The 144,179-nt window shown below is 42.5% G+C and overlaps 3 protein-coding genes, 2 non-coding genes and 1 pseudogene across 7 annotated transcripts; 3 read left to right on the forward strand and 3 right to left on the reverse strand.

Moving 5' to 3' along the window:
- Positions 1–21,381: 21,381 nt before the first annotated feature.
- Positions 21,382–28,913, reverse strand: Nop16-ps2 (NOP16 nucleolar protein, pseudogene 2; annotated as a pseudogene).
- Positions 28,914–31,666: 2,753 nt separating this feature from the next.
- On the reverse strand, positions 31,667–64,986 carry Ndufs1 (NADH:ubiquinone oxidoreductase core subunit S1). The gene is made up of 19 exons (NM_001005550.1): positions 64,930–64,986; positions 60,304–60,369; positions 59,619–59,710; positions 58,815–58,922; positions 56,493–56,569; positions 55,474–55,555; positions 55,254–55,384; positions 54,105–54,290; positions 52,241–52,375; positions 51,304–51,418; positions 48,587–48,732; positions 47,651–47,779; positions 44,827–44,956; positions 43,513–43,673; positions 40,481–40,635; positions 37,466–37,641; positions 34,991–35,125; positions 34,817–34,889; positions 31,667–31,990 (listed from the first exon to the last, which is right to left on the reverse strand). The coding sequence occupies exons 2-19, from the start codon at positions 60,362–60,364 to the stop codon at positions 31,899–31,901; spliced, it is 2,184 nt and encodes a 727-aa protein (NP_001005550.1). The 5' UTR covers positions 60,365–60,369; positions 64,930–64,986; the 3' UTR covers positions 31,667–31,898.
- A 485-nt stretch (positions 64,987–65,471) lies between these two features.
- Positions 65,472–67,972, forward strand: Eef1b2 (eukaryotic translation elongation factor 1 beta 2). Its single transcript, NM_001108799.3, has 6 exons — positions 65,472–65,626; positions 66,076–66,198; positions 66,708–66,834; positions 67,121–67,187; positions 67,551–67,676; positions 67,774–67,972. The coding sequence occupies exons 1-6, from the start codon at positions 65,547–65,549 to the stop codon at positions 67,926–67,928; spliced, it is 678 nt and encodes a 225-aa protein (NP_001102269.1). The 5' UTR covers positions 65,472–65,546; the 3' UTR covers positions 67,929–67,972.
- Positions 66,966–67,043, forward strand: LOC120094886 (small nucleolar RNA SNORD51). Its single transcript, XR_005489580.1, has one exon. It is a non-coding gene; the product is annotated as a small nucleolar RNA SNORD51 (small nucleolar RNA).
- On the forward strand, positions 67,305–67,436 carry LOC120094888 (small nucleolar RNA SNORA41). Its single transcript, XR_005489582.1, has one exon. It is a non-coding gene; the product is annotated as a small nucleolar RNA SNORA41 (small nucleolar RNA).
- A 572-nt stretch (positions 67,973–68,544) lies between the features above and the next one.
- Positions 68,545–103,360, reverse strand: Cmklr2 (chemerin chemokine-like receptor 2). Of its 3 annotated transcripts, NM_012961.2 has the most exons (3): positions 102,993–103,116; positions 98,785–98,934; positions 70,397–71,920 (listed from the first exon to the last, which is right to left on the reverse strand). In NM_012961.2, exon 3 carries the CDS (start codon positions 71,888–71,890, stop codon positions 70,829–70,831), a length of 1,062 nt encoding a protein of 353 aa, NP_037093.2. In that variant the 5' UTR covers positions 71,891–71,920; positions 98,785–98,934; positions 102,993–103,116; the 3' UTR covers positions 70,397–70,828. The 3 variants fall into 3 exon arrangements, with proteins under 3 accessions (XP_063122752.1, XP_038938964.1, NP_037093.2); XM_063266682.1 differs by lacking the exon at positions 98,785–98,934 and having other exon boundaries at positions 68,545–71,920; positions 102,993–103,360; XM_039083036.1 differs by lacking the exon at positions 102,993–103,116 and having other exon boundaries at positions 68,545–71,920; positions 98,785–99,983.
- Between the last annotated feature and the right edge of the window lie 40,819 nt (positions 103,361–144,179).

Consider the following 144,179-nt stretch of genomic DNA (forward strand, 5'->3'; position numbering starts at 1 on the left):
CTACAGAGACTTAGAGGTCACGGTATTGTCTTTAATTCAGTGCTCGTTTATGTTGTATGGATTCGTACTTCTGTTTTCATGTGTTAGAGTTAAGATTTTGTGGTTTTGGTATCTGAGGAGCTGAGGCTTCAGCGAATCAATTGTAAAGAGATGGCTTTTGTCTTCTCTCAAAGTAATGTAAGTAAAACCTATTGACTGCCCAGAAAGGCATAATCCAGCTGTTTATTCTTTCACGGTGCAAATAGAAGTACTGTGTATTTAAACTCTCAGTACAGCAGAGCAAACCTGTTAATCTATTGGCCCAAGAAGAAGATGACTCCTGTAAACCTAGCAACAGATTGAAAGATAGATGCCTTGAATTTTCTTCAAGTAAAATCATATATTAAGAATTATATCTAGGGGGTTGGGGATTTAGCTCAGTGGTAGAGCGCTTGCCTAGCAAGCAGAAGGCCCTGGGTTCAGTCCCCAGCTCCGAAAAAAAGAAAAAAGAAAAAAAAAGAATTATATCTAGAATTCCATCTGTGTTATTTTCTCTTCGTTTGCATAGATTATTTAATGTTCGTTTGCATAGGTAATCTTTGGTGCATTGCATCTATGGCTGTCTGCTTCTTGGAACACAGAATTGAGGGGTGTGTTTCTTTCCCTATCGTTGAAATGGTAAGAACTTTCAGTGTAGGGTCAGCCTGTTGAACGATTTTATACATTGCAAGGATGTCATGGATTTACTTTTTTATATATAATTTTTTATTTTATGTACACTGGCTGCATATATGTCTGTGTGAAGATGTTGGATCGCCTGGAACTGGAGTTACAGACAGTTGTGAGCTGTCACGTGGTTGCTGGGACTTGAAGTTGGGTTCTCTGGAAGAGCAGCCAGTGCTCTTTACTACCATTTGTCCAACCCCAGAATCCCCTCTTTTTCCTTTTCTTTCTTCTTTTTTTTCCCTTAATGAACAAACTTTAGCATATAAACAGGATCAAAGTAAACTGCACTGGGCACGGGAGACAGCCAGGTCCTCCCGCAGACTGGCACGGACTCTGGTGGAGCCGCAGTAGAGAATTGCTGGCAGAGGGAGGCATTAGAAGTAGGGGATGGCCAGGCATTTTGTATGCTGCAAGGGGATGAGGAGTTTTCATTTAAAATTCATTGCAGGGGCTGGGAAGATAGCTAAGTGGTTAAAATTCATTGCAAAGCATTTTAGGAGTAATTGGTGTTTAAAATGCCTATTTCTGAGTTATAACTTTAAGATGAGTTCAGATACTATTTGTCTGAGGGACTTTATCATCTAAATTTGAATATAAAACCTGTGAGTTTTTCTCCTTCATCGATGGGGAAAACTATAGGCATTAAAATTAACTAGTTCCTCTCGTCTTGGAGACCTTACTTGTGAGGTTGTGTGCTGTTCATATTTTGTTGTTGGTTTGCTTTGGTTTGGTTTGGAGAAAGGATCTTGCTGTATAACACAAGCTGGCACTGGACTCCGTATGTAGTTCAGGCTAGCATGGGACTCGGAGCCTTCTGCCTCTCAAGTGCCAGCATTAGTCACCCCACACCACCCAGCCCAGTATTTGTTCTGTCACATTCAGACATAAAGCGCAGTGACAAGCACAATAACAAGAAAGTAAGTGTCCATCACAGATCCCTGGTGAGCCTGAGAAGCATGTTTGCCCGCAGTGTGTTTTTCCTTTGTGTACCTTAACTTTAGGTGGATCTCCACTTTCAAGAGCTGAAGCTGCATTTTCATTAAAGTTAATAATTTTTAGGGTTTTGGGGGAGATAAGGGGTATAGGGGGTGAGACAGTGTTTCTTTGTGTAGCCCTGGCTGTCCTGGAACTTACTCTGTAGACGAGACTGGCCTCAAACTCAGAGACCCATTTTACTTCTGTCCTGGGCTTCTTTTTTTTTTTTTTTTTTTTTTTTTTTTTTTTTTTTTTGGTTCTTTTTTTCGGAGCTGGGGACCGAACCCAGGGCCTTGCGCTTCCTAGGCAAGCGCTCTACCACTGAGCTAAATCCCCAACCCCTGTCCTGGGCTTCTTAAAGGCCAGTGGTGCCCAACCACGACACTTGCCACTGACCAGCTAGACTCTTTAATGTATGTATTATTTATCTCTCCACTGGTTTGGTTTGGTTTGAGACAGTCCTACTATGTAACCCTGACTGGTCTGGAACTAGACCAGGATGGCCTTGAATTCACAAAGATTCCCTTGCTTCTACCTCCTAGGTGCTGGAATTAAAGATATATACCACTGTCCCCTCCCCTCCCCCCTTTTTTTGAGGAATCTTCTTTCTCTGGAGTTTAGGCTGGCCTTGAACTCCCTATGTAGCCCAAAGTAAGTCTTGAACTCAAAATCCTTCTGCCATAGCCTCTGAAGTGTTATAATTATATACATCGTGACATCTTGCTAGATCTACCTTTTGCTACTAGTGGTTTTAGTATTTAGTAAAAACAGAGTAGTTCATTGTGAATATTATAGTGAAGTTATTTAAAAAAATGACAACTATATTCTGTCCTTAAAAGGTCTCTTTTGGGCTGGTGAGATGGCTCAGTGGTTAAGAGCACCGACTGCTCTTCCAGAGGTCCTGAGTTCAAATCCCAGCAACCACATGGTGGCTCACAACCATCTGTAATGGAATCTGATGCCCTCTTCTGGTGTGTCTGAAGAAAGGGACAGTGAACTTATATAAATAAATAGATAAAGGAAGAAAGAAAGAAAGAAAGAAAGAAAGAAAGAAAGAAAGAAAGAAATCTTTAAAAAAAAAAGGTCTCTTTTAAACAGTGATATATATGTATGGAAATGTAACAATTATTTTGTATGCTTACTTAAAAATTAATTTTAAAAAATCTTATTTAGACATTATAGATTTAAAGTAAAAGATTAATTGTGATCAATGTATTAGAATTCATCTGTAAATAAAAAGGCCATTCTTGGCAAATAGTTGCTGACAAAAATCACCAGTTTTTTTTCTTTAAAGAAAGAAACCACTGACAATAAAAATTGTTATTTGGGTTTATTAAGATTTTTGTTTTGCAGGAGCTTTTGGGGGGTTGTTTGTGCTGTTTTCTTTCTTGAGATGGGGGTCTCAGGTACCCTAGGCTAACCTCAACTTATATTTAGCTGATCCTTCTGTCTTTGACGTACTAGGATCATGGACGTATACCACCATTGCTCTCTCTTCTTTCTTCTGGAAACACAGGTTGACCAGACTTCTGGTCTGGACCCCTCCCCTCCCCCCCCCAAATCCCCCATTTTTTTAATATGAGCTACCATATCCAGCATATTCAAACACTTCTAAAAGCAGACTCCATACCAAACAGACCGCAATAGCTAATGCCTGTGCTCTTAGTAGGAGGAGGCTGAGGCAGGAGGCAGGAGGATGGACAGTTCCAGAGACCTTGGTTGAATGGAAGGGTGGGTATCATCCAAGCACAGAGTTGCAGTTACTACAGAGGCTGGGCAGCATAAGTGCCCCGTGTTGACTGCTCTGGTGCACCACACAGACCTGAAGTTTGCACTAAGTTCAGAGTCTGTGTGGCATTCTCCCTACCATGACTGCAGTTGAGAGGCTGTGCCTATCAATATCCACTGCACCCCAGCCTAGGCAGCTGACCCCCAAACCCTGAGGTGAATAAGTGGCTGGTAGGTGTGTGCCTAAGTTCTATATTAACATGACCATGGACTCTTCCACTCTCAGCCTTTCTGTTTTAGAAATGGTGATTGATATTATTTCTACCTAAAACAAAGATTTGGCTTTTATTGTGGTCACTGGGTCTTGCAAGAAACTGTTTCTGAATAGAGTAGATATGTGATAGCTTTAGATTATTTCAGTGTGAAATGTCTGGAAAGAAAGAAAGAAAGAAAGAAAGAAAGAGAGAGAGAGAGAGAGAGAGAGAGAGAGAGAGAGAAAGAAAGAAAGAAAGAAAGAAAGAAAGAAAGAAAATACACAAGTTTAAGGTATATTAAACTCGTAGGCATGGTGGCACACATCTTTAATCCCAGAAACTAGGTAGGCAGAGGCAGACAGATCTCTTCAAGCTCAAGGCCAGCCTGGTGTATATACAGAAATAATTAGTGAAACCCTTACTCTAGGTAGGTAGGTAGGTAGGTAGGTCGGTCGATCGATCGATCGATCGATCGATAGATATCTCTGATTCAAATGTAGTCAAAATACAGATAATCTAAACTCTAACACTTATCCAGGACCACTCAGACCTGAGAACTGTTACCTGATCTTATGCTAAACAAGAAAGGAATCTGAGAGTTCCTGAGAGGGCTGCTGGTTTATTTGTGTTAAGTCTCCTCAAAACACAACAGGTCCCCTTCCAGAACTAGGTGACCAATGACTGTGCTAAGAGCAGGCCCTTTCCAAGCTATAGATAGAGAATGTGACAGTGTCACATTGGGGGACATTATTTCTCCCAGTGTTAAGAAAATAACTCTCTACCACAAGTCACATCTTAAGTGATCTTTAGGTTCTGTTTGTTGTTTGTTTGTTTTTGTTTTTTATTAAAGCTTCAAAACAAGATTAAAGGTTGAATTTAGGAAGAATTAGCAATGATAGTCAATCTTTTCTGTAATTTATAATGAGAAGAAAAAAAGTGTCCCCAGAGTGCTGGTTAGTTAAATATTGTCGTAAGGAGAGAAATCCATTGAGACCTCAGGATAATAAGCAGGGGTTAGCAGAAAGGTGACACTTCATTTCTATGACATTTCTGGCTAAACAAGCTTTTGTAGACCCGCTGGGAATGTAACCACTATTTCCATGGGAAAATAAATCCCAGGTTCCAGACAAGTAATTTAGAGATGTTGTGGAACACAGCCACTAATAAATTTAGACTTGTGTGCTCCAGAGTCCCCATCACACCGCTCTAATAGATGGCCAGAGTTCAGTAGTATGGGGAAATGGGGTAAATCCTGTGCATAAGATGAAGATTAACTATGATCATAGCTCAGAGGAGAAGACTGTCAAAGGCAGAAACGATTGTAGTACAGAAGAAAGGGAAACCTCAGTGACTCAAACTAGTCCATTCCCCTTTATCCTGCATGCAGTGAAGCTCCTAGGTGTCACATGATGTTATAGATATTTGTGTTGTGTTTTGTTTTATTCTGTTTTGTCTTGCTCTAGTAAGAGAGACAAGGTCTCAGACTTGCCTGGAATTAACTCCGTAAACCAGACTGGCCTGGAAACTGTGGCAATCCTTCAGTCCCAGACCCCCAAGTGTTATGATTACAGGCATTCATTAGCCATCATGTCTGCCTCTTCTCTTAGACTTAAAACCAGGAAGAGAAACAGTGTGGTGGCTCAGCAGAGAAAGACGCTGCACAACCCTGGCAACGTGGGTTCAATCCCTGGCCCCCACACAAAGGTAGTAGGAGAGATCTGACTCCACAAAGCTATCCTCCGACCTTCACATGTACACTGTAGCACTCATGCCTCCAACACTGCCATCCAGTAACAAATAGTTCTCCTCTAATCAGAATAAGAAAGAAACAAGACAAGAGCAGGTAAATTTCCCCTAAGCTTTACTCAGCCTTCTGTTACCTGGTCCTCTACTACTCCTTGTTATGCTTTCATCTCTGTCTAAAGGTGACAGGGCAGAACGTTACCCAGCATAACCAAGGCCTAGAGTTTGATCCCCAACACTGGTGTCAAAAGTGGCTTTAACATAGTGTGTCTGGGTGTGCTTCTGGACTGGGTCAAAAGAAAGTGAAGTGAAACACTGCTGTTGTGTTAAGGGTGAAATGTGTGGCATTGTCACACATGAGATGGATGGATGGATGGATGGATGGATGGATGGATGGATGGACGGATGGACGGACGGACGGGCAGACAGACCGACAGACAGACATTCTCCATTCTCGACTTAGATTTAAATCCAAGGAATTGAGGAGCCTGAGGAAACCTTAAGATTACTGGCTTAAATTTAACGCTTGCCCCTGTGTATGACGAGCATTCCCATACACACACACACACACAGACAGACAGCAGACACACACACATGTTGCATGTAGTTTTATGCTACTGCCTTTGCTCCGGGACGGCTGTGCTACTAGCCCCTAACTGACTTCCCTTGAATCCTCGGACAAAAGACACACACATGTTCCTTTTTGTTGGCACAATTGCTGGGCACTGAGATCTCCCACCTAGAAAACTGTGCCCTTACCAATTTATTATCTCCATCTCTCTGCCTGCCCTAAACTTCAGTGGCTAGTGCCACCTAGCCCCTGTCAAACATCCCTGGCCGCCTGCCTACAGCAGTGGCCACAGCTTTCAGCTCCCCAAGACCTCACAAGGTTGCTGTGTCCTTCTCCCTCCAAAGGATGGCAGAAACCCTCTCTCCTTCCTTGAATCTGCCTTTTCTGGGACCCAGAAGTCCCGCCTACCTTTTGCCCAACAATTGGCCCCAACCTTCTTTACTGAACCAACTGGGGAACAGGACCTTAGCATCAGAACCACCCCCTTCACACACTCTCTCTCTCTCTCTCTCTCTCTCTCTCTCTCTCTCTCTCTCTCTCACACACACACACACACACACACACACACACACACACACACACACACACACAGAGTTGTTGGCAGCTCTAAATACATCCATGAGAATTTGTTGACTAATCAGGATGTGTCCCTATCTAGAACATCTCATCAAAATGTAGTGTGTCCATGCAGTTCAGGTCACCCTGCTTCAGACACAAGAAGGAGCCAACAAAATACATGGAATCGATGAGAGAAAAAGAAACACAGCAATGCAAGAGCTTTTCTTGTGGAAAATCAAATGAAATAGGTGTTGTGGCCATACCTATCATGTTACACTGGGCTTTTTGTCCACTGATGACCTTGCAGGAAGTGATTAGCTGATAAGGGCTCTGTCTTTGTAGGTGGGCTGATCCACCGATAATTCATAATCTGATGGCATTATTGGGTGCTTGTTGGAAGAAGTGGGCCACTGACGGTGTGCGTTTGAGGAATGTATCTTGTCCCCAGCTGTGCTTCTAGGCTTCTGCTTCCTGATTGCCTGGATGTAAGCAGCTTTACTCCTATATATCTATCTACCATGATGCTCTGCCTCACGATGGCCTAGAAACCTCTGAAACAGTGAGCCAAAATAAATCTGCCCACCCTTTCGATTGGGTTTTTTTTTCTTCTTCTTCTGATATTTGGCACATCAAAGGAAGTCTACACGCACCTGGGTCGATACTAAAGTCCATGAAAGAAGATTCTCTCAACATCGCTTATCTACAAATCAAAAATAATGCTTGGGGGGGCTGGAGAGATGGCTCAGCGGTTAAGAGCACCCGACTGCTCTTCCAGAGGTCATGAGTTCAATTCCCAGCAACCACATGGTGGCTCACAACCATCTGTAAAGAGATCTGATGCCCTCTTCTGGTGTATCTGAAGACAGCTACAGTGTACTTATATATAATAAATGAATAAATAAAAAAAATTAAGAATCATTTTAAAAAAAAATAATGCTTGGATCTAAAGAGAAATGTGTAAAAAAGAAAGAAGGAAATGCTGGAGAGAGAGAAGGAGAAAAAAAGGTGTTAAAGATGTTGTTTTTGCTTTATTTTGAGACATGTTCATATAGCCCATGATGGCCTAGAACCCTCTTTGTAGTCAAGAATAGCCTTGAACTTTTGATCCCTTTGCCTCTATGTGTAGAATCCTGGCATTGCAGGCATGAACCAACATGCCCGGTTTATGCAGAACTGATGCTAGGACCCAGGGCTTCGTGCCTGTTAGATGAGAACTTTGCTGTTCCCAATTGAGCTATCTCCCCAGCCCCAAACGAAGCACTTTTCATACAGCAAGCCCCAGTCATGCATAGCTTATTTTAAAAAGGCACAAGTGGGCTCTGATTTAAAGGGTAACTTTTTCTTTTTCCTGAGAGTTGCTGTCACTATGTTATGTCTCTGTACCATAACAAAAAAAATGGAGGGATGTCTTTCATTATACAAGTTTCCTTTAAATCATTGTGGGGTTGAGGGTGACAGATGACCACATATGATGGGGACCCAACCTTTCAACTGGGAAAATAAAAGTAAATCTTCCCATAGTCATAAACTATTTCTGTTTCCACAGAAGTTGTATGTCTATTCCAAATATATTAGGAGCAATTATGTAATTTACTACCAACAGAATTTATCTTTCAGATGTCGCAACAATGGGTCACCTCCGTTTGTGGTAGGATACACAGGTGTTTCCTGTTGCCCTGTCCAGGATGATGTTAACATCAACCTCAGAGAAGGCCGTTGGGCCAGCCTGGAGCCAAATGTTAGCCACTTTGTCTGTATTGAGGAGGTAGGGAGCACTGTTCCTTAAAATTTATTTATTTGTTTCTGGTTTTGAGACAAGATTATCACACTATATGGCTCTGGGTAGCCTGCTACTCACTGCGTAGCCCACACAGGCTGCAAAATCACAGGACCCCTTCCAACTTAACTTGACTAACTCTGTAATCAAAGGCAAGTACCATTGTGCCCAAGAGCAGGACTGCGAGGTGGCCCAGCAGTTGAGAACACACCGAAGGACCTGGGTCCAATTCCAAGCACTCACACAGTGCCTAACAACCATCTGTAACTCCCAGTGCCAAGGGATCTAACACCCTCTTCTGGCCTCTGTGGGTACCAGGCAAGCATGTGGTACACAGACATACATGTATGAAAAACACCCATACTCATAAAATATAAATAAATAAAATTTAAGAGCAATAAATCCGATTGCCTTATACAACAGTAGTTACTAGTGGTCAGATAAGTTATCACAAGTAAGTGTGTCTACCACTGAGACAAACTAAGAAAATAATTCATGTCAGCATGGCAATGCACACACCTATCCCAGTAGGAAAGAAGCTGAGGCAGGCTAATACCATGAGTTCAAAAGTTCAAGACCAGCTGGACCAACATAGCGTAACTCCATGTCAAAGTAAGTAGGACTGAGGATGTAGTTCTCTTGGGAACGTGTTTCCCTAGCATGCATAAAGCCCCGGGTTCGATCTTCAGCACTGTATAAGCAGGGTGTAGCAGTCTGCACCGATAATCCCAGCAGCTAAAGGCAAGATCTGAACTTTCAAGGTCATCATCAGATACACATGGAAACTATGTTCCAAACCACGTGGGGTTGGGAGTGGGAGAAGGTAAGTAGAATGGCAAGATACCAGATACCGTTCTAAAAAATGCCATGTAACTGTTCTCCAAGGCTATTTGTCTTTTGTTGCTATTGTTAGAAGGAAATTTCTGTTTTCTTCAGATCAAATACATATGTGTGTATACATATATATATAGAGTACATATGTGTTCCAATATGGAATCTTTATTTTCTGCTGGAGTAGTACGCTACTGTTCTCTTGTTTCCAGAACTATCTTAGCTGAGATGAGAGAAATTAAGATTCTTTAAAGATATATTTATTTGGGCTGGAGAGATGGCTCAGTGGTTAAGAGCACTGGCTGCTCTTCCAGAGGTCCTGAGTTCAAATCCCAGCAGCCACATGGTGGCTCATAACCATCTGTAATGGGATCTGATGCCCTCTTCTTGTGTCTGAGCAGCTACAGTATACTTACATATAATAAATATTTTTTAAATGATATATTTATTTTATGTGTCAAAGTGTTTTATCTATGTGTATGAAAGTGCGAGTGCCCTCAGAAGCCAAAAGGTGGCACTGGCTCCTGAGGCTGGAGTTAGAACAGTTGTAAGCCAACATGTAGGTTCTGGGAAGGAAACTGAGTCCGTCACAAGAGCAATAAGAAAATGTGAAAGATTCTTTTAAGCAGTGAGAAAAATTTGTGTATTTATAGTTCTGTTTGCTGAGTTCTCTGCCCAAACAATATTTCTAATACTGTTGGTTGCAGCGACACATGCGTGTCTGCCTGTAGCCCCAAATTCTCTAGAGACTGAAGCACCAAATCACTACAGCCCGAGAGTTTGAAGTCTGTCTGGGCAATAGAACAAGGCCTAGAAGGTAGAGAGAGAGAGAGGGAAGAGGAAAGGGGGAGAGGGAGGAAGAGGGAGGGAGAGGGAAGAGGAAAGGGGGAGAGGGAGGAAGAGGGAGGGAGAGGGAAGAGGGAGGGGAGGGAAGTGGGAGGGAGAGGGAGGGAGGGAGTAACCAAATTTAGCATGTAAACATTCTGGGCATCTGTGGGGTTTTCTCATTTCAACCAATTCTCCCAACTCACTGGATATAACAGAGTGTCCTACAGCTCAGTCAAAAGTGGCACTGTGACACCAATTACCAAGAGTCATCATCAGACCACACAGTTTAGTGGCTCAGTCCCACAAGACAACCTCACTTCAGATGCTAGGCCCAAGCATCAGGTCCTCAGGCTACCCCCAATTCTATCCATGTGGCCAAAGTCAGGTTGTCCTACAACCTCTAGCTTGATGATTTGCCAGAACTGCGTATCCAAACAGCAACACCCATGGTTTATTATCAAGTCTAACCCTAGAACATCGAAACAGAAGAGCAAGATGACCAGGACTGTGGAAGAGCTGAAGGGGCACAGGGTTTCGGTGGCTTCTGGACACATCACCCTCTGAGCTCCAATGTGTGTCCTCCATCCCGGATGCGTTCATACCCTGGCATGTGGAATACTGATGGTCAGGCACGTAGACATGCTTAATTATTAACTCCATCTCCTGCCCCTATCCTTCCCTGGGGCCATGGGGTAAGCAAAGTTTTCAGGCCTCTGATCAAGGTTTGGTCTTTCTGGTCTCTATTTATTCCTAAGCTGTTTGGGGGCAGTTCAAGAGTCACTCATTAGAGAGATACTCTTTTGACCCAGGAATTCTAGGAGCTTTCAGAACTCTGTGGACCAGGGACAATGGCCAAATATCAGCACAGGAGGTACACACATCTGTCATCTGGAAGTTATGAGGGGGCTTAGAGGCTTTGTGTCAGGAAACAAGGACAGAGAGCATGTATATGTTTCTTATACAATACATACACACTAACTGTTTGTTTAGGGCTGGGGATGGAGAGATGGCTCAGTGGTTAAGAGTCAAGGTTCAGTTCCCAGCACCACGTGAAGGTTCAGAGGTAACCCTAGTTCCAGAGGCTCTGAGGTCTTCTGATCTCTGAGGGTAGAGAGGCCTGTGGGGAAGGAGAACACAGGCAACACAATGGCGACACTCTTACACTTAGTAAACTAATAAAGCCTTTTTAAAAAATCCTTCACGTTAAGAGCACCCGACTGCTCTTCCAGAGGTCATGAGTTCAATTCCCACATGGTGGCTTACAACCATCTGTAAAGAGATCTGATGCCCTCTTCTGGTGTATCTGAAGACAGCTACAGTGTACTTATATATAATAAATGAATAAATCATATAATAAATGAATAAATCTTTTAAAAAAAAGAAAAAGAAATAAAAAATCCTTCACAAATGTATTAATTGCTCTAATTTTCCCTTTTGGATTATTCTCATTAACAGGTACTCTTCATAATCTATACCATTAAGGAACAACAGTTGAACCAGGCTGTCTCTGCTTCCCAAATGCTGAGGTGGACCCTAACGTGCCCAGCATATGCTGTCCTTCGAAGCACACCAGCTCTTCCAAAATCAAACCACCCTACTGAACAGAGCAGCTGTGTCTCCATAATCCCAGCCTTCGGCAAGTGGAGGCAGGAGGATGAGGTCATGGTGACCCTCAGCAACCTACAGAATTTAAAGCCAAGCCTGAACAACACGAGACAAAACAAAACAAAGGTACAAAGCAAGTCGGGGAAAAGCTGTAGTAAATGAAAATAGGACATTAATACACACATATTAAGCAATAGGACAAGGTCACGGGAATATTTTCCAGTTCTTTTTAATGTTTCTCTGTGTGTGTGTGTGTGTGTGTGTGTGTGTGTGTGTGTGTGTGTGTGTGTGTGTGTGTGTTTACATGGGCCATGGCACGGATGTGGAGGTCAGAGGGCAACTTTAAGGAGTCATTTTTATCCCACCACATGGGGATCACATTCAGGTGGTGAGGTGCCTTTCCCCGCTGAGCCATCTCACCAGCTGTCAGCTAGGAATGTTTCAGCACACTACAAACACTCTTGTTTCAAGAAGGAAGTTCTTTTTACTGGGCCTAGTGGCATACATCTTTAACCACAGCACAGAGACAGAGGCAGGCGGATCTCTATGAGTTTGAGGCCAGCCTGGTCTACGTAGTGACTTCCAGGTTAGCAGAGCTACAAAAAAAAAAAAAAACAAAAACAAAAAAAACCCATATATATACTTATTTTTAATTACAGATAATGGTATGTGCAGGAGAGTTCAGGTACCCTCAAGGATCAGAATCCCCTGGGCCTGGAGTTGCAGGGGATTGGGAGCTGCCCTGTGTGGGGATTGGGACAGAATGAGTCCTCTGCAAGTGTAGTAGGTGCTCCTAACCACTGAGCCATCTCTCAGTATAGTTCTTTTCACCTTAACAACTGGACACACCAGCAAGATGGTCCAGCAACTTGAGTCTATTCCCCAGAATCCACACAGCAGGCAGAAAGAGAACCAACCCCTGAAGAGAGAGAGAGAGAGAGAGAGAGAGAGAGAGAGAGAGAGAGAGCGAGAGAGCGAGAGAGAGAGAGAGAGAGAGGTTTACAAAAGGAATAAAACAACTGGAAGATACCAAATTCTAGCAGGTGGTTTAAGTCTCATTGCCTCTCCCAATGCTAGGTGACTTGTGCATTCCTGTATTTTGTTAGCAGTCTACCTCAGAGCTCCTCAGTTTCACACTCTATGCTTCCCCAGTTACTCAGTCCTTCCTGTCTTTCCTGACCTCATCACTCTGGAAGAGTACTGATCTTAATTTGGTAGAATGTCTCTTACTTTGGTTTTTCCCCACTGTTTTTGTGTTTGTTTGTTTGTTTGTTTGTTTGATTGATTGATTGTTTTTATGATTAGACGAGGGTTGGAATATTCTCTGCAAGAATCTCAGATGTAATGACCTGCAGGTGATGCCAATGTATTACTAATAACTATATCATTTTCTAGTGCCTCCATAACAAGTACCACAGATTTAGCATCTGAAAGCAACACCCATTTATTATCTCACTTAATATCTCATATTTTATTATTATCTTCTGGTGGTCAGAACTACGAGTGACTTCTGCACCTACCTAGAAATCACAATGCAAAACCTCTGTGGGCTGGACAGCCTTCTCATCAAGGTTAGGTACCAGTCAATTCCTTGAGGTTATATACTGAATGGCTGTCCTGTTGGCTGGCAGGTGAGACTCCCTCTAAGCTATTAGAGTATATTTCCATATGATTGTCACATGACCCCCATCTACAAAGTCATTGACCCCCACTGCAAACAGTCCTCACACTTTCTCTGCTTCTAGACTCAAGTTCACAATGTAGCATAAAGTTGGGCATGTGGCCCACTCCTGTAATCCCATCACCCGGAAGGAAGCCTGAAGTTAGGCACTGCCGCAAATCTGAGTCCAACCCAGAGTATGAGCTGAGACCACAGTGTGAGACCTATTTCAAAGAAAGGAAGAGGATGGGGCAAGAAGGGAGGGAGGGAAAATGGCTGTCTCCTCTAGAGTTGTTTTCACTGGTGGTGTTAAGCCATGGGCACTGAACTTGAACCCCTGCAGCAGCAGTACGAGCCCCATGCTTTTATTTTTCTAAAAATAAACCTGTTAATCATAAATGGAAAAAACCAAGTTCGTAGTGGAGAAATCCAGAAAGCAATATTTTAACTAGTGGTCAGTGTTATCATCATCACTAGCGAAGTTGGTAAAATTCTGGTTGCCCACTCCTTCCCATCCTGCATAAGGATGGTGGGTGGCTCACAACCATCTGTAATCCCAATTCAAGAGGATCTGACACCCATTTCTGACATCCTTGGGCACCAGGCATGTACATGGTACACACACACATATATATACATTCAGGCCAACATGCACATTAAGCAAAATCGCTTTATTCTAATTAAGTCACAAAAACACCACACCTGGTTGGAGGAAGCCACTTAAACACCTGTCCAGTCCCAAGCTATACATCTTGGTGAACTTCTATATACCTACAACGGCCATTCTGAAGACAAGGGGCTTTGCTTAGGGCTTTACACTTTTTTTTAAGATTTATTTATTTTATGTGTATTAGTACACTGTAGCTGTCTTCATGCACATCAGAAGAAGGCATCAGATCCCATTACAGATGCTTGTGAGCCACCATGTGGTTGCTTGGATTTGAACTCAGGACCCCTGGAAGAGCAGTCAGTGCTCTTAACCGCTGAGCCATCACTCTAGCACACGGCTTTACACTTTACTACTAACTACATTTTGTATTTAATCTTGAAGTTGTTGCATAATTAAGTTTTTGAGGGAGATATTTGTGTCTATGCAAATGCTCTATTTCTCTGCAATACGTGTCTTTTCTTGTATGAGCTCACTGTATGCTAGTTTCTTCTATGTGCTAATTACGTGTGCTCTGCTTTGTCAGGGAATCTTGCTGTATCCCAGGCTTGCTTTAATGCTCAGTCTGTTGTCAGCCTACCAAATCCTGAGATTAGAAGTAGGTGTCTCTACACCTGGCTTAAGTTACCACAAGCTTAATTAATGGCCTAAGCCAACACAAATGTATTAGCTTGTCATTCTGGAAACAAAACTCCAAAATAGTATTTACTTGGCTAAAATTACGATGTTAGTAAGAGGTGTGGTGACCTCCATCACACCTTCATGTATGACCTACTATGCACACAGTTTATCTTGGCACTTGGCAGGAAGCCCTCCTGGTCACAACAGCTAGTCCTAGCTAGTCCAAGCAAACAATAACAAAAGGTCTTAGGACCGTCCCATTCCCAGACACAGCAGGAATACCCCATAGCCCTCCTTCAGTAGCGTTCCTGTCTTTACCTTGACAGGCGGCAGCAGCAGATCCTCCAGTCTCCCTCCGACTCTGTTCTAGATGCCTTCCTCTAAGGACTCTGGTTTGAGGCCCACCTGGACCATACAGGGTCATCTCCCCATTTTAAGACATTTAATGTATTAACATGTATAAAATGTCTTTTGCTGTGCAAGCCTGTTCACAGGTCCAAGCATGGCACCCTTGAGAGCTGCTATTCTACTTCCCACATGAACATATTTGGACTAATGAGATAATTGATCAATCTATCATAAAGCTATTTTTTCTGTTTTAAGATGGAGTCCCTGCTATGTGGCCCAAGCTTGCAATGTGTCACCATGCCCTGTATAGAAAGTGATATTGTTGGGGTTGTAGATTAAACTAGGGATCCCTACAATGCTAAGCAAGTACTCTACACTGAGAATAAGCGCCACACTCTTTTGCTTGTTTCTTTAAATAGGGTCTCCAGCCCCCTCTAGGGATGACCTTGACCTCCTAGTCATCTGTTTCCACCTCCCAATTGCTAGGATACTAGGCATGTGCGGGCATACCCTGTGTGTGCGGTGCTGGGGACCAGACTCTGGGCTTCATACACACAAGGCAAACGCTCTGCCAAGCACCAAACAATTAATTGTTGTGTTTTGTTTGGAGAGAGGTTCTCACTCTAGTCCAGGCTACACGGGAACTCATGATGACCTCAAATTCACAGTAATCCTCCTGCCTCAACTAGCCAAGTACTGAATACACATATTATACATACTATTATAAAATATTATAATATATTATTAATATAATAATAGCAATATTATTATATTATGTGTTGTATAATACATAATATTATATAATTATTACATATAGTAGCCACAACTGTGCCTGGTGCTTTTAAAAAAACTGTATTTGTGCATTTGTCTAAATCTTTAATAAAAGTAAAAGTCATTAATTCCCCCCTGGCAGGACACTGGTTTCAATTCTGTCCTCTAGCAACAATGAAAACTGTCAACCCATCTGTCTGTTCCTCTCTTTCATGTTTGTACCAGCAGCACAGATTTTTACCCAGCTGTAAAATTAATGATTCTAATCCACCCTACTGTGCTACTCTGCTGTATAAAGAGCGGTTTGTAAACCCCACACACATCCCTGGCTGGGAATTACATCTTTAGAGCCACATAAAAAGAGTAAAATCGGGTTGGGGATTTAGCTCAGTGGTAGAGCGCTTGCCTAGGAAGCGCAAGGCCCTGGGTTCGATCCCCAGCTCTGAAAAAAAAAAAAAAAAAAAGAACAAAAAAAAAAAAAAAGAGTTAAATCATGTAAGCCAGGCATAGTCATGCATGCAGTGGCTGCAATAACCCAGGAGGCTCGCAAAAGAGGTTCACGTCTGCTGAAGATTTTGGAGTCAGACTAGGCAACATAGTAAGATCCTATCTCAAAAGAAAAACATTTAAAAATAAATAAATGTTCTCATCCTATTCTTGGCCGTAATGCATTCTTACTCTTTATTCACTTATTCATTGAGTAAATGTTTATTGAATATCTGACTTTGGAAAGCACTGTCGTAAATATTGGTGACAAACAGTGAGATGTAACAAACCATAATTTAAAAGACAGAAAAGCTGCTTTCAGTAGCTTAATCTCAGGATCATCTGAGTAGCTAAAGTAGCCTTCCTAAGAGCAGTTTTATAAGTGGAGTTTCCCCTCATTGTTTCAACTGACACGAAATAGGTACTTGGTGTAAAGCACTGTGTGCCAACAGCGGTGGTGGTGGGCAGTGGGAGACGAGAGGACCAGGAGGACCCAAGGCCAGCCGAGAGCACAGGAGACCCTGTCTCAACAAAAGGGCTAAGGAGATTATCAGTAGGCAACGGGGCTTGCTGTACAGGTCTGGATACCTGAATCCAGTGGTAGAAGTTTGAAAATGGAGGAGAGAAAAATAAAATCAGTCAGTCTTTTTGAAAAGAGTTCAAAGACAGCCTGGACTATGCAGTGAGGACACCCCACACCCCTCTGCACACACAGAAGGAAGTTATTTAATTCTTTCTGTTTTAGTGCTGAGCTTCCCACTGGTTGCATTAGGAATCACTCTGGGACTAGAGAAATGGCTCAGCCCTTGCCGTTGTCGCAGAGGACCCAGTTCAACCCCCATTACCTACACGGCAGCTTACAACTGTCACACAACTCCAGTTCTAGAAACCAGTACCGTCTTCTGAACTCAGAGGGCATTAGGCACAGACACACACATGCAGACGAAACCCATAAAATAAACATTTGTATAGCCACAGGATTCTCAGTGTCTGCTCCCGTTCTTTGAGACTTGTTTTACATTTTATGCGTATATAAGTTTTGCCTGCGCATGCGTATGTGTACCACCGGAGTGTCTGGTATCCTTGGAGGTTCAGAGGAAGGTGTCAGATCTGCCAGAACCGGAGTTACAGACAGTTGTGAGCTGTTGTGTGGGTGCTGGGAACGAAACCGGAGTCCTCTGCTATAGCCGCAAGTGCCCCACTGAGCAAGTCTCCAGCCCCCACTCTCATTCTTAAAGATCAGACTCTTGTGGGTGAATCTGTGGTTTAGTTCTGTAATCCAAGGTCTTCAGGAAATGAGGCAAGAAGGTTCTAGATGCCAGGCCAGTCTTAGTAAGATTCTGTCAGAGAAAATCGCTTTAAAAGGGCTGGAGACACAGCTCAGAGGTAGAACACATACCTAGTTTGGGTGAGGCACTAAAGTACCCAAGAGTCCCAGAGGAGAAGGAAAGCTAAAGTGGAGGTCCTACTGCCATCCCCAGTGGTGCCTATGTGTCACTCCGGCACTAAGGGGGTTGAGAAAGAAGTGTCGCAAGTTCAAAGAAAGCCTGGGCTACCTCAGGAGGCCCTGTCTCGAAGGCAGCAAACTTACTTACAAATGTGGAATTCCTAGAACTGCCTAATGCTGAACATGATACTAGCAGCCGTACTTGGTGGGGCAAGCCTATAACCCCAGCATTGGGAAGGCTGAGGCAGCAGCATTGCTGCAGTTCTCTTGGCCACATAGTGGCTTTCAGGTGTCCAAAGAATGTCTCAAAAATAAAAAGTAGCAATAACTACTTTGTGGATGACATTATCCTAGCATTGCCATCTCACAGGTAATGGAGTACAGTGACGGTTAACTTTCCATTGGAGACAGGTCTTCCTGTATCCCAGACTGGCCTTGAACTTGCTATGCAGCCAAGGATGACCTTGAACTATATTTTTTTTTAGATTTATTTATTTTAGCTATAGAAGTACACTGCAGCTGCCTTCAGACACACCAGAAGAGAGCATAGGATCCCATTACAGATGGTTGTAAGCCACCATGTGGTTGCTGGGAATTGAACTCAGGATCTCTGGAAGAGCAGTCAGTGCTCTTAACCGCTGAGCCATCTCTCCAGCCCGACCTTGAACATTTTTAAAAGCATTTACATTTTGTTATGAGTGTATTGCCTGCATGTATGTCTGTAGGCCATGTGCATGCTGAGTGCCCATGGAGGTCAGAAGAGGGCACTGGATTCCCGGGATTGAAGTTACAGATGGTTGTGAGCCACCAGGGCATGCTAGGAATCAAACCTGGGTCCTCGAGTAACCAGGACTCTTAACCACTGGGCCATCTCTTCAGCTAGACCTCGACCTTCTGATCCTCCTGCCTCTAACTCTGAGGACCTGGGATTGTAATTGTAGGCACTGTACTACCTACCATGGCTGGCTGATGCTTACTAAGACTGAGAATGGGCTCCAGAGCCGTGCGCATGCTTGGTAAACACACTGCCGACTGAACTTCTCCGTACTTGGCTACATTAGATGTGCTTCCATTAGATGTGCTTAGATTTGCAAAGCACATCAGATTTGTGAGGAGCACCACCCTCCTTCAATGTGGATGGCTCCACCCAGTGTCTCTGGGCCTAAGGAAGCCATTTCTCCTTCTGTTTCCTGGTGGCCATGAATGAATAGCACTGACCCACTACACCTTCCCAGATACAATGGACTGGAAACAAAATCAAAACCGAATTTTCCTCTTTGGCTGTTTCTCAGGTATTTTTGTCACAGTGATGAAAACCGTCTAACAGAATGATAGGGCTAGGGTTCCCATTTAGAGAACTGATCCTACAGCTCTCTCTCTCTGAGTACATGAATGATGGATCTATCATCACATTGCCACCCAGTAAGTGGTGCTGGATGTCACGATCTCTTTAAACTGTTCACAGCTTAGTGATTTCCCCCAACTTTGTCATAGTTGAAAAACTGTAATTTCAACAGACTGGAAATACGCAGGGTGAAAATCTCAGAAATAGACTAAGTGCTGTGCAGACTTAGATCTACATCAGAATCCTGCTGATGTGCAAAGGCAGTTTTTGAGACGGCGTCGTGTCCTAGGCAGGCCTCGAGCTTGCTAAGTACTTGAGGAGCACATTAACTTTGATCCTCCTGAAAGTTGGGAATGTATACCACCATGCCCAGGTTTAAGCAGTTGCTAGGGTTTGTTTTCTTTTCTTTTCTTTTCTTTTTTTTTTTTTTTTTTTGGAGCTGGGGACCGAACCCAAGCGCTCTACCACTGAGCTAAATCCCCAACCCCAGTTGCTAGGGTTTGAACCCAGGGTTTCCTACATGCTAACAAGTACCCTACCGACTAAGCTCCCTAGTTCTGGCCCTAGAACAGTTATTTCTACATGGGAGAACATGTTTCATATATGGAAAAGTGTTTTCCTACTTTAGGACCTCAAGAGTATACTGTTTTTCTTTTCTTTCTTACTTCTTTAAGATTTTTATCCCTTCGAGACAGGGTTTCTCTGTGTAGGCCTGGATGTCCTAGAACTTGCTCTGTAGACCAGGCTGGCTTTGAACTCACAGAGATCTTTCTACCTCTGCAGCACTGACATTAAAGGTGTGAGCTACCACACACCCATATTCTTAAAGCAAATCTCCCAGTCCTGCATGTAATTTTTCTTTTAATGTGTTTGCATTTGGTGTACATATGTGTACACGTGTGCAGGGGTGAGAGAATATGTGTGTATAAGCATGCACATGGAGGCCTGAGGTTGATGTCAGGGCTCTTTTACCTTGTTCAGTAAGGTCAAGTTTCTCAGTGAAACCCAGACCTGGCTGATATGGCTGGTCTTGCTAACAGTTTGCCCTGGGGGAACCTGGGTGCTGTCTCTAGCCTTCCGAGGCTGGTTACCGGTGGTTACCATACCCACCCAGCACTTATGTGGACTCTGATCATCCGAACTGGGGTCCTCATGCTTTTGTGGAAGTCTTAGCCATCTACCCAGCCCAATCCTACATTTAAAAAAAAAATGGGGGTTGGGGATTTAGCTCAGTGGTAGAGCACTTGCCTAGGAAGCGCAAGGCCCTGGGTTCGATCCCCAGCTCCGAAAAAAAAGAACAAAAAAAAAAAAAAATGGAATGAATAAGGTGTGGAGGCACTTGTTTATCTGAGTATGCAAGAGCTGGGGCAGGGGAATTGCTAAAACTCAAGGTCAGCTTGAACTACGTGATGTGAACATTCTTCAAAAATAGAACAGGAGAGGAGAGTGGAGGAGGAGGAGGGAGCTGAGGAAGAGGAGGAAGAGGGGAAAGAAGGAGAGGGAGAAAGGAGAAAAAGAAAGATGAGGAGGGAGAAAGGGAGGGAGGGAGAGGGGAGGAGGGAGGGAGGCCGAGGGAGAAGAAATCCTAAGCAGGTGTGCTGCGATTTGCCTATGACATTGCACTTGTCAAATGGAAACAGCAGTCAGAAGTCCAAGGGTGTCTTTGGCCACAGAGCAAGTTCAAAGCCAGTCTGGGCTGTAGGAGACCCTGTCTCAAAACAAAACAACAAAACAGATCAAAATCAGTATGGAATGTCTTCAGTCACAGCATTCCAGACAAAGACAAGCAAGTTTCTCTTGTGAGTTTGAGGCCAGCCTGGTCTGTTCTCCAAAGTGAGACCCTATGTCACACAAACAAGCATAGCAAAGTAACAGCAAAACAAAACCCCATACAATGTGAAAAGGAAAAAAAAATTAATTTCTTTGAAATTTGAAATATAGTAAGAAGGAATATTATTTAAAGTTTTAGAAAATAGAAAACCTGCAAAATATCTCTTACAAGTCAAAATACACATAATCTAAAAATGTATTGAAATTTCGCGTGTGTCTATTTGTGCATGTGGTGTGTGGAGGACGCACTGACATACAGCACACTTAAGACTAAGGGAGGGTGTATGTCCTCTCTCCTGTCTTATGGCTGTGAAACACCTTCCACTGAACCTAGAGCTTACCTGACGAGCAGTAAACAGCAGCAACCCAAACACGTACGGGGTACAGCAGTGTGTGGCCGGCTAAGTGACTGTCGGATTCAAATTCAGGTTCTCACGCTTACTCAGAGGGTGTTCCTTCCCACTGAGTCACCAACCCAGCCCTTCAGAACAAGTCTGTAGGGTTTTTTACTTGTTTGCACTTTTTTTTTTTTTTTTTTTTTGGTTCTTTTTTTCGGAGCTGGGGACCGAACCCAGGGCCTTGCGCTTCCTAGGTAAGCGCTCTACCACTGAGCTAAATCCCCAGCCCCAAATTTTTATTTTTTCAAGACAGGGTTTCTCTGTGTAGCTCTGGCTCTTCGGAAACTCACCCGGTAGACCAGGCTGGCCTTGAATTCAAAGAAATCCACCTGCCTCTGCTTCCCCAGTGCTGGGACTAAAGGTGTACATAAACCACCACCTGGCAAAAGTATTTTATTTTCATGATTTATTTTTATTTTATGTGTTTCGGTGTTTTACCTGCATGTATTTTGTATGAGGGTGTTAGATATCCTAGAACTGGAGTTACAGACAGTTGTGAGCTGCCATGTGGGTGCTGGGATTTGAACCCAGGTCCTTTGGAAGAACAGCCAGTGCTCTTAACTGCTTAGACATCTCTCCAGCTCCTTGAAAGTATTTTTATGAGCATATATAACTATACATAATTTACTCTGGGTTGCTGTTGCTAATGCTTACGACTGATTTTCTTTTTCTTTCTTTTTTTTGGCAATGTATAAAAGCACACTTTTTTTTTCAAGAGTGCTGAAGATACAATACAGGCAACTGGAGGTTTTTACGTCATTCGTAGTTGAGGATAGTTAGGCCCCACTCACCCCTTGCCCACGATCCTGCTGGAGAACAGACCTCACATTCTCAGGCCACTGCTTGCAACAGGCTTGTCACCAAGGATGGCCATGTCCTGGAAAGCCCAGGAGTGGCACACAGTAGAGTAGTACCTGGCAATCTGCCAGTCCCAGAAGGCAGGCTTGGGTCCCTGATGTTTGACTTAAACCATGGCCAACAAAAGCAACACAGAGTGAGCAAAGGCCTAGGTCCTTGGCCTTCTACAGTCACGCCCAGCTTCCTGGAAAGTCTCTGGAGGGACCCAAGGCTGGGAGCACTGAGGAGGAGGAGGCAGTGCCTACAGAAGCCCATGGCTGCAACACTTGCTACTGGGCTGCTGGTCCATCTGCGCTAATAACATTCCCTGGGGCAACGCCAGAGTTAGCTGGGCAGAGTAAACGCAAAAACACGACACAGGGGTGCCTTTAATCCCACCTAGGGCTACACGGAGAAGCCCAGTGTCAAACAAAACAGAAACACCTAATCATGTTACACAGGTAAAACTCTTTTTATCATGTACAGAATACATTGAAATAGAGCATCTCCTCTGAACACAAGACAGCAGGCCCTGGCTTTCTATAAGCTCCCAACACAACACAAACCATGGCCTTGAAAGAGTTCCTTCTCCTCCAGGTGGTGGTGGTACACACCTTTAATCCCAGCACTTGGGAAGCAGAGGCAAGTGGATCTCTGAGTTCAAGGCCAACCTGGTCTACAGAGGGAGTTCTAGGACAGATAAGGCTATTAGAGAGATGCTCTCTCAAAAAACAAAACGGAGTTCCTTCTCCAGCAGGAAGGAGGGGCGCAGGGGAAGAGGCAGAGACAGTGTGCATGTAAAACCTGATTCCATAGGACTTTCCCAGCATCATCTGAAACTATACATCCCTTGCCTTACAGCCTGGGTTTGGTTTCTTTGGGCCACCAGACCTAGGTCTCCGGGTGTGCACTACTCAGTCTACCTCTATCTTCTTATTCTGCAAAGAATCCATGAAGACTTGCCATTCCATTGGGTTAAAAGCGCTTATAGACATTGATCTCGTTCCAAATCTGTTTTGGGGTGTCTTGATAGTAATTTTTCTTCTCTTGGCCATGGCCTTATAGTCCTCCCGTGATTCTCCACCACGTAATAAACATAATCGATGAGGTCCTGAGACAAGGTATTTCCTTTCTTCTGTGGGAGGCTGGCTTCTGCCTCCAGGTCATTTACCACATAGGGCTTCCGAACAAGATCCTTGGGTCTCTCCTCGGTGTCTACCTCCATGGCCTCTTACGGAGGGGAACTGCCTTGTTGGGGTCCATGGCCAACCCCATCTCCGCCATGTTCTGCCGCACGGATTTGGTGTGGTCCCAGGCATGTCGGATGTGGGAACACTCGATCCGTGGAGCTTCCTTCCACGACGAGCATTCCGGTTCAGACGTTGACGCTTTCCGTTGACGTTGTAACTGAACTTCTGCCTCCGAGTCTTTCCATTAGCCTTGGGCATCACACAAACTTCTGCACCAGCAGCTCAAACTCCGAATCACACTCTCAGAGCCTCGTGTTAATAGTCTCAGTCCCCAATGCCCGCTACAACTGATTTTCTATCAATTTTAAATTTAAATTTAATTATAAATTTAAAGAAATTATAAATTTAAAGAAATCAAAAGTAGTATTCAAATGGACCAAGAAATTGTGTTATATGGCAAAATTGCATTGTATCACTTACTAGTTAATACCACAACCATTGTATGAGACTCACTGAGCAGCTGCCAAGCTGAAGTGAGTCATCTGATCAGTATCACAGTGATTGAATGGGTAAAGTTAATGAGTATGATAACTGGTCCAGAAGAAAAACATGTCTGTTCTTTTTTTCTGGAGCTAGGAATTGAACCCAAAGCCTGGACTGTCAAGGCAGGTGCTTTACCAGGAAAAAAAATATAAGGTGCAACATAGTTAATCAAAGTTAAGAATATCACTGATTTGGTCAAACCTACTTAGCAACCAAGACGTTGTAATCATAATGAATTTATCATTTGGATTGGAAAGAAAAGGGTGACCAACATCTTTGATGTGTTAGCTTGATAAAGAGGAATCAGGAGAAGTCTAAGGACTAACCATGGGACTTAGACTTAGATAGTGGATGGTAGGGAATGGAGGTGCGGATCCTTTTGGTCAGCTATGTGTACATAAACTAGCCTATATCAGAGACTAGCAGAGGCAACTTGATTTTATGGAACCATGCTGAATCAGAAGGCATGGGGGAGGAGCTCTCAGTGAGGGAGGAATGACCTTTTCCCTGACAGAAGAGCCTATTTAATCCAATTTCTCACCCAGTCCCTTACCCAGCAATTTAATGCCTAGAGAAATGACCTCATTCTGGGAGCAAGCATTTTGCTCATTATATTAACACTGGCACCAGGTTTGAAGAGCAAAGTTGACATCACTGTTCCCATTTAAGAGCATGCCAGATACTTCCTGGGATGTAACACTGAGTAAGCACAGTCCTTACCTGGTGGCCTTAATTTAAACTATTAGAGGTAAGAGCAGGGTGTTGTATTAGAACAGTAAAAGCCCCTAGGGATCTTTTCGGTGGGTCTAGCACAAAGGTTTTCTACCCCACTGCAGGTTGCTTCTCATTCCGTCTCTTAGGACTGCTTCTTTTGCACGTGTACTTACAGGGCGATGGCAAAAGCATAGTGGAAGAACCAAGTCCAGTCAGAAAGGATTTTTTTTGTTGTTTTTTTTTTCCCCCGGAGCTGGGAACCGAACCCAGGGCCTTGCGTTTGCTAGGCAAGCACTCTACCACTGAGCTAAATCCCCAACCCCCCAGTCAGAAAGTTTATCAGGGGACTTTTAGCTGTGTGGATGGTTTTCATTATACATCCCTGGCTGGCTGGGAACGCATTACATAGCTCCTGCTTGGCCTCCAACTCCTACACTCCTTCCTGTCAGCCTCCTGAGTGCTGGCATTACTACAGTGTGCTCCTATACCTGGCACCAAATATCTTAAGACTTAGAGGGCACTAGAGATGCTTCAGAGGTTAAGAGTGATTGTTCTTCCAGAGGGCCAAGGTTCAACTTCCAACATTCACATGGTGGTTTACAACAACCTGTAACCCCAGTCCCAGGGGATCTGAGGCCCTTTTCTGGCTGCCTTGGGTGCACATAGCACATATACATGCATACAGGGCAAAAACCTCATACACACAAAAATAAAATAAAAACAAAAGATTAGATATCTCCTTCGGTACCCAGTGATTTCTACAATGTCAGATTTTCCTAAAATCATGCTGTTTGTCCTACTACCTGATTATGCCAGGGGACTCACTCCATTTTTACCGAAGAGTAAGATATTTTATAAGCTGAACCTAAGTTAAGCACATATGTAGAAAAGGTAGATTTTAGGTATTTGCTTTATTGTTTATTTATTTACTTAGGCAGAGGCTCGTGCATACCCCTGGCTGGTTCAAACTCTATGCAGTTGAGGATAACTCGGATGACCTGATTCTCCTACCTCAATCTCTCAAGTGTTGTGATTAACAGGTGTGTACCCCTACTACTGGCCACGATCACTTACATAATATATGAGATGACAACATGAGTGGAAAGTATGCGCTAAGCACATTAGAAGGAAGCCACCAGAGGCACTGCTGGTGAGACAAGCTGCCTCTCCCATCCACAGAGAACAAAGGTTTGAAAAGAGATGGTCCGAATATATTACATACAAATACTTGGCTGATAGTGAAGGGTGTGGACCACAGAGGACACATTCTAGTTACTGAAAAGGAAAGCTAATTCCCAAGGGACCAATGCTGCCCAGGGATACTTAGCTCTTAACTGACCATTCCGTGAGACTTGCAGAACAAGCCCTGCCCCATAGAGGCGTGGCTGTGTACTTCCTGCTAAGCAAACAAAAATGTCCAGTTTCTGCTTTATGGGCATTATAGTTTGAAGAGCTACAGGAAGTGACTTGCTCTAGGATTATTTACCTATGCAATGACACACCTCAGATAAATACCTTTCTCCCAGCATTGGGAAAAAAAGGCTTAAAATTTCATTACAAGTTGGACATGGTGGTGCACACCCTGAATCACAACATTGAGGTGTCAGAGGGAGGCAGACCTCTGAGTTCAAGACCAACCTGATCTATACAATGAGTCAGATCGGTTAGGGCTACAACCCCAAACCAAACCAAGCACATTTATTTGAGTATGTATGTGCAGTGTGCAGGTGTCATCGTGGTCTGCACATGGAGGTCAGGACAACTTTCAGGGAGCAGTTCTCTCCTTCCACCATGAGTCCCAGGGGGCAAACTCAGGGTTGGTGGCAAATGCGTTTACCTGCTGAGCCTTCTCACCAGTTCACTGCTTATTTCTAAAACTGTCACCCAGACTAGTGTGGAACTTGTGATGTTCCTGCTTCTGAGTGAAAAAATAACATGCATGCACGCACAATGAGAGTTCTCATTGGCAAGGAAGTAGACTGATGAGAGTCAGACCTGTTCCTTCTAGTTTAAACGCTAGTCCAGAACTTCAGAAACAGATAGATGTTTCTGCTCTTTAGCAGTGAGGCAAGTCCACTCTGCTAGTAGGACCACAGGGCAGTTCTAAAGTCTGAGAAGTCTCACCAGGTTCAGTGGCCCTAACTTGTCCCCATGAAATCCTGCTTTATTTTTATTGTTCACGGAATAACATTCATCTCAGCATTAAGGTGACTTTCCATCTTCTGGCAGGGGCTTACTTATCTTGCTAAATACAAGAGGGGCTAGGGCGGGTTTCAGTCACTGAAGTGCCCGCTTTACAAATATGAGGATCTGAGTTCAAGCCTCAGAACTCACATAAAAAAGCTGGTTGGCAACACACACACACACACACACACACACACACACACACACACACACACACACACTGCAGTTAAGTCCAATAAAATGGTAATGGAGCAACTTCACTCTTGTATACAAACTACAGTGTTACGCATTTTATTGAGGAGTATTACTTCTCATGAGATAATACTGACCTGCAGTAGCCCAGGTCACACATCCATAGGACACCCACCCACCAGAGAACCATCTCCTAAGAAGCCATTGACTTGACCTGACCCAGGGGTGGTGGTACAGGCCTGTGGTTCCAGCAGTCGAGAGGCAAAATTGGAAAGACTGGAACTTCGAGGGCAGCATGGGCTACAAAGCAAGATTTTCCTTGGTGGGGAATCAAAACGAACATATTTTTTCTTTAGATCTATTTAACAGATAAGGCTGGAGCGATGGCTCAGTGGTTGAGACTGGAGTGATGGCTCAGTGGTTAAGAGTGCTTGCTGCGGGGCTGGGGATTTAGCTCAGCGGTAGAGCGCTTACCTAGGAAGCGCAAGGCCCTGGGTTCGGTCCCCAGCTCCGAAAAAAAGAACCAAAAAAAAAAAAAAAAAAAGAGTTCTTGCTGCACAACCACAGACCCTGACTACCCATGAGCTCAGTGCTGTGGAGGTGGGGACAAAGGACTGATGAGGCTTGCTGGACGGCAGCCTAGATGCACGGAACAAGTGTGTTAGAGGACTCGTGGTGTCTCCTCTGGTTTCTTTGAACAAAGGCGTGCACATACTACACACACACACATGCGTGTGTGCTAATACCATAAAAGTAGAAGAGGAACTAGTTAGAGAGAGGGTCGATGGGAGAGTAAGAGGACAAGATAGAGTAATAGGAGGTATGAAACTTTATTACAGCATGAAACTGTCACAGTGAAACTCATTATATGTAAGTAATACATGCTAACAAAATATTTTTAAACGCTAAGAGGGGTCTCAATCTTATCCTACACTCACTCACCTAGAGGTTTGCAGGTTTTACACTGGACATGAGCAATGAAGCTTAGTATAGAATAAGAAAGTATTTATAGGAACTAGACTTAAAGGATTTCATTTTATAATCTATACTGCTTTCATTACTTAAGTACCTGCTTAAGTGTGGTACATGTCCCATGCCTATGGGAAGAACTAACTGTCCAGTGACTATTCTTCCTTTCCTTATAGTGCTGTTCCAGGACGGCCTTGAACATAGGACCCTCCCACTTCGCCTTAAGTGTTGGATGTGTGCCACACCTGCTCCATGTTGACATCTTACATGTTTTAAAATTAATGCATCTGGGCGTTTGTGTGTGTAAGCACATGCCTTGGCACATGTGTAGAAGTCAGTTCTCTTCTTCCAAAATGTGGGTTGCATGACTTGATGGCATGCACCTATTAGTTCCGTTGTTACTGGCCCCATGTTAATATTTTTGAAAATTACTTATGTGTTTGCCTGTGTTGTATGGATATGTACCATGAGCATGTCTGGTGCATGAGGAGGCCAGAGAAGGCATCAGATGCCCTGGAATTACAGAATTTTGATCTGCCACATGGGTGCTGGTAACCAAACTCAGGTCCTCGTAAGAGCAGGAAGTGCTATTAAACACGTCTCCAGATTTCCGCTATGTCCACTCCCATGCTATCCTTTAAAAAACCCACAATGCTTTGGTTGTTAAACTTGCTATAGCTTTTGAATTGATAGCTTAATTGCTGGTGAGGTGATTCTGGCTCTAATGGGCTGGCAACCTGTTGTCAAATGCTGGCACTGACACATACATGAGTACGTACTCAGCAGTTCCCTCTACTTCAGTACCTAGCATATGGCTTTCTTGTTCTGCAGGCACTGTTTGGTTTTGCTCTCAGAAACCAAGCCTGGCGGCCCAAACTGTATGTAGTCCCAGAACTTAAGAGACAGAGGAGAAAGATTCAATAGTTAAGTCTGTCCTTGGCTACATAGTGACTTTGAAGTCAGTCTAGGATACATAAGATCTTGTCACAAAATAAAACAGGCAAAATACATACACATATACTGACAGACAGACAGACACACAGACACACACACCACGCAGTAAATTACACTACAACTGTTAAAAACTTTCATCAAAATAAACAAAGAAGGTCTAAGTAATAAATTAATTTTCTTTCTTTTTTTTTTCTTTTTTCCGGAGCTAGGGACTGAACCCAGGGCTTTGCGGTTGCTAGGCAAGCGCTCTACCACTGAGCTAAATCCCCAACCCCTATAAATTAATTTTCATAAGCTGTGGTAGTAGCATTATTGATTGGGCTACCACAGGAGGATTCATTAAATGTCTTAGATCCTGGGAGAGGAAGGCGCTTTTGTAGGAAAATATAAACCTGGTAGAGGTCATAGAAAGCATGATTACTGCTCAACCTAGGAACTCAAGTCCCTGATGGTGACTTTCAGTTCAGGATCAAGGACTCACTGGCAGGCTCTCACTACAGCCTCCGGCAGCAACCAGTAACATTTGAGTCTGCTTTACAATGGAGCCAGCCCTCAGTTACTGAGCTCTCAGGAACTGGCCAAAAGTTTTATAAACTTTCTGATTTAACTGTGGGGTTGAACCTGTAGTTACTATAAATTTTTATCCTCAGCTTACAAACGAAGAAACAATGTTTAAAAATGTCCAACTCGGGGGCTGGGGATTTAGCTCAGTGGTAGAGCGCTTACCTAGGAAGCGCAAGGCCCGGGGTTCGGTCCCCAGCTCCGGGAAAAAAAAAAAAAAAAAAAATGTCCAACTCGGGGTTGGGGATTTAGATCAGTGGTAGAGCACTTACCTAGCAAGCGCAAGGCCCTGGGTTCGGTCCCCAGCTCCGAAAAAAAGAAAGAAAAAAAAATGTCCAACTCTTCCAAAGTTAAACAAGATCTGATCTGGCAAGAAATGCTTTAGTAAGTCAGGGATAATCATGGTGGCACGACCAGGTAGTGCCAGCTTTATAGGAGGCTGAGGTGAGAAGGAGAAAACCATACCAAAACAATGCCTCCCCCCAAAAACAAACAAACAAACAAACAAAAGACCACTTGTCTCCATGTACACACTTCCCAGAGTCCTCTAGCACTAGCATGCAGTTTCCCTCTTGGGGTGAAAATTTTATTTTACTCTTAGAAGCAAAACTCCATGAATCTAAGTTTGGGAACCATGGCAAGACCTTTACACCACTCTTGCCACTGGGATCTAAGTGTATTTATTCTTAGTTCCTGGAGGGCAGTCCAAAGTTGCCAGATCACCTTAGCCATATCCAGGCCCTCTCCACTGAGAATTCCCTTCACTGAAGACTGACACTGTGTGAAACACAGAGCTGGGGTTATGTCCTCTCGTGTGTAGCCAGCAGTGCAGAGTGCTGAAGGACACTGTATGGACTCAAACCCTTAAAGAGTTTACACTTTCAGGCAGCTAAGTTTTAGAAAAGTACTTTTGCACGTGCTGAGGTTTGAACCTCGGGCCACATATATTTTCTATCACTGAGGTAAGCCCTTAACCCCTAGCCAAATACTTTAAAGTGCATATCTTTAGGACCTATCACTAAGAACAAGTATTTGTGAAAAAGTTAAGATGACAGACTTCGTACAATTATTTTGAGTGCAGGGAAGAGAACCTCGGGCCTCACACACACTAGGTCACTGTCCAACACTCAGCCAGCCCTGAACCACTTTTAAAGTATTGATGGCACACTACCACTACTCTAAAACCCTACTTTTCTTATGCCAGGAAAATGGCATTCTATAGTTGGAGCTTTTAGTGCAAAGAGTAATAAATGAGAATTACAAAAGAAAAGAATTTTGGAAAAAGTAAAACAAAACCCAGTGCTGAGGCTGTAATGCCATGGCAGGACACCAGCCCGGCCTGCTTAGGCCTGGGTTCAATTCTCAAATCTGCAGGTAAAACAAAACAACACAAAACCTACTTTGGATCATCTCCTAAGTTAATAATGAAATGTTTAATTTTTTCAATTATTTCTTAAGTTTTATGTATATGAGTTCTCTGCCTGCATGTGCCACTTGCATGCCTGATGCCCAGAGACCAGAAGATATCTGATCCCCTGGAACTGAAATAACCGACAATTGTGAGCCACTGTGTTCATGGTGGGAATTGAACCCAGGTTCTCTCAAAGAGCAACCATTGCTTCTAACAGCTGAGCCATCTCTCCAGTCCTACATTTCTATTAACTTACTTCAACAGAAAACTTAAAAGTCCTTTTTTGAGACTCCCTGCTACTGTTACACTCCAGACATGGCTTCTCTGTATAGCTCTGGCTTTCCTGGAACTAACTCTGTAGACCAGGCTGATCTCGAACTCACAGGGATCCGTCCTACCTCTGCCTCCTTAGTGCTGGGATTAAAGGGGTATTCCACCATACCCAGTTTGCAGCAGGGTCTTAACCCAGGCTGGCTAGATTTGTATGTGTGGAATATGTAGGATTCAATTTCCTCCTTCTACTATATAGGTTCCAGGGCTAAAACTCAAGTTAGTTGGAGTTGACAACAAGCACCTTTACCCATTTTGAGCCATCCTGCTGTCCCATAAATCTTCAGCATAAAATGTGGGGACTGAATGGAAGATCTATATTGTTTCATTAAGCTTCAGGGGTTGAATCTTTAGTCTCACACATGCTTGGCAACTGCTCTACCAATGAACTATGTCAAATAAAAAACCTTCACATTTTAAGGATCAGCTTTTTTTGTATGGTTGGTTTTTTAAAGATTTATTTTATTTTATATGAGTACATTGTAGCTGTTTTTATACATACCAGAAGAGGGCATCAGATCTCATCACAGATGGTTGTGAGCCATCATGTGGTTGCTGGGATTTGAACTCAGGACCTCTGGAAGAGCAGTCAGTGCTCTTACCCACTGAGCCATCTCTCCAGCCCGATCAGTGTTTTAACATGAAAGAACAAATGATAGTTTTATTAAACTACTTAATGCTTGCACACACTTACATAAATTTTAAACTGCCAAGATTTTTGATAAGTGCAACACCATTTTCAAATAAGCATAGTCTAACTTTAAATATTACATCATTTAGACTCATGTTGGAAAACGTTAACTTATAAGGGTTACACCAATGTCCATTTACTGTCCGTAGCAAAACAGGGTCCCTGATAGATGTGTCAGCATATGGATGGCTCCTCTACTGCCTGAGCGCCTTCTGTGACGGCTTTGACACACTTGGCCATTGTCTGTGAGGCTCTGCTAATTGAATCTGAAAGACATTAAGAATATGCATTTTGTTAATACAACTTCGTTTGTTGTTTTTGAAACAATGTCTTAGATTTCAGGACAGACCAGAAGTCAATAGTATACCAAGTTAGCCTCAAAGTTGGGGTGATCCTCCTACTTCAGATTCCCAATTGTTGAGATTACAGGGAAGAGCCACCAATGCCAATTTTTGTTACTGTGACTTTGAACTTTGATCTGTCTGCCTCTACCTCCCATTTACCAACATAACTTTCTGGTTATATGCTTTTAATCTCTAGCAGTAATTAAATAATCACATAAGAACTAGATAACATGCCAGTATGAAACATTAATGATAGGAAATTCTTAAAAATCTAAGAAAAAAATAGACATCACACACTCAGTTTATCAGCTAGATGTGGCTCAAGCTCACAGTCCTCCATCACTTCACAAGCTGAGGCAGCAAGATTACTGTGTGTCTGAGTCAACCTGGGCTACAAGAAATAGAAGTATTTTCAAAAAACCCCAAGCCCACCAGAGGCTGTCAAGATAGCATGGCTGGTAAGGGCCAGCCAAGCTGAGTGTGATCTGTTCAGGCACATGTTAGTAATCCAACCCTCCATGGGATGGCACCGGGAACTAAGAGCATCACTCTGTAGCTTGGCTTAGCTAGCCTGGAATAAAAAAAATACAAGAGTGACAGCACTTTTCTGTATCCTAACACTGAGGAAGCTGAGGCAGAAGATAGTAAATTGGAAGCCATTGTGGGCTACATAAAAAAACCTTCTCTTGGACTGGAGAGATGGCTCAGCAGTTAAGAGCACTGACTGCTCTTCCAGAGGTCCTGAGTTCAATTCCCAGCAACCACTTGGTGGCTCATAAGCATCTATAATGGGATCCGATACACTCTTCTGGTATGTCTGAAGACAGCTACAGTGTACTCATATACATAAAGTAAATAAATCTTAAAAAACAAAACAGTCTTGCTATGTGGTATGGTTTAACTTTGAACTCCTTAATCAACTGACGCCCAAGTACTGTACTGAGACTCCAGGTGTAACCCACCATTACCAGAAAAAACTGCCCATCTTTGAATATATGGAAATCTTCCTACTTCCACCACTCAAAAGCTAGAAGTCATAGTAATATTTCATTGAGATTTTGTGCTTGGTTGTATATTGCACAATGATCCCAACTTATATTTATTTTAAAAACTGTTTAGAAATGTAGCACTGGTGTGTGTGTGTGTGTGTGTGTGTGTGTGTGTGTATGCATGCACATGTCCAGTGTTTCTGTGGAGGTCAGAGGACAACTTTTGTGAGTTGGTTCTCTGTGTTGTGGAGTCGGGTTTACTGACAAGCTCCTTTACACAATAAGCCATCCTGCTGGACCTGATCTTAACACTTCTATCACCTCCCTCAAATAATCTATTAATACTAATAGATTATTAATAATAATGCTAACTTAAAGATGTATACAACAGAGTCTGAGAGATGGCTCAAAAGTTACGATCATTTGCTGCTCTTGAAAAGAACTGGGATCAAGTTTCTAACACCTACATGGAGGCTTACTACTGTCTATAACTCTAGTCCTGGGGGATCCAAAACCCTCTTCTCGTCTCCTCAGGCATTAGATACACAAATGGTACAGAGACATGCACGCAGGCAAAACCTATACACATTTTTTTTAAAAGGGTATAAAACAGAAAACAAAAACAAAAACCAAACAAACTATTAAACATAATTTAAGACTATGAGATGTAGTTCAGTTGGTAGAATGCTGAACTAGCATACAGGAATCCCTAGGCTGGGTCTCTAGGACCATAAAAATTGTGGTGGTGTGGGCCTGTAGTCTCAGCACTTGGCAGTGGGAAAAGGAAGATTACAAATTCAAGGTCATCTTTTGTTATGACACAGAGTTTAAGGTCACCTTGGCTACATTAAACCCAGTTTTTAAATAAACAAACAAGGGGGGCTGGAGAGATGGCTCAGAGGTTAAGAGCACTGACTGCTCTTCCCAGAGGTCCTGAGTTCAATTCCCAGCAACCACATGGTGGCTCACAACCATCTGTAATGGGATCTGATGCCCTCTTTTTGTGTCTGAAGACAGTGACAGTATACTCACATACATAAAATAAACAAAATCTTTAAAAATAGAAAAACAAACAAGTTTATGCTCCTATGTGCTTTTAGGTAAGAAATTATTTACATAGCAACTGTTGCAAACCTTTTTCAACTGTTGTCAAAGCTATAGAAAATGAATGGCAGTCCACATTTCTTAAAAGCCTTCTAACATTTACACAAGAAGCCCTGTTTAATATATCAAAACATTTAAATGTTTTGAATATTTTATCAATAATTTTCAGAAAACCTTGAATTTTTTTAGTACTTTAAATTTCTATTCAATGATTTTCCATATAATACTAGATTTTACATTTAAAATCTGTTAAAACCTTTTGGGTGTTCAAACTTTGCTTCCATGTCAGAAATACACAGAATGCTAGAGAACTGGGGATATAGTGTCCATGCTTACCATGTACAAAATGAGCCTTGAGACCCAGATCTACCCCAAATTATACTAGTTTTGATGGTTAACAATTTCAGACCAGAGGCTACCGAGGTGGCAGCTCAGTGGACAGAAGAGTTTGTCACCAAGCTTAATGACTTGAGTTTGATTCCCACAAACTGTCCTGACCTCCACACTCTTCATGGTGTGTCCCTGCCCACGCACAAGTAAATAAATGTAAAAAGTCAGGTTCTTTAGGTTAATAGCAAATATTGCCAATCAAAAGAAGCTTTAAAGCTAAAGGAAGTCCTCTGGTTCTCTGTGAGTAGGTGACAGTCAAACTTACCTGTCATATAGAAGTCTTTTATAGTTAGCTGAGGTGGAACCAGTGGGTCAGCAAGAAATTCCTGGTCTACTAGCTGGAAAAAAAGAGAGACCAGAATCACAGAATCATACTGAAAACCAGTACTATCATGCTAAAACACATCGATTAGGAAAGCTGCACACAGGCAGGTTTTACCTTGGCAAGCTCACTTGCTTGTTGAAAGTAATTAGCTTCTTCAACATCATCATATCGAACCAGGTTAGGAGAGACTTCTCCGAGACGGTTTCTCACTTGATCCAGAGTATCATATGGGAGAGTGATACCTGCAATCTACAACAGATCAGATCCACCATGACAAACAACTCTGCTACTTAAACAATGTCAGAAGCCTGAAGAGCTGAGTCAATCACTGGGACCCACACAGTGCAAGGAGAGAAGAGATTCCCTCAGAGCCCTTTAAACCTCCAAATCTTGTACATGGGCAGCATGTACAGCCCATGACTCAATATAATAAATAGCTGTGATTTAGCAGGCTGAGATGGCCTGGGCCTTTAATCTTAGCACTTGGAAGACAGAGGCAGGCAGGTCTCTGAATCTGAGGCCAACTAGGTCTATAGAACAAGTTCCAGAGCTATAAAGAGAAGCCCTGTCTTGAGGGGGGGAAAAAAAAATCAGGGTTGGGACTTAGGAAGCACATCAGACTGTGCTCAATCTCCACACCAAAAAGTGGAACAAAACAATTCATAATGGCAACTATGATTAAATAATGCAGTATTACTAGAAAGAAAACAATCTCTATTAGTATCTTTAACAGGCATTTTTTCCTTTTCCTTTATTCATTATTTATTTGTATATATGTTTTGTCTCTGTGCATAATTTTATACCATGTGCATGCTTAATCTTTTTTTTTTTCCTTTTTCTTTTTTTCGGAGCTGGGGACCGAACCCAGGGCCTTGTGCTTGTTCGGCAAGCGCTCTACCACTGAGCTAAATCCCCAACCCCTGTGCATGCTTAATCTTAAAGGAGGCCAGAGAAGTGTGTCAAATCTCCTAAAACTAGGGCTGGAGAGATGGCTCGGTAGTGAGATCTGATGCCCTCTTCTGGTGTGTCTGAAGACAACTATAATATACTTATATAGAATAAAAAAAAAATAAACCTTTTTTTAAAAAATTTAAAACTGGGCTGGGGATTTAGCTCAGTGGTAGAGCGCTTACCTAGGAAGCGCAAGGCCCTGGGTTCAGTCCCCAGCTCCGAAAAAAAGAACCAAAAAAAAAAAAAAAAAAAAAAAATCTAAAACTGAAATTATAGATCATTGCAAGCCACCATGTGGGTGCTGGTGCTGGGAATTGAACCCGGGTCCTCTGTGAAGAGCAAACAGCCCTTACTGTTAACTACTCTTTTTTTTTTTTTCTGGTTCTTTTTTTTCGGAGCTGGGGATCGAACCCAGGGCCTTGCGCTTCCTAGGCAAGTGCTCTACCACTGAGCTAAATCCCCAGCCCCTGTTAACTACTCTTAACTACTGAGTCTCTCCAATCCAGACAGATTCTTTCAAGGAAGTGTCATGTATAGAATATAGATGTCAAAAATTCTAATTTAAAGATGTTACCACATTAATAACTTATCTGCAGAATGTTGTCTGTAGTGGAGAGAATACTTAGCAAGAATATAGTCCTGATGGGGGGTTGGGGATTTAGCTCAGTGGTAGAGTGCTTGCCTAGCAAGTGCAAGGCCCTGGGTTTGGTCCCCAGCTCCGGAAAAAAAAAAAAAAAGAATACAGTCCTGAAGTAAAGGATTACAGAGATGATGTTAGGCTAACCATCAATACTTCTAGCTTGTTGTTACTCTACAATAAAAGTACCAACTTTGATTCTTCATTTTCTGAACACTTTACCTCCTACACAATCAGGTTATGCAAACCCTTCCTCCCTCGTTTTAGAGAAAATTTTTCCTTGATTTTGAAAATCACTTTAAGCATTTAACATGTCCATTACCCCGTAAGCAGCATCACTAATGCCTTAAGGAATGAAAATGTGCTCAGAGCCCCTGCCTAGTACCTGCTGAGGCCCTGGGTTCTGTCTCGAATTACAAGATATATACAAGAATTTATAGAACTCAGTGAACTGAGAACAGGACCCCCGTTGAAGGAATCAGAGAAAGAACTGAAGAGCTTGAAGGGGCTTGAGACCCCATATGTACAACAATGCCAAGCAACCAGAGCTTCCAGGGACTAAGCCACTACCTAAAGACTATACATGGACTGACCCTGGACTCTGACCTCATAGGTAGCAATGAATATCCTAGTAAGAGCACCAGTGGAAGGAGACGCCCTGGGTCCTGCTAAGACTGAACCCCCAGTGAACTAGACTGGTGGGGGGAGGGTGGCAATGGGGGGAGGGTTGGGAGGGGAACACCCATAAGGAAGGGGAGGGGGGAGGGGGATGTTTGCCCGGAAACCGGGAAAGGGAATAACACTCGAAATGTAAATAAGGAATACTCAAGTTAAAAAATAAAATTAAAAAAAAAAAAAAAGAATTTATAGAACTCAGGACTTCATACATGCTACGCAAGCCCTCAACTGAGCCACATCCTCAGCTGCTTAATGAATATTAACAAACAAACAAACAAACAAACAAACAAAAAGACTTCAAAGAAATGCCTCAAAACTAATACCTCAGAGAGAGCTCTTATGATTTTCCAGTCTTCTCTTGCCAAGCCAGGAGGTGTCACTGCTACTTTGGTTTGTTGAGCTCTGCCCTCAGTATTGACGTAAGTAGCAGACTTTTCTGTGTAAGCAGCCCCTGGGAGAATAACATCAGCTATGGGAGCACCAACATCACCATGATGTCCTGTGAGGAGAAAAACAACAACCCACACTTTAGTAAAAACTGGACTTATAAACCCAAAGTAGTGGTACACATATGTAATCTCAGTGTGGGGGTCAAGGCAGGAGAAGCTTGAGGTTAGGATGAGTTAGTCAAGACCCTGCCTCAGAACCTGTCTCCACATCGACAACCAACCCAGCACTCACTTGTCACTATAATATGTGAAGACAGTAGACCCCCTGTTCCTCTGTGAATTCCCATCTTTATTTTTATTTTTTATTTATGTTGGCCTCATGCAAACTATGCAATTTACCACTGAACTATCTTTTTGTTGTTGTTGTTGTTGTTGGTTTTCTGAGACAAGGTTTCTCTGTGTCGCCCTGGCTGTCCTAGAACTCACTCTGTAGACTTGGCTGGCCTCAAACTCAGAGATCCATCTGCTTCTGCCTCCAAGAGTTTGGGCTTAGAGGTGTGTGTCACCTCTGTGCCACACTGCCTAGCCTGAACTATACTCTTTATAAACTATGAAAGTGGCTGGGCATGTTAATGTTCACCTTCTCACAGGAACCCTGTCTTGCCAAACTCAATGAGGAAAGACCTATTAAGATATACATTATAGTAGCTGAGGTGCTGGTACATGCCTGTAGTCAACTCACTTAGGAGGTAGGAGCAGGAGGGTCAGGAGTTCAAGGTCACACTGGCCCCACAGTGACATTTAAGGTCAGACTAGACCACAAGAGATTCTGCCTCAAGAGACAGAAAAAGAAAAAAGAGATGGTACGTACATCAAACTGACTTCTCGCACTACAACAGGAGTAGTCCACCCAAGTTTTCTCTATCAACTGACTATATAAAGATATAATAAAATATTCTGTGTGTGTTTGTTTGTTGAGACATGGTTTCTCTCCTTCACCCTGGCTGTGCTCAAAATCACTCTGTCCTGGAACTCAGAGAACTGACTGCCTCTGATCCTGTGTGCTGGGATTAAAGGCGTATGCCACCAACACCTGGCATAAAATTTTATATAATGATTTTATTTGATTTTTACTTGTCCCGGATTTCTTTGGGACTTGACAGTTTTTGTAAGATAGGATACATTTTAAAGAAAATTGATTTATAGTCAAAATATACATTGATTTCAGCTGTTTTTATTATTCTCTTTATAAGCACACTGTAGCTGTCTTCAGACACACCAGAAGAGGGTATCAGATCCCATTACAGATGGCTGTGAGCCACCATGTGGTTGCTGGGAATTGAACTCAGGACCTCTGGAAGAGCAGTCAGTGCTCTTAACAGCTGAGCTATCACTTCACCCCCATGATTTTATTTTAAAAATTTATTTTATGTGTACGTCTATTTGCTTGCATGTATGTCTGTGCACCACATGAGTGCTGGTACCCACAGAGGCCAGAAGAGTCGTGAGATCCCCTGACCTGGAATTATAGAAGATTGTGAGCTACCATGTAGATGCTGAGATTCAAACCTGGTCCTCTGAAAAAGTATTAAGTGCTTTTAACTGCTGCATCACCTCTCTAGTCCTTGTATAATGATTTTAATGGAAATAAAACATCTATTATAAATTAATTATATCCATGTATACAATACAATTAAAGCTTGTGCTGCAGTTTCATTTTAATTATCCAGGAATATACAACGCACCATTTACTCTAGGGGAACTGAATTACATTTACCGGTGGGAGTTCAAAAGAATGAATTAAATACAAAAAGTCAGAGTGTTACATTACCTGTAACCTACTTATTTGTTTCTTAGTCTTTTGACTAAGGTCTGGTAAAACATAACTTAAGCCAGATATGGTGTACACCTAGAATCCCCAGGACAAGGAGGCAGAACATGAGGCTCATGAGTTCAGGTCCAGCCTAGGCTACATATTAAGATCTTTCTCTCAACAACCAAGGGCTGGAGAGATAGCTTAGGTGGGGAGGCCTTGCCAAGCATGAAAACACACATGCACAAGCCCTGTGATAAAGCCTCTAAACAAAGCCAGGCACATGGTGGTGGCACATGGGAGGCAGGAGTGGGAGGCAGAGGCAGTGAGATCTCTAAGCTCAGACCACCCAGTCTACAGAGCAAGTTTGTGAACAGACTGAGCTACAGAGAAACCATCAAACCAAACAAGCCTCTATACAAGCAACAGCAGCAAGAACATGTCCTATAATTCAGAATCCAAGTGTAAAATTACATTTTACAGTTTAGTCAGACATGATATACATGCCTATAATCCCGTGGAAGGTGGAGCAGGACCAGGAGTTCAAAATCATCCTCAGCTATGTATACAACTAGCACTCAACCTGAGCTCCATGAGACATTGCTTTAAAAACAGGTAACAAAGCCGATCTTGCAGGACTCCAGCTCTTCTAACACAGCATTATCACTGTTGTCACCATAAGACGACTTTACTGAGTCATCATGCTGAGTATTTTGACAGAGGCTCAGCTTGCTCTGGCTGGCCGCAAACCTATATTCCTCCTCCTACCTCACCTTCCCAAGGACAGGACTCACAAGTGTACACCAGATGCCCGCTGGGAAGGTGGCTATTGTTCACCTATGAAAGGTTTAAGAACTGCCTCAAACTCCTGTCCTCCTGTCTCATCCTCATCCTGGGCTAGGATCACAGGTATATCTGGTTAACAAACAGATTTTATTTGTTTTGATTTTTAAAAAAGGTTTATTATTAAAAAATTGCAAATAAAATCACATATTCAAGTTGCAGACCCAATGACACTTCAATGAGCTTTTATACAGTCAGACAGTTATTCAAACAAGAAGTTGTGTGTATTAGATAGATTTTAATATACACCACGTATGGTTCTCTTTTGTTTCTAGTGCCATGGTGCTACTTACCTTGATAAACAATGAAACAATCCTTTGGCAAGTCCTGCCGGGTGATACAACCTCCATCTGCTCCCAGAAGAAACAGCAGTTTGGGTGGGTTCTTCCTAATTGCTTCTACCCCAGGTTTATAGCCAAGGTCCAAAGCAGCTACCTGGCTTGCAATCCTGTACAACAATTATGGATTTTCAAATGCGTGCAGCATTTAAGTATAAGCAATTTGAGTGATTACATAGGAATAATTTGTAGCTTCTTTTATACTCAACTCTTACCACTGAAATATAAGATACACAGTATAGTGCCTCTCTTTTTCTTTTTGAGACAGGATTTCTCTGTGTAGCCCTGGCTGTCCCAGAACTCACTTTGGAGACCAAGCTGGCTTCAAACGCAAAGAGATCCTCCTGCTTCCTAAGGGCTGGAATTAAAGTCACGGGCCACTATATCTGGCTTTCTCTTCCTTTTCCTGTGGTTTTGGAGACTGAACTAGACTCTTGTAGGTGGTAGGCAAGCACTGTAACAGTGAGCTACACATCCTCCTCCTCCTGAGACTGATTTTATGAATTAATATGCAATGAAGTAATTATGAAAACCAACTGTAAATGGCTTAAATTCAACACAGTAAGACCTAAAACTTACAGTAAATCAAACATGTTTTAGAACAAAGTCACAGAATTTTAAAATCAAAAGGGAGCTAGGTATGGTAACACACTACCATAATCCCAGCAAAGGCAGGAGGACCATGAGGGTCATGTTCAGTCTAGGGCCAGTCTGAGCTACACGGTGCATTCAAAGTAAGTCATGGATTACATAGCAAGATCCTATCTTTAAAAAGGAAAAAAAGTAAAAGGGAGAAATTAAAAACTATTGTTAAAACAATAATTCAAGTAGAAACGAGGCTGGTGATTACAGCTATATAAGGGTTAGAGCTAGGAGAAAGGCTGCAAGTATGAGGTCAACTGGCAGAGGCACAGCAAGTTCAAAGCTTTCCAAAGACAGTAAGAACCTGCCAAAAAAAAAAAAACCAAAAACAAAAACAAAACCCAAAAAAACAAAACAATAAAACAACAACAACAATGAAGAAACAAAGAAAGAAGGAGAAAGAGGAAGGGAAAGAGAGAGGGAGGGAGGAAGGGAGGGAACAAAAAGTGCTGGGCATGATGGGCACATGGCTCACAACTTTAACCTCAGTGCTCAGGAGGCTGGTTGGATCTCTGAGTTCTAGACTAACCTGCTCCACACAGTGAATCCCAGGACAGACAGCTACACAGTGAGATACTTTCTCAAAACAAAAGAACACCTCCTCCCCACCCCCTGCCACACACACACACACACACACAGAGGGAGGGAAAGAGGAAGGGAGGGAGGGAGAGGGGAAGGAAAAGACAGGAAAACCATTATATACAGACTAGAATATACCCTTATGGAATTGCTTCCTACAACTGTTATTTGTTTCAGTGAAGATAATCTAAGAAAGAAGCTCAAAATAACAACCCTCCTAAAACCAGCAGAAACATTTGAAATAGCTCTTGAAACATCAGCCTTTTTCAGTCCAGCCATGCTACCTTTATAACCTAAGGACAAGCTATTCTAAAATTCAGTTAACTGGGTCATCACTGCTTCCTTACTTAGCTTAACTTCCTAAGTGAGGATGGATGCCAGTCTTACACCTGGATAGGTACGTATTTTATACCACTAAGCTGCACTGTAGTCACAGAATTATTTTAAAGTCATCAAAAACTACCATCAGTGTCCATGTTAAAAATGAAATGTTATAAATTATTATAGTAAATAACTACTAATGTCTTTTGGTTTTTTTTCTTATTGGTTTTTATTCATTCGTCCTGATTTTCAAGTTTTGCTTTAATTTTTTTGTTTATTTTAAAGATTTATTTATTATATATAAGTACACTGTAGCTGTCTTCAGACACACCAGAAGAAGGAATCAGATCCCATTACAGATGATTATGAGCCACCATGTGGTTGCTGGGATTTGAACTCAGGACCTCTGGAAGAGCAGTCGGTGCTCTTAACCACTAAGCCATCTCTCCAGCCCAGTTTTTTTTTTTTTTTTTTTTTTTTTTGAGAAAGAACATTAAGTTGGATGAATAGGGAGGTGGAGGTAGGGAGAGGACTTGTAGGAGTTGGGGGAGAGGGAGATAATATCAAAATATACCATATGAAAAAAATTTTAAAGAAAAAAAGTTCATGAAGGATTTCTAGTTATAGATAAAAATTCTCATTTGGAAATAAAAATGAGTTAAATCACAACACGAAGTTGTACTCATGGTATATTAACCATATAACTAGAAACAATTACATAAGAGGAACTAATAAAAGAGCAGTAACAATTATCTTCAGACCATGAAATAACCACTTTCCTAAATAAATCAGCATAATTGGAAGGTTTACAAAAAAAAATCTCTTTAGCTAAATTCTCAAAAGTCAGAGGATACACTGTTATTTTTAAATAGAGGACAAAAAAATATGATACAGATTTTTTTTTAAATACAAAGTATTACATATCCCATGCTGGTCTCAACTTCACTGTGCAGTAGAAAACGACTTGAACTTCTGATCCCCCTGCCTCTACCCCAGCTGGAATTATAGTGCACATCACTATGTCCAGTTTTATGTTGTCCTGGGGAACGAGTCCAGGACTTCATGTATGCCAGGCAAATCTCTAGGAAACAAGCCTCACACATTTAAACTTACTTTCTGACTACCATACAAATAAATAAGTGCCATTTTGTTCACTGTCCACTCTGCCCTCATCTTCCCCTGCTTCGTACATTTTCACCTGTCACTTACTAACTTGCATTCTTCTTAAACAAAACATTTTACATATCATGTCTGCAATGGGAATAATATCTCTAAATGCTGTTTGTACATATAAACATGACAAGTCAGGAACAAACACACACACACACACACACCCCTACACACCCACACATCTACACACCCACACATCTACACACACACACACACACACACACACACACACACACCCCACTTGAATTTTCTAGTACATAAAACGAGTAACAAACCTATGCAGAATATTCATAACTTTCCACTCTGCAGCAGCACCACTTGCCACCCGAATCTTTTGTGCAATGCTGGACACAGCTGCAAGAATTGCTGCCCCATCATCTCTCTGGAGTGCAGAACTGCCTAAAACCACCATTGGTTTTTTAGCTGCGTTTAAGACCTATTTAAAAAAAAAAAAAAAAGAACTGTTGATCTTAAAGCACTAAATGATATTTGCATCTACTGACATGCAAGTTTGGGGATCTAACATGAAGAATCATTAATTTACTTAACAACATCTAAATGAATAAAATATCTTGTAAATGTTACTATGAAAAAGCTTAATATCACATAAAACAGATTTTATACAAGTAAGTATTGGGGATGAATCTCCTAGCCAAGTAATCTTTGGTTGAAGTAAGTATGGGCCTGTCTCAGACAACCTGGGAAATGTCCCTAGAGATACTCAAATGCTACTAAAGATCCAGGCGTGGTGATACATGGCTGTAATCCCAAAATTTGGAAAGAAGTAAATGATCATTAGGTTTCAGGCCAGCCTGATCTACATAATAGATTCCAAACCATCCAGGGCTACACAGCAAGACACCATCTTCAAACAAAAATAAAAAATTTAAAACATGACAGAAAAATTGTGTTGAAGTGTCATCGCCTACTACTTCCCACATTCAGAGACTCAGAATAGAAGAGAAAGCAGGAAGAGCACAGAGCATTCCTAAAGTAGTAAAGTGTTTGCCTATGCCACAGTAAAGGAGTGAGTCTCAAGCAGATAGGAAACTATAGGCTTGGGGGAAGGCTGGTAAGTAAAACTGAAAAACAAACAGCTCAAACATTTGTATAAAATCAATAAATTAAAGGAGCTGGAGAGACGGCTCAGAAGCTCTTATAAAGCAGTTCAGTTCCCTGAACCCACATGGCAGCTCACAACCATTTATTAACTCTAATTCCAGGGCACGCAACACCCTGACTTCTCCAGACATGGCTGGCAAGCGATAGATTTACATTCAGGCAGGCAAAAGAACTCACATATAAAGTAAGAATAAATAAATCTACAAGAAAGAATAATAATTTAAAAAATGGAGCTAGAGAGATGGCTCAGTGGTTAAAAGCACTGGCTGCTGTTCTTCCAGAGGTCTTGGGGTCAATTCCTAGCACCCACATGGCAGCTCACAACTGTCTTTAACTCAAGTTGAGGAAGATCTGGAACCCTCACTCAGACATACATGCAGGCAAAACAGCAATGCACTTTAAAATAATAGTAACAGTTAAAAGACAGTATATACAGTATACAGTAGATATGTATAACTTAAAAGCACCTTGCTGAATTCATGATTCCCTGAAGCAATGTCTTGCAGAATTTTGGGAGAGTCTCCTAGATGGTCGTATCTGTAAGTGAGGTCTACTGGACTGCCTATTAGGGCCACTTTTAAGTCATTATGCAGCCAGCTAAAATAAAAAAAAAAGTATTAGAGCCAAATAAGTTAAGCACAGCCTTTGGACCCAACAATTCCAAGTCCCACCTCTATTTACAATCACAAATTGTCAGAAGTGCAAAAGAATTCACAGACTATTTATTCTTAATCCACATCGTTTAATGTATACCTTTCAAAATAAGAGTTGTAAAAATGTGTAAATAATTCAGGGAATAAATTTGTAGCAATCCTAAGTACGAGTCTAATGAAAACAAAAACTCTCTTAGAGTAACTGAGCTGTAGGTCACACTCCTCGGTACCTAACGGCGGAGTCCCTTAGTGCTCCAATGCCCACAGATAAACTGTCATTCACCCAGCCTGACAGCGAGTGCTGCGGAGCTGCCTCCTTCAAACTACTGCAGCTTTTGTTTTTCCAGTCAGGGTTTCTCAGTGCAGTCCTGTCTGTCCTGGAACTCACCCTGTAGAGCAGGGTGGCCTCGAACTCAAGAGATAAGCCTGGGTCTTCCCCCCAGAATGCTGGAATTAAAGGTGCGCCACTACTGCCTTTCTACCCTTCAAAACTATGTGAGTGTGGTGGCCATTAATTCTTGTTTGTCTGAAGCAGTGCTAATTTTACCTGTCATCCTGAAGTAGTCACTCCCTTTCCCTCTCAACCACTTTCCAGATGAGATAATCTAGACAGATAATACAACTGCCCTATTGTAAATGTCTATAACACCAATGAAAAAGACAGTAGATGTGGGATGTGTTCTACAAAGTAAGTAAAAAAGTTCCATGCTCTGAAAAAAAAAAAAGTAAAATGGGGGGAGGGGTGTACATCTTTAGGACCAGCCAAAGACCTGGGATGGGGGAGGCTGCAGGTAGTCTGTGGAGTGACTCTAGCTCAGACTCCTAGCAGGGGGGAGATATGAAGCATGAAGTGGCCGCCTTCTAAAGCCAGGCGGGAACTCCAGGGGAGTGACAAGGACACCAACCTACCTACAAAACCTTCTACCCAAATTTTATCCTGTCTACAAGAAAGGGGATGAAGGAGAGACGAGGGAATGGCTAACCAATAACCAGCCCAACTTGAGACCCATCCCATAAGCAAACACCAATCACCAACATTCTGATACTCTGTAATGCTCGCAGAGAGGAGCATGTTGTCCTCTGAGAGGCTCTAAGAGCAGCTGACACAGACAGATGCAGAAACACACACTAAACAGTGGATGGAGTTTGGGGACTCTTTTGGAAGAATAAGAGGAAGGACTGTGGTCCCAAAGGGCACAGGAACTTCCCTATAGGAAGCAGAGTCAACTAACCTGGACCCTTGGGGCTATAAGAGTCTAAGCCCATAACATAAATGGGCTAGACCTAGGCCTCCTGACTCATATGTAGCAGATGTGCAATTTGGCCTTCATTTGAGTCCTGAAAAACTGGAACAGGGGCTATCCCAAAAGCTATTGCCTGTACTTTGGATATGTTCTATTAGCTGGGCTACCTTGTCTGGCCTCAGTGAAACAGGAAGTGCCTAGCCTTGAAGAGACTTGAAGTGTCAGGATTGGGGTGTGTGTGCCCAGGGGAGCCCCCACCCCCTCAGAAAAGGGGAGGTGGGTATGGAAGAATTGTGGGAAGGGTGACCAAGAGGGAGCAGTGAGCAGGATGTAAAGTAAGTAAAAAAAATAAAATTAAATTAAAAAGAAAAGTAAAAATGGGGCCTGAAATGACATGACATTAATTGTAGTGTGTGACTCTAGATAGATGCTGGACAAGAACAAAACTGCTATAAAAGATAGGGCTAAAGATACAACTCAGCTGGCAGGTGCTTATGTAGTATGCAAGAAAAGCTCTGAATTTAATCCCTAGTAAAGCAGAGGGTGGGACTGATAAGACTGCTCTGTAGGTGCAGGTGCTTGCCACCAAGCCTAACAAGCTCAGTTCCATTCCTGGGACTCAGAAGGCAGAGGGGGAGAGCCAGCTCCTAAAAGTTGTCCTCTGGTTACCAGATATACACTGCACTACAGCATGCTCATGCCCGCATACATATATACACACATAAAATAAAGTTTACAAACAAACATGCCCATAATTCATGAAGAGAGGCGGAAGCTGAAGGACCAGTTTGAAAGTTCAAGGGCAGGTGTGAGTATATCATAAGACCTTGTTTAAAAACAAGTACAGAACAAGGTGTCGTTGCATATGCCTATAATGCCAGCACTGGAGATAAAGGCAGGAAGATCAGGAGCTCAAGGTTTACTCTGACTATGTAGTAAGCTAGAGACTAGCCTGGGTCACATGAGATCCTCACTCAGTAACAAGGAAGCCAAGTGGGATGGTACATGTCTTTGATCCCAGCATTCAAGAGGCAGAGGCAGGCTGATTTCGTGTCAGTTCTAGACCAGCCTGATCTACACAGTGAGTTCCAGGCCAGCCAGGGCTATGTAATAAGACCATGTCAAAATAAAATAAAATAAAATAAAATAAAATAAAATAAAATAAAATAAAATAAAATAAAATAAAATAAAATAAAATAAAATAAAAATAAACAAAGTACATTAAGAGAGAGGTAGGGGTAGGGAAGAATGAATCTGTTAGGAATTTTCCTCTCCTCTGGTATCACTACAACTAGCACTTATTAGGAATCACCTAAAATATCATTTCCATATGTAAAACAAAAACAATCACATATTTTTAAGGTTCTTATTAAATAAGGATTAAATTAAATTACCTCTTTCTGATTCTAGCATTAAACAGCGGTGCCTCAAAACGTGGATTTGTACCAACTAGAAGAACAACATCTGCTTCTTCCACACCGGCAATTGTGGTATTGAGAAGATAATTGGAACGTAAATCTGTGCTAAAAATATAAAAATATAACTCAAGTTTAAGAAAAACAAACAATAACATATAACCCTGCAAATAAACTTAATACATGCTATAATACATACATAAAGTTACTACATGCAAGAGCCAACAGACTAGTCTCTGATCATAAATCCCAGTGCACTCTCACGTACAAGTTTTCATGAAGTGTGTAACTGTTGTCCTGTTTACAGCCCAAGTTGGCCTTGAACTTGAGCAGTCGTCCTCTCAGCTACTGAGTGCTTGAGATACCACATGTACCATGATGCCAGGCAGGTGTGTCGAAATGAAACTAAACTTACAACATGTATTAAGGACTATATTCTTCTGTAAGTTTAGCTTTTGGTTTCATTTATTGAAGTCTTTTATTAGCAATGTGTTAATTGCAGATGATGGGTTAGAATCCCACCTTCATAGGTGTCTAATTTGATCATGTTCACTTCTCATTACCCTGGGAGTCCCTGACCACCCTGCTAACCCCTCTTGTCAGACAGGCTCTTTCTACGTTCATGCTATTTGCTTTGTCTCAGATGTGAGAGTGCATTGGTGTGTTAAGTATGTCAGAGAACCCAGTGTGTCAGGAAACTGAACAGTGCTATTATGGATGTGGCTGTTTTCTGTTTTCTGTGACTAAGAGGAAAATGATAGCTGGGAACAGTAGCACTCATCTTCAGTCTAAGTGTTTCGGAGGTAAAGACAAGAGTTCTGCTACACAGAGTTCAAGGCCAGCCTGAGCTACACAAGACTCAAAAATCAAAAAGAAATCCAAATAAGCAGCTGAGCACAGCTTAATGTTTCTCACCCAGCTCCTTCATTGGGGAAGATCTCTTCAGTGCATAAGGTGTCAGAGTCAACTTTATTAAGCAAATCTTTCAGAGCTACCAAGGCTTCAGCATCCACCAAGCCACCTGCAATTGCTGCCACAGCCTTGCCTTCAAAACTCTGTAACTGAAACGGAGAAAAGGGCATCACTAAGAAACCTACAGTCAGCAAAAACCATGACTTTGTTCAGAAATAAAATGAGTCATTCTCCAGTTATCAAGAGTATCAGGATGCACAGCCATCTTCCCTGGATTAGTGTAGCTACCACTCCACATCAAAGAAGTTTCCAGTAGGGGACTGGAGAGATGGCTCAGTGGTTAAGAGCACCGACTGCTCTTCCAGAGCTCCTGAGTTCAAATCCCAGCAACCACATGGTGGCTCACAACCATCTGTAATGGGATCTGATGTCCTCTTCTGGTGTGTCTGAAGACAGCGTCATTATATTCAGACATAAAGTAAATCTAAAAGCTTTTTACAGCAAATGGGGGCGGGGGGACCACACTGGAAACAACGCAGAGATCAACAAATTGTAGGGACCCCAGACACAAAAGACACACCTACACCATGGTTCTTGCATCTATAGCTCAAGGAACACCATGGAAAAGACAGAAAGATTCTAAGAGCCAGAGTACCAGAAGTCTGCTGTGAAACAGTATCTCCAAGAAAGGCTGCATAAACAAGACCAGAGTAACAAGACCAACAGACATTTTAACATGGATGGGAGAAAATTTCTCACAGTCTCCCCTCTAGACAAAGAACTATAGGCAACTGACTACTGAGAGAAAAAGAATTAGCTTCTCTCAGGAATGAACCCCCTTACAGGTTGCCCAGTACAGAGCAGTCAGCCTTGAAATCATATACATACAAGCAACAAAAATGGATTTAGGAGGTTCTACTTGTATTTGTTTATGTATACAAATTTGTATATAATAAAAATATAAATATAAAAAATATATTTTTTAATGAAAAAGTTTTTTCAATAAAAAGACAGAGGCTATCAACTTCAGAGTTTGGGGGAAATGAGAGGGATTCAGGGATGGGTAACTAGGAGGGCCTGGAGGGAGAAAAGAGAAGTGGTACAATGCTATTTCAATTAAAAAATGAAAAAATATATATTTAACATGAATTTAAAAGGACATTCTTGTCAAAAAATATTAGCAAGTAACAAAATTTTAAACTTTTTCTGGTGAATTTAATTAGCATATGATTATTGAAATAATTTATTAGTTTTCAAAATACTCTTACAGTTAAGGAATTTAATATATTTTGGGTTTGAATGCAATGAACTGCTTAATTATATTCTAATAAGTTGATTCCAAGCAGATTATAAGCTTTAAATGCTTTTTATTGACAAACTCTTAAAGCCAAACTATACATAGTCTAAAGTTTTCCTATATTTTAAGAATAACTATACACTTTATCAAATTTACCAATAAAACATATCAAACAATATGCAAAGCAGAAAAAAAGTAATGCACACCTGACTGAAGAGCTTAACAGTGCTCATTCAGCTAAACATGAGATGCAGCAGTGGTGTGTGGGGCCAAGGAGACTGACTCCAGCTCAGCCTGAAGCTGTGTATTGTGCTTTAAGACATAAGCAGCTTCGGGGTTGGGGATTTAGCTCAGTGGTAGAGCGCTTGCCTAGGAAGTGCAAGGCCCTGGGTTCCGTCCCCAGCTCCGAAAAAAAAAGAACAAAAAAAAAAAGACATAAGCAGCTTCGATATGACCTCTGGAGAATGGAAATCATGGAGTTATAGTTACCTTTAATTTGACCTTTCTAAAGCATCCCCCTTTCCCTCTAGCTTTTGCTTTTTGTCTATAGTGTCTTTCATCAGGGAGCTTTATTCTGTTCTTTCCCCTTATCCTGGCTACTGGTGATCAAACCCAGGGCTGTGCACATGCCGAGCACACTCAGTGCCAGTGAGTCACACCCTGGACCCTCCGGAGGCCCTTGCTCTCTGCAAGCTCATATTTACTCTTAAGATTTGCTCCAGAATCACTTTCTCTAGGAAGGCATCCTGATACCAAAATTTTGGTTAGGTGTCCCACACCCCTTATGTGTTTTCTCTCCTACCAGTCCTATTAGAACAACAATTATACCTTTTTCTCTAGCATAACAAGGTGGAAGGTGGAATCTATGGGTTAAATTCTAGAATGTATCTAGCATATCTGAGATATGGCTCTTGAAAAAAAATCAAATAGAGAGCTGAAGAGATGGCTCAACAGTTAAGAGTACTGTGGTCCTGAATTTGATTCCTAGCCACCACATAGTGGCTTACACCATCTATAATGGAATCTGATGCCCTCTTCTTGTCATGCAGGCATACCTGCAAATAAAGCACTCATATACATAAATAAATTTTTAAAATGTCAACTAGAGACAAATTATAATCTTGGCAAGAAAGGAGAAAAGAATGGGTGTAGTGATACTACCTTTAATCCCAACACTCAGGGTCAGAGGCAAGCAGATCTCTGTGAGTTTAAGGCCACTGGTTTACATGGTCAGCCATGAGCTATACAATTTAAAAAAAAAAAAAAAAAACAAACAAAAAAATACCCTGTCTAAAACAAATAGAAAGAAGGAAGGAAAGAAAGAAAGAAACAAACAAACAAACAAACTGAAAGATATGCCTGGTCTTCATGGCAAAGCTGTTTTGTAATAACTGCACTGTTTAATCTACATTTCAATTTTTACCATTCCAGCTACACGAGAGAGTGCATCTTCCCAGGAGGTATAAGTTAAAAGCCCCTTTTCATTTCTGACCATTGGTTCGGTAAGTCTTTGCCGTTTCAGTCCATCATAGGCAAATCTAGACAAAAGAAATCACACAATATATAGAATATTGCTAAGGAGCAACTATAATTTTCAAGTTTAAAAACTGTAATGAATGTTACTTAAGTAGAAGATTACTTAAAGTATCAAAGTAATAAATACCTAACACAGGGATGGTGGCAATAAATACATCTGCCTTACCATACACCTTTAATTCCAGTATTCAGGAGGCAGAGGTGAGAGAATTTCTAAATTTAAGGCTAGCCTAATCTACAGAGTGAGTTCGGGACAGCCAGACCTAAACGGGAAGAGGTTATCTTGAAGAAAAAAACAAAAAACAAAAAACAAAAAATCTTCCCTTTCCCCCCCAAGCACTGGAGATCAAAACCAGGGCCTGGAATATATTAGGCAAATGTTCTACAGCTCAGCTACATGTCCAGCCCCTTTGCATCTTTACTCTCAGACAAGGTCTAAGTCTCCCAGGTTGTCCGTAAATTTCATATCCTCCAAGAAGCTTAGATCATAAGCTTGTGCCGCTATGCCCAGCATTTATAACTACTCAAGTTGGTTTTTTCATTCTCTTTATAAAAACTCAGCTTTTTCAATAGTTTATATCAATTTGCAACATAAACATGTCCATTAAAGCTGACCCCGAGGGCTGGAGGGCTGGCTCTGTGGCTAAGAGCACTTATTCTGGCAGAGCTCCGTTTCTGGCACCCACAGTTCTAATCCCCACGTCAGCTAACAACCATCTACAACACTGTGGTACACACAGAGAGTAAAACATTCATAGACACAAAATACATCTCAAAAATAACCACAGATTTTTACATCAATTGCAAAAAATTAAAGGCAATACCTGGTTTTATCAGAGATCCATTCTTCATTAATATCTTCATGCATTCTTGGCAAAATCCTCATTACCTCTCCAGTTCTTGTGCTAACCACAATGTTACTTCCCACTGCATCCATTACATCAATGGACTCTGTCTTTCTGAGAAAATAATATACACTTAGTATGCTGATTCTGAGAGGAAGAAGAGTTTCTGTTATTTAGTTATTTTCGTATCAATTTTTCTTTTTTGATATTTTAAGGCAAGTCTCATAAGCCCACGTTGTCCTCAAAAGACTTTGAACAGATCCTCCAGCCTCTGTATCCCAAGTGTTGGGATTACAGACAAATACTACCAGATCTACCTCTCCTTCTAAATCTCTAAAAATAGTGGAATTCAGAACAGCAATAAATATAAGCACCTCCATATTTTAACAACATTACTTAACAGGCCAATTAGAAGTGAATACAATTAATTAGTCCTGGGCTGCTGGTAGTCAGACACCAAAAAACCAACCATTCCGGACAGTAGAAACAAAGCCCAACAAACAGACAAAAATAAAAATCCCCCAAATACACTTATACACCAAAACAGAAGAAGCTTTAATGCATTAAAAACTCTCTGTGAGGCAGGAGAGATAGTTCAGCAATTAAGAACACTTGTTACTCCTACAGAAAACCAGAGTTTGGCTCCCAGCACCCATATGGTGGCTCACCACTATCCAACTTTAATTTCAAAGGATTCAGTGCCCTCTTCTGGCTTCTTTAGGCACCTGCATACATACAGTGTTCACACATAACTTAGACCCACACATATACACATAAAATAAATCTAAAAACAACTGTTTTGTGAGGCTGGAGAGATGGTTTAGGAGAGAAAGTACTAGCTATGCAAGCATGAAGACAATAATTCAGATTCCTAGCACCTGTGTAAAAGCCAGGAGTACATTTCAGTCTAGCACTCTAGAGGCTGAGAAAGGGGTTGAGAGTAGAGGATGCAGGGTTAGGTAAGGAGACCAAGAAAACTGGCTAGTCAGAGTAGAGAATAACAATTGGCAAGCTTCAGGCTCAGCAGGAATGCAGGCTGAGTCAACTGAGTGAAAGGAATTAGGAAGACACCTGATGTCAACATCTGGTCTACACACACACACACACACACAAACTTAAAGCAAACATAAAAATGTAGATCGAAACCAATTAAAATTAAGGCAGTAAATGACAGAGATTTTATTTTAAAAAATTAGTGAACTAACAATTTCAAACGCCAGGAGGGTTGTTGCTGACAAGGCTGAAGACCTGAGTTTGAGCTCTGAAAGCCATGTCAAGAGCCAGATGAAGTGCAAATTTCTAATCCTAGCACTCCTACAGGGTGGAAACAGAAGAACAGGCCAAGAGCTTGTGGGCTGCTCAGTGTGGCATATACAGCATAATGATGAAATAACAAATTTGCCTTAACAAGGTAATCTGATCCTAAAAGTTGTTTTTCACATGTGCACACTAGCATGCACCCACCTGTGCATGAACACAGGCACACACCAAATAAAACTTAAAAACAAATTATCAGGGATGGGAGCATGGCTCAGTCGTAAAGCCCTGGTCAAGAACCTGAGTCCTAGCCTCATCAAGATGTAAAAATGCTTGCACTCCCAGTGCTGGAGCGGCAGAGGATCCAGAGCCAGCCAGTCTAGCCCAATTGGTAAGTTACAGACCAATAAGAGACTGTGCCTCAAAGAAAGTAGACAGTGTCCCTGAGGATGACACTAAAGGTTGTCTCAGCTTCCAAATACAACTGCTTACACATTCAGGGGCACCTGCACCACACACACCTGTCATACACACACAAAATAAAATCTTTTAAAAGCAACTTGGTCAACACCACAAAGATGAATACCTTGTTTCCCAAGGCCGGGCAGTAAAGGCATAAGGCTTAGAGGTTAGGGCCCCGACAGGGCAGATATCAATGATGTTCCCAGACAGTTCAGACATGAACATTTTCTCAATGTATGTTCCAACTTGCATGTCATTTCCTCTCCCCGTTGTTCCCAAATCATCTACTCCTGCAATTTCACTTGCAAACCTAAAAAATAAAATTTATTACCAAATGGATGAGCTCAGCAAAAAGTATTACTTTTCCTTTTCATAATTGCAAAGACAATGACTTTCCAAACATTAAAAGGCATTAGTATATGTTCAACGATGAATACAGTCTGCAAATAAAAATGAATGTTTCTCTGAAACTGAAGTGTAACACACAAACGGAAAATCAAACAAAACACATGGTTCAGTAAATTATCACACAATTAATACCAGACTAAAAGTTTTAAATTCAACTGAAATTGGCATTAACTGAAAGCAAATATGTCATGTTATCAGGACATGTGAAAACAAACAAGGGGTTGGGGATTTAGTTCATTCAGTGGTAGAGCGCTTTGCCTAGCAAACGCAAGGCCCTGGGTTTGGTCCCCAGCTCCGAAAAATAGAAAAAGGAAAAAAAAAAAAGAAAAGAAAAAAGAAAACAAACAAACCAAAAACCACCAAAAAAAAAAAAATCTAATTTTTTCCCACTAAATAATGGCTATCATCTCCAGTGCTGTTATTTGATGAAACTGTATGAACATAAAGTTAGCATTGTTAGGTTTCAAACCCCGGACAAATGGCCAACCCAGGTGCCTATTTAAGATATCAAGGTGCACCTGGCCCCAGGTCCTCCCAGCATCTCTCAGGCATACCCAGCATACCAGGCCCCCTCCCTTAAACATCTCCAGCCAAGAGGCTGGTGCCCCCCAGCCATTTTGCTATGTGGGTCCTTCTGGGCTCTTTTCATCTACCATTTACCCTCGTGGCCTCTTGGTCTGAATCTCTACTCCCCTGTCACACTGCCTGGCTCAGGGTCATGTTCACTCTGCACTTTGCCAGCTGTGTACGTCTACCTCTGACTGTGCACTCCCTTTATCTACAATAAACTTTCTCTTCCACTATTACAGTCAAGCCTTCCTTTTTTATTTCTTTTCTCAGTGATATTCCAGGAGAGAGACATTACCTGATGCAGCGGGTACACTGTATGCATCTAGTCATGATGGTCTTTACCAGGGGCCCAATGTTCTTGTCCTCCACAGCACGCTTCCCCTCTAGAAATCGGCTCCTATCACTTCCAAACATCATGGACTGGTCCTTAAGTAGATTACGAGACAGTCAGTCTAATGCTGCTAATGAAATTAAAATGAGTCAATCAAAAACATTTATAGAATTATTCTAGATACCTGTAGATCACATTCACCTCCCTGGTCACAAATAGGACAATCCAATGGGTGATTTGCTAATAAAAACTCCATCACACCTTCTCTGTATGAAAAATCAAATATATAAAGTGACATAAGAAGCTACTACTAAAAATGGTAACCTATAGGCTAGTTCAATAACCTTCATAAATTTTTTTTACAGCTAGCATAAACTTTACATTTACTTCCAGATATGCTATCATATTAGTATTCGGTAGTATTAAACACAGTTTGAATTTGTTCATAAGGGTTTAAATATTGATCCTAGGAAATTATGACTTTCAGGGCTTTGTTTATTCATTTACATATTTCTTTTGAGACAGGGTCTCATGAAGCCCGCTGGCCTCCAACTCACAATGTGGCCAAGGATTCTGTGTCCTTGTACTCTGATTTTCCAGCCTACACCTTCCAAGTGATGAGATCCAAAGCACATGCCACCACTGTCAGCTTTTTGTTTCTGAAAGCAACCACCCAATTCATGTGCTGCTATGCTCCTCTTTTTAAATTCATAACTTTTAGGCTGGAGAGTTGGCTCAGTGGTTAAGAGCATCAGCTGCTCCTCCAGGACCTGGTTTTATTCCAAGCACCTATGTGGCAGCTCACAACTGTCTAACTCCTGTTCCAGGGTATCCAACACCCTCACAAAGACATACATTCAGGCTAAACACCAAAGCATATGAAATAAGTAAAATCATTTTTAATTTGAAATAAAAACTGGGCTGGAATTATAGCACTATGGCAAGTTTAATCAACAAACCCCACAGATACACACGGAGCATTAGAGCAAATACTAAAGTGTCATCAGTGCATGTTCAACTCAGCGAGTCCTGGTGCTACTCATCTCAAGTTAAGTTCTCAAGACTGATAACACTCCAGGCAAGACCTGACCTTCTCTACTGTGTACTCATTTCTGCTGTTCTTAAAAGGTCTGATGGGAAATCTCTCATGTATGGGCCACACAACCACCTTCTGACAAATCTACAGTAGTAACAACAAAGTACCTGGCTTTCTTAGATTTTTCTGAGTTTGTCAGGATATTCCAGCCCTTCATAACAGGCATAGCACAAGCAGCAACAACCTAGAATTTCAATAGAGAAATCCATACTTGTATTTATTTGTAGTTATAAGCATTCCTATACATAAAATATTAAATAAATCATTAAGAAACAAAATAAGACCATGAGAGACACAATGAGCTGCAGGACAGGCTGAGACCTAACTCAAAGATTAAAAAACAAAACACAGCAAAAAAACAATAAAAACAAAGATTATCTTTCAAAATCATTTTTGTTTTCAGATAGGTATCTCAGAAGGCAGAGGCTGCAAGTCTGAAGCCAACTGAGTCTGGCCAGGGTTTTATTTATAAGACCTTTTCTAAAAAAATGTTTTTCATATTTTTAAAAACTATTAATAGGATAATCTGACCATTCATACTAGTCTTAAAAAGAAATAAAATGTCACTGTGGTTCATGTCCCCCCCCCCCCCCCTTTGTGAAGCAGTGCCTAGTCAGAGGCACCTGGGATATGTGAGAGTGACACTGGCCTCTCAGTGACTAGGTCTTGGAGATTAGTTCCCAAAAAAGGGTGGCCCAGTCTCTTGCTTTTCCTCTTCTCATATAACAAACAGAGGCTTACTAAATGTGGTTGCTTGACTTTGGGGTGCCAAAACTATGAGCTAAATACACCTCTTTACTTCATAAAGTATTGAGACTTGGGTATTTTGTTATAGCATCCCCAAAGAAACTACAATATATTACCCCTTAGGGATAGTCTATTAGTCAAAGCAATTTTTTATTCTGCTCTGAAATTGGACTTTTTTGTTGTTGTTTGAAATGGAGTTTCTCTACTTGGCTGTTCTGGGTCTCTCTGTAGCCAGAAGCAGAGGTAGGTGAATCTCTGGGTTTGAGGGGGTTTGAGGCCAAGAATGGGCAGACTAAATAATATACATACTCTGCTTGCCTCTGCCTCCCACTTGGGAGGTATATCTACCACCTGGCTTTTTTAAAATTTAAAAATTTTTAAATTTTTGTGTTTAATACTAGCCAGTGCTATAAATATGTATCATTTAAATTAAAAAATTTAAGACCAGAAAAGAGCCCTAGGATTTAGTGAGATAGCTCAGTAAGTAAAATGCTTGCTATATAAGTCTGAGAAGCAGGAGGACTTAAGTTTGATCCCCAAAGCCCATATCAAAAAGCTGGGCATGAGGCTGGAGAGATGGCTCAGTGGTTAGGAGCACTGACTGCTCTTCCAGAGGTCCCAAGTTCAAATCCTAGCAACCATATGGCAGCTCACAATCATCTGTAATGGGATCTGATGCCCTCTTCTGATGTGTCTGAAGACAGCTACAGTATAGTCACATACATAAAATACATGTTTAAAAAAAAAAGTGGGCATGGCGGTGCATGCTTATAATCTCAGCCTTGGGGAGGCAAAGACAGGCGTGGATATCCCTGGAGCTTGCCCACCTAGCATAAGCAGAAAGACCTGTCTGTTTAAAAAAAAAAAAAGAAAAAGAAAAGGAGACTCCCTGAGGAATGATACTGGAGGTTGTCCTCTGCCCTCCACAGACAGGAACATGTACACATACACACACATCTTTGTAGCCGGGCTACAGCTATATACATCAAAATGCAATTACATAACCTAAAGTGAACTTTTTCTATATAATTCTTTGTCAAGTGAAAACGGTGCAGCATAAGCCCTTCTAGTATACATTACACACTCACCATGCATCTTAAGATTGTGTCTTAAGACACTGACAGCTTAAGAAACCATTTTGAACTCCCAGACTTGCTATATGGCATTTCTGTTTATATAATATTTCCATCAATGTATTTTATTTGAAATGAATCACTTATGTGGTGATTTGAATAGGTTTGGCCCCCACAGATTCATGTGTTTGATGCTTGGCCATAGGGAAAGGCACTATTAGGAGTTTGGCCTTTCACTGTGGGCAGGCGCTTTGAAGTCTCCTCCTATGCTCAGACTCAGTGCAGAAGAAACCCTCCTGCAAACTGCCTATAGGAGACGGTCTTCTCCTGGCTCCTATAGCACCAAATCTGCCTGCACGCTGTCATGTTTCCCACCATGATGATAATGGACAGTTCCTCTGAAACTGTAAGCCAGCCCACTTAAGTTTTTGCCTTTATAATAGTTGACTTGGTTATAGTCTCTCTTCATAGCAATAAAACCCAAACTAAGACAACCTACATACAAAAAATATTGGAGTTATAGCAGTAATGATTCTAGATAAAGTTTGCTGCAAGATTTAAAGTCTTCTCCCTCCCACAGTATAATATGGAATGCCAGATATTGTGTACCTTTGGAGCTTTCTCAATCTCTACCAGGCACATCCTGCAATTTCCAGCTACAGACAACCTTTCATGGTAACAGAATCGAGGGATTTGCATGCCAACCTTCTCGCAGGCCTAGAAGACAAAATATAGCTTTAGAATAATTTCCTTGGATCTTGTTCTTACTGAAACATAAAGGATGAAGACATCTTTTATTATTTCTGCCCCATTACCCACTTATCTTAACCCCCTCCTTATAAGTTCCTCAAGAACTCTTGCTCCATTCCAAACTGCCAGCTGCCTCAAAGGACATAAATCCCTCCACTTTATGCATAACGAATTAGGTAAGTCCTCACAGTCTGTGGTGAGTCTTTCCCATTATCTGCTTTGTCCACAGTCCACAAAAGCTCCCCTGTCAACCTGTCCCAGTGGCTTCATTCCTAGACTTACTTTCTCTTTCGAGTTACTGCCTCATCTCACATCTTACGGCTGGCTAGGATTTAGTTTTACCTCTGACATCTCTACCAACCCCCAGCTATCCAAAATACTTTCCATTGTACCTAGAATTTTTTTTTCTAACATTCAGTGCTTTCATGTCTGTCTATGTCTGCCACAGTCCAGAAATGAGAAAAAAAAATTAACCCACAGTCAAAATAAAGCATCATCTGCCTATGACCAAATTTGTTATTTCTGGAGAAATTTAGAGAAATAACATACTATCCTTCACTTACTTGCTTTGCAGGACACATTTCTATATTTAAACTAAACAGTATGAAGGAAATAATTTTTAAATATAAATCAGGGAACACACAGATTCACAAAAGTCATTACCTGCAGGACAGTGGTTCCTGGTTCCACCATGACAGACTGACCATCAACAAATACTTCAATCAAGTTACTTGCTGCTGTGCCAGTTGATCGAACTGGTTATCAAAACAATAAGGTGAGAAACAAATTAACCGAGTTGAATTCAAAGAGCTTAATGAATTAGCTAAATATAAAAAATTATCATTTTTTACTAGTCTTCTCTTTCCAGATGCAAATTTTGTTTTTCATTTTTGTTTGTTTCTTCCAGTCAGGGTTTCTCTCTGTAGCCCTGGCTGTCCTGGAAAGACCCAGCCAGACCAGGCTGGCCTTGAACTCAGAAACCCACCTGTCTCTGCATTCTGAGTGCTGGGATTAAAGGCTTGGCTAAGACACAAACTTTTCAAGCACTAAATAAGCATAAAAGCTTTTTTAACTCAACTCTATCAAACACATGGTTGTTAGGTTTGGTTTTTGCATTTATAAAGATAATCAAAAATACTCATGGGACTCGAGAGATGGCTCAGCAGTTAAGAGCACTGACTGCTCTTCCAGAGGTCCTGGGTTCAACTCCCAACAACCACGTGGTGGATTACAATCTGTAATGGAATCTGATGCCCTCTTCTGGTGTGTCTGAAGACAGCTACAGTATACTTTAATATACATAAATAAATCTCTAAAAAAATTTCATGAATATACAACAAAAACTTACCATATCCTTTAGGAGACTTAGAAAGGCCTATCAAGGCCCTTTTTACAGGTATCCTTAACATGATGGCTAAAAGCAATAAAACAAAGATTAATTTTGTAGAAGAAAAAGACCCACCTACTTATAAAATTCCTGGTACTATTTTATGGTTTCACATACATTATTCTAGGAGAATATTCGGATTCAATGTTTTCCCTCAAGTTGTACATATAATATGCAGTCCCAGAAACACTAGCAATACAGTATCAATATCAGACAACTGAGAAGTAGTTAGCAGATAGCAGACTTTGGGTCCTTGCATAGATAGGTAAGGTACAGCTGAGCTACATCTCCAGCACTAAACTTGGGCTCTGTAATACAAAGTAAAGGGCGGTTTTGATATAATCAGAACAAAGTGGTAAGAGCTTGGAATACAGCTCAGTTGGTATAAGAGTGTTTGCCTAGCACTGAGGAAGTTCTAGGTTCTAATATCAGAACAGCATAATCCAGATTATATGTGTGCAATCGCTGAATTTGGGAGGTTGAGGCAGAATCAGAAGTATAAGGACATCTTCTGCTACAGCAAGTTTGAAGTCAGGCAGAGATACAAGAAAAAGAATTAAGAATAAAGTAAAATAAGTTGCAAGAATAACTCTTTGTCATTAACAGCTATCTAAAATACATAAAATACCTTTCTGCCTTCATCTCCCACCAGTACGTTGGGGATTTTGTTTTGTTGAGACAGATCTCATTATTAATCTGCTTCTGCTTCCTGGGTGCTACCACGACTAGGTCCAGTATGCACTCTCTCATGATATATATCATGATATATATTTTATATATGACCCTAAGATATTCCGAGGTAGCTCAGAAGTCAAAAGCCTTTGATGCATCTTTGTTCTCTCACAGTTCTACAATCTGCTTGTGTTATGCTTTTATCTTAAACGCACTATGAACTCTTGGCATTTTCCTCCTTTCAGTACCAATTCCCAAAAGCTAATAAAAATAGGTTTTAAAACAATGCTTCTACATTGCTTTGGGTGTTTTAGAGGCCTAATCTCAGTTACTTGGGACACTAAAGCAGCAGGATCCCATGTTCCCAGACTGCCTAGACCTTGAGTGAGTTCAATACTAACCTGGATAATCTAGTGAGACCCTGACTCAAAAATAAAAAGGTTAACTGGAGAGGCTCAGCAGTTTAAGAGCACATGTTGCTCTTGCAGAAAACCTGGTTTCTGCTCCCAGGGCCCAAACAAAGGCTCACAACCATCCACAATTGTTACTGATGTCCTCTGCAAGTGCCAACACACACAGAGCACACACATACAAGCAGGCAAAGCACTCATATACGAAAAGAGAATAAGCTGGGCATGGTGGTGCACACCTTTAATCACAGTGCCTGGGATGCAGAGGGTGGCGGAGCTCTGAGTTCAAGGCCAGCCTGGTCTACAGAGTGAGTTCTAGCAGCCAGGGCTACAAAAACCCTGTCTCCAAAAGTAAAGAGAGAGGGGGGGGGGAGAGTATGTGTGTGTGCGAGAGAGAGAGAGAGAGAGAGAGAGAGAGAGAGAGAGAGAGAGAGAAGAGAGGGAGAGAGAGGGAGAGAGAGGGAGAGAGAGAGAATAAATTATTTTAAAGTTTTTTTTTAAATCGAAAGTAAAGTGAAGGATGGAAATGTGGCTCAGTGGTACCAAGTGTGAGACAGCTCTAGGTTCAATAACCAAGACTAAAAAATAATTTAAATGAAAGGCCAGAGAGATAACTCAGAGGTTAGCATTGTCATCCATCACTGAAGGAAGTGAGGGCTAGAAGGAAGCAGTTTCTTAATTGAGGTTCCCTCCTCTCAGATGATGTTAGCTTGTGTCAAATAGACATAAAACTATGCAGCACAGTCTCTAAAATCCTTTTCTACAAATTTCTGGGATTACAGATATGTTGTTTTTCTGTTTGTTTTTACCTTTTAAAGATAGTAAAAAAAAAAAGTGATGAGTATATCAACATTAAAAAAACAGTAAAAATGTTTCTCAACAGCAGTAGCAGTACTAATAGAAAATAGTTCAAAAAACAGATTTTTTTCCTTTTTAATAATTAAAAAAAGTGTTTGTTATGTGTTTTGTCTGCATGTATGTCTATTCACCTCAAGGAGGCCAGGAGAGGTTATCAGATCCCTTGGAATTGGAGATACAGACAGCTGCTGAGCTGCCCTGTAATTTTAGGGAATCAGATCTAAAAGAACAGTCTTAACCACCCAGTCATCTTTCCAGTCCCAAAGGTATAGCCTAGGCAGGTCTTGAATTCATGATCCTCCTGTCTATACTTCTTGAACATACGCTGGCATGTGCTACTACAACTGGCTTTTAGCTGTGTAGAGACCAGGCTGGCCTGAAACACACAGAGATTCACCTACAGGCCTCTGCCTCTTAAGTGCTGAAATTAAAAGCATGTACTACCACTTCAGATAAAACAGAATCCTAAACATTAAAGTCTGTAGTTATTATAGATGATATATAATTAAATATTTCATTAGCTTATAATTTAATTTATTTAATTAATTCTTTAAAAATGGAAATCTACAGTTTACAAACTGAATTTGCAGATACCGAGTCTGTTATCTACTAGGTATTGGTTCTTTACCTATAGAGCAAATCTACACTGTTTCTTAGGGTATTATTACTAGGTCAATAATAAAAACAAAGAAAAAAATTGCAGTAAAAACAGCAAGGCAATCAGTAATGGCTATTAACAATCAGTTGTACAGCGATCTTTGTTTGTGGCCCTTTTTCTTATTAAAAACACACCATGTATATATTTTATTATTCTACTTACTAGAGTTGGACAGAGCAGGTAGCTTTAATGCAGGACCACTTCCTTTAGGCTGCACTGGACTATATCCGTAGTACAAACAACAAACAAACCCACAGTACTAAACTGAAGGTGAATCATCAATATTGTTAGCTACTGGACTGTAAGTTCCTTGACAAAAAATTTGGCTATTTCTCTTTTCTGAAGACTAGCAAGTCCCCAAGTAGTTTTGCCACCAAATTCCAGAATGAGCAGTTATCTATCTCTGTTTTAAATGGTACTGATGAGGCTACGCACAGCAGTCTATGCCTGTGGTTGCAGCACTGGGGAGCCTAAAGCATGAGAATCAGGAGTCTGAGGCCAGTCTGAGCTATATACATGGGACCTCATCCCACAAAAACAGCCTGCACTGCATAAAGAGTCTGAGGATAACCTGGCTTATGCACTGTACAGGTTGTTTTGCTGTGGTTTTTTTACTTTGGTGGGTTTTGTTTTTTTTTTTTTTTAGATATATCTCATGTACCTCAGACTGGCCTCAAACTTGCTATGAAGTCAAGGATCAACTTGGACTCCTAAACTTCAGGCTTCCACTTCCCAAGCAAGGGGCAGAATTAGCAACATGTACCACCATGTTCAGCTTCGTATATGTTTTATTGTTGTTGTTGACATTCATTTACTTACTGGATGAAGGTTACCATATACACACAAGGGGGTGGGGCAGGCGCATGAGGAAGTCAAAGGCAACTTTTGAAAGTCAGTTCTCTCTTTCCATCAATGTGGGTCCTGGAGACCTAACTCATGGATGCCAGGCTTAGCAAGCATCGTTACCAACTAAGCTATCTCACCAGCATGCATTTCAGAATATGCATTTCAGACATGGTATCTATCAAATAGGAACAGTAGAGTCCTTACCTAAGCATGCACAAACTCCTCCATTCAATCCTGTCCCAGCCTCCCCCGTCTAGGATTACAGATAAGCACCACCACACCCTGGCATATCTCTACTATCTTGGCTGTAACTAATAAAAATAAAGGGCGTTGATGTTCTGGCTTAGAATAATAGATTCAAAGATGCAAAACTCAGTGGGGGCTGGGGAGGAGATTCCCAGAAATTTTTGTTTCATCTTAAGACATGAATCTTGAGAACACTGCAGCTTCCTGATTTGCAGTGGGACTCAGAGCTAACTTTTTAAGATTCACTTTTAATTTATGTGTGCATGTGCTTGTCTCTGTGTGGTTATGTGCATTTATAAGTGCCGGTGCTCACAGTCCAAAAGAGTGGCAAATTCCCTGTAACAAGGCAGTTGTCCCCCTTCTGACGGAGACAGTGGGAACCGAACTCGGATCTACTCTACAAGGCACTCTTAACCACTTGGCTATCTCTCCAACTCCGACTGAGCTTTTAGTTTTTGTCATTCTCCCCGTCAGTGGAATGAATAAAATACTACCCAACATCATCAATGAACTGGACAAAATAAACAGTAGTGTGGGCAGTTTCAAGATAGCAACTAAAGAGACGCCTAATGTTTAAGTCTTTCCTGACACTGGGAAATGACCCGGTCTCCTCCAGACAGGGCCATCTCCTGTCTTCCCCTGCAGAGAGAAAGTAGCTAGCAAGCCGGAACTCCCAAAGGTTTCCTGATCATCTTGCTTATGCTCCATCAGACCAGAAACTATGGCTAGTAACCTTCACCTGCCGGTTCTCCGGGGTTCTGGAGGTGGCGGGGCAGGAGGTGGTGCCCAGTCAAGGACAAGAGGAGAATGACTTGTTTGACCTAAAGAACACAGTCCTGCTAAGAAAGAAAACACCACTCGAAGCACTTCAACTTTCTCTCTTAAACGCGTCCTCACCTTTCCTCTAGAGCTCACCAAGTTGTCCCGCTGATTTGTCCGGATCCCCCTGACCCCTCAAAACCCAGCCGCTAAGTCAATATGGCGGCCACGGCTAACTCCGTCAGCCTGACCTGGCGGACGGAAAGCCAGGAGGGACAACAAAGCCAGATTCGACAATCTCCCCTCTTTGGACCTGTTCGGCAATTTCCGTCAGCACGAGAGGGAGCCGGGAGAAAGCGGAGAAGACAACTTGGACCTGCAGTTCCGCCGGAAGTAGCCGAGGCCTTGAGGCCGAATGCTTTCGTTCAACTCCGGCTCCTCAAGGGGCGTTTCCTTTAGTTTTAGAATCCTTGGAGGTAGGCGTTTTAAAATGCATCTTTTATTAATTTCCTTCCAAACACAAGGAAAAGCCCGCGGACGACCTGTGGGTCGTCTAATTCACAAGACGCAGTTTTACGTGAAGGAACGAGACTAGTAACGTACTTTGACCTTTAACCTCTAGCCGGTGCAGTGGAGGGAAACGCCTCCGTCTCTATATAAGGACTTTTCCGGCCGGTCCCGGCCCTTTTTCTCCCTCAGCGCTGGCCGCGGGCTTCTAGCGCTCTTTTCCTCCGCTCCCGGTTACAGTCGACGCCATGGGTTTCGGAGACCTGAAAACCCCCGCCGGCCTCCAGGTGCTCAACGATTACCTGGCGGACAAGAGCTACATTGAGGGGTGAGCCGGGAGCCCCGGGGGCCACGTGGCGCGGGCTCGGCGGGAGGGAAGCGGGTCGCCGGAAACTAGGGGAAGCCGAGTTAGGTCTCCCGAGTCTCGGATGCCACTGGAGCAGGACCTCCCTGGAGGGGCTGCCAGCGCAATAATTGAAATAATGCTTGCTCTCCGTGTAACTACGTTCAGCCGGTTCTTCCGCGTCCTCTGACTAGTTAATTTAAACCTGTGGCAAGCCCGAGGTAGCCTTTGAGTTCTCCCAAGTGGTAGAGAATTCTTGGCTTGTACAGATTGAAACATATTTTGTGCACTTCCGATTAGAAGCAATTTAGGTTAGCCCTGTAATAGTTCCCACTAGTAGTTAGTTTGGCGGGTATGGGCTGTGTCATTTACCAGTTAGGTGTTTGTGTCTTTTCTTTTAAAGGTGCGTGTACTTGTTTTTGTGTTACCTGCAGGTACGTGCCATCACAAGCCGATGTGGCAGTATTTGAAGCAATCTCTGGTCCACCACCCGCTGACCTGTGTCATGCTCTGCGTTGGTATAATCATATCAAATCTTACGAAAAAGAAAAGGCCAGGTAAAAGTATCATTGTGCTACCTGGATTTTCGCATGGCAAAGTAGGACCGGGGTTAAAGTTGCTTTAGCATTGTTGACCTAGTGTAAACCAAATTTCTTTGTGACCTTAAATTAAGGCCAACAGACTGAAGTTCTCCATTTTCTCACAGAACAGGTAGAACATGGACAGCTGCAGTTTACAATTTTCCCACACCTCATTAATGTGTTTTGACCTGGGGGAGGGGCACCACTGGGTTGTGAGGGTAGCTGATTTAATTCCTGGCCATTCTTCTAAAACTAAAGAATGGAAGTGGGGATATATAATGAATCTCATTCAGATGTTCATTTTGGAAGAGTAAACCATTGAGTACTGAATACTATGTCTCCTTTAAAGTCAGGTCATTTACCTGGGGTTGTGCTAAGGTTAAGTAACCAGAAGAGATTGTGAGTTACTGGAAAGGAAGATTGTGTGTTTTGCCCAGAAAGAGCTTTGACACCAACCTAATGTTGTAGAATGCTTGTTTTTCAAGCTTGCCGGGAGTGAAGAAATCTTTGGGCAAGTATGGCCCTGTCAGTGTGGCAGATACCACAGGAAGTGGAGCAGCAGATGCTAAAGACGATGATGACATTGATCTCTTCGGATCTGATGATGAGGAGGTATGCCTTTCTCTTTATACAAGTATATTGATAAGGCAGACAGTCTTTACAGCATGACTAACTGGTGCTGTAGCCACTGCCCGGACATGGATCCTGCCTTGGCTTTATTGTCTGCCTTTAAAAATTTATCACTGGGTACATGATGAATAAAATCGAATCACCATCTTTCGGCTGAGCTCCTGATGGATTTGCTTTTTTCTGATGTCCAGTCATTTTTGTGATGACCTTGTCACTACATTTAAGCAGAAGATAACCAACTTTGTGAAATGTTTTTTTCTCTGTACAGGAAAGTGAAGACGCAAAGAGGCTACGAGAAGAACGCCTTGCTCAGTATGAGTCAAAGAAAGCTAAAAGTGGGTAACTTACGGTTTATCTTCATTGTTAGTAATGTGAATGCCTTTGTCTAGTGCTTGGCCTTAAAGTGGGTTTTCCCCCAGTTAAATTGAATGGGTCAATATTTTATTTACATCTTCCACAGCTACTGGTCTGCAGCTGTCTTTATGGTAGCAGTTGTAGCATTCCTCTGTGGGAAAGAAACTGTTACACAATTTAATGCCTCTTTCTTAGCCACATAGAAAGAGGAATATGCGTGACAGACACAAGGCGAGTTGTGTACGTTTTTGGCAAGAAGGTGGCCTGTTTCAAAACAAACAGATTTGACTTAATGGTGAAAATGTTGAGTATTTAGGTGTCGTTCATTTTTTCACCTTTTTTAGAGCCTGCAGTTGTTGCGAAGTCTTCCATCTTGTTAGATGTGAAGCCTTGGGACGATGAGACAGACATGACGAAACTTGAGGAGTGTGTCCGAAGCATTCAAGCGGACGGCTTGGTGTGGGGCTCCTGTAAGTGATGCTTGTGTTTGGGGGTTGGAATTTGGGCATCTTCAGTTTTCCTATCACAAAGAGTTTCCTAACTTTTTTACCCCTTGATCTTTTTTAGCTAAATTGGTTCCAGTGGGATACGGAATTAAAAAGCTTCAAATACAGTGTGTAGTTGAAGATGATAAGGTTGGAACAGATATGCTGGAAGAGCAGATTACTGCTTTTGAGGACTATGTACAGTCCATGGATGTGGCTGCTTTTAACAAAATCTAAATCATCCTTAAGTCTGTGCACTTAAATAAAAGCTTGAAAGATAACCCTTGACTCTTCATTTGCTGTGAGAAATGATATACTTTGTTTTGAAGAAAAGGTGAAGTGGTGGGGACTTGGGCTAGAAAGAGAAATTTTGCTCAGCATTTCAAACCACTTGGGCCATGGTTATCCAGACCAACATGAAGTTGCCTTTTAGCCAACACTATCGTGTCATAGATATAACTAAAAAGAAGATAAAAAATGTGTTATTAAAAATTTAGCGGGGTTGGGGATTTAGCTCAGTGGTAGCTCAGTGGGCCTTAGCAAGCTCAAGGCCCTGGGTTCGGTCCTTAGCTCCGGGGGAAAAAAAATTAGCAATTAATTGTCACCCGATGTGTTCAATACCTTTTTGAAAAGCAGAATGAATCTTGGGCCACTAAGCTGACTCCGAGGGTGCTTACCATTTGGTTCAATCCCTAAAGATAGCGTTATGTCCTGAGAGGAACATTGTATAGGTTTATAAGGTGGTCAAGTGTGGAGGTCTTTCCATTGAATCTGGAAATCTGAACCTAGAGCTGCAGGAAAGTGCTGGGATAAGCAGTGTGCTAAAAGCTACTTGTTGGAAACATTTGTGGGAGATCATACTGCTCAAGAAGTACAGCATGGGGGGCTGGAGAGATGGCTCAGCGGTTATGAGCACTGACTGCTCTTCCAGAGGTCCTGAGTTCAAACCCCAGCAACCACATGGTGGCTCACAACCATCTGTAATGGGAGCCGATGCCCTCTTCTGACAGGCAGGTGTAGATAGACCACTCATATACATACATAAAACATCTTTAAAAAAAAAGTACATCACAGCATTTCAGCTTTGTGTTAAAAATTTGGTACATACAGTAACTAAATGTATTTACCATAATTTTTAAAGTTTGGGGTTTGTGTTCTGTGAGCCAGGTGGTGGTAGTGCACATTTTTAAACACAACACTCAGGAGGAAGAAAAATGCAGACTCGTGGGTTCAAGGCCAACCTGAGTTATAAAGTCCATGAGAGTTGTGTATACAAAGAAACATTGTCTTAAAAACAAAGTTTTCTGTATTTTATAGATAGGACTCTAGAAGAATAATTCAGTTACTTCAGTCAGACAGTACTCTTGCTCTCAGTCTGGTTTTATGTTGACTACCTTCAGTGAGGGAAGCTTCACGTTCATACATAGATTCAATAAAACATGTACTAAGGAGAATATACTTCAACAGACCCGTCCTAAAGTAGTAGAAATTTTTTCCAGGTTAGAATCATGAGGGCCAGCAGAGGGCAGTATTGTCAAAAGCCTGAAAGCAGAGAAAGGGTTAGAGCAGAACTGTTAGAGCCTGCTGCAGAGCATGTCAGAAGCATGAGAGCAGGCTGGGGGCCGTAGCAGAACCAAGAGAGCTGGCTGGGGCCCTGTCAGAGTCACGAGAGCCGGCAGAGGGCACCACTTGGTATTCTAGGGCTTCTGGAGAACAGACAAAGGTACATTTTATTCATCTTATTCTCGTGTCTCTGTAAACAAAAGAACAAGATAGAATTGTGCTGTCAGTGCATGCTCTCTGAAGAGCATCTATACCATCTGGAAACATGTTTATAGTAATCTACACACTTGTACTTAGCTAGAATTTTCCATAATCATGATGTTCTGGAGGACTAAGAATGAACACAAAATTGTAGACATATTTCATAAAGGGGCAAAGAGTCTGTCCCCTTCCTTTCGTTCTGAGCCAGCCTAGTCTTGCTTTGGCCAATTTGATATGGTGGAAACAATGCTGTGTGTATGACATTCATAACTTGTAAGAGGACTGTGGATGTGGCTCAATAGCAGAGCACTTGCGGCTTGCAGCTGGAAGTCTGGTGACCCCCGGAGAGGTCATGGGGCAATTACAAGAGGAAGGACAAGATCTACTGATTAACTAGCCCAAGTATTCCAAGATAAGGCCATTAGCATTATTACCTACCTGAAGCTCCAAGCATAAGAAGCAGGGTCAAATCACCCTGTCTTGTTTATATTCCAGAAACTCAGAATTGAGCTATACTAACAATAAATTGTTGTTTTAAGCAACTTACTAAATAAACAGTTAACAGGAATGGAAGTTTTAAATCCATAGCCAACTAATACTTTATAGTTTATGGAAGCTTGAGTCCAGCCTAGCCTACATAGTGAGACCTTACCCCAAACAAAAGGGTTGGCTTTTTTTTTGTTTGTTTGTTTGGTTTTTTTGTTTTTTTGTTTTTGACTGAAAAGGTGATGATGAGGGAGCTGGGGAGCTGGCTCACCTTAGCCAGAGTGCATTCAAGGACAACCTGAGTTCAACTCCTGGAACACACATTAGAGAAAGCACTGGCAATCTCGTTGAGGTGTAGCTAGGCAGATCTCTGGCACTTGCTGGCTAGCTATTTTAGCCTGGTTGGTGAGCTCTAGACAACTGAAAAACCCTGTCTCAAAAAAAAAGAGAGTGTCTCCATGAGAAAAATGATTTAGTTACAGTTTACATACATGTACATCTATAAATACATTAACATACACACAAAATGACTCAAAAGCAAACCAGAAAAAAAGTCAGCCTGATAGTTTTTCAACAGAGATGATTAATATGATGTGGTATACACTATAAAAATTATTTAATCTGATACATATATTGCGTACATTAATAGACGAAGGCTAAAAGAGTGGGGGAAACTTTTAGGGTGTCAGTATCAGAATTGCCACCAGAGGGCAGGCAGAAAGATACATGATTTAAATTGCAAGGAAGAGATCCTGCCTTTTATACCCACGCAAAAACGTAACCGAACAAAAATACAATCATTTTAGATCGGAACAAATCCTAATCTGAAAGGATTGGTTATGAGGCTCCCACAGAAACTTTGCACTGGTTTTCTGGGCACAAAATACTCATTGGGCAGTTTCTAGGAGAGACAGGCTCTTGGTTTCAGCACTCCTGAGTTGTTCACTCACTGTACCAGAGCAACTGGCCTCCCACAGTGACCGCTTTAGTACCTCGGCAACAGAGGCCCTGAATCGAGCTTGAAACTTCTTGCTTATTAGAACGTAAAGGATGGGGTTCAAGCAGCTGTTGAGGAAGGCCAAGCCAGTAGAGAGAGGGATTCCGCCCTGCAGCACGTTCTGGAAAGAGCTGTTGTGATGAATGCTGAGTTCCCAAATGCTGAACAGGTGAAAAGGAGTCCAGCAAACCATGAAGGCGATGACCACAGACAGGATCATCCAGAGATGCTTACTGGATATCAGAATGTTTTGCTTCTTCGTCTTGAAGATGAGGCACAGGTAGCAGGAGCTCATTGTCAGCAAAGGCAAGAGGTAGCCAAAAAGGAACTTCACCCAGGTCAGAACGTGGTGTCTCATCAGGGTGAGCTCATACTCCTGGAAGTTGTTATAACAAATAATGCGGTTGTTGACCTCCACGGTGTCCCGGAAGTACAGGGTAGGACCTCCGAGCAGAGAAGCCAACAGCCAGACAAATAGAACAACAAGCAGTGAGTTCTTCAGGGTCCGGTGCGGATGAGACAAGCCAGGGTGGATCAAGTGAATGTAGCGGTCCAGGCTAATCACTGTCAAGAAGAATACACTGGAAAACATGTTCAGTTGGGCAATGAAGGAATTAAGCTTGCAGAGCCATCGGCCAAAGGGCCAGTGGAAACTCAGTGCCACATAGGAAATATACAGAGGCAGGAAGAGAACAAAGACGAAGTCTGCAATGGCCAGATTGAGAAACCAAAGAGTGGTGACCGTCTTCTTCCACTTGAATCCCATGAACCAAATGACGATGGCATTCCCTGGAATTCCCAGAACAAACGCAAGGGCATATAAGAGCAGGGAGATCCAGTGAACGATTCCCGGGTACACATTCTCCTCTGCGTCAGGTTCCTGGGAGTAATATTCTAAGGCATAGGAGTAGTTGTCCAGTTCTTCAAATAGCATTTCCCTTGAGACTTCCATGATGATCTTATAGGTGGAGAGTGAGGAAATCTGGAAAAATAATGTTTAAAGGAAAAAGAAAAGCTTAAGAATTAAGTTTGATGAATGCAAGACATAAATTGAAAAGTACAACATTTTATGACTAAGACATGGGTTCTTTTTGGAAGGGCTTGTGTTTATACTACAGATGTCTAAGTCCCAGGCTCACAGATTACACACACTGGCTCAAAGGTTTTGAGAGTTCATCTGTGATTCAGTAATTGTTACGTGGAAAATGATCTACTGTACAGGTCAAGTCCTCTGCCCTTAATACTTGTAGCCCATTATGGTGCATTGAAAGAATCTTGACACTCAGCAGGCATTTATTAGGCTCCTAGTATGCGTTAGTTTATATCAGATGCTAAGGGAAACAGATGGATACCTGCACAGTGGTGAGTTCCAGATCCGTAATCGTAGTCCTGACTTCTTAAGCTCTAGCTTGAGAAAAAATACATTCTGGATCCTTCCTTTTCCAAGATACCAGTAAGACTGAAGATTTTGACCAGAATGTATTTTAGGCCCAGGATATTTTTTTTTGTCATGTTAGGAATTAAATTAGGGGCCTTGAATAGGCCAAGCAGACACTCTAAGGGCTAAGAGCCCAACCCTAAGGATGATGGGATTGCAAATACAGCAATCAGAGTTCTATATCAATATAGCTAAATGGTTTTTCAGTTAGAAGATAGCTTTACTTTTGTTGTATTTTGACATTGAGTTTCTGGTGTTGCCTTTCTTCCTCTTCTTGGAATAGGCTATCACGCTGTAGGGCTCGTAGATGGCTTTGTATCCCACTGTACAGTCTAGATTGGCTTACGCCTCACAGCAATTCTCCTGCCTCAGTCTTCCAAATGGTCAGAGATGGGGATAAGCCATCACACCTAAATAAAAGATATCTTTTGGAGTAAATGTCAGCATAACCATATAATTTTCACATCAACTTCTTTCCTTTGAATTAACTTGAAATTTTTTTTTTGTAATTATGACGAAAAGTAGCTAGACAGTAGTAGCATACATCTCTAATCTCAGCACTCAGGAGGCAGAGGCAAGTGGATCTCTATGAGTTTAAGACCAACCTGGTTTACAGAGTCAGTTCCAGGACAGCCCAGACTACATAGAGAAACCCTGTCTTGAAAAAACACATGCACACTGAAGGACTCTAGTTTTTACTGAAACATAAGAGCTATTAGGAGGCTTGGCCTGGTAGGAAGTAGGTAGGTTATGAGGACCCTAAGGGCTTTCGCCAGCTTTACACCCACCACCTCAGGTCAAGATTAGGCCAAGTACCACCTTCCTGCCTCAGGTCAAGGCTATGCCAAGTTCCATTCTCCACCCAAAGTTCTCGGGAGGAGCAGGGACAGGACATTCTTGAAAATCCGCAGAATGTACTGACTGACAGTCACCTGACCCTCTTGTCCCAGATAGAGCTCGAAGGAATGTCATGTAAGTTTAAACTGAAACATTGCTGATGTAACCTGTACCTCAAAAAGTATAAAACCTGTTTGCTATAGCCATTCAGGGTTGCCTTCCAGTCACTCGCCATGAGGAGCTGATTGAAGGTCGACCCTGACACACTGGAAATTAAACCTCTTGCGTTTGCATCAAACCCCATTCTTGTGTCTCACTTGGAGGCTGGGAGGTTTCCCGGTAGTTAAGACTCACTTCGAGCCTTACAACACAACAAAAATTAATCAATTTTACATTGGATCAAATTTCCTGTGTTGAGTGTTCAATCTCAGGTTTTGTGGGGGTGTTTGTTTGTTTGTTTAATGTTTGGCTCTCTTAGGCTTGTTGTGAACTCACTATGTATGTAGCCCAGGCTGACCTCAAAAGCAGCAATCTTGTCTCAACCGCCTGAGTAGTGGGTTATAGGCATGCCCTGTCATGTCTGGTGTATGTGGGTCTGGGGACGGAACCTGGGACCTTGTGAATGTTTGGCCAGAGCCCTTTCTATCCTTTCTTCCTCTGCAGTCCTTTCCTCTCTTTTTCCTTTTCTTTCCTTCCTAAGCTGTGTGCATGTTTGCCAGGCTGCCTTCATCCTGGAGATCCTCCTTCCTCACACACACATCAGCAACCATTCTCCAGATCCAGTACTAAATGAGACGCACACCCCCTCCCCAAATGTTAGATTCTAGCAGAGATGTAGTTAAAAAAAATGAGCAGCTGTAAATTACATCTTATTAGTGTGTTGGTCTGCATGCCATGGCATACATATAGAGGTCACAGGACAAATTTCAGGAGGAACAGATCTTTCCTTGCACGATGTGGGTCCCAGGGATCAAATTCAGTTCACCAGGCTAAACATCGATCCCTTAACCTGCTGAGCCATCTCAATGAACCTTTTGAGGGTTGTTTTTGGTTTTGTTTTTTTAGTAAAACATAAAATAATAAGTTTTAAAAAATTATGTACTGTGTTAAATGACAGTAAAGAGATAGAAAATGAGAGGGTAGAGCAAAGGAAGGTGACTGGAGGTGACTGTAATTTTCTTTGTGATTGTTTGCTTTGGCTTTCGTTTATTTTGTTTTGTTTATTTTTCATTTCTTCAAGACAGGGTTTCTCTATTTAACAGCCCTGACTGTAACAGAACTCAATTTGTAGACCAGGGAAGCCCAGAACTCACAGAGATCCACCTGCCTCTGCCTCCCAAGAACTGGGATTAAAGGCATGCCTGGATTTCAGTAATTGAGACAGGAAGAAACTGTTGAAAAGTTCACTGGAGAAAGAAGCAGGAAGTCACTGGAGGAGTGACGACAGCAAACACAGACCTACTGCGTCCAGAAACAGTAAGATCCTCAAGCACAACAAGGAGTTGAAGATTGGCTAGCAAGATGGCTGTTGCTGGTTAATACACTTGCTGCCACACCTAAGGACCGAAAATTGAATCCCAGGACCCATGGTGGAAGGAAAGAATTGTCTTCCAAAACTTGTTCTTTTTTTTTTTTTTAAGATTTATTTCTTTATTATATATGAGTACATTGTCCTCAGACACACCAGAAAAGGGCATCAGATCTCATTACAGATGGTTGTGAGCCACCATGTGGTTGCTGGGATTTGAACTCAGGACCTCTGGAAGAGCAGTCAGTGCTCTTAACCACTGAGCCGTCTCTCCAGCCCCCCCAAAACTTGTTCTTAAATCTATAAGCGTTCCATGATGCATGATCTAATGTGGGTGGGTGGGTAGATAGATAATTACATAGATGTAATTCGAAAATTTTCAGACTATGATTTAAAAAGCTGGGCAATAGTAATAAAGGAAAGGGAGCTAGCAAGGTACATCAGTGGGAGGGTGAAGAGATGGCTCAGTGGTTAAGAGCACTCACTGGCTGTTCTAAAGGATCCCAATTGCATTCTAGTACCCACAGCATGGCTCACAACTTTGGGCAAGTCTAGCCTTGTGGTATCTGCTGCCCTCTTCTGGCCTCTGCTGGCATTGCACACATGTAGTGCTCAGATAAATACATGCAGGCAAAACAAAACACATAAAATATATATTTTAAAATTATTTTTAAAAAATAGTGGATCAGTAGGTAAAGGGGATTGGTGCCAATCCTGAAGAAAAACCTGGGTTTGAGCGCAGAACCTAGTAGTAGAAGGAGAGGAGAGGAGTTTATCCTCTGACCTCCATATGCATGTCATGTTGTATCCCAACTCAGAATAAATAAATAAAAATATAAATACTTTTTTAAAAGAGAAAAGAAAAAATGAAGTTCAGTGAGGTTGTGATTAGATTATGTAGGCAGTTGAAGAATTATTTCTTTTAAAGATTTATTTATTTATTATATATAAGTACACTGTGGCTGTCTCCAGACACACCAGAAGAGGGCATCAGATCCCATTACAGGTGGTTGTGAGCCACCAAGTGGTTGCTGGGAATTGAACTCAGGACCTCTGGAAGAGCAGTCAGTGCTCTTAACCACTGAGCCATCTCTCCAGCCCAAAGAATTATTTTTAATTAAAAAATATACATATAAACGTATGGGTATTTTGCCTGCATATGTACCATGTATGAGCCTACAGGGGGCAAAGGGGAGCATTGGAGTTGCATATGGCTGTAAACCACCGTGTGGGGCGCTAGGAAGCCGACCTAGGGTCTCTGGAAGGGAAGCCAGTGTTTTTACTGCTGAGCCATATCTGCAGTCCCATTGAAGAAGGATTTTTAAGCAAATATTTTCTGCTTTGTATTACATAGAAATCCCTGTTTCTGCTATGATAAAAGCCTACTGGTAGAAACAAGGAGGTAATTACAGTGATCTTGTCTAGGGCGGAAGGCCAGCTGGCAATTTCAGTTGGGTGCGTAGGTCATAGCACATGAGGCAGAATTGTGGCTTTGGCACTGTTTTCGTTTGGAAGTTAGGTGTGATGTAAGGTAATTCGATTGAGTGTCAAGAGGAGGATGGCTGTGACAGTGAATAGTGCCTGTCAACCTGACTGGATCTGGAATCAGCAAACAGCTACTGCTGGGTGCTACTCTAAGGGGCTTTCTTCCTTTCCTCCCTTTTAAACTTTGTTGGGTTTTTTTGTTTTGTTTTTTTTTTTTGTTTGTTTGTTTGTTTGTTTTACCAGGCAGGGACTCGTTATGTATCTCTGGCTGTCCTAGAACTCACTGTGGAGACCAGTCTGGAACCAAGCTCACAGGGTGCTGGGATTAGAGGCATGAGTCACTCTGCCTGGCCTTTTCACAATAGGTTATACGAAGTGAGAGGAGCCACCTAAATGTGGGTAGTGTCTCCCAGTGGCAAGCCAGACAGAAGATGGTGGAAGAAGGAAGGATCACTTTTGCCTGAGTACCTCAGCTCTCCAGGGCAAGCTCATCTGCCCCGTTACTGCAGGGTGTTGCTGTCCCTTGCTGATATCAGAGCCAGCATTTTCAAGCTGCCAGCATGGATGGAGGACCAGAGGGCTCCAGGAATCCTCCCAGCCCTTGGTTGTGGACTGGGGATGTTGAGGTACTCAGACTGCTGGTTTCTCAGCGTCTCCAGCAGGAGGAAGCCATTGTTGAGCTACTCTGATTGCACTGAGTAAGCTAACCTAGTAAAGCGCCTTAATCTGTTCTAATTCTCTTGGTTCTGTTTCTCTATGGAGTCTCAATACATCTGTCCTTCCTCTATTTAGTTCCCTGTTCCCCTAAACAGTTTCATGCCTCCTTTTTTTTTTTTTAAGATTTATTTTATTTTGCCTTCACACATAAATATATGTATCATTCCTGCCTGGTGTCATGGATCTCCTGGAAGAAGATACTTGTGAGCTGCCATGGGGGTGCTGGAAATTGAACCTGGGTCCCTCTAGAAGAGCATCCAGTACTCTTAACAGCTGAGCCATTTCTCCAGTCCCTCATGCCTATTTATTTTGAGGCAAGGTCTCAGTCTGTAGCCCTGGATGTCCTGAAACTCACTGTAGACCAGGCTGACTTGAACTCTCCTGCCTCTGCCTCCTAAGTGCTGGATTAAAGGCATGTGCTACCATTCCCAGCACATATATGATTTTAAACATTTTTAGAGATAGTTGTATTTATTGTATGTGTGTGAGTGTTTTACCTGCATATACATGTTATGAACCATGTGTGTTCCTCATGCCATGGAAGTCAGAAGATGGTGTGAGATTTCTGGAACTGGAGGCACAGGTGGCTGTGAGCCATCTTTCTTGTGGGTACCTGGGATCCAGGTTTTCTACAAGAGTTACAAGTGCCCTTAAATACTGAGCCCTCTTCCCCACTCAGCCCCACAGATGTCTTTATCTTATTCATTTGGTTGAGACAGGATTTCTCTTTACAGTCTCTGTAACATACTTTGTAGACCAGGGCTAACCTTGAACTCACATTCCTAAAAATCTTAAACCATGTGTACTGGTACACACCTTTAATCCCAGCACTCTGCAAGCAGAGGCAGGGGGATCTGTGTGAGTTCAAGGCCAGCCTGTGCAACTTAAACACACACACACACACACACACACACACACACACACACACACACACACCCATGTTCTAAGAAATAAAACAAAAAAACTTACGTAGTAAATCCCATCATGTTGCGTTATCTACTCATTTTTGGTGAGTAAAAGAGAAGGGGGAAGTCATATGAAGGAAGACATTAAAATGTCCTTTAGTCTAAGTAAGTAGAGCTGTATCAAGACAAATATAAACACAAACATGCACACAGGCACATGCATGTATTTATGCATGTATGCACATGTGTGGACTTCTGAGAGGCAGAGGGAGGTAAGAATGAACCTCATGGGTAAACTAATCACTATAAAGGAGTTACACTGGACAAGAACAAGAAAAGATGGGTAGCAAGCAGACACTAGGTCTTCAAACTCCCATTTAAAGGAAATGTTTTTATTAAGTAGGCAGCTCAAGTGTCTTAGATTGCAGTGACTTTGTACTGAGATGTACAGTTTCCTCAATTTGGAAGAGCATAATAATGTCACAGTGAGGTTTTTAGGCCTGACTGGAAATAGAAAAATAGCTACTGTTTTAGTTTAAAACCATTTGTGCTGCTGGAAGGTCAGTAAATAATTCTGACTGTAATAAAAGCTAATAAAGATATTTATAATCATAAAACATTTGACTTGCCACTAAAATAACCACCAAGCTGCAGTGTAGACAGGGCCAGGGACACTGGAATCTGCTAGAAACGTGTGGAAAATGTTTGGGACAGAGCCAAGCTGCAGAAACTGTCTTTGACAGCCGCGGTCTGGTTGCCTGAGAATGTGAAGTGACATAGTCAGGGATTCAGTTGCTGTGATGGCCCAAGCGATCACATTCCTCGGGTACATTTATTCACACATTCAAGCATCTGTCCAGTTCTGGAGCAGACAGGAATTTACTGAGTTAAACACACTGGCTTCTGATCTAGTCGGGACTGAGTAGATGATAAAGCTTGAAACTGTTTTTCTGAATAAATACGTTTTACTGTAAGACTTTTGTCAGAAAGCCTAGTGACAAATAGTCTATAAAACCCAGAGGACTCAAGGGAGGTGAGGGGACCCAGAGAATTTCAGGGAGAGGACATGTGGCAGTAGACAAAACGTGGCTGCAGAGGGAAGGAAGCGTTGGTTTTAGTTACCAACATCTCAGCACTCAGGAGGATCAGAACTTCTGGAGTTTGAGGAGATCCTATCCTACCATGGGACCTGTGTTATCTCAAAAACAATGCTTCCTTCTATCAGACTATGTGGTGCAGGTCAAGAGGTTGAGTTTGTAACTTTGAGGGACATGGGTTTTCCTAAACCATGGAAGAGATGTGCTCTTAACAGACCCTGAAGGGACTGTGAACTGTAATCTACTTTGATGGTGAAGATTTGATGATGTTGACTTTTGTGCATGCTGACTGGAAAAAGAGAAGCTCAATGGCAAACTGTTTATTGTATTAAAACCAAGGGCCTGGGAGCTGAAGAGATGACTTGGTGGTTTAGAGCACTGATTGCTCTTCCATCGGTCCTGAGTTCAAATCCCAGCAACCACATGGTGGCTCACAACCATTTGTAATGGGATCTGATGCCCTCTTCTGGTGTGTCTGAAGACAGTTACAGTGTATTCATATAAATAAATTAAAAAAACAAAAACAAAAACAAAAACCCAAGGGCCTTCAGCCAGGCATGGAAAGACATGCACTTAATCCCCCTCCCCACCCCCTGCACTCAAGAGGCAGGGACAAGTGGATCTCTGTGAGTTAGAGGAAGGCCAGCCTGGTCTATGTAGATAGAGAGTTCTAGGCCAGCCAAGATAATATAGTTAGACTCTGCCTAAAGAAAGAAAAGAAAAGAAGAGAAAAGAAAAGAGAAGAAAAGAAAAGAAAAGAAATAAAAGGGCTGGAAAGATGGCTTGGCTGTTAAGAGCATTGACTGCCCTTCCAGAGATCCTGAGGTCAATTCTCAGCAACCACATGGTGTTTCACAACCATCTTAAATGGGGTCCGATGCCCTCTTCTGGTGTGACTGAAGACAGTGACAATGTACTCACATATTTGAAAGAAAGAAGGAAAGAAAGAAAGGAAGGAAAGGGGGTTGGGGATTTAGCTCAGCGGTAGAGCGCTTGCCTAGCAAGGGCAAGGCCCTGGGTTCGGTCCCCAGCTTTGAAAAAAAGAAAAAGAAAAAAAAAAAAGAAAGAAAGGAAAGAAGAAAGGAAGGAAGGAAGGAAGAAAGAAAGGAAGGAAGGAAGGAAGGAAGAAAAGCTTTAAAAGCATGGGCCTTTGAAAGAACGTATATCTTGCCTATGGCAGGATAATTGGAAGGAATGGCAAAAGAAATAAGAAATAATATATTAACAGGACAGAAACTTGGATGAAAGCCACAGATCCATGACCCAGGAGTCAATTGTCAACAAACGCTTGCTGCCATAAAGATAAGACCAAGTTTCCTGTAATCTAGGGTGACCTCAAACTCCTGAATTCCCGATCCTCCTCCAGCTCCTCAGTGCTGGGATTGCATGCAGGGGGCTGCCATACTCAGAGAAAGAACTATTTTCATTTTCTTTTTCACTGCAGAGAGCATGCGTGTGCAGGCTCAGCTGTGCTCGTGTGGCTGCACGTGTAGGCACAGGGTGGGGGTGGGGGTAACTTATGTCATTGTTCCCTCTTCTTCACTAATTATCAGACATGAACGATATACCACACCCCAGAATGTACTCAAGATGTTTGGCACTAGTAGAGTATTCTGCCGCCCTTTGCGTGAACAGTCCCTTGGAAGGGGTCAAGGCATACCAAGGGTTTACGAAATACCCTGTTTATTTACCCAAGGGAAACAAAGACATTTTTGTGCTGTTTCCAATGCTGAGAATAGAATCTACAGTCTCCATCTTGCCACAGGAGCTTAAACAGGAGCTGTAGGTTGTGTATAGCAAAACCCTGAAGCTCCAAAGGTGGGGGTGGGAGGGGTGGGGATCTCAATGAGTTCAAGGCCTACCTGGGTATATAGTGAGTTCCAGGCTGAGTACATTGTTAAATTTTGACAAAGGAAGGGAAGGAAGAAGGGAGGAAGGGTGGAAGGGGAGGAGAGAGAGGGAGAGAGAGAAAGAGAGAGAGAGAGAGAAGAAGAGAGAGAGAGAAACAACAACAACAAAAGAATGGAAGATTGAAGTTCCACCAAGCCAGTTCAGTCAGTCCCCAGGGCAGGAGCAAGGACAATTAGACAATACCATAGTGTTGTGTTCAGAACTGACTCCAGCCAGTTCTGAAGCTGGAACAGCTCTATTTCTTCTCAGTCTGCTTTTATATCGATCTAGGTACATTCATTCAAAGAATACAGTCAGTTCTCAGATCAAAGACAAAGTAATCAAGCAAGGTCAAGATCAAAGAGGTCAGACAAGGTAAGCAATGAAACAAAGCAATAAGGTCCCCAGAGTCGCTGGGTCTGGGGGTGTAACAGGATTATCCAGACAAAGGGGAAGTCACACATTCCTTGACTGTGCTTATCTTGATCATTGCATTAGCCCAAATGGGAATATTCTTATCTGAGCCTTCTTCCTTGAGCCCAGTGACAGGTACTTGCCAAAATCTCTATGAGCAGCACCAAAAGGTCTCCACAGAAGTTGGTATTATAGGACAGCCCCTGCTGGTGTGTACCTTTTCAACTACAATCACAATATGCCCTTTCCTTTAATAGAGAAGTGTTGGGTTTTCTTCAGACTTATCATCGTGTCACTTATTGCTTAATGCTATGCACATAAGATAAATGAAAATACTCTTTGGCGTATTCCAAGAAGTGGACTTGTTTTGGTGTGGATGGAAGCAAGAGAGAACATGAGGGAGTGTTCTGTGGACGGTCTTTGAATGTTCCATTTAAGGGTTTGGATTTTATTACACTGCCAGTTGGGAGCAAGGAAAAATGTTTTCAGCAAGGAATGACATACCAAATCTTTGTTTTTGTCAAAAATCATCTGGTAGCAGTTTGGGAAATGAGTTAGAAAAAAAAAATTGAATGAAACTAGGGAGACAGTTACCACACTTGAAATCTGAAAGTGGAACGGGGCTTAGCAGGCCTTAGAGTCCAGATGGGGGAGATACTCCTGAAAGACGGGAATGCAGCAACTGAAGAGCTGAGCTAAGCAAAACCTTCACAGTAACACTCCTGTTGAGCTGGCGCTGGGAAAATCTATCTTGGATACAATGTAGCTAATTTGAAGAATTTAGATCTATTACTTAGTTGTTGAAGCAGTGACATTGGGAGAAAGAAAAAGATTTTCTTTTTACATTTAAACAAACAAACAACAAAACAAACACACAAACACCCCCAACCAAACAAGAAGGCAAAGGAAGTCAAACGGAAATGAAATGACGTCTGCCCACTCTGTGCTGAGATCAGAGTCTGCTCAGAAAAGGACTTGCAAACTGATCTTCCTGTTTGTCTCCCATACCTCGCTTGGACAGTTTGGGAAAGAGGGGGCAGCACACATTCAAGAATGTCGCCGGCTACTTATGCACCAGTTGCTTTTTTGGCCCCACCCAGAAATTAGTGTCCTTGCTTGTACAGTCTTGTGACTGTTCAATGTTGGGTCAGGGGCAATTTCTCGGACTAATACTTTGTAAGTATTATAACAACCAGCACACAGGGGTACTTTAAACACCAGACAACACAGTAGGCTCTGAACTCCCTCCTCACTTTCAAACCCAAGGCCAACTGCCTCCTGACTGTGACATATTGAACAAACCACCTGCTTCTCTGAAGCCTGCTTTCTCACCCTTTGTATCCTGAAGCATAAGGTAGCTGTGGTGAGGCTAGGGAGAAGCCTGAGCCGTTGAACTTACTCACTCACTGCAGTCATCAGAGGATGGGCCGTCTCGTCCCGGCCCGAACATCAGGCAGCTCACAAATATCTCTAACTACCTCTAAATTATCCAATATCCCCTTATGGCCTTCATGGACAACCATCCCCAAACCCCCAACTTGTGTGTATGAAAAAACACATACATAATACAGACTCATAAAAGTTACTGTGAAGAAATCCTCAAAAAGTGGCTTGTTTAGTGCTTGACCCAAAGCACGCTCAGTAATTGCAAAGATGGATCCTTACAAGCTTAGAACAAAGCAGTAGAAATATGGTGGAAGGTAGGAAGTGGAGGGAGTTTCTTTTATTATTGTTCATTTTTGAGATAGGGTCTCACTATATAGCTGTGGTCAGCCTCAAACACATTATGTACACCAGGCTAAACTAGACTTCACAAAAATCCACCTACGTCTGCCTCCCCAGTGCTAGAATTAAAGATAAAGATGTGCATCACCACAGCCAGCTACAGTAGGAATTTATTTGTTCTAAGAAGGTTTTACATATTCCATGTTTTTCTCTGTGTTCTCTTTTCCTCATTGAGCAGGAAGAAGGCCAAGGGATGAGCCCTAGCTAGCCTGGCACTTTCTCTGACATCCAGGCGAGTCTCAAACTTGCAGTCTTCTTTCTGGTTTCATAGTGTGAAAATATTGACTTGGTATGGAATTTACAAGTGTTATCTTTCTGTAGCTTTAGTTGGTGATTTCTGTGTCTATCCCCCCAAAATATCAATATTTAGCTTCACAAAGAATTATAAGAAAATACACCTCTGGACAGTGTCCTCTTCCTTTTTAAAATGTCTGTTGTTTGTTTGTTTGTTTGTTTTTAAGATTTAGTTATTTTATTTTCTGTGCATGAATTGGGTGAGCAAGGCCCTGGGTTTGATCCCAATCCAAAGAAGACAGGGGAGGAGAGAGAAAAAATGAAAACAAAACTTAAAGAAAAAAAATGCTAAACAGAACTAGCTTGTCTAGATCTGGAATCTTAAACTGTGATTTGAAATCTGCAGATCAAGAAGGGTTTCCAAGAAGCCAGGGCACACAATGAGAATGTGTCTGTGTGTGCTACCATAGCCACACTCTTTATTTCAACATTACTTGGCATGTTTTGATTATCAGCCACGCGCTGTCAGTGATATCTATAGCAGTCCAGGGGAAATGCCAGATTTCGGGTGGAAACGGACTTGGCAGCCCCTATATTCTTAGTTTAATTTACATCAAGACACTTCCTGTCTTTTTTTTTTTCTCTCTTCTTCTTTTTTCTTTTTTTCCGGAGCTGGGGACCGAACCCAGGGCCTTGTGCTTGCTAGGCAAGCGCTCTACCACTGAGCTAAATCCCCAACCCCGACACTTCCTGTCCTAAAGCAAGACTCGGGCTGGTCTTTTAAAGGAAGAGAAACAATAAGGAGGGAATCTGCAGAATAGACTGAGACAGAAGTCACTTAACAGAACAGGGCCATTCATCCTGCAGGGTGATAAGAAGTGAGCTTGACAAAGCTTGTGGAAGGAAAGCATGTTGTGGTAACAGTAGCAATTGTGTCCCACACAGCAGTCAACAATGCAGGAGGAGAGCCGACAGCAATTTGGACTCTTTCTCCCTTTCATACAAGAATATATCTGAACATACTTTTGCTTTTTTTTTTTTCTCCTACTAAACAGGAGGGCACATAAAAAAAAGCACAGGCTGAAGAAACCTGTCCACTGTTCACAATTATCCTGTGGTAGTATGGAGATGTACCATCATTAAACACCTTTAATTATTAAATTAATTATTAAATTATTAAAATAATTATTAATTATTTTTATCATTAAAAGTCCATGGCAATGAAAAGAAAAGTAGTCACTGAAATTCCTGTTTAAAATAGGTCTTAGGGGCTGGAGAGATGGCTCAGCGGTTAAGAGTACTTATTGCTCTTCCAGAGGTCCTGAGTTCAAATCCCAGCAACCACATGGTAGCTCACAACCATCTGTAATGAGATCTGATGCCCTCTTCTGGTATGTCTGGAGACAGCTACACAGTGTACTTATATATAATAAATAAATAAGTCTTTAAACAACAACAAAAAAAACCCAAAACAAAACAAAACAAAAAAACAAAAAACAAAACCAAAACAGGTCTTAGGCCAGGTGGTGGAGATACAAGTACTTTAATCATCCCAGCAAGCAGGAGGCAGAAGGAGGTGGATTTCTCAGTTTGTGAGATGGCCCAGTAAGTTAAAGTACTTGTCACTAATGTCTGACAACCTGGGTTCAATCCCAGGATCCACATGGTGGGAGAATTGACATCTGTAAGTTGTCCTTTACCTGCATAAGTAACCTGTAGCATGAGGGGACACACACACACACACACACACACACACACACACACACACACACACACACTTATCTATATTAATCAATAAACAACAAAATAGTTATTTAAATTAGCAAACTAGGATAATTTTGGTTTTCAGGACAAGACGTCTGCTCAAAATTGGAACAGCTAAGAGCCTACCAACCAACAAACCAAACAGCGCTGTGCTGACCAAGTTCTCTAAAAGTTCACAGAGCTCAATGCTACTGAACTGGACATTCTAGACGGCACTAAGACATGCACTAAAGGGGCTCTCACTACCTTTTTCCTCAAGTCAAGGGTCTGTGAAAAGAAACATAAATTATGAGCTTTTCTTCTCTATGTTCATAGTAGCAAAGTAAAGATTAGAAAAATTGAAGAATTTACAAGAAACACAGAGCTGGTAAGATGACATAGTTAAAACTGCCCTGCATATTGAAAATAGCCTTTGTTTTGACCTCTAGGCATCTGGGCTTACAAGGCTTTGCCATGTACCCTGTTTCTTCATTGCTGAGGTTCCAACCTAGGGATTGGCACATGCTAGGTAAGCAGGCTACTGCATTTCTCTAGCACTGTAATCTGAACTTTTATGATTCTGCTCAATGGCTGTCTTTCCCAGCTGGCTGAGAAGCAAAATGATGGTTGAGCTTTGAGAATAGTACATTGGCTCCATGATATTGCTTTAGTAAAAGATGAATCACGAAGAGTCAATAATTCTGTTTTATAAAAGTTTCCATAAACAAGCAATCTTCAAAAAGCCCTCCTTCATGTTATAATGTAAGAACAGCACATCTGTCTATCTTGGAGAAAGAATCCTGTATGTATGTTTGTACAGGATATTTGTTTCTCTGTAGAGCTCAGACTGGCTGCAAACTCTTTTGCCAGCTTAGTCTTTCTAGTGCTGCAATTATAAGCATGAACACCATATCCAGACCCAGAAAGGCTGTCATTTACAATACATTCTTTCTCTTGACTTTTTTTTTGCCTTTGTATAACTGAGTATTTTCAACATGTTGAACCCATCAGTTGTCAGTCCCTTTTCCCCCACCTGTTTCAACACACTCATTGCATTTTTTTAACAGATTAAAACGTTCTTAATGCCAAAATTTGAATAACAATTCACTATTTCTCTGAACTGAATTTTGTAGTTTAATGTTATTATGCAGCTTTGAATTTGTAGTTTGAAAGAGGGGAAGTTTCTGGAAGCTGGAAAGTTTTACCCAATAATAGTAAAATAGTCTGCATAATTTCCAGTGTGCACAATTGGCATTCCTTTTTCATTTTAGTAAATTATGCTGATGGCATTGTTATCTCCTAAAATTGTGTTCTACTTGGTCATTTTGGAGGGGGAGTAAATTCTTATATATTAAAAAACACGGGGTTGGGGATTTAGCTCAGTGGTTAGAGCGCTTGCCTAGGAAGCGGAAGGCCCTGGGTTCGGTCCCCAGTTCCGGAAAAAAAGAACCAAAAAAAAAAAACAAAAAACAAAAAAAACAAAAAAAAACCAAAAAAAACCACAAAACACTTGTGCACTGGAGAGATGGCTCAGGGGCTAAGAACATGGACTGCTCTTCCAGAGGAGCCATCTTTAATGGGATCCAATGACCTCTGGTGTGCGTAAAAAAAACACTTGTACTTGGTTTTTATGTTTTTCTTTATTATTTATTTAGCTTCCATCTTGAAGCACTGATAGTAAACATGAAAAATTAAACTCTGAGGAAAAAATGTCTCTAATTTTTTTATTTAAGCAAGTAGGACAAACGGTAGGACCAAGACACAAAACAAGAGATTCAGGCAAACATTTGCAAGTCAAACAAGATCTGGCCAAATAAAAATACCCCCATAACCTTCTCTCAATCGTAATAAAAAAAGAATCTAAAATCAGGGCAGCAAGATGGCTCAGTGGGTAAAAGGATCATGCAAAGAGGTCTGATAACCTGTGTTTGATCCCTGGAACCACAACAAAGGAAGTAGAAAAGTGACTAACCACAAGCTAACCTCCAAGTTCCACACAAACACCCGACACCCAAACGCATGGGCATACAAGCCAAAAGTAACAAGTTTTAAAATACGAGTATGAAAACATTGGCCTTTCGGTTTTAAGCATAGAAATATCAGGCTGCTTTTTTTTTTTCTTTTCTTTTTGTCTCCCAAGAATATTTTGCTAAAATATTTCAGGTTGTGAGTGAAGCTGACTTATGTAACCATTTACCCTCTGGGATTTCTTCCCAGTTGAAGATATGCAGTACCACCCGAATGAGTCACATTTCATAAAATGTAACATCTGTGAGAGAGTGTTATAAACATGACAGTGCCCCAAACAGCTGTGGAACTCTGGAAGAAACAGAATCTCCACTCACAGCTAGATCTCCATAGTTCGGTTTGCAAGAGACGAGCACATACTTGTGCTTGTAATTCACGTACATTTGTGGTCTACTTACAAAAAACTGAGGGGAACGGAGGGTGTCTTTCTCGGTTTTTTTGTTTGTTTGTTTTGTTTTGTTTGTTTGTTTGAATTGGGAAAGAGACGGCTGCTAATGAGAGATAGAGTTTTAAACTAGCTCAAAACTCAGCAACATGATCTGACTCAGGAAGACAGATGGTTAAAAATTCAGGAAGACTGGTGCAGACACCTTTTGACGTCCCCTCATCTCCTGGGGCTTGTAGCTTCTTCCTTTAAATAGCCCTTCTCCCAGCCATTCATGGTGGACTCCTCTGTCTCCTGCGTGGGATACGTGTCAAACCGGAGCTCCGAAATAAACCTTGCCTCTGCGTATTGAATTGAGACTGGTCTCTTGTGTGTCTGGGGTCCACAACTTCCCGAGACTTGAGTGAGAGTCTCCCTTCCAGGATCATTCACTAATATATAGCTCAGTGAGTGGATTGTTTTTGTTTATTACATCAAGACCGGTTTCTCAAGAGTTCTTGGGGGTTGTGTCGCCTCGAAATTTGAGTGGGGGTCTTCCCCACCCCGTGGTCTTTCAATTGGCGTGGGAGACGTTTGTTAGTCACTATCTGGCATCTGCTCACGCAGGTCTCGGAAAACCAAACCAAACCAAACCAAATCAAACCAAATCAAACCCACTGTTGTTTGAGAGCATTTGCGCTAGGCCGGCCCCACCCAACTGTTTTGTGTCGCCAAAGCGCATGCTTGCCGCTTTGCCACTTTCGCAAACACGTGACACCACCCCACCCCACCCCCCCACGGCGGCAAATCTCCTGCCACCAGCAAAAACACGCGCCCTTCAATCAACAGAAACTTTTATTTTCAATGCTAGAGGTGGAAAACAGGGTCTAACTCAATATCTAAGTCGTATGCTTTCCAAATCCACCTCTTTATGGCATCTTTTAAAGCCTGCCTTGTTTTGAGGAAGGCGCCGACAGGAACCTGTAAGTAAGCATTTTCTGATCACTGTTTAGCTCTGAGACTTACTGGAGACACATCTGGTTATTTCTACTCTGTAACTCGGACCTATGCAAAGGTAACTAAGCTCTTTGTTTCGCTCGTGGCCATTTTATCTGAACTGAACCATAAATTTGTTGCATCTGTGCTATCTCCAGGTATGCAAGCTCAAAATACATACGCTCAGAACTGGTGCCGCAAAGTAATTTATTACCATAATTTTCTATTTTATTCTCCTCTAATTTACTAACTTCTCGGTCTTTCTCGGTCTATATGACCTAAGGGCCCTACAGGACAAGCTAGGAAGCTAGGTACATTCTGCTACTGAGATAAATCCTTTTTTTTTTTCTTTTTTCTTTCTTTCTTTCTTTCTTTTTTTTTTTTTTTTTTCGGAGCTGGGGACCGAACCCAGGGCCTTGTGCTTGCTAGGCAAGCGCTCTACCACTGAGCTAAATGCCCAGCCCCCTGAGATAAATCCTTATCTCTCTGTGACTTTTATTTTGTCTATGTACATGGTGTTTTATATGTATGTATTGCATATGATATATATACATATATACATATACATATATACATACATATATACACATATACATATACACATATACATGTACATATATACATATATACATGTACATATATACATATACATATATATATATATCACTGAGCTAAATCCCCAACCCCAAAACCAAGCAATTTTAAATTGCTTGAAACTCTCCCTTCTCTCAATGAGACTGCTAGGCAGAGATTCTCAGCCTTCCTGGTGCTGTGACCCTTTACTACAGTTCCCCGTGGTAACCCCAGTCATGGAGATAGATAGAGGAGCTGGTCTCACTTCTTTTTTTTTTTTTAATTTTTTTATTTATTTATTCATTTATTATATATAAGTACACTGTAGCTGTCTTCAGATACACCAGAAGAGGGCATCAGATCTCTTTACAGATGGTTGTGGGCCACCATGTGGTTGCTGGGAATTGAACTCATGACCTCTGGAAGAGCAGTCGGGTGCTCTTAACCGCTGAGCCATCTCTCCAGCCCGTTTTTTTTTGTTGTTGTTCTTTTTTTCGGAGCTGGGGACCGAACCCAGGGCCTTGCACTTCCTAGGTAAGCGCTCTACCACTGAGCTAAATCCCCAGCCTGGTCTCACTTCTTAAGACCATGGAAAATACATGTTTTCTAATGGCGGGTTGAAAACCACTGAATCAGGGAGTGGACATGGTGTCCCTCCCAGCAAAGAACAAAGAGTTTAGACTCATGGTCTTAGATGTAAATTGTGTATATGTGTGTGCATGTGCATCTTTGCGTGTGTGCCTCTATACTTATAGAGGTGAGAAGACAATTGGGCAACTTTGCATGGGTTGTAGGGATCAAACTCAAGTTGGTAGGCCAGCTGGGAAGGGCTGTGCTGCTTCACTAGTCCAAGATCTACATAAGATCGTTTTGTAGAACTAGAGTTTTTAAAAGGTTACTCATTGTCAGAGTCCGGATGTGCAGGGCCGGACGTGCCTGAGGGAGAGCCAGAGATAGGACTTGCCAAACCAGCTATCAGCCCCAAGGACATTGACCATCTGTAGCCACCCCCTCCCCTTCCTTCACCCCCCCTGAGTGAGATGAGCCACCTTACCTGCCTGCTGAGCTGCTAGAGAGCACGTACTCCTTGCTGATGTAATTTCGAGCTGAAAGTAACTGTGCACCATTTGAAATGACGAATCATGTGTAACCTCGAGAATGCCCCTATATAAACCCCCGAGTTTGGAGGCTCGGGGTCGATTCCTCTGTCTCCTGTGTGAGATACGTGTCGACCTGGGATCCCGCTAAGACCCGGGATCTCGTTAATAAAGCTACCTCGTGCTTTTATATCAAGAATGGCTACTCGTGATTCCTGGGGGCACCCCACCCCGAGATCGGAGTGAGAGATGCGGCTCCCCGTTTAGGGGTACGCTCTTTCAGTTTCACGATCTGAAATGGTCCCATATTCTTGGTTAGTGACAATACAGAACAATAAGTATGGTATTCATGTGTGCTCGAGTGGTGGCAATAAGGAAATGTTGATTTTCAGCTAACGGAATGAGAGGCATTATGGAGCCAGACTGGTTAAGAGGACATGTAATTCTAGTTTCTTGTTGGGCTGAGTCAAGAGGATCACAAGTTCAAGACCAGTCTGGACTTCGGTCTGAGTTCAAAGCTAGTCTAGGCAAAATAAACAGTGAAAAGTTTGGTTACAGGTGAGGGGCAGCATGTCCATCTTACAAATGAAATTCCCTAGATTTAATCCACAGACTTGGAAACAGGCATGATGAGTGTTTGAAATACATTCATAATATTCTGACAGGATAGACTGACAATCAAACGGAAATGCTGAAGCACAGTTGGGTAAGAGAATAATTTCTATAAACAGAGAGCATGTCATCCATGAGTTAATGATACAATCTACTTCCCTAAGCTTTTCTTTCTGAAACTTTCTGGTGGTGCTGAAATGGAAGAGAAAACCACTAGCTCTTCAAAAGAGCCACTCATGTCTTTACATGATCCCTGGCTACAGAAACCCTTCCTGACCTGTACTACCCAGGCCTCAGTCTACACCAGAGTCTTTGCTCTGCACTTCCACTAGGAGATTGGTGCTCACACACTGAATGCCCATTTGATGACTCTACCTGCCCTCCCCCTCCCCCTAAACCCCAGCACAGTACTTCTGCTTCCCTTAATGCACTCTGAGCCTAGCACAGTGCCTGCCCTGGGGAAGCTCAATGAACCCTCAAAAGACTATTGGATGGATTTTGAGAAGAGGCATTTACAGCATGCCCATCTTGGCATATCTGAGAAGACAAGAACAGGTTGAGAAGGGAGCCAGCGTGTGTCATTCTCAGCAAATCCACTTGTTTCTACATTCAGTTTCTCCTTCTAAAGGGGTTAAAAGGGTGTTTAATATCTGCAAAGCTAGCTCTCCTCCTGAGAAATGTGTGTCATCTGTTTTTCAGCCATTCCATTATGTTCTAAACAATTTGTTGTTTTGAGACAGGGTTTCTCTGTGTCACCCCTGCTATCCTGGAACTGATTCTGAGGTTCCAGGCTGGTCTCGAACTCTCAAAGATCCATTTGCCTCTGCCTCCTGAATGCTGGGATTAAAAACATGTGCCAGCATTGCCCAGCTTCATGCCTGTCTCTTAAACACAGTGTAGCTGGAGGGAGCATCGAAGAAGGGGGTGGGCTTTCAGCTAAATCTGCTCCTGCAAAACTACACAGGGAAGCAAAACAGTCAACAGGAAAGGCTAGCTCGGCAAGCAAAGAGAAGCAGAAGGGAGAGGAGGGACAAGGCCACAGCCTGGGGGTGCCCACTAAGAAATAAAGGTTTATTTACAGCAAACTGAGAAACTAAAAATGAGAAGTTGTTTCTGATGAAGCATGAAAAGTGGAGGTGAAATCTGCTTGATACGATATACCCTGATGTTCTTCTCATCCAGGGTCCCTATCTCCCTTCTGGTGGAACTGAAACGATAACAAGTTTGACATAGAGGGAATCTTGAGCTGCAAGCCATTTTGAAATGTAAAAGCTTTTGTTTTACGTATGTGTGTGTGAGTGTGTGTGGGTGGTGTATTTGTAAGTGGTATATGTGACTGCGATGTGTATGTATGTGGTGTATATATGTGTAGTACCTGTGTATCCATGATTCTATGTGTGGTTAATACCATGGTTCCATCATCTGAAACCTGAGGATCAAACAGAAGTTACCTATTGAATCATTTTGTCTGGGCCCTTGATTTTATTTTGTTTGAGAAAATGCTGGCCTATATTGAATTATAGGGGGAAGGTTGACTGTATAGGGTTGGGGGTTGGTTCTCTACCATTCTCTGAGCAGTGTGAGGACAGCGGTAGTGGATTTCACATCCTGTCCTACCAAGCTGTATGGACTGTTACTTTCACCCTGCCTCTGCATCCATTTTCAGTCTCAGCTGAACCTTTGTGCAGTTGCCAGATGTCCCAGCCCCTCAAGGTGACAGATAAAGTCCACTGCCTTATGCAGCCTCATCCTGGTGCCACCTCCCTGGGAGACAGCTGGACACAACCTACCTGACTTACCAACTGGCCCCCAAGTCCCTTAGAGAGTTCAGACCTCTGAACCATTCTGGCCACCTCTGTCACAGAACCTCAGTGGAACTCACCCGCCAGCCCCAAGCCCCACCTAGAACTCCCATGGAACCCTGCTGGGCTAACACCCTGTGCCCCTCAGCCTATAGGTCCCCAGTAATCCCTACCCTGCTCCCCTCGGTCCCCTCCCACTGTGTGTGCCTCTGGTCTGGGCATAGCCCTTCTCGCTGACTTTGAAGTCTGTCTTCTCTGGGGTTTGTACTTATCCCAGTGATCTGTTGTCCCTGCGTTTTGTTCTCCTACCCCCTCCCTTCTCACCTGACATGCATGCACACAGACCTCGCTCGATTTCTCTTTGGAAATAAACTGGACAAAAGACAAACATAACCAGATGTAGGTGATCAGCTTTAGAATTTTGGCTTCAGTTTGTAGGGGAGGAAGCCATATGCATTTAGTAGAAACTGTATCTTATATTTTAAATTCTGGTCTTTTTCTAAGCTAGCAATATGACACAAACACTTCAGATCCTGAGCAGTGCAAGCACAGCTCTTAGTCAGCCATGCAATCATGAGGGAAAAAAGCTGTACTCTGCGCACACAGTGTTGCTAAGCAACCATGTTCAGTAAGTGAGGTGTATTCAATTTGTTTTCAATTAAGATATTTTCAGTTTCCAATGTGTTTATTGAGGTGTAATTCCATCATAAATCAAGGATTATCTGCATAAACAAGTTCCTCCTGTGAAGGACACATAGTCACAGGTTGGACACTTTATCTCAGGCCAAGCTACAACAGAAAGGCTCACTGAAACATCCAAGACCACCTCCCTAGGAGGCTTACCAGAGCAGAGCTGGGGCCTCTCTCCCTGAAACAACCAAAGCAGAGGAAGATACACAGCTGGCAGGATGCGACCATGAGTACTCACCCTCCCCCACCCTTGACCTCCCCTGTGCCCCACAGTGGGGGAGGTGGCTCTTCCACTGAGGTTCTGTCACTCTGCCTTTAAAAGCTACCCAGAGCCTCAGCTGCTTGTTGCTGCCCTGTCCACCCCCAAGTGTCGCTGTTGTCATTCTCAAAGTAAATTCTCCCAAAGGAAGCAAGGCGAGCCCCTCCACGAGACCCCAAAGAGGCCCTAGATTTACAAAGGAAAGAAATGGGCCTTACAGCTTATGCCGGGAAAGCCGGAGAACTGCATTAGATTTCCAGGTTTTAATCTCATCCACAGTGAAGCTAAGAGTTAAGGATATGCAGAAAACGATTCTTATAGCAAGGATACAAGGAAACTCTGTCCTCTGTAACCACATAGCAGGGAGACATATTGGGACTAGACAGATCTCACTGTGTTAGTCCCAGGTTAGTCTTAGACCCTGGCCATCCAATCCTCCTTTACTCTGCATTCTGGGTGTCTGGCATATAGGTTTGAGCTACTCTGCTCTTCAAATGGATACTCACTTCGCCCACCTTCTTTTCTGGGGTGGGGATTGAACCCGGGCTTCCTGTGTATGAGGCCTGCTACCAGCCAAGGAGCCTAGGACTATCCCTCACCAGCATGAGAATAACCTCGCAACAGGAGACCAAGCAATCACCACAGAAGAAATGAAGCTGAAGGGCCTTCCTCAGCTTAGTCGTGTGGGCAGCTCTTTGCATCCTTTACGCTAGCTAATAAGGGCGCCTTACTGAGGGAGGCAGGGCAGCTGGCTGAGAGCAGGGACAATAGGAACTCAAAATGGAGGGAGGGACTGTTGACAACAAGGATTTTTTTTTTTTTAATCACCTTAAGTATAGGAGGCAACTAATCAAAGCAATGGCAAGAAACTTTAACCATCTAGAAAGACAAGCCATTCTAAGGATTTTACTCAGAGCCAAAAAAAGGAGGGGGACGGCCACAGTCCTCTTTAGTTCCTAGTATTCCTAGTATGCACAGTTCTGGGTTTGATCCTCAACAGAGCAAAACAAGGTGGTGTGTGTGTGTGTGTGTGTGTGTGTGTGTGTGTGTGTCTTGAGTGTGTGTGAGTGTGTGTGAGTGTGTGTATGTGTGTGTCTGACTGTGTGTGAGTGTGAGTGTGTGTGTGAGTGTATGTGTGTGTGTCTGAGTGTGTGTATGTGTGAGTGTATGTGTATATGTGTGTGTATCTGAGTGTGTGTATGTGTGTGAGTGTATGTGTGTGTATGTGTGTGTCTGAGTGTGTGTATGTGTGTGTGAGTGTGTGTCTGACTGTGTGAGTGTGTGAGTGTGTGTCTGAGTGTGTGTATGTGTGTGTCTGACTGTGTGTGTGTCTGAGTGTGTATGTGTGTGAGTGTGTGTGTCTGAGTGTGTATGTGTATGTGTGTGTGTCTGAGTGTGTGTATGTGTATGTGTGTGTGTATGTGTGTGTGTCTGAGTGTGTGTATGTGTATGTGTGTGAGTGTGTGTGTGTGAGTGTGTGTATGTGTGTGTGTCTGAGTGTGTGTATGTGTATGTGTGTGAGTGTCTGACTGTGAGTGTGTGAATGTGTGTATGTGTGTGTATGTATGTGTCTGAGTGTGTGTATGTGTGTATATGTGTCTGACTGTGAGTGTGTGAGTGTGTGTCTGAGTGTGTGTGTGTGTGTGTGTGTGTGTGTGTGTGTGTTTTGGGACAGTGGGACAGCACTTCTTAGAGAAAGAAGCTATGGCTTTCCTGCTACAGGCCAGAGACCAAATCCAAGAACTGTGGCTTCAGGTGGATTAAAAAGTCTAAATCAAAACAAAGCCTATTAAAGTGTGTGTGGGAGGGGTAGGGGATGGAGGTTAGGGGTCAGGTGACTTCAAAATCAAATTGGAAAGAATTCATATTTACAAAAGAATGGCATTCTTAAATGGCACTTTGGAATCACAGCCCTGTAATTAAAATGTTTTGAACATTTTAAATTGTACTTCCATACTTTTTTTTTTTTTTAAGGAGAACTGTTTTCTTGCTCTTGGCTCCTGCTGTCACAATCCCCGGTGCTCTGTCACATCTTAGGTTGTGGGCGTCCAATTTCCCTAATAGGCTTATGGTAATGTACTGTGAACAAACGAAAAATCTAGCAAGTCATGAAGATGGCATTAAATTGTAAATTAACAGCTTACTGACATTTGAAGGCACTAATACTTGATATCTTCTTAAAAAATCTTCAACTTCTACGCTGGAAAGTTACTATTACTTCAAAAAGAATCGCTGGAAAGTTACTATTACTTCAAAAAGAATCGCAGCTACAGGACTTACATTTTCAGTGCATAAGCTGGGAACGGCTCGCAGGAAGTAGAGGCAGGTGGATCTCTGATTTCCAGGCCTGACAGGACTACACAGTGAGACCCTGACTCAAAAGAAATTAATACATTAATTTAAAATTTTAATTAGTTAAATAAAATTTAAAAATTCACTGTAATATATTAAGACTTTGGGCAGCGGTAGTTAAGATGATCTCTGTGTTTGAGGCCAGCCTGGTCCACAGAGCAAGTTCCAGGACAGCCAGTGCTACACAGAGAAACCCTGTGGTGGAGTTTGGTGCACACCTTTCACTCTAACTCTGTGGAGACAGAGGGAAGTCTTTGAAATCAGCCTGGTCAACACTGGGAGTTCTAGGACAGATAGGGCTACATATGGAGACCTCTCCAAAACAACAAGCATTATGGAATTGACAAGGAAGTGTTTGTCACAGTAACCGGAGGGCCTGAATTTGATCCCTGAAACCCTGTGGGTAGGGAGAGCAGTCTTCTGAAAGCTACTTTTTGACTTCCTTAGTCATAGTAATAAAGTAATTATAATCAATTTTAAAAAGAGAATTATGTACAAGTTGAAATGTATGTGTATAGATTTTTATCACATTTGGTAAAATCTTAGCAGAAAACAGGTACAAAAAAAATAACACGTGATACTGAGGGCTCCATGTTTAGACCCATACACACTAAGTAACTCATTACCCATCATGAGATTGTGTATAGAGGTCTGTCTAAATGAAGACCCCTCATAGCAGGCCAGATATGGTCTGACTCAACCCTTGTGAAGGACAGAAGGATTGAAAGTGTGTGTATGTGTATGTGATGTGTATATGAGTGTGTGAGATGAGCATGTATATGTGTGCCATGATGCTTGTGTGGTGGTCAGACAACTTTCCAGTATGTTTCAGGGATTAAACACAGGCTTGATAGTCATTGACTTTAATGTAGTTTTAATCACAATTTTTAAAAGTCTTGGTGGAAGGGTGGGGGCAAAATAAATATGGAGGATAATCCTTATTTTGATATGCTTGGATTCTACCTTGTTTCATTCCTCTAGGTCTGAGAAGACTCAGTGGTGGTTTCCCGACCACTCCCTGTTGCACCTGAGAAAGGCTAAGCCTTCTGGTTCCAGGAAACCGAGTTGCTGTCAACCTTCTTCTGGTAACCACCTCTATTTTTTAATCCTTCAGTACTAATTCAAATGAATCCAGGGGCACAAGGGTTCTAATGTAGGGCATGGGGTGGTTGGAAGCAGACTGATGTGTTAATCCACCATTCCAGGGTTTAATGCTGGCAGGGCTGTGGATTCAGCCTTTGCCTAGGGGGGTCACAGCTGGAGGTCAGCTCCTACTGCCCAGCCTTCAAATGGGGACTGAGCATGACCTTTGCACACACTGCTGAGTGCCTCGTGTGCCAGGAAAATGGTGTGGCAGAGCATAACCATAAATAATAAGGTACACCATACCCTCTTATTCCAAGAGAAGACCCAGGCAAACAGAACCAAAAAGGGACGACATACCATCCTCCAGCTTCTGAGCTCTGTTTTTAGAGAGCCAAGGGACCAAGAAATTTAAGAGGTGATTGTAATTGATAATGAAATTTCAAAAGCACAGGGAGAAGAAAGAAATGTGCTAGTAAAATCAACAGAAGCTGTTAAAAATTACTTTGAGGTATCATCTTACTCCAGTTAGAATAGTTATCATTAACCATCTAACAACAGATGTTGAAGAGAAAATAGAAAGGACAACTTATTTATTCACTGTTGGTGGGGATGCAAATTATTACAGCCATTAATGGAAATCAGTTTGGAGATTGCTCAGATAAATGGATGGATGGGTGGGTGGGTGGGTGGGTGGGTGGATGGATGGATGGATAGATAGATAGATAAAACCACTCTATGACCTGCTGTTTTTCTCCTTGGCATATACCCATAGAACTCTATAACTTATCATACAAATATTTGAATAACCATGTTTATTGCTGCTTTACTGATTATACCAAAGAATTGGAATCAACATGGTTGTCTATCAACAAATGAATGGACAGTTTAGTATTCATATAAAATAGAATACTATTCAGCTCCAAAGAAAAATAAAATTACAAGATTTGCAGAAAATGGTTGGATTTGGATTGTACACTATTACATATATATGCAGACATATAACATACAGAAAAGAGAACAAGGAAGGCTAACTATTAGGGGACAAGGAAGGGCTAAATGCTGGAAATGGATGTGCATGTGTCATGAGAAGAGAATGTGAGGGTAATTTGTTTCTAGTTCTGCCTCTGTCATGGAATTTTTTTGTTTTGGTGGTGTATAAGTACATAAAACATATTTGATAATACAAGTTTAAAATCCATAGCTGGGCTGTGGTGACATGCACGCCCTTAACCCAGTACCTGGGTTGCAGAGGCAGGAACATCTCTGAGTTCAAGGCCAGCCGGTCTACAGAGTAAGTTCTAGGACAGCCGGGGCTACACAGAGAAACCCTGAAAAACCAACAAAGAAAGAAAGGAAGGATGGGAAGAAGGAAGGAAGGAAGGAAGGAAGCGAGGGAGGGAGGGAGGGGTAAAAGCACCACAGTCTGTTCTGAGTGCCTGTTCTCACTGTATAGAGCTACATTGAATCATAGACTTTGAGTCCTGCTAAATTTGGTGTGAGATGTTTTTATTTATTTAAAAGTGTTTGTTTTTTAAATAATTATACTGTCTTCAAAAGGAATGGGCAGTAGGAGTGTGGCAAACATCAAATCAATGCAGGAAAAATGTCCTGTCCTTTAATCTTAAAAAACAAAAACAAAGACAAACAACAACTTGTTTTCAGTTCTGATTTGCACTTGTACTTTCTGTCCAGTGAACTTTTCACAGCAGTATATGGCATTCTGGGTTTACTGCTACTTAAAAACCCACATTTGAGTTGCTAATACATCGAAGCTGAGAAGATTGTTCCCAAACACTTAACGAGACCAGAAATATGAAGTCTGAGGAGTCTCTCTTATTTGCCAGCTGGTCTAAAAGCTGCCTTGTAAATAAATCTTCTGTAGGGTTGAGGAAAGCAAACACCTAAAGTGCTTACCTGTTAATGTTCTGTGAGGGGCCAAGCTGTTGTGGTGTTTGAATATGACCTCCAACTCCAGACTGAAATGGAGGGAGTGTTCCAGTCACTCAAGCTGCACTCTCTTTTCTAGCCACCCCAGACAGGTTTTCTTTGACTTTTGAAATGACACTGTGCAAAAAGAAATATTGGACTTTGAGTGTAGGTTTTTTCTTTTTAAGACTTACTTATTTTTATTATATGTGCATGGCCATTTGTTTGCAAGTCTATCTGTGCAATGCATGCATGCAGTGCTGACAGAGGCTAGAAGAGGGGGTTGGTTTCCAGAACAATGTCACAGATGGTTGTGAGCCCCCACGTGGGTTCTGGGAATCAAACTCGGGTCCTCTGGAAGAACACCCAGCACTCTTTACTGCCAGCCACAGCCATCTTTCCAGCCTCAAGTGTAGTGTTTGGGTTTCTTTTTGTTGTTTTGTTGTTGTTGTTGTTGTTTTCTTTTCTAAAAGAAAGATCCTCATGTATTCCAGAAAGGGGGTGAGCAGGGGTATAGGGTATGGGTTGGTTACTTCCCCAAGCCATCTTTGTAGCCTTTCCTGCTTTCTTGTTGTTCAGTTGGGAATCAGCACCCCCTTGCTGCCCTGCTGCTGGCAGGAAACAGTGACTGGAGGCTTCCTCTCTCTAGAGAGGACTTGTTATAGTGGCTGGCGGCAGTGGAATGGAAGCCAGGAAATGTCAGAGAGGAGTTGTTTAGTGCACCAGGAACTACAGAGTTAATTGGAGAGATTTTTTTAAAATTACATTTTACTTGGTGTACATATGGAGGTCAGAGGACAATTTGCAGGAGTCCATTCTCTCCTTCCACCTTGTGGACTCTAGGATTGAACTCAGGTTGTTAAGCTTAGTGGTGAGTGCTGTTACCCTCTAAACTATCTCCCTAGACTGAGGTTTGTTTATTTTTATTTTATTTTTTTTTAATTGAGGGTCAGTCTGTTCTATTAGTGAAGAGATGGAATTTAAATTTGAAATTTTCTTTTACATGTGGAGTGAGAGAATTTCATTTATTCTAAGGAAATTGAAAAATTGGTTTTGAGCCCTTCTCACCCATTTTCTTTGGCCCTGGTCTTAAGTACTTTTGCTGTAGATAGGCCTCAGTTCGGAAGTTCAAGGGTTAAGTAGCATGGAGACTAAAAGTAAGGAAGCTTGAATGCTGTTAGCTCAGACTGAAGACCTGAACCCGAGCACGTGATATTTGAAACTGAGCATTATTAGGCCACTGAAAGGTCAGCTTTAAAAATGGTCATGAGCAAGGCATGACAGTCAGGCAGAGCCTGGTAAATACATAAGAGTTCGAGGCCAGCCTAGTGCACATACCAAGCCAGGGCTACATATCGAGACTGTATCTCAGAACAAAAAGTCAGAAGCTCATGATTTGTATTTGTTGTTTAGAACCAAACCTAGAAAAATCACAAGATGCCATTTTTATGATGGGAGTTAGGTGGAGGGTAGAGGCACTTTTTAGAGCCTTTCCCTTTGTCCTAGATTCTAGGGTTTAGAAGGACCCTACTCTCTACTAGCCCCAGGGAGTCTCCTGATTGTACAGCGATAAGCATACAGAGCGATCTTGGCATATTTCTCTTCTGATTTGATGGATTCATGTGGTTGCTGGGGGCAGTGGGGGAGTAATTGTTAGTGCTGTAGGCTACTCAGTGTTTCTTCCTGGGAATACCTGTGTTCTGTCATCACACAAGCTCAGTTTTATCCATAAAAGGAGCTTTTTAGGAGAATTTCAAGAAGTTTCAGTTACTTAACACATTTTTTGTTTTGTGACAGAACATGAAGCAACCAGTAGGAAAGACTGGAAAAAAGCAACAAGAGAATAGACATGGATTAAGGATTATACCATATGTCAAGCATAATTTACACACAATACACAGTGAAACCCAGAATGTGTATCTTATCTCTATGTACTAGTTACCACTTAAAACAAGAGTTGAGATATGCTTGTTTAGCTTTTAAATTAGCCCAAGATACAATGAATTAAATTGCTCTGGTAAATCACAAAATGAAACAAAACAACAACAGAAATCCTTCTTTAGTAAGCTTTACAATTAGTTATGTTTCAAGAGTGCCTCTCACGTTTTCGCTCAGTCTACTACCTGGGCTGGCCTCAAATGATTGTCTTGGCCTCTCAAGTAAGTGTGTGCCACTACATCCTGCTTTGAATTTCCCCTCTGACTTGCTTAAATGTACTACAGACTTTTCCTCCTTAAATATTAATCATGCAGTGGCCATCCTGTAGGTTGTCTGGGACACTGGTTAGGTTGGTAAGCCAGTGTACTGGAGATCTGTTAGGAGAGCGTCTTTGAGGCCATTGAGATGGCTTAGCAAGTAGTTAAGGGCATTTGTCTCCAAGCTCATGACCAGACTTTATTCTCTGAACTGAAGTGGTGGAAGCAGAGAACTGAATCCAGAGTTGTCCTCTGCCATCCACACGTTCTCTCTCTCTCTCTCTCTCTCTCTCTCTCTCTCTCTCTCTCTCTCTCTCACACACACACACACACACACACACACACACACACACACACACTCACACACACACACACACACACACACACACACACACACACACTAAATAAATGTTTGTAAAGAGAAAGAGAGCTTCTTTTGATGGTGGTATGGCTTGGGGTTTGTTCTAAACAACCTGATTACTAAAACCATTCTTTTAAAAACCTTACCTGTCAGGGTATGAATCTCCTTGCTGGAAGAGATGCGTACAGAACTGATTGAATAGGAGGAAGGAAGAGGCAGCCATAGCTTCTACCAGACAGAAGGGTTTTAGGGCAGTTTTTACTACTTTCAAAATCTGTTAGAGCTATGCTAAAGGAACTTCTTAAGGGAATATATGTATGCTTACATTCCTTTAGGGACAACATAACACTTCTATCATATTATGAACCTCCCTCCCCTCCCACACACCATAAAAATACCTTTTCCATTGATGCTTGAAACTTTTCTTATCGATAATTAGAATATATTGTACTTTATTAAAAAAAAAGTGTATTTGGGGATTGGAGAGATGGCTTAGTGGTTAAGATGACTCAGCTCATTAGCTTCTCTTCCTGAGGTCCTGAGTTCAATTCCCAGCAACCAAAGAGTGGTTCACAACCATCCATAATGTGATATGATGCCCACTTCTGGCACACAGATGTACATGCAGATAGAGCACTCGTACATAAAATAAATACATAAATCTTTTTAGAAAGTGCATTTGTAGGGATCAAATGCACTGATTTTAAGTGGGCATTTTCTTCTTCCTGCTCCATGTCCTACTAGGAAAAAAGTGGGGGCAGCAACTTGGTTTCCCTCTTTTTTATATGATTGAGGAAGGATGTCATTACTCTTTCCTTTTCTTGCCTAATGTTAAAAAAAAAAAAAAAAAAGTTCTAAATTCCCAAGTACTGATGACAATTTTAGAAATAGACTTTTGGGAGAATATAAGTGGTGGTCATGTTAATTTTTGTTTGTGATCAAACTGAATTACGCTGTAATTGTTTGCAAGAAAGAAAAACAGCCTAAGGGGCAGTTTCTCACAAAGAAGTTGATTTCGAGTAAGGGACTCACCTTTTAATTCTTTCCCGTTATTCAGGGTGCTAACTACCTTACATGTAAGCACTGTTCTTGAGCCTGCTGCTTCATGAGGTTTCTGGTCTTTATTTGATGGTACTGTGAGGCTGGAAGTGTGCGAAGCTTCCCAGGACAGAAATGGATTCACAGACACGGATGTAGTGGCCCGAGGGGTTTGCATGAAGAAGCCAAGCAGCCGTGCCTTACAGGGCCATTTTTATTCCAGTTAAACCAAGAATTCTTAAAGGCCACCTAGGACAAAGCCTTGTCTAAATTCTTTCTTTTAATTTTTATTATTCCCTAGAGGAACTGAGGCTGGAGGATGGCGGGCAGGAGGTGGCGGCTAGCAGACAGCCTCTACATCTTTTTCTCTAAGACACACAGGCTCTAATTCCCTTCGGAAATGTGGGACCAGCTTCTATTTTCTCTCTAATTTGAATAAGCCTTCACAATAAGCCAAATGCCAATTCAAATAAGATCTAGATAAAAGGATTTAAATTGATTTTCTTACCTACTGTCTGTCTGACTCACTTGCCTAGGAGTGGTGGAGAGGGAGGGTGAAGCTTTGGTGTGGGGGTGGGGGGACCGAGCAAACAAACACTTACCCCTAAAAGGTGCCTGTGCTGGATCGGTGGGGAAGCTGGGAGGCTGGATGGCGAGCTGCTACGTCTTGTCTTCCGGGCTCCGTGCTTAGGATCCTTCAGGTTTAATGATTTCTCTGGGAGAACTGATTGCAGCTGCCCCGAGTAGAGGAAGAAGTATTTCCTCTCTTAGTAAGCAAGGGAGGCAAATCTTCTAACTCAACTGCCCTGGGAAAGAAAATGTGTTTTGCCTGTAGCTAAATAAATCTGTTATACTCCAGTTAGGTGACAGTATCCTTGGCCTTCTTTCAAAAAGTCAGGCCCTTCCCAACTACCTACTCAAATGATGCTACTTTTCTCATTAAACGCTCATAATTATAAATATGATGTCAGTGTATCTGGATTTTTCCAAAACATAACATTTTCGGAAAGAAAAAGGACTCAAGTGAAGCACATTTGGTCAGCCTCTGGTGTGGCTGGTGTAGCTGGTTTAACTGGTTTAGCATTTCTCATTGGGAAAATTGGCAGCCTGGGGGACATATCACAGGCGCTGCATTCCGTTTACACTGTAGTTTTTACAATTTGAATTTACTCCCAACATTAAAAAAATCAAGACAGCTTTAATGGCCACTTAGATTATTGATTCCCCATGAAACGAATTAGCTCGTCTGGGTACACCAGGATAGAGTCCCTGTGAGGATGCAGTAGGTGTGACTAGGTTGTGACAGCTCTCATTTTATACAAGACATTGCCCTCGGGCACGTCTCACTCCTACCCTGCTCACTCTTGGATTGCAGTTTGCTGTCTCCACCCTGCATCCTTCCCTGACACTCTTCCTGTTGAATTCTTCAGAGTAAGAAAACAACGGAGCCGAGTTTAGCACAAACAAGCCTGTAATTTCAGCTCTTGAGGCAAGATGATCAGGAGTTGGAGACCCACCCTGGCTTATAAAAACAAAGGAAAAGCATATCCCAGATGTTACCATCGTAAAACTCAAACACATTGTAAAGAATGATGACGTTCACAAAACAAGCCTAAGGAGGTTAGCTATGGAACAGTCATGTCAGAGGTACCGGAAGCAGTCCGCCTAGATACCCTCGATGAACTGTACTGAACGCAGTGATTAGACCCATAAAGCCCTTCTGCTCTCGTCACATGTCACATGTCAGCACTTTTATTGTTCAAACTGTGCACTACTGATGTGATCACTATGAGCTTTACTTCTATCTCTATCTCTATCTATCTATCATCTATCTATCTATCTATCTATCTATCTATCTATCTATCTATCTATCTATCTAGACCAGACTTTGTTGAAATAGTCTGTGTAGCCCAGGCTGACTCTGAGTTTGCAGTAATCCTCCTGCTTTAGCCCCCTAGGTGTGTGGTGACTTTCCCAGGTGCCATTGATTTTTTTTCTGCATGTGTGTGTTGTGCGTGGCCCTGTGTCTGCGTGTTTGCATTTGGAGGTGCACATATGCATGAGAGTGCGTGTGAGGCTCAAGGTTGATGTTAAGTGCTTTCCTTGATTGCTTTCTACCTTTTATTTCGAGGCAAGGTCACTATACCTTTTTGGCTATTCTGCTAGCTACTTGCTCTAAGACTTAGCATTCCCTGGCTCCAGTACATAAGCACAGATGGGTCCTCACACCTACCTGGCTTAATGTGGATGCTGGGTCCTACTATGTACACAACAAATGCTTGATTCACTGAGCTATCTTCCCAGCCCTCATTTATTTATTAATTTTGGTTTTTGAGACAGGGTCTCTCTTTATAGTAGTGTTGCTGGCCTGGAGCTCACTCTGTAGACAAGGGTGGCCTTGAACTCACAGAGATTCATTGACCTCTGCCTACCATCTGCTGGGATTAAAGGTGTATAGAACTGTGCCCAGCCTCCATTTTTTTTTTAAAATCAGTTCTCTACATGAACCTGGGGTTCACAGATTCAGCTAGCTACAAGGATTATCTGTCTTCCCAGTGCTGGTGATATGAAAACCTAAGGTATCTTTAAGTTCAATGGAGGTCTTTCTCCCAACTCAGGTGGGCCCAGGAGCCAGAGTGATTTATTATAGATTCATAGGGGGAAGATTAAGAGAAGGCAGAGCTCACTCTAGCAGGGGCAGTTCTCTGGGAATGGGAAACCATTTGGGTTCAGTCTAAGGCTTTTAAAAGGAAGTAGGCCAGGGTTGGGGATTTAGCTCAGTGGTAGAGCGCTTGCCTAGCAAGTGCAAGGCCCTGCGTTCAGTCCCCAGCTCCGAAAAAAAGAAAAAAGAAAAAAGAAAAAAGAAAAAAAAAAAAAGGAGTTAGGCCAGTAATGGGTGAGTGAGGTGTGGCCTACTGAACCAGGGGACTCCTCAGAATCCCTCACAGGTTCACACAGAGCCTCACTTGAAGAAACAAGGGACCAGAACTCTCCTCTGGCTTCCAGGCCTCCTGTAAAGACATTTTCAGAATTTGTATTTTGGGGTCCTGATTCTGCCAGACTAATTTTATCCTGCTCCCATTATTACTGGGTTATAGATACTCTATGCTGGATCTTACTGGGTGTCAGGGTTCCAAACTGAAGTCTTTGTACCTGCACACAAGTATTTTACTGACTGAGCCATCTCTCTAGCTCTGATTTTGCTTTGTTTTGTTTGTTTTTAAGTTTAAAATAGTAAGAAGAGATAGGTGCAGGTTGGGTTCAGGATTGGGTGCAGGAGCAGCACAGGTTGGTCTCAGGACTGGGTGCAGGATCTACTAATCTTTCTTTGTTAATTGTCATTTTTGGTCCATAGATAAACATTTTATTTTCTCTAAATTTGAACTTTTGCTTGTTTGTTTGATTTATCCAGACAGGGTTTTTCCGAATAGTATGGCTGTCCTTGAACTCACTCTGTAGGACCAGGCTGGCTTTGAATTCAGAGATCTGCCTGTCTCTGTAGAGTGGCGGGATTAAAGGTGTACACCACTACTACCAGTTATTTGGACTTTTTTCTAGGAGTGAAAACTAAAGACTGAATCAAAACATAAAATAGGACCAGCAAGATGGCTCAGGGGTTAAGGCACCTCCTGCCAAACATGGTAATAACCACCAACTCTGGAAAGTTGTCTTCCAGATCCACCCCCCAAACCCCCAACTGGCACACCATAAATAATTTTTTTCAATTAAAAAAAGAAGAAAATAAACCTAGTGGCCGATTGCCAGCATTGAATTACAACAAAACAAATGAACGAAGTAATAAGAGCAACTCAGGATTTAGTGGGTGCCTGAACTGTACTTTCTGTAGATATTTCAGTTCCTAAAATCCAGTTATTGACTTCAGGAAAATCATTTGCATAAAATATTACTGTGATTCTGTAACCAAGGGATCCATGGGAAAACCATTTATTAGAAAGTAGGGTGGATGAATTCAGCAGTATGGGGGGGGGGGTTGACACATACAAACATGTTTAAGGAGCCAGGAGAATGAAAAGGTTGAGGCCAGCCTGCACTGCAAAACAGCCTCAAAAATAAACAACAAAAAACCCAAACAAATAAACAAGCCAGACAAGATAGCACACACCTGCCTCCAATTGTAGCCTTTACGGGGGCAAAGGCAGGTGGATCTCTGTAGTGTGTGTCCGGCTTGGTCTGCAGACTTAATTCTAGGTCTGCCAGGACTACATAATTAGACCTCCTTTCAAAACAACAACGAAATACTAAACAACAGAACAACAACAGCAAATTGCTTTAGAGATACGAGGCTTTTCTCCCTTTCTCCTTGTACTATAGATGTGTATTATTTATTTTAAATTTTATTTCCTATCATAATCATATATATCTGAAATTCAGAGTGGGGAAAGTCTATATTTTTTAAAGCAATTTAAAAACATTTATTTACATGTAGGAGTGTTTTGCCTATATGCATGCATGTGCACCACATTTGAGCCTGCAGACGACAGAAGGTGGCATTGGGTCCTCTGGAACTAAGTGACAGACAGATGGTTATGAGGATTCTAGGAACTGAATCTGGGTTTTCCACAAGAGCAATAAACTGTTCTTAACCACTGAACCAACTCTCAAGCCCCCCATACATGTTTTATTCCAAGAGGTGACAATAAATGACTTGCTCCAGTTGTCAGTGGGACACAGGGACTGTCGAAGGGACACAGGGAATGAGACTTGGCCTTTGCTGTCTGCCATCCAAAGATGCTGCTTACAGTTGGGAGGCAGCTCTGTTTGAGGAGCGCCTGCCTAGCATATAGGAGTTCCCTATGTCTGTTCCCTGTCACCATAGAAGGCACATGTGCCTGTCAGTCCCAATTCTTGGTGATAGGCTCTTTCTCCCCTGGAGAAATGAGCCAGTTCAAGCCAGATTAGATTATATGAAATGCAGGTTTATTGGGAAGCTGCTCTCGGGTGAGTTCACTGGCCCCAAGGAAGGAGACCAGGGAAGTCGATATGAGACGGGAGACAGAGGGGAGGGGGAAGAGAGAGAAGGGGAGAAGCAGAGAGCAGGGAGACTAAAATATCAGGATCATATAGGAAGATCTTCTAGGGGAAAGGGCAGTCCATCCTCTGGGCTGGAAAGTTCAGGGTTGGGGGCAGGGTATGCCAGGTAGGGACTGAGGGAAGCTGGAGAACCTGGAGGCCAGGTCTGCTTTAGGATATAAAATAGTCACCTCAGTCCTTTGTCCTGGGCTCTGAAACCAAACTCTTGGGAGATAGAGGCAGGAGGATCAGAAGTTCAGGAACAGGGGCTGGGACGGTGGCTCAGAGGTTAAGAGCACTTACTGCTCTTTCGGAGGACCAGCATTTGGTTCCCAGCAGTCACCTGTAACTCCAGGGGAGCTCATGCCCTCTACTGGCCTGCAATGACACGTGCAGGTGCGGACTCTTGAAGAGGTGCACATTCACATAAATGAAACAATAAAATAACCCTTTTCCAAAAAGAAGTTTAAGGTTATCCTATGCCACATAAACAATTTGAAGGCCATGCTGGGAGCATCCCAGAACTTGGAGGCAGAGGCAGGTGGATCTCTATGAATTCAAACCCAGCCTGGTCTTTCACAGTGAGTTCCAGGCCAACTAGAGCTACATAGTGGACCCTGTCTCAAAATAGAAAAACAAAACAATCCCATCGCCAATTTACAAAGAACTAAAAAAACCAAGAGATTAACAGGAAAAGATCTATGTCCAATACACAGAGACTTAACAGAAAAGAATTGAAAATGCAAAGCAGTTGGACCTAAGAGCTTATAGTTCATTGTAACAGTAGGCAATAGATGGCAGAGAAGTGAGGGCAGAGGAAGAGAGTGTGGGCTCTGTGGGCAGTTACCCTAGTGACTATGAAGCACATGATACATGGGTTTGTTAAGTAAAGTTTGTTTTAAACATGCAGCGTGGTCTTCAGGCTCTGCCGAGAGGTGAGCTGGGTGATTTTGGTTTGAGAGGTGAGTTTGGTTCATCCTCTCTGAGTTTGAGGCCAGCCTGCTTTACAAAATGAGTTCCAGGACAGTCAGGACTACACAGAAACTCTGTTTTGATAAATAAAAACAAAGTGGTTCACCCAGCACCAATGAGGCCAAGGCAGGTGGAACTCTTGTGAGTTCAAGGCCAGCCTAGCTCCAGGACAGGCAGAACTACCTCAAAACTATCTCAAAAAGCAACCCCCAACATCTCTGTCTCTGTCTCAGTCTCTCTATCTCTATCTCTATATGTATATCCTGGAGAGAAAGAGGGGGAGGCCTTGACAAAAGGAAGCATGAGTTACCTTCGTTTGCGCTTTTTTAACTGTCATAAACTAAAAAACAAAAAACAAAACAAAACAAAAAAAAACCCAAACCAAAAAATGCACCTTTTTTCCTGACTGGTATATTCTAAAATCCTTTGTGATCTCAATTAGATATACCCAGCTCTGCTACCCTTATTTTATTGAACTCTATGGATTTTGATTGTTCTCTCTCTCTCTCTCTCTCTCTCTCTCTCTCTCTCTCTCTCTCTCATACACACACACACACACACACACAGAGAAAACACACACAGAGAAAACACACACAGAGAAAACACACACAGAGAAAACACACACAGAGAAAACACACACACACACACACACACACACACACACACACACACACACACACACACACACACACACGGCAGGAAATCTGTATGAATGGTAGAATACTTCCCTGGCACGAATAAGCATTTAGGTTTGAGCCTCACTGCAAAGAGACAACTCCAACCTTTTTTTTTCTTCTTTTTTTTTTTTTTTCAGAGCTGGGGACCGAACCCAGGGCCTTGTGCTTGCTAGGCAAGCGCTCTACCACTGAGCTAAATCCCCAACCCCAACTACAAACATTATTGCTAAACAATCAAAACACACACCACACCGTTTAGCCTTTTTGATGGTTTATTTGTTTTCTTTTGGTTGTTGTGGGTTCATAGTTCAGGCTAACCTGGAACTTACAATGCAGCTGAACTCAGGGTACCCTCCGACTGCAGCCTCCCAAGCGCTGGGACTACATGTGTGAGCCTTCATGTCCCCTGTCTTAAGGCATTTAAAATTGTATAGTTTGACAGTTCAGTAGTCCCATTGTCGGGAAACAGCTGTGTGGAACTGTTTTACCTTGTGGATCTGAAACTGTAGGTGTAGTAAGAGCAGTTTTCCAGATCACAAAACTTAATTTAGTGTGTGAGGAGTGGGCGGTGGAGAAGGACTGGGAGAGCACTCATCGCCCCGCAGCTTGTGTTGAGGTTACAGGACGTCTTAAAGGAGCTGTGAGTGGATTCCTTTCTTCCCGGTAGGTTCACAGGGACCAGACTCCAGCCATCAGTCCTGTGTAGCAAGAACTTTTCCCTGCTGAGTCATCTTGATAGTCCCCCACCTGCTGCATCTGACTTTGAGACTGGCTTGCACTACGTAGCACTGGGATTAAAGCACCTTGCACAAAGTACTAGTGTCTTTCAGGGCCATGCTATGGCACACCCCTTTTCTCCACTGAAGCAGCTTGAAAACATCCAAGAGTGGTGGAGCGATGGCACTTTTCTGTATCCCCAGTGCTCAGGAAGCTAAGGCATAAGGTGGCAAGTTGGAGGCCATTGTGAGCTACATAAGAAAATCTTCTCAAAAAAAAAAAAAAAAAAAAAGAGCCAGGGAGTGGTGTGGAAGGCCTTTGATTCCAGCACTGAGAAGGCAGAGGCAGGTGGATCTCTGAGTTTGAAGCCAGCCTAGTCTACAGAGTGAGTTCCAGGACAGCCAGGGCTATTGCACAGAGGAAAAAAGAAAACGAGGGGTAGGAAAAGGAAGAAGAAAGAAAAAACAGCTGAAGAGATGGTCCAGTGGTAAGAGAGCTTGCTATGTAAACGTGACAGGGTCTGAGTTCAGATCCCAGGACCCAAGTAAAAAGCCTAGCACAGCTTTGTACTCTTGTATGTTCAGCTCCGAGACAGAGTCAGGAGCATCCACGGAGTTACTGGCTACTAGTCCAGCTCCAGGTTCAATGAGAGATCTTGGCTCATGGGAATAGGTAGTGAATGAGAGAGGAGGACACCTGCTGTCTTCTGGTGTCTGAAAGTGCACACAAGAGCACATACCTGTGTATACAGCACAGACCCATGAACACACACATACACACACACACAAGAAAGAAAAAAAGAAGTGATGAAATAAAAAATTATGTATTACTTTAGGCTATATAGTGAACACAGGCAGTCATCCTATCTCAGCCTTCCAGGTACTGGGGTTATAAGCTTGAACCACTGTGCTTGTGAGACGTAGTCTTTCTGGTGGTCCAGGCTGGCCTCTCAAAGTTAGCATTTTCCTGCCTTAGCCTCCTGACTCCATTTTAAAAGTTGTCTGCTGAGGTGGAGAGAAAGCATAGTGATTAGGAGCATGTGCTGCTCTTGGAGGGAGGGCCCTTGTCCAGTTCTCAGCACCACCGACAGGAGGTAGCCCCAGGGGACCTGATACCTCTGACCACCATGTACACTTGCACTCGTGTGTTTGTAAGCACACACAGACATATGCATGAATAAAAACAAAAGTAAAGCTACAATTTTTCATGCTTATCATAGAATATTTAGATTGAAAAAACAATAAAATGAAGATTCAAATCATCCTTACCCCTAACACTTTCATTTAAGAGATCCGCATCGTGACATTCTGATGTATTACTATGTTTTTTAAATATCTATGTGAGATTAATGTGATCATGGAGAATAGCTACTCATTTCACTTACACCATGAACATTTCTCAGTGTTGTTACATATTCAAAAATATGCTTTTAGATGGGAGTTGTGCTTTAGTGAAAAAAAATAGGCTTTTTAATGACTACATAATACCATGCTCTACTGATGTTATTCAAGGCATTTTTAAAAGTGGCAACTTTATTGCCACCCTGTAACACAGAAGTTTCATGCTGTCAGACTACTTTTCAAGCAATTACTGGTCCATCTTCTACAGAAATAAAGTACTAAAGCTGGATCCTAAAAGATAAGCACATTTTAAGAAATATTAAAGTAAAATACAAAATCCTAGCACAGGCTACAATTTAGGCAAAATGGAAACAGAATCCGATATTATCTGTCAACAAACAACTTTAGAAAGCTTTTCCATAAAATTAAATAATGATATGATGTGTTATCTACTGCACTTGAAGCACTGTAATTACGGTAACGAGACATTTAATACAATAAGACTATATTTTTAAAATGTGATTTGGTGTTACCCTGCCATTGAGCTGTTTATTACTCCCATTTAAGTTTTATGAGTTCCAGAAAGCACGGGGAGGAGGAGAAACTTTGTTGACTTACACAGTGCATGGAAATAAAAAGAGAAAACTTTGAGTTCTCTAGCGATTAACAGCAGAATTGGAGTTGATTGCTTCAGTGGGGTCCGAGAGTCCTCAGTGTTGCACACAAATTCATAGTATTTAAAGTTTAGTCAAAAGAGCAAACTTGATCTTTGGTTTCCTCTCCTGCCGTTCTGTCTTTCCGAAAGTCGCAGTTAAGACTCACCAGGGAAATAAAAATCAAAACCACGATGAGCTATCACCTTGCTTCAGCATGAATGGCCTAGTGTGGCATGCTTCTCGTCTCAGTAGGAGTGCCTCAGTGCACACGCCAAGTCCAGCCTCAGCACCAACACCCAACACACACACACACCTTCCAAAAAGACCAAGGCTAGTAGAACATGAAGAAAGGGGAAGGAATTCTTACATACTATTGATAGGAATGTAATGTTAATACAGTCATTTATAACTGTGTGGAGGTTCTGCTAAAAATTAAAAAAAAAAAAGAATTGCTATATAATCCAACAATCCCACCACTGGCTGTACATCCAAAGGAAAGGCGGTCTCTATGTCAGAGAGGCATCTACATTGCTCTGTTGGAGCAGTATTCTCTAGGCAAGCAGTGCAAACAGCAGATATGTCTACCCACTGAGAAAGAAGCTGAGGTACGTGACAGAGTGGATACCATTCAGCCGTAAGAAAAGATGAAACCTTGTTTGTGATGATACAGATGGACCTGGAGATGGATATGTCAAGTGAGATAAACCAGGCACAGAAACTTGAGCACTGAGTCATCTCAGGCATATGTGGAATCTAAGAAAGTGGATGTTGTAGAGCGGTGGCTACGGGAGGCTGGGAGAGTCTGGAGAGGGGCATGGGGAAGATGAATCCGACGGTGCTAAGTTACAGCTGCGTGACTTAAAAGTTGGTGGGCTAATGGCAAAGAACAGGGCTATCCAAAATGCTGATGGTAATATAACTATGAAAAACCTAGAAGGAAGGATTTCAAATGTTATTACCATAAGGAAATGATAAATAGAATGTGGTCGTGTTTATAACTCATTTTAGACATTACTCAGTATTGAGATGACATGTAGTACCTTATAAATATGTGCATTTTTGTGTCTTGCTTTAAAAGCTTTTACAAAGAGAAGTTTGTTAGTGATTATTCATGTAGATAAGATTTGGGGAAGGGTAAAGGTAGTTGTTTATGGGTTTTTAAAGTTTCTCCTCCCAAATAGAAGTAAACACAATTCAGAATTTTAAATAAAAAAAATCAGATGTTGAATTATATATCACTATTGGAAATTTACCTGAAACAAAATACCCCCCCCCCCAACCCTAACCGCGGTACCAGTGCATGCAAGGAAGACAGATGCAAAGAGTGGGGTACACTTGGCCACAAATGGAAAACCTCCTGGGAGAGGGGCAGAGTCAGATTTCCTGTCACACTGCACTGTGATAAAGGGCACAGCCCTAGAGAAGGCGCCAGCCACATTCCAGCAGAGGCCTTCCCTCTCCAGACCAGATGCTCAACTTTCCACTTGGTGATATGATTAGAGCTCCAGGGGAAGCCTCACGAAGGGACTGCGAAACAGGGCTCTCAGGGACCCGGGTTCTAAGCTAGGTTTCTTATTTGTGCAATGGCTGAGTGACCTGAAGCATTTTCTGAAACTCTTCCACTCTGGTTTCCATTTTTGTTGTTGTTTCAGAGTTCATGTAGCCCAGACTGGTCTATGTCGCTGAGGATTCTCAAGTCTTGGAGCAAGGGTGCCAGGCATGCGCCTTCAGCTCTGCTCCACTTGTTCTTTCATTTGTTTGTTGGAGGAGGAGATGATGTCGTTTGGGATGATGATTTAGTTACACAGCTAATGGTGTGCAGCAGTGTTGGTGGGAGTTTCTCTCCGTGCATATAAAGCACACAGAGTCAGGGCAGCATCTATGCTGTAGCCATTACTTTCCCAATTCCATACTCTGCTCATTACTCTTCCACTGATAAGGTGCTGCTGTATCCATTCGTCTGGTGGCAGGGACTACAAAAATCTATCCCCACCGTCCTTACTATTAAGTCCCACGATTTTATTTAGTGCAGAAATGTAACTGGAGAAGACATCACATTCCCTAGCTTCCATAAGAGCTCAAAATGGCCACTAAGGTGTAAGTAGAAAATACTAGCTGAGACTTCCAGAAATCCTGGCTCAGCTTTGGAGATCTGCCTTAAAAGACAGATGACAGAGCTGTAGCCTAGAAAATATAAGGGAAGGACAAATGGGGTTGAGGAGAAGTTATTTTTAAAAATACAGAATCCTAAGCACCCAACCTTGAAATTCTTTGTTGTTGAGACAGAGTCTCATGATATAGAGTAGGCTGACCTTGAACTCACTGTTCTTTCTGCTCAGCCTCCCACTTGCTGAGATTTATAGGCATACATCACCATGCCTGAGCTCAGCCCTGAAATGTTGAGGCCTCACCAGCACCTTTCCCTGGGGAGCTCCTTGTCTGCTGAGAGCTATAGCCCTTGTGTGCTTAGGTTCTTGTCAGCTGAGAGCTATAGCCCTTATGTACTTAGATCACTCCTATTTCGAGTTTGTTGTTCTGTGTTGTCAAACCAAAGAGAAACTTGATACACGGCACTTCTTTAAGTTCCTTGAAAATAGCTAACACTTAATCATGCACGATGTCATGGCTATGGAGTCTCACTGGGTGGGGTAACATGGATTTGTTTTTGAAAGAACAAACAAACAAACAAAAACCTGCTCAAAAACTCTACCTTACAGAGTTGCTGTAAAGATGGGGTGAAAAGAAAGCAATAGGTTGGTTTGCCTAATCTAGGCCCTGGCTCACCATGATTCAGTACGTAGTCTCTGATATTACAGGGGCCATCCCAAGGGAAGCAAGGTGGAGAAAATGTTGTTTGTTCTTGGACTAGAAAGCAGGGACAATCACTTTTAGAGTTTATCAGAATGAGCTTGTTTGAGAAATCTGTCAGTCAGGAAGATGTCAGCTTGATAGTGATGGAGAAGCCCATGGAAGTCACAGAGCTAGCCAAAAGCTCAAGAGTCCTCCTCCTTAAGTAGACTGAGAGGTAATAGTTTGTAGCCTCTTCATTCAGTTTCTGGAACTGAAGGCAGTTGTGTACCTGTGTGCTGTACCTAAGCTATGGACGACTCTCTGCCCCATCCAGGGACCTGATGTCCAGTCAGTGAAGTGCACCCAGGCTTGCAGTTCAGAGTGTGGTTTCCCATCTCCTGGGAGGTGTTGGTGTGGGTGCAGCCAGCGAATCCCAACAGAGTAGGCATGAACTCACCAGCTCTGTGTGAATGGTTTTTTGTTTCAAGGGACATATGAGACCCTCTCTCAAAAAAATAAAGTGTCATAGGTAACAAAAAAAAATACAGGCTAGAAAAGAAAAAGAGAGGTACACTTTTTAAATGTACCTTAATATGTAATTTTTGATTTTGTACCATAGTTGTTTTGCATTACTAAACAAACAATTGAATCAAATGAAGAGAATAACCTTTAGGAACTGAAAACAAACTGATGTTGATGAACCTAGCAGTACACCATGTTGGTAGCCTTTCCATATGAGAAAAAAACAATTACTTTAAGAGACTTTAAAATACAGTATTTTGCCTACATATCCTATGGGACAAGAAGAATTGTGGAGAAATTTAAAACTGCAGCTAGGAGTTACTGTTACCAAGAATATCAGCATTCTTATTTTGAAACTTATTATAACTCTATTGAAAACTAAAATGAAGTCTAAGTTCACATCAGTATGAATGTGAATGAAGATATTATGTTCCATGTAAGAGCAAAAAGATGATGTATAAAAATCAAGGAAGTAACCTAACACATCGTAATCTTAAATTTGAATTAGAAAAACAAAAATGAACTCAGAATTACTTTTTTTCTCTTAAAAATATCTCTTCCAGCTTTGCTGTGCAAGGCCCTGGGAAGTCATAGAGAGCTGGCAGTGGTAGGCATCAGTAACACCGAGATCCCAGGTTACGGCAGCCCTGGAGACCTTAGACTATCCCTGATTTTATGAAGCTAAGGCAGGAATGAAGCTAAGGCAGGAGGATTGCTGTGAGTTCTAAGTCAACCTGAGCTGTGTACTGATTTCCAGCCAGCCAGGACAACAGAGAAGCCCCCCAAAACAATAACAACAACAACATAAGAAAGAAGGGAGAAGGGGGCTGAGGTGTTGCAAGAGAAAGAAGCCATCCTGCCATCCTGCCATCCCGCCATCCCGCCATCCCGCCATCCTGCCATCCTGCCATCCTGCCATCCTGCCGAGCCACTCTCTGGGTGGCCTGTGGAGAGCCTCTCTGGTCAGGAATCAAGACAGATAGTGACTACACTCTTAAGTATATTGAGAATCTATGAGTGTATGGTGATGTTTACGGACAAACTCATGGGACACTAGAGCACCATTATTCATTTACTCTCATTACCCTGAGAGTTAGGAAAGAATTAAGGGATTTTTTTTCTTGAATCTCATGTACACCCTGTGTTATAAGATGGCCAAATAATTGCTTTACATTAAAAAAAAAAAGCAAATCTGCCCAATAATTCTAGAAAAAGTGATGGAGTTAGATAGTTCATGCAATCCTGAGGCCATCATGGAGCCAGGTGATGTGGAGCAGCTACATTAAAGGCTTAGGGGAACTTCCTAGTCAGATTGTTAACCACTCACCAATCCTGGAAGCAGACAGCGTCAATCTCAAAGCATTTTCCCTAAAATAAGTAGAAGCAAGTCTGATCAAGTAATTGCCATTTTCCATGGCATGCAGGGGATGGAGGAAATTGAGAGAGACAGTCAGCCAGCCATGTACAAAATATGGAACCTTCCAGAGGAAGAGTGATTTCTCTAACATATTTGTGGTATGAGTAAGAGACCAGTAAAAAATAAAATAAGCCACGTGGTGGTGGCACACCTTTAATACCAGCACTCAGGATGCAGAGACAGGCGGATCTCCTGAGTTCAAGGCCAGTCTGGTCTACAGAGTAAGTTCTAGGAGAGCCAGGTACACAGAGAACTCCACCCCTCTTCCCATAAAAAGAAAAAGAAAGAAAGAAAAGAAAGCATTGTTTTCTCATATAATGTACCATTATAGTCTCCCTCTCTCTTCCCAGTTCCTCACTTCCTGTCTTCTCCTTTCTGGATCCACTCCCTTTCTGTGTCTCATTAGGGAAGAACAGGCTTCTGAGAGATAACAACCAAACAGGACAAAGTAAATATAGTAAGATGAAGCAAAAATTGTCATAATGAAGTTGGACGTGGCAATCCAGCAGGAGGAAGAGTCCCAAAGCAGACACAAGAGTCAGACACCCAACCATCTCACTGGGAGGAGTCCCATAAACATACTAAACTAACAGCTATAATGTCTACACAGAGGACCTATGGCAGACCCATGTGAGCCCCGTGCTTGTTGCTTCAGTCTCTGTGAGCACATGCGTGCCTTGTTTAGCCAGAGAGAATGGAAGACCTTAGAAGAACGAGAACTTTGAAAGGCTGGAGAGTAACCCTGGTAGTGACTTCAGGCAAGATGGCTCAGTGGGTAAAGATGCTTGCTGCGAACAGAGTGTGACAACCTGGGTTCAGTCCCCAGAAACCACACTGTAGAAGGAGAGAACCAACTTCCACAAGGTGTTCTTTGCCCCCCATATTCACTCTGTGACATGCAAGCACTCACAAGACCATATACTCACAAAATAAATAGGAACATAGAAATTTAGAAGTGGACGGAGGGTTAAGAAGACTTACCTTGTTGGCTCTTTCTTTAAATTGAAAGTGATTCTTTAGAAAGGGAAAAAAGATTTCTCTACCCCCCCCCCCTTTAAAAATTCAGTATTCATTCAAAAACACTGAACTCTCTCTTTCCTTCTGGAGAGACAGGCAGCGTTTCTGAGACTCTCTGCTTCTTCCTTCCAGGCCCTGGGGGGAGTAAACTCCATTTGAGTATCGAGTCAGGGTACAGTGACTGTGCGGTAAGGTGAGTAGGGATAAACTATAGCCACTTTTAGCTGTTGACATGTAGGCATAGTTTGTTACTGCAACAGAATTTGGCCTATCTGATTTAGGGACAATTTTAATACAGGATGAAAATACTAGATTCTTAAAGTAGTCTTCGATTAACAAGACATTAGTGGCAACATCTCTCGTGGCCCAGAGTGAAGCCACGGGCCAGTGTGATTCCTCCAGTGTGCCACAGATGTGCTGGTTTCTCTGTTCTCACTGCTGTTTCTCAGGAGTGGAAGTGAGAAGCAGATCCCTTTAGGTATCGTGATGATACCCAGCTCTTCCCTTCGAGTCCCAGTGATTTTCCCTCAATCAACAGGTCCTAAAATCAGAGCAGAAGGAGCCACCACAGAAGTGCTTGCAAGATGAGGCATGTGGAACTTTCTAACCCTCAGGGTGCAATGGAGGAGAGTGGCTGGCTGGCCGCTTTGACCTAAGCCATCTCTGGGAACACCAGTCACCAGCTTGATAAAATTTAAGGACTCCTTCCCCATCTTCAGGCAGGATCTGGAACTTTTTTCTCTGATTAAACTTGGAGTGTTTGGCACCCAAACATCCCACTTAGCAGCCCTCCCTGTTCCCTCTGCGTTGTGCAAGAATGGGATTAACTTGTCCAGTGCGGAAACTGGCTAGTGCTGTTTTGGCCAGGCCTTGTCTTAGAGCCACATTCCTGGGCTGGGAAAACGGTGCTTCTGGTTCCTGCACCTCACTTAGCTGTTCATCCTTCCAGCAGGTCACAGCAGGGATCCTTGCCTAGCTGTGGCGGCGTCTGAGCTTGGTCCACCCTGGGGTTTGAAATTGCTTGAATATGACTTGGAAAGATGGTGGGTGCCAGGGGTTGGACTTCTCCAATAAAGAGCCCTAGGAAAGAAATAATCGGTTTCCCCTAATCTCACTATTTTTACTATTTCATACACCTATATTTTAAACAGGATCTCATATTACCCAGGCTGGCCTTAAGCTCATATGTAGCCAGGGATGGCCATGAATTTCTGAGCTTCCTGTATGTACTCTGCACTGGTGTATACCTCTGTACCTAGTTTATTCATTGTGTGGAATTCAGGGGACGAATGAACTCAGGGTTTTGTGAATGCTAACCAAACACTCTATAATTGAGCTACATCCTTAGTTCTATTATTTTATCTTTAAAAATATGTTTGCTATTCACTTTTAAAACCGATATATGGGCGATGAGCTTCTTTTGTCTATTTTATTTTATGGATGAGTGCAATGACTGGGAATTGGTGTACCATGTGCTTGCTCGGTGTTCACAGGGGTCAGAAGAAGTCATCAGATGCCCTAGACTGGGAGATACCAATGGCCGTGAGCCATCTTTTGGGAGCTGGGAACTGAATCCAAGTCCTCTGCAAGAGCAGCAAATGTTCTTAACCACTGAGCCATCTCTCCAGCCCCTCCTTTTGGCATTTTTATAATATTTAGTTTGGGTCTATTTTTCCTCTTGCCATCTCCCTGTCCCCCTTCCCTTTACCCCAGTATTGCCTTTCTACTTTTAGATCACCTTCATTCTGTCACCCTCCCTCCCCCACTCAATTAAAGCCTTCCCCCCTCACGGGCACTCTCTAGCTTTCTGACGTTTACCCACACTCCCTCCCACATAAATACACATATATAATAATTAGAAGCTAAGATCCTCATATTGGAAAGGATGTGTGGCATTTGTCTTTCTGAGTCACTGTTACCTCACTTAATTAACATTTCCCAATTCCATACATTTTCCTGTATAGCTCACTTTTCTTTTTTTTTGTTTGTTTGTTTTTTTTTTGTTTTTAACACACTTTACCAATTCTACTTGAAATTTTATTTTCTAGAAGAATACACAGTAACTAAAAATTGTATTTAAAGCCTTCTATAGACTTTTGCATTACTAAAAGTAAATTTGTTCTTGGTGAAAAAATAAAACAGTTAAAACATACTGAGTAGCGAAATAACCCTATCTAAGCAAATTTTGTTATTTTGAAAAGTTAACAAGAAACAACGATAAAGCAGTAGACTAACTTTGCCTTGAATTTAGGTGAAATTGGGTCTCCATCTGCTCTGGAACTTGAGGGCATTTTGTTCCTTTAAACTTGTATTCCACTTGTGCCTATAAGGAAAGGAACACTAATGCGTGTCTCACAGAAAGACTGAGTGAAAATTTCCTACTGAGTCTTGTTCCTGCCGCTCTAAGAAACTCAAAGACGATGCACAGCTTGGTAGAAGTATTTTTTATTCTCCAGATATAATTGTCATCGGACTTTGACTGCGTCTGTCCGCTAACCTACGCCTAGTCCAAGAAGCTTTTAGCTTCCCTCCGTACAATCTAATCTAAGCCTCGAATGTTTTCAGTCTCTGATACTTGCTGTTCACCCCTTCCTAGTTCTTTCTGAACTCTGGCTAGTTCCACTCAGCCGTTCTGCCTCAAGATTTCTCAAAGGCTCAAAGCTGTGTCAAAGTGGCTTTGTTCTGTTTCTCACATAATTGACCTGATTGACCTCAAAACAACTCTAGTAATCACTTCTACTCTCCTGCCTCAGTCTCAGTCCCTGGCTCCCCTTCTGTCTTTACCTGTATCTAGCTTGTTCTCTCTGTAAAACTCTGGAAGTAAAAAGGGCTCCTCACTCCCTCTCCAGACTTTCTCTTCCCCCTCCCCTCCCCCTCCTGCTCCATCTCCACCTCTCCCTCTCTGTACTTTTCTCTGTCATAGCTCCTCTTTTCTCTCTGCTCTCAGGATCTCATGAAAGAGATGATATTTCTCTGATTTATCACTTTGCCTCTCGATTAGACATCTCTTTCTTTTTTTTTTTAAATTTAGAGAATACTTTATTAGTTTTTGTAATCAAACCCACGTAGATAAGACCTTACATATTTAATACAGTGTGTTACCCCTGTACAAATGGAAAAAACTTAAGTTCAACATTTCTAGACCAATATGGCTGTTAATTTCTGTACAGTGCCAACTCAACACAGTAAACGGGGATACTTTTTTCCAAAGTTGACAGCACAGCTAAAGTTTCAAAAAATTCAAATTATATATCTGTATATATATATTTATATTTATATAAAAAGACCAATAATAGCAGTGTGTTATGCATCAACAGCAGCAACAGCTTTTCCAGGTTCTGCAGTCATCTGAACAAAACTGTAGAGACATCCAGCACACTCCATTAAAAAAAAAAAAAAAGTAAAAAAACAAAACCCGAGAAAACAGCACAGTTCTGTTACTCTTGTGGTACCTGGCACCATTTTTTTTTTTAAATTAGCTTCTCAATCATCATCTGGAAAGAAAACATTCTGAGCAACATCATTAAAAACAGCTCTGTCACTACTACTAGCACGGTCACTACTACGTATCATAAAGCAGGTACAAGCTATTTTACATCCACAGAGGTATGATACAGTACTGTCCTACATCTATAATACTGGAGGATACAATTTAAAAGGCATTATTTGAGACTTGATTCTACTTTTCCAGCAGAGGGCCCAAAGGATGGTGTGACACAGCTTTGTAAAGAAACATACTCTAGACAGGATTTCCTTTCACTAGTGGCACAGTTCTAAGGATTCATTCTTTCCATGAATGTCAGCTAAAACCGTTATTAAAAAAATGAAATATCCCTAGAACAAAACCGTATAACCACCGGATTCACATGAAGATGACCTAGTGGAGACAAGCTGGACCTCACCTTACCAACAAGCTATCAAATCTGTTATGTTTAAACAGTGAGACCTCCAAGGAAGGAGATGCCAAGTAGTGCTTCAAAGCTTCGGACCACAATCAAACACAGCATCCTTTTCAACAGAAGCAGAAGCTCATCTGAATATGCTCAAGGATGCTGACATCAACATTTAATCATCTCCTCACTCATCCAGGAAGAAGGGGAGATCAGTTACTACTGTACTTTATTGTGTTCAACCAAATCACCATGTTACAAAAATAGCAAGCTGCCATAATAAAAAATAAGGCTCCTCTATCCAGCACCAGATAGCATCATTTTACTTTCAAGCCTAGAAATTGCACACTTGTATATAAACCAACCGAAGATGAGGATTGAGAGTTCATCTTGGTGGATTTTTCCTTTGATGAATATGAAGTGTCCTTCCTTATCTTTTTTGATGACTTTTAATTGAAAATTGATTTTATTTGATATTAGAATGGCTGCTCCAGCTTGCTTCTTCTGACCATTTGCTTGGAAAGTTGTTTTCCAGCCTTTCACTCTGAGGTAGTGTCTGTCTTTGTCTCTGAGGTGTGTTTCCTGTAGGCAGCAGAATGCAGGGTCCTCATTGCGTATCCAGTTTGTTAACCTATGTCTTTTTATTGGGGAGTTGAGGCCATTGATGTTGAGAGATATTAAGGAATAGTGATTATTGCTTCCCGTTATATTCATATTTGGATGTGAGGTTATGTTTGTGTGCTTTTCTTCTCTTTGTTTTGTTGCCAAGATGATTAGTTTCTTGCTTCTTCTAGGGTATAGCTTGCCTCCTTATGTTGGGCTTTACCCTTTATTATCCTTTGTAGTGCTGGATTTGTAGAAAGATATTGTGTAAATTTGGTTTTGTCATGGAATATCTTGGTTTCTCCATCAATGTTAATTGAGAGTTTTGCAGGATACAGTAACCTGGGCTGGCATTTGTGTTCTCTTAGGGTCTGTATGACATCTGTCCAGGATCTTCTGGCCTTCATAGTTTCTGGCGAAAAGTCTGGTGTGATTCTGATAGGTCTGCCTTTATATGTTACTTGACCCTTTTCCCTTACTGCTTTTAATATTCTTTCTTTATTTTGTGCGTTTGCTGTTTTGACTATTATGTGACGGGAGGTGTTTCTTTTCTGGTCCAATCTATTTGGAGTTCTGTAGGCTTCTTGTATGCCTATGGGTATCTCTTTTGTTAGGTTAGGGAAGTTTTCTTCTATGATTTTGTTGAAGATATTTACTGGTCCTTTGAGCTGGGAGTCTTCACTCTCTTCTATACCTATTATCCTTAGGTTTGATCTTCTCATTGAGTCCTGGATTTCCTGTATGTTTTGGACCAGTAGCTTTTTCCGCTTTACATTATCTTTGACAGTTGAGTCAATGATTTCTATGGAATCTTCTGCTCCCGAGATTCTCTCTTCCATCTCTTGTATTCTGTTGGTGAAGCTTGTATCTACAGCTCCTTGTCTTTTCTTCTGATTTTCTATGTCCAGGGTTGTTTCCATGTGTTCTTTCTTGATTGCTTCTATTTCCATTTTTAATTCCTTCAACTGTTTGATTGTGTTTTCCTGGAATTCTTTCAGGGATTTTTGCGATTCCTCTCTGTAGGCTTCTACTTGTTCTCTAAGGGAGCTCTTTATGTCTTTCTTGAAGTCCTCCAGCATCAAGATCAAATATGATTTTGAAACTAGATCTTGCTTTTCTGGTGTGTTTGGATATTCCGTGTTTGTTTTGGTGGGAGAATTGGGCTCCGATGATGCCATGTAGTCTTGGTTTCTGTTGCTTGGGTTCCTGCGCTTGCCTCTCGCCATCAGATTATCTCTAGTGTTACTTTGTTCTGCTATTTCTGACCGTGGCTAGACTGTCCTATAAGCCTGTGTGTCAGGAGTGCTGTAGACTCTGTTTTCCTGTTTTCTTTCAGCCAGTTATGGGGACAGAGTGTTCTGCTTTCGGGCGTGTAGTTTTTCCTCTCTACAGGTCTTCAGCTGTTCCTGTGGGCCTGTGTCTTGAGTTCACCAGGCAGGTTTCCTGCAGGGGAAAAGTTGGTCCCACCTGTGGTTCCAAGGCTCAAGTTTGCTCGTGGGGTACTGCCTAAGTCCTCTCCGCTGTGGCAGCAACCGGGAAGATCTGCGCCGCTCTTTCCGGGAGCCTCCGCACACCAGGGCTCCAGATGACGCCTGGTGTTCTCCTCTGGCGTCTGGACGTGCACAGAGTTCAGCCTCCCCTGGTCTCCCAGGCGTGTCTGCCTCTCTGAAGGTTCAGCTCTCCCTCCCACGGGATCTGGGTGCAGAAACTGTTTATCCGGTCTGTTTCCTTCAGGTTCCGGCGGTGTCTCAGGCGCAGGGGTCCTGCCGCTCCTGGGCCCTCCCCCACGGGAACCCAGAGGCCCCACACAGTTGCCTCTTGGGCCAGGGATGTGGGCAGGGGTGGGCAGCGCCGGTGGTCTCCTCCGCTCTGCAGCCTCAGGAGTGCCCACCTGATCAGGTGGTGAGGTCTCTCTCCCACGGGGTTTGGGAGCAGAGAGCTGCTGTGGGCCGGGATCCACGGGTGTGGGACTTCCGGTAAACACAGGAAGTGCCAGCTCACTTTTCTTTATGAATAAAATTCCATTGTATATATGTACCAGGTACATGTTTTATTATTTATTTTCCTGTTGATGGACATCTGGGTCAATTCCTTGCTGTTGTGAACAGACCAGCAGTACATACAGATATGCAAGTATCAGTGTGGTAGACAGTAGCCATTTTAAAGATTCTCATGGGCTTGGTTGAAGGGGAGATAGCAAGTATCAGATGAGAGTGGCAAGGTGCCGAGGACACACGGGTGGTGTGTTACTCAGCTAGCTCTTTCTGCTGGCAACTTGGGTGCACTGAGGAAGAGAAGGGCCTGCAGTAAATGTGAAGGTAAAATAGACTTGTTCCATCATTCACTTTGCTGGGGTGAGAAGAGGATTCAGAATCATTGAGGATGCGACAGGGTTTATCACCTCTGACTGGCTCACCAGCCTCTTGGCTCCTCAGTTCTTCAGTGACTGTGATTTGGGATGTGGGCACTTTCTAGCATTATTTTGCTTCCTAAGGTGTAGGGAGCTGGTACATGTTGCAGACTTGAATGAATGTTTAGAGCCTGGAATTGGTGTCCTATAACCAGTATTTCATAACCTCCCCAAAGAGTCTGTCTGTCTGTCTTATACACAGCCTCCCATTCTAAGGTCACCTGTCTCTTCTACTGCTAGTCACCTTGACCAACCTTGCCTCAGGCCCTAGTGCTTTCAAAGGGGCTTAAAGTCCCAGTGTCATTTCTCAATCCATGATGACAAATAGGCAGCTCTATGCCCTAGCTTCCCAGGCTCCTAATGGGCTATTCCAAAGCAGGGCCTAGCAGCTTGTCAGATGGTCCCCAGCAGGCCTAAGCCATCTTCCCTCCCAGCAGTAATCCCCTCAGCAACACAGCATTTATGAACTTCTCTTCCCTGACTCTTACTTCACTCACCCCCTCGCTTTGGTTTCCTGGCAACGCCTGTGTCTCTCATACTACCTGCCTGCGTGCACAGTTCCCCAGGGGCTGCTTTTCAAACACACCTTAACCTCAACACCTAATCTCTGTTTTTCCGGTGTTGCAGCTAATTTCAGCAGTCCGTGCTTTCATAGTGCATCAGGCCTCTCATGGCACAGTTGAAGTCTTGTTAACCTCTGAAAAACAATGGGCTGTTTACTCTGTAGGACAGCTAAGTGAAACAAAGCAATGGTGTTGAAATTCTGAGTTGAAACGCATCTTCCCCCACACTCCTCCTCCACCAGCGTCTTTTTTGTGTGGCAATAGTTAAGAAATTCCCTGTCCTTTGATGTGACTTGTGCCCTGTCCTTCTTAGGAGCTCTTGGAATGCACAGGTGACTGCACTGCCCTTGGTTTTCAGTACATTTACGTACATCCAGACGCATAGTTTTCCCTTTGATGTTGTTGGAATGGGGAATGGACAGGGTGCCTTAGGGAGAAAAAGCAGAAAGGGTCTGAGGCTATACTCAGTGCTGGCTTCTGAGGCTCTGACAGCAAATACAACTGCTGTTCAGCAAATAGAAATTTGATTCAAGGATGTGTTAGAGGTTCTGACCAGAGGAAATGAGGAAAGGTTGGATTTCCCACACCAGAAATGAGAATGAAACCTAGGTCATTCTTTTAGGTGACATCTACTTTGATGATCTTTAGCCTCTAGGCTCATGTGACTTAATAATGTGAATTTGCTATTTCTGCAATTACTACCCACATTCACTACTGTTTGGGCCTTTGGACTAACATGTATTCATAGATTAACACCACAGAAAGGGGCATTTCCCACTAAAACAATCAGGCTGTCGGACCCTGGGTGAGGCTGAGGGTTCCATTCATTATATGTTGAAAGCGGTCAAGCCTTGGAATGGAGAATGGCACAGTCTGGTGTTTCTCACTCACTGAGTCAAGAGCTGAGAATGATTCAAAGAGGTAACATTTCTACAAACAAGCCCATTAGGGAAATCATGGGACTTAGTTCTTTAGCAAAACAAAACTTGACAGTTGCTTTATGGCCATGTAGACTTTTAGAACCTTAAGGTGATACAGTGGCACACCTTGAATCCTAGCACTTGGGGAGCAGAGGCAGAGGGATCTGCGTTCAAAGCCAGCCTGGTCTACAGAGTGAGTTCCAGGGCAGCCAGGCCTACAGAGTGAGTTCCGGGCCAGCCTGGTCTACAGAGTGAGTTCCAGGGCAGCCAGGCCTACACAGAGAAAACCTGTCTCGAAAAAACAAAACAAAAGACTCAGTGATACTCAGAGAAAAGATGTTTGTTGATTATGTTCACTAACTCCCAGGGTCTGAACTGAGGGTCTTGGACATGCAGGGCAATCCCAGTGACACCTTTGCTTCCGTCCTCTACTGAAGATGCTTTGAACTTGAGTACATCAGTTCCTTAAAGCAGAATGTGCAATTCTTTCCCATTTGCCTGGTTTTTAAATACAGAGTTTTACTTTATGGTCTAGCTTAGAGTATTCTAAGCTCACTATGTGCCCCAGGCTAGTTTGGAATTCACTGTCCTCCTGCCTCAGCCTCTCAAGTGCTGAGTTTATAGGTGTGTACCACTGAACCTGGCTAGAGTGTGAACTTTTTCTGGAGAAAAAAATTATAGTCTTGTCAGACTCTCAGTGGGATTCGTGAGTTCTAAGGATTACAACCCATTCGGTATTTGAAGAAGTACAGCCAGCCCGAGGGTCCTCATGACCACGCTAGCATACATACTTTACTAGGTTTGTATTCACTTGGGCTGAGCTCCAGTTGTAGGTCTGCTGGTGAGAAGTCTCAGGACCCTGACCTAGGACTCCATCTCAGCCCATTCCCCACCCAGAAATTGAGCTCCTAGCTCACCTGTTGCTGAGAGGGTTAGGAAGAATGTTGATGACCTTGGCGTTCTCTCTAACTTCACAATGATATGTCCATCTGGAGGGAACGAATACTCAAGTTGGCTTGAGTACAGAAGCACTGCTAACTTGGAGGGCTGAAGAAACAGATTCAAGGCTGAGTGCTCAAAGCGAACTTGAGAGCTGTGCTGTAGGATCAGGACACAGGGAGAGCTGTGCACGTAGTTCTATTTTCAGGAAGCCATTTGCTGAGTTGGGAAGCGGCCACAACAGTTGTTAGCCTCCCCCATCCCACCGATTCTGTCAAGGAGTCATAGAGAGTAGAAACTGACCTCCTCTGCCATCAGTTTCCAAACCATCCACAGCTGTCATGGCCTGCCCTGCCTCTTGGCTAAGGGACAAGTGCCTGAGCGCTGCTGGTGCTTCTATATAAAACTCCTGTGAATGCCTTCCTATTTATTTATTCATTCGTTTGTTTATTTATTTCTATATAAAACTCCTGCGGATGCCTTCATATTTATTTATTTACTTATTTATTTTTATTAAAACTCCTGTGAATGCCTTCCATCCATCTATCTATCTATCTATCTATCTATCTATCTATCTATCTATCTATCAGAAATAGGTTTTCACACTGTAGTCTAGTATGATCTAGAATACACTATGTAGTCCAATCTGGCTTTGAACTTGTGGTAGTCCTCCTGTTTTCGGCTCCTGAATATTGGGATACAAGTATGAGACACCATGCCTGATTTTTGTGACCTTTTTTAAAGCTGAAACACTGAAGAAGGGAAGGGGAGGGGAAAAAAGGACTTCTGTCTCATCTGATTTAAGAAACCATCATGTCCAGAGTGTAAGAGAGATAACCTGTAAGATTCTAAGAATGTATTGTTTCTTCCTCTCTAATAAAGAGGGCAAACCAAGAAGAGATTAAGATGGTTATTGTTGGGGTTGGGGATTTAGCTCAGCGGTAGAGCGCTTGCCTAGTGAGCGCAAGGCCCTGGGTTCAGTCCCCAGCTCCGAAAAAAAGAAAAGAAAAAAAAAAGATGGTTATTGTTTGTCTACTGCAGGTGCTAGAGTAATTTTTGTCAAACTGTCATTACTAATTTCTATCATTTTCAGATGATAAAAGTAATGCATGAAACCATGAAGCCAAGGGTGGGAGGTGGTTACATCCAAGCACACAGAAGGGAGAGACAGGAAGACAGGAAGAATGTTACAAGTCGGGGTTGGGGATTTAGCTCAGTGGTAGAGCGCTTGCCTAGGAAGTGCAAGGCCCTGGGTTCAGTCCCCAGCTCCGGAAAAAAAGAACCAAAAAAAAAAAAAAAAAAAAGTTACAAGTCCATAAATTCAAGACCAGCCTGGAGTACATAGTGACTAGTAGACATGGCTACATAGATGTCATATATATGAATACAAATATTTGTATTTAAAAATATATAAAATGTTTTACATATTATATATAATATATATATAAACAGTGTGTGTGTGTGTGTGTGTGTGTGTGTGTGTGTGTGTGTGTGTGTGTGTATGTACGTACATGTGCGCACTGTCCTTCTTGGCCTGGAACTCACTCTGTAGACCAGGCTGACCTCAAACTCAAATTCACCTGCCTCTGCCTCTTGAGTGCTGGGTCTAAAGGTGTGAGGCACTACACATGCACCCGGTTATTTTTAACTTTCATTTTGTTCTGTTTTATTGTTGTTGTTGTTTGTTTGTTTGTTTGTTTGAGATTGTTTTCTCTGTGTAGCCCTGGTTATCTTGGAGCTTGCTTTGTAAACCAGACTGGTCTTGAACTCAGTTTCTCCTGCCTCTGCCTCTGGAGTGCTGTTATTAAAGGTGTGAACCACCACTGCCTGGCCCTTAATTTTTTAATATGTGTATGTATACTATATTCATATGTATTCACAACACCTGCCTGAAATCAGGCAGAATGGCACAGGATGAAATTAGGGGCAAGCATAAGGTCTTCAGGCTTACTGGTTTCTGAGACATAGTAACTTCACCATGGTTAGTGAATGGAGTCCTATCTAAATACTGTCTTTTTAAGCCCTGAAGTTCTCAACAGTGTGTTGAGAAGGACCCTCCAGGCAGGTGCTGTTTTAGGATTACAATAAAGTATCAGTATAAGACATCTCTAATCTCAGTTTCCAAATAAGGCGTGATGTATTTTCTAGTTACATCCAGCAGGCAGTTCCAAACAATGGTGATACCACAATGAATAAGTACCAAGATGAATCTCCCAGTGCTGTCAGTCATGAAGCAGATTAGTTTTTAGGTTATAACAAAACTTTACATTTCTCATGGTGCTGATCTCAGCAACACTACCACTATCTTTCTTCTATAAAATAGACATTAAAAAATACTTTCAGGGGTGGTGGGGGGAGCTGGAGAAATTAGCTCAGCGGTTAGGAGCACTGGCTGCTCTTGCAGAGGACCTGGGCTCAATTCCCAGCACCCACATGGCAGCTCACAACTGTCTGTCCTGTTCCAGAGGAGGGTCCAATACCCTCATACATGCAGTCAAAACACCAGTGTATACTAGAAATTGTCTGTGTGTGTGCGCACGCGTGTGTGTGCCTGCGTGTGCATGCGCGCACACCTTTATGTCTATGCACCACATGCAGGCAGTGCTGTAGAGGTGAGGAGAGGGCATCAGACCTCCTGGGACTGTGTTAGAGGCAGATGTGACCCACCATATGGATGCTGGGAATGGAACCTAGGCTGTCTGGAAGAGCAACCTGTGTTTTTAGCCTCTTATCCATCTCCCCAGCCTCTACAAAATCCACATTTAACTTAAATCAGAAATGGAGATTTTCTAATAAATTCTCCAAACCTGTGCTTTCAGTGTGTGTCTTCTCTGCAGAGCATACAATTTATTATTAATTTTTAAGTGTGTGTGTGTGTGTGTGTGTGTGTGTGTGTTCATGAATTGGTGTGCATGCCCAAGCCTGCAGAGGCCAGAAAAGAGCGTTGGATCTGGTTGTGAGCCACCAGGGTTCTGAGAGCCAACCTTGGGTGTTCTACAAGAGCAGTGAGCACTCAACCAATTAGCTGTCTTTTAAACCCCCGCGTTTAGAATGTAAAGATATACTACTCTACTACTACTACTACTAGTTATTATTATTATTATTATTATTATTATTATTATTATTAATTTTTGTTTTTCAATACAGGGTTTCTCTGTGTAGCCCTGGCTGTCCTGGAACTCTGTAGATCAGGATGATCTCAAACTCACAGAGATCCACCTGCTTCTGCCTCCCGAGTGTTGGGGTTAAAGACATGCACCACCACTGCCTGTCTAGTTTTATTATTTCTAACTCGGTGTGTGTGTGTGTGTGTGTGTGTGTGTGTGTGTGTGTGTGTGTGTGTGTGTACCTGTGTGCTTGTGCATGTATTTTCAGGTGCATGTGCTATCCAGAGGCCAGAGGCATTGGGCCTCCTGGTGGGTTGGAGTTATAGGCAGTTTTGAGCCACCTGATATTAATGTGCTGGGATCTGGCTAGCATTTCAGAATTTGCCCAAGCCAGAGAATCAGCAGGGCCCAGAGCTAAGCTAAGGTAGCTAGGCTGAAGACCCTTTGTTCTGAGCATTAACTCTCCTCTTGGGCTCGCTAGTGGGTTAGGTTGATACTCTGGCAACAGCAACACCATAGTGCCTTGGTTTCACGGAAAAAGAATTCATAGGTGACAGAGTTCCAAGCAGGATGAAGTTTAACTCGCTACAGATACAGCAAGTAGAAATCACACCAAAAAAAGCAATGCCACTCTCATGTGCCCTTGAGTGATGTCCAAAACTACTCTCCTGAGTATTACTCTACTATCACATATTTCAATGCAAAACCAAAAAATTACTAATGATTCGGTCAGTCAATCACTTGGTATAATAACTAAATGAGTTGAGGATAGCTCCTCCATTACAAATAATTTACACAATCAGATCCAATTAAAAGACAAGTTGCCCATCTCCTCTTAGCTGATTAGAAGTACCTCTTTTTTTTTTTTAAAGATTTATTTATTTATTTCGTATATGAGTACACTGTAGCTGTCTTCAGACACACCAGAAGGGGACATCAAATCCTATTACAGATGGTTGTGAGCCACCATGTGGTTGCTGGGATTTGAACTCAGGACCTCTGGAAGAGCAGTCGGTGCTCTTAACCACTGAGCCATCTCTCCAGCCCCTAGAAGTACCTCTTACCAATGTTGTAAGAATTAGCCCAGAAAGTTCAGTGAAGTTGCTTAGCGATGTATATTATACCAAGTGCTCAGGGAACATCAGGTATCCTTGGTGTGTTAAATGCTGCTTTGGCATTAGGCAAGGTTGGTACTTCTTCCTTTACATAGAGTAAGTGATGGAATTAGACTTGCTCATAAACTGCCTCCTTTAATTGGAAATTGGTTTTGTTATAAGCACTTCATGATTGGATAACCATACTGCTTTGTGGTGGTTGATAACTCTTCATGATAGTTTGTGGGGTACGGTGAGGAATTTTATCTCTTTCCCTGCAAATGAAAGCTGTTTGCCAATTACCTGTTGCCAAAGTCAAAGGGAGTGGTTTAACAGATGAAACATTTCTCAGGAGGGGCGCTAGCTTTGCCAGGTACCAAACACCCTTTTAATCCCTTTAGAAAGAGGAACTGAATGCAGAAACAAGTGGATTTGCTGAGAACAACACACCCTGGTTCCCTTCTCAACCTGTTCTTGTCTTCTCTTGTATGCCAAAATGCCCATGGTCCACGAATTAAAAACTGCCAGGTGTGGTGGCACATGCCTTTCACTCCTTGGGAGGAAGAGGCAGGAGCATCTTTTCGAGTTCGGGACCAGGCTGGTCTATAGAGTAAGTTCTAGGACAACCAGGACTACACAGAAAAACACTGTAAAAAATTATCTGCCTTTGAAGTGATTTTTTTGTTATTAACTGCCCCCCATGCCTGATTAATTATAATTCCTTATAGTCACTATCCAAGAAGCTTGGTAAATTTTAGAACATATTAAAAACAACCTTTGTTCCTTATCTAGGAAGCTCCCTTTACTTTCTAAATATCATCTCACCTATTGATATAGAGTTTCTTCTCTTGCCTTTTGCTTTGGGGGCATTTAACTAGCAAAGGATGAATTTTGCATGTACTCAAAGTGCTTGTCTTGGAGGAAAAAAATGTAATATATCAAACACTACATACAATGGTTTCTTCAGATTTCCCCAAAATTGTATTTGCCAATGTAAGGGAATAAAAGAGTAACTGTAGAGAATATGTGCCGTCTTAACTTTTATTAGAATGCTCATGGAGATGGGGGTGGACTTCAGTGATAGAGCGATTGTCTAGTGTGCGCGCACACAGCCTGGCTTCAGTCCTCATCACCACCTGCAGTCCCAGCCTCAGAAGGATCTCAAATTCAGGACCATCCTCAGCTGCAGAGTCACTGGGAGATTAGCCCGGGACACACAAGACGCTCTCCTTTTTTGTTCATTTTTATTTTTATGAAATTATTACATTGTTTAAACTTAAAAGCTTGATTAAAAAAGAAAGACTGAAGACTATTCATTGGATATAGTAGGTGAAATCTCACAACGATCGGGTGCTCTTCAGTAATTTCTTACAAAAACAGCCATTTTCTGCTTTTTAAATTTTCCAAGCATTTAGTGCATAATGTATTCATTAAACTTCAGCTATTGCCCAGACAGAATCTCTGTCTTGCTGCAGCAGATAATTGATCAGTTCTGAAGGCAGCTGGACTCCAAAGGCTGAGTGAACAGCTCAGTGTGTTGTACTGATATTCATCAGGAGAAACAGACTCCTGTATAGAATCATGTGGTGCAGGACAGCCCGCTCTGTCAGGGTGTTAGCTCATGGTTGAAATATCCTACTTTGGTGAGAAAGAAACAGCATAGTGTAGCTTCCCCATAATACTAGCGCACTATATTTCAGTTGATGTACATTTTTCTTTAGGATTAAAAACCAACCACAATGGGTTGGGGCTGTTGCTTGGTGGATTTCATAACTAACGCATGGGATTCCCTGGGTTCAATCCCTGCAAAAGTGACTAAAACCACAAATTAGGCTCAGCGGTAGAGCTCTTATATACACACCAGTACAGGAGAAAGAAAAAAAAAAAGCCACGTGGACAAATTAGCCATAGATAATTTGATCAGAGCCATTGATCATTAAATTAGCTGGAATTGGACATTTTAACAAGTCATGTGCTAGTCAACTGAATTTTTCCATAATACACCCTAATGAAAGAACTGATTATGGCCATAAGAATAATGGCAGACTTTTGATCTTGTCCTCAGCTAGGGCTTGCATCGGGCACTTGTATAATTTTTACAGCAAATACATAATGGTATATTCGTATGCTTCATTTCCAGATCAGTGTGCAGAATAGTGATAACCATTGTATTTAGTTTGATATCTATGCTAGTTTTATGGGGGGAAAGAGCATACTTATATCTACAAATAAGAAAACAGAAAATACAAGGACACTATAAATAGAATAAATTAGGAAACTGGAGGGAAGTGGAAATAGATAAAAACTATAGTAATAGATTGATCTTGGTGTCAGACCCCGCGAATGTAATACAAACTAGGCTAGTCTCTGCTGGCTGTTCAGAGAAAGCCATGTCTGAGCGGACAATTTCTCTAAAAGGGTTTAATTCAAGAGGCAGGCAGGCAGGGGAGGGGTAGGGGGGCTCAGGACTAAACCCGCCCCCTGGAGATAGGGTCTAATCGGTGGTCTGAGGTGTGGGGAAAGGTGATTGGAGGGAAGGAAAGCTGAAGTAATTGGCGGTCCGTGCCTGCGGTGGTCTGCGTGTGCGTAGGCAAACTTCAGGGCTCTTCATAGGTCGCCTGTTCAGAAAATGGCTGCATTAGCATGACCTGAGGGTGGGTTTTGGGTCCTCTGACGTCAAAAGGACGCTCATGCCCATTAGACATTTTCTGCTGCTCCTGGGTAAGGGGAGGGGGTGTGCGGTTTCAACCGGTTTGAGCCAGACAAGGCTTCTTCCTCAAAATTCCTTTAAAAAAAGGGGGGGGGGAGCTTAAAACAATCGTTGCCAAGGTGACCAAGCATCAGAGGCCCCTTTTCCCCCACTCTCTCTGTAAGGCTAGCAGGGGTCCATTCAGGTTTCTGCTGCTGCATTTCAAAAGAAAGGACATGCTCTTTGATTTTTAAATTTCAATTTGGAAAAGAGAATGGCTCTAGCCTCTACAAGAGAAAACATTGCTAATTTCATTGTGGGGATTTAGTTTCTATAGGAAAAGCCACTTTTCTTTTTATATTCAGAATATTCTGTTTCACTCCTAGCACCAGATTAGGGATTTTTTTTTCTATAACCAAGAGTTTTCCAATTCTCTTCAGATATTGGTTGTAGTACAAAAATCAACTATATTCTTGTCCTTCCAACCTGGGGAGCACAGATCTTTACAGATTCTGGGCTCGGTTCCCCAAGACTGCAACATTCCCAACCCCCCACTTCAGACGCCAGCCACAGTGGTTACCTGTGCATGTGACCGGGTTATAAATCAGAGGTTTCCATGACTACCCCTCAGGTTCTATGGTTTACTAAAATCGCTTGGAGTAATCAGAAAACAGTTTACTTACAAGATTATAGGTTTATTACAGAGGATGGAAGTTAGACATAGGAGGCTGGAGGAGCAGCTCGCTGAGACCTAAGTGGAAGGAGCGCCTAGCCACTTCCACCTGTTTCCCATCCTGGGGAAACATCCAGTTCTGGGGTCTGTGGGTATACATGACCACTAAACTCTTGGCCCTCAGTAATGAAGCTACCCTCCAGCCCCTCACCCTCCCCTTCTGTGGGGGATTGGTGTCTATAGAGATTGTGGACGGGATTCGTCCTTAGTGCAGGAGAGTTTTCTTCAATCGGGAGAGCGAAGAGGTTGAGCCTCGAGGAACGGGAGCGGCTCGGTTCGGGGAGAGTCGGTGGGTTTGGCTGCGGGAAACCCGGGTTCTGGGCGTGAGTGACGGAGGTGGCCGCGGCCGCACAGGGTGCCGGGGGGCGCGTGGCATGGTCGGGGAGGAAGCGAGCCCGCTGGAGACCAGATCAGGCTTGGAGCCAGTGTCCCGAGCCGAGCGGGTCACGCGCGGGGTTCAAACCAGCTGGTTTTCGTTAGCCCGCCGAGCCCGACGCCCGAGCCGGGAGTCGTGGAGTCACCCGCCGCGTGCCCAGCAGCCTCGTATTCGTCGGACTTCATCAAAGCAGGGCCCTCAGGTCTCTCCACACAACATGCATTTTCAAAGCGTGATACTGGGAATGGGTTCGTAAAGGCAGAACCTTCATTCTCCAGGTGCTAATGGAAGGTCAAAATGAGCCATTAGCTAATATGACATGTCTCCTTAATGCTGTTTCGTCAAATCCATCGTAGGGAGATAATTCAGGGCCTGCAATTGTTGTCTACGCGCATTATCAACAAGGAAACTCGGTGGAAGAGAATGTGTACCGTCTTGAATTTCAGTGCTGGTGTTCTGATATAAGAGAAAACGAAAATTCTGAACACTGTCGTCTGTCCCATTTTTAAGGTTAGTATGCTAGAGCAGATTATACTTTTCCTCCAGTTCTGGTGCATTCGATCCAGAGCATAGATCACTTTTCTACCACTGAGCTTCATTCCCAACCACCATGGAGTTCGATTTTCTGAGAAATAATAGAATAACCTGGTTTCTTCAAAAACATTATTACTGTTGTAATGCGGTGCTGGGAACGGAAAGCGGGCTTTTTGCTTGTTTGGTGGGGAAACTTCCACTTAGATAAACCTCCTGATGAGACTTAGAATTTTTTAAAAAATTTAAATGCAAGCAAAAGCAAATGTTTTCAGCTCAGTGAACTCATGACAGCTTCCATTATGACTGTCTTTTGGTGGTTTTGAGGGTGAACTTAGAATTGCCATCTCCTGTGCTTTGCATAAGAAATCTTAGTGACTAAATTCAGCAGGATAAATTCAACAAGGTTTCCAAGAAACAGGCAGGCTTTGGGGCTTACAGTGGTTTGTCTGTCTTACATGGTTCTTGAGGAAAATCTGTGAGAAACAAACACACACGGGGGTGGGGGGGAAGCGTCCTTAAAAACAAGTTGTATCAAGTAATTTGTTATTAAATTTCTGCTAAGTCCCTTGTCAGTAAATATGGCAATAAAGGAAGCAAGGTATGCCATCTTACAAGTGTAGGAATTTTCTGGTAGCTTTTTCAACTCTGGATGAGGACTTGTGTCTGCTTTGGCTTTTGTGTTACCTGACTGTGGAGGCTGTATGGGGCAGTACTGAAATGTGCCTGCTCCTATCCTTTCTATAAATCACCATGCTTAATGACCTTCAATGATTTTTATTTTTTATTTTTCTCAGATCTAGATCAGCACAAGATGGTTAATATATAAATATATATTAATATATATAAATATGAAAATATTTATATAAATATAAAATATAAATATGAAAGAAAGAGCATATGGGTCTGAGAGGATGGCTCAGTGGATACCGAGCTGCACACAGATGAGGACCTGGTTCAGACTCCTAGCACTCATGGAAAAGCAGGGCACGGCCACATACTTGTTACCCAGTGTTGTGAAGCAGGCCACACACACACACACACACAGAGAGAGAGAGAGAGAGAGAGAGAGAGAGAGAGAGAGAGAGAGAGAGAGAGAGACTGACTCTGAATGACTGTCTTTTTAAAAGAAGTGATGATAAAGGATGGATGATACCCAAAATTGACCTCTGGTGTCTATGTTGTCTGCATGTGTGCGCAAACACACACACACACACACACACACACACACACACACACACACACACACACACACGGAAAGGAGAGAGACAGAGTGACAGAAAAAGAGACAAGAGAGAGAGGAGAGAGAGAGACAGACAGACACATTAGGAGGAGGAAAAGGCTATTAAATAAAACTAATCACTTTCATATCTGTGTGTCTTACTGTACCTGGTTAAGTCAAGTCTGGAGGACATGATTAGAGGTATGGTGATTGGGACCAGACCAGACACAGATGATGGTTCTTTGTCTGCTCTGAACTTAGTAATTGCTCCTAGGCAGCAGCCGCTGGCTGAGGGCGCATTGATATTGCTTCTTTTTTGTCTGAACTTCTTGAACTAGGGAGCGGAAGAAATCCTAGTCGTCAGGATTCACTTTAGAAAGGCTTATATGCACAAAGTGATTTTTAGAGAAACTAATTCTGATGTTTCAGAACCAGATGGCAGGTGCTCTGAAATGGAAGAAAAAGGCAGATGCAGCAGTTGCACAAAATGCAGTTTGCTGGGGACTTAGAAACAAAAGCAAGCACTTTCCTTTGTAAACTTTAGACATTTTAAAATAATCTTTAATTACAGTGAGCACATACATAGCTTTTAAGTTTAGCTTTTATGAACCTTTTTACATATTTTACCCTTTAGTTTTATCTTTTTTTTCTTTTTTTTTCTTCTTTTTTCTTTTTTTTGGAGCTGGGGACCGAACCCAGGCCTTGCGCTTCCTAGGCAAGTGCTCTACCACTGAGCTAAACCCCCAACCCCTAGTTTTATTTTTTTATGTCTAACTTATAATCTTAAGAGGGGGAGCTTTTAGTCAGAAGTGTTTGGTGTGGTTGGCAGTAAGACAGGTAGCTTACAACAGGAGGAAGGAGTTAAACCAGACAAAGGTTAGCTGAGACTAACCAGAATGTACACAGTCTTTTTCAAAAAGTAGTACGTCCAGCATCAGTTAAACACTTTGAAAGTTAGGTGCTGTAGTACAGACCTGTAATACAAAAAGCTAGGGAGACTGAAACAGGAGGATTGGTCATTTGAGACCAAGGAAGACCACAAAACAATACTTTGCCTGTCTTAAAAAACAAAATAGGGGGTTGGGGATTTAGCTCAGCGGTAGAGCGCTTGCCTAGCAAGCGCAAGGCCCTGAGTTCGGTCCCCAGCTCCGAAAAAAAAAAACCAAATCAAAACAAAACAAAACAAAATAGGGCAACAGAAATCACAACAACAACAAAAAGCGCAAAAAGGCCAGCAAGATGGTTTCACCACCTACCTGTTTGATGTCCAGAATTCACATGTGGAAGGAAGATTACCATTTCTACAAGCCTGTTACGGTGTACAGAAGTGCACTGGTGGAATTGGGCAGGCACATGCACAAGCGAGCTCGCTTGTGCTCGCACGCATACATGCACGCGCGCGCGCGCGCGCGCGCGCGCGCACACACACACACACACACACACACACACACACACACACACACACACACCCCGCAGGAACTCGATGGGATGAGATGGCAACCACCTTTAATCCCAGCACTTGGGGGTGGGGATCTCTGTGAGTTCACTGCCATCCTGGTCTACAGAGTGAGTTAGAGTGAGTTCCTGGCCAGACAGGGACTGGGTGTAAAATACATAAATATACAAAATGCATACATACATACATACATAAAAATTAAAATAATAAGCAAATGTTAAACAAAACAAAGCAGAAATTATTGAGCTTCTAAATAGTTCAGGCATCAGTGGTGCACAAGGCTGAGCTGTCTAAACAACTCTGACCTATGGGATGTGTGCCAGGGGTTGTTTAAAAACGAGATTAAGACCGAGATACCTGAGTCCACATTAAGCTTGATCCCTAAAGTGAGGTCCCTGGTCCAGCATATACATTGCAGCTCACAAAACACGAGAGAACTCTTGCCTGCAGCATAGTGGGAGTTAAGCCAGCCCTGCCAGGTATGGTGCTGCGAAAAGTTCTGAGGGGAGGAGACCCGGGAAATACAATTACAGCTGTAAGCCTCTGTGCCCCGACATAGTTTGCAGAGTTATAGTCCAGATATCTCAGAGGTGATCTTGCCTTCTTGTTTCATCCACCAGATTGTTGCATCCATTCAGAAAATTGGAGAAAACAGTTTACTTGTCGAATTTTAGTAGTTTAGTATAATAGAACTAAAGGATGGAATTTGGGAACAGACAACTGCAAGTGAGGCACAGGGTGAGCTGTGGGGAAGGGGACCCCAGCTCCTATCCCCTTCCCCAGATGAGGTTAGATCTGGTGTGGTTAGCGATCTAGGGTTACCTGTCAAACTTTTACTGTAGTAACCCTTTTGGGTACTGGGCTAGGTACTCTGGTACACTGCTGTGTTGATTGCCAGTCTCAGTGAAGCCTGGACTCTGGATGAGAGTGTGTGCAATAGTCCTTTCCTCGCAAGCACTCTGGGGTCCCATAGACCTCCAGCTTTTGTATTGGAACTCTTTGAGGGATAATATGACCCAACTATGTGTTTGGAGACACTAATCATCCCAATCAACTTGTCTTGGAACTCTCCAAATGTCTTATACCCTAGAGTTCTCATCTTGGATTCTTTTGGGGTACGGTGCACTACAGTTTTGTCTGGAAATGTGCTTGTGACACCAAGTCACACTGTTGTATACTGGTACCCCCAAGTGAAGTTTTTATGTCTCTGTCAGGACTCTTACTCAGCTCAAGAACAAATCAGTTCCCCAATTTCCCCCAGTTTGATGACAATATGGACAAAAAACAAAACAAAAAACAAACAAACAAACAAAAAAAACAAGAGAAGATACTCATAGCAGCCATCAGCAGGAAGTGTGCTCCCACTAGCGGCTGGGTTAGCACTGATGTCCACAGCACCAGGTACTAAGCCCAGAACAGCCAGCAGATGAGAGCATTATGTAGTGGGGTCCAAACCACCACATTATTGAGCCAATCTAATCATGTTCCCCAGACTCAGCTGAGTTATGGTAAACTATGAAAGTGGCTGCGAGAGGAAAGACCGTCTTCAATATATGATTGTAAGGATGCAGGCCGTTTAGTCCCACAAGATCACACAGCGACCCAGAGTTTGAGAAGAGCAGGTGCTCGCAGGAACAATCTAGAACCTCCATTGTCTGTCCTGTGGAATAAAAGGGCAAAACAAGGTAATAAGCAGAACGCATGTAGGGTTGCCGTCTGGCCTTTTAAAGCAGGGTAGTGCGTACCATCAACATGGATGCTACCATACTTGCTTCGCTTCTTTCAAGGATATAGTTTGTAGTGTGGATCACAGTCACACTGTATGGCAGATGCTGAGAACTATCTTTTCTTGTAAATCTGAACCTCTGTAACCCATGAACCCTGGATCCTCCTTCCCATCCCCCAGTCCTCAGAAACCTTTTTCCTTCTATGAGTGGTCCGCTGATCCTTCAGTCCTTCCCTGGAGTCTCGTCCTGCCGGCAGCTGCGTCTGTCCTTTTGTGAGGTTCTTTGTTTGCAAGACCTGCCACAGGGATTTCTGTGGTGGCTGCCTCGCTTAGCTTACCGCTTACCGTCAGTGTGCTTCAGTCTCCTCTCTTCCTGTCTTCACTATCTGGTGCTACTTTCTGCTCCCGTTTTCTTGCGCAGCCGAAAATGCGACTGCATTTGGTTGTGTTAAAGATTTGTACACATTTTAATTTGTACACACAACACACCCTGGGTGGGGTTTGCTGGAGCATATTTTTTGTTCTTTTTTTGTTTTGTTTTGCTGCGACTTGGTCTCATTTCAGCTCATGATTTTCTTGAAAACCTTCTATCCTCTTGTGTTGGCTACTCTGGTTACAGCCCTGTGAAACCTTGCTGGACTTCAGTTTGTCCATAGTTCTTTACATACTTTAGTGAAGGTTTACTTACATGTGTGTGGGTGGGCACTTTTTTCTGCCTTTGAGTTTTGGGGATCAAACTTAGATTGTCAAGCTTCTATCAAGTGCTATTACCTACACTGCCAACTTCTTTGCCCTTCACAGAAAATTGAACAGCTATATAGCCATTATTTTTTTAAATTTTTAGATTTTTATTTTATTTTACAAATTATTGTGTGAATGCTTTTCCTGTGTGTCTGTGTGTACGTATGTGTGTGTACATGTATGTGTATATGTGTGTATGCATGTATGTTATGTGCACCATGTCCCTGCCTGGTGCCTACAGATATTAGAAGAGGGTGTCAGATCCCCTGGAATTAGTTTGAAAGCCTAGGTGTGGTGGGTGCACACCTTTAATCCCAGTACTCTGGAGGCAGAGGTAGGCAGATTTAGAGTTTAAGGCTAGCCTGGTCTATAGAGCAAGTTCCAGGACAGCCTGGGCTATACTGAAATACCCTGTGTTGTCTCAAACAAAAAACAAAACAAAACAAAATACCCAAACTAAAAACAAGCAAAAACCAAAACACCCCAAAACAAAACAAAAAGGATAGTTGTGAACTCTCTTTTGGGTGTTGGGAATTGAACCTGGGTCCTCTCCTAGAGCAGCCAGTGCTTTTAACACCACCACCATCTCTCCAGTCCTCATATTTTTAAAAAGAATTATTTATTTTATGTATATGATTATGCTGTCGCTGTCTTGAGACACTCTAGAAGAAGGCATCAGATGCCATTACACATGGTTGTGAGTGACCAAATGGTTTCTGGGAATTGAACTCAGGATCTCTGGAAGATCTGAGCCATCTCTCCAGCGCCCCATATTGTTTTATGAACAGATTCCAGTGACTTTCTAATCTAAAAGTTGGAGGCACAATTAGGATCTTCAAATGTCAATAAGCCTTTAACTCACAATTCAATATTACTATCACGTACACGATGTGCTCAGGTTTTCAGTACATAGCATGCCAACACAAACTTGCTAGGAAAACTGGACACTCATGACTAAAAATGTGTAGGAACACTTACAGTTAAGAGAGACCCAGGAGCAAGAGCACAGTTTTCCTCAGGAAATAGCTCATCAAATTGTACAAGGAGTACAATTTAAAATGTTCAATACATTTCATTTGCAGGATTGTGATTCCAAGTTGACATTTAGTACACTTTTATTTTATAAATATATATTCTTCCTTTTTTCTTTTTTTTTTTTTTCGGAGCTGGGGACCGAACCCAGGGCCTTGAGCTTGCTACGCAAGCGCTCTACCACTGAGCTAAATCCTCAACCCCCATAAATATATATTCTTACATATTTGGTTTTGGGGTTGCCTGACCAACATATTTTTTGTTTCGTTTTGTTTTAGAATTTTACCCACCAGAAACCTCAATCTTCGTTATTTCTTCTTCAGTCAAGAGGGAGCAAAGAATGGGTACAGACTTGGTGTCCAAACCAGAGGCTTTTTTTGCGCGCGAGCGCGTGTGTGTTTTATCTAGACAATGTTTCTCTGTATAGCCCCAGCTGTCCAGGAGCCACTTTTTGTTTTTCTGAAGAAAAGTCGTTACAATGGCTTATTTCCAGGCAGCTAAAGTATATTTCCCTTACATTGGACATTTGCCAAGCTCCTGATCATATCAAATATTTCCCACTGTGAGCTGCCGCAGCCTCCGTTTCTAATTCGGACTGTCCTTGTTCCTAACCAGCTGCCTCCTGCACTAAGGTCTCCTCATTAGGGTCAGAGGGACAAAGAGAAAGATGGTCCCAAATAGACACACAATCTTCATACTGATTGTCCCATGGCGATGCCATTCATTGCTGGTGTGAGCTTATTCCCCACAGAGAACACAGGCTAAGGATGGTTCTGCGGTAACTCCTCACTCCGTGGGTACAGGGACGTGCTCCCTGTTCCCTCGCTATGGGAATTAATTTCCTGTATACCTCAGCCCTTGACCTGACAATTAGATCCCACCTGGCCAGCTCTCTGTTGGGAAGAGGGGGGCCCTTGCCATCAGTCTTTCCTCTCTGTGGTCTGTCTGTTCCTGTCAGGACAGATGTCATTTTCTTCCCTGTGGGAGGATTCATGATGACACGGGCAGCAGAATACTCGAAGGTGGACAGGGGGTGCTATGCTGTGCTTCATGAAAGCTACATAGAGACCCTCAGTGACAGAGCCCTGAGTTTGCAGTACAGTTTCGGGGCTTTCCTTCATTCCCGTGAGTGTAGAAGAGCTACTAGGAGGGTCAGGGCAGACCTCCGATGCTCGACTCTCCTGTGTGCAGCTCTCTTTTTACACTGTTATCACGCCTTCCTCTAATTTCATTGCCATAGGAAAGAGGGACTCAGTTTTGGGCTGACAAGATTTGGAGCTAGTCATGGAGCTAGCTTTTTCTGGACACTTCTGTGGCCTGTCTTAATAATGGTTAAGTGTCAGACCAGTGATCAGGTGTTCTTCACAGGGGGAACTTACTTTTGCAGATGAGCCTTGATTTATAATGAGGTGACACCTTGATAAACACATTGTAAGATGAACACATCTTAAATTGAAAACAGATTGAATATGCCTAAGCTACTGCACACTGTTGCTTAGCAACACACTGCACAGCAGAGTACCATTTTTTTTCCTCCTGGTGATTATGTGGCTGAGAGCTGTGGCCTCTCTCTCTCTCTCTCTCCCTCTCTCTCTCTCTCTCTCTCTCTCTCTGCCTGTTGTCTGAAGTGTTTGTTATATTGCTAATCCAGGAAAAGATGAAAATTTAAACTATGAAGCACAGTCCCCACTGAATGTGCATCGCCTTCTCTCCCCCAGCGCAAAGCCCCAATTCCGAGGCTCATCACCACATCTGTGGGGGTCTCACTACCAGATACTCGTGATTCCTGGCTGGTTTTTATCCACTTTATTTCTAGGGTGACAGCTAATGGGAGAGCCCTAGGGGTAAGAGAGTGGGGTGCTGGTCAGGTGAGAAGGGAGGGGGCAGGAGAACAAAGCGCAGGGACGGGGTTGGGGATTTAGCTCAGTGGTAGAGCGCTTGCCTAGCAAGCACAAGGCCCTGGGCTCGGTCCTCAGCTCCGAGGGGTGGGGGGAGACAAAATAACAAAGCGCAGGGACAACAGATCACTGTGATAAGTACAAACCCCAGAGAAGACAGCCTTCAAAGCCAGTGAGAAGGGCTATGCCCAGACCAGAGGCACACACAGTGGGAGGGGACCGAGGGGAGCAGGGTAGGGATTGCTGGGGACCTATAGGCTGAGGGGCACAGGGTGTTAGCCCAGCAGGGTTCCATGGGAGTTCTAGGTGGGGCTTAGGGCTGGTGGGTGAGTTCCACTGAGGTTCTGTGACAGAGGTGGCCAGAATGGTTCAGAGGTCTGAACTCTCTAAGGGACTTGGGGGCCAGTTGGTAAGTCAGGTAGGTTGTGTCCAGCTGTCTCCCAGGGAGGTGGCACCAGGATGAGGCTGCATAAGGCAGTGGACTTTATCTGTCACCTTGAGGGGCTGGGACATCTGGCAACTGCACAAAGGTTCAGCTGAGACTGAAAATGGATGCAGAGGCAGGGTGAAAGTAACAGTCCATACAGCTTGGTAGGACAGGATGTGAAATCCACTACCGCTGTCCTCGCACTGCTCAGAGAATGGTAAGAACACACAAGACACTGCTTCCACACTCTTACTTTCTGTTTGTTCGAAACAGCAAATGATTTCATTTTAAAG

Source organism: Rattus norvegicus, chromosome 9 (assembly GCF_036323735.1).
Source record: "Rattus norvegicus strain BN/NHsdMcwi chromosome 9, GRCr8, whole genome shotgun sequence".
In the NCBI taxonomy this organism is placed as follows: Eukaryota; Metazoa; Chordata; class Mammalia; order Rodentia; family Muridae; genus Rattus; species Rattus norvegicus.

What these genes read in the sequence shown, in the direction of transcription:
- Ndufs1 (NM_001005550.1), bottom strand. Translation starts at nt 60,364, where the DNA reads ATGTTAAGGATACCTGTAAAAAGGGCCTTGATAGGCCTTTCTAAGTCT. An exon ending in CAGGAACCACTGTCCTGCAG is followed by an intron (nt 58,923 to 59,618) that starts GTAATGACTTTT and finishes TTTGTCTTCTAG; the next exon opens with GCCTGCGAGAAGGTTGGCAT. An exon ending in GAAAAATCTAAGAAAGCCAG is followed by an intron (nt 55,556 to 56,492) that starts GTACTTTGTTGT and finishes TTTTTCATACAG; the next exon opens with AGAAGGTGTGATGGAGTTTT.
- Eef1b2 (NM_001108799.3), top strand. Translation starts at nt 65,547, where the DNA reads ATGGGTTTCGGAGACCTGAAAACCCCCGCCGGCCTCCAGGTGCTCAAC. An exon ending in TACGAAAAAGAAAAGGCCAG is followed by an intron (nt 66,199 to 66,707) that starts GTAAAAGTATCA and finishes TTGTTTTTCAAG; the next exon opens with CTTGCCGGGAGTGAAGAAAT. An exon ending in TGAGTCAAAGAAAGCTAAAA is followed by an intron (nt 67,188 to 67,550) that starts GTGGGTAACTTA and finishes CACCTTTTTTAG; the next exon opens with AGCCTGCAGTTGTTGCGAAG.
- Cmklr2 (XM_063266682.1), bottom strand. Translation starts at nt 71,890, where the DNA reads ATGGAAGTCTCAAGGGAAATGCTATTTGAAGAACTGGACAACTACTCC.